Source organism: Anabrus simplex, chromosome 13 (assembly GCF_040414725.1).
Source record: "Anabrus simplex isolate iqAnaSimp1 chromosome 13, ASM4041472v1, whole genome shotgun sequence".
Classification (NCBI taxonomy): Eukaryota; Metazoa; Arthropoda; class Insecta; order Orthoptera; family Tettigoniidae; genus Anabrus; species Anabrus simplex.
The window spans coordinates 9965856-10087751 of NC_090277.1; the positions used below are offsets into that span (position 1 = coordinate 9965856).

General features: G+C 38.3%; 1 protein-coding gene across 1 annotated transcript; it reads right to left on the reverse strand.

Moving 5' to 3' along the window:
• Positions 1-47683: 47683 nt before the first annotated feature.
• Positions 47684-121456, reverse strand: LOC136884661 (gastrula zinc finger protein XlCGF7.1). The gene is made up of 5 exons (XM_068230137.1): positions 121231-121456; positions 118802-118896; positions 94177-94272; positions 70888-70961; positions 47684-50911 (listed from the first exon to the last, which is right to left on the reverse strand). The coding sequence occupies exons 2-5, from the start codon at positions 118874-118876 to the stop codon at positions 50371-50373; spliced, it is 786 nt and encodes a 261-aa protein (XP_068086238.1). The 5' UTR covers positions 118877-118896; positions 121231-121456; the 3' UTR covers positions 47684-50370.
• Positions 121457-121896: the final 440 nt, after the last annotated feature.

Sequence of the window (121896 nt, forward strand, 5' to 3'; positions counted from 1 at the left end):
TCAAAATACCTTGCATGCATGAGTGTTAGCAGACAGTTATGCACCGAGTCCCCAACAAGTGTGAGTAAATTGCGTTACACATGTTTGGTTCACCAAACTTGGTTCCTGAAGTTGATTTACAAACCAAGTTTGGATCTGTTTTGCTACACACACGTTCATTGAGCATGCGTCACAGTTGTCATGGAAATGAGCATTTTGAAACATTTTGCTGTTATTGTGCGTAATGGGTTGGTTTGTTTTAGGAACAAGAGGAAGATAAGGAGTATGTGGTGTAAGGACTGTTAACTGGAGAGAAACAAGTTGGTACATATGAATCTTTTACTCATGCTCAAAGACATAAGTGAAGAAGACTGCCAATGCCAAATATGGAATGTAGAAATTTGTTAAAAATCATTGTGCCATTGATTGCAAAGCAAATGAGAAAAGCAATAACTGCAGAATCATGGCTTGTAGCCTCACTTTGGTACTTGGCTACGGGAAGAAGTGTGGAAGATTTAAAATTTTCTGCGGCAGTTTTCTCTCAAGCTGTGGGAAAGATAATTGCAGACACTTGCAAAGCTATCTGCAAGGTCGTCAAGGAAGAGAACCTAAAACAGAATATTGGGCATATTGTACTCTTCTTGTTGATGTACTATGGGGCTATTTTTATTCCTGCTAACTTGTTAGATTAACCTGCTTAAGTTCAATAGAAAGAGTATGTCCCTAACTTTTCCAGAGTAAATAAATATAATATCTGTTTACAAACCTATATTATATTTATTTTCCTCCTATTTTCCCATGCATATTATTATGTGTACATTCTGACTTGAATGTCTATGTTGGATTTTGACCATCCTATTTCCTCTTGATCAGTGGAAAATGAAAGAAGACTAAGCAAGTTGGTCGTGTGTTTAGGGTTGTACAGCTGTGAGCTTACTTTCAAGAGATAGTGGGTTTTAGTTACACCATCGCCAACCTTGAAGATGTTTTTCTGAGGTTTCCCATTTTCACTTCAAGCAAACGCTGGGGCTGTACCTTAAATAATGTCACAGCTGCTACCTTCATAATCCTAGCCCTTTCGAATCCCTCTGTCACTGAGGACATTTGATATGATAGTGCCATGTTAAACAAGTAGAAAAACTAATCTTGTAGTACCACAATTTTGATACATGGACGCTTTCTTCTGACAAACTTCTTTAATTTTTTAACTTATTATGGTTCCTCGCTTACCTATGGAAGCTTTCTGTCAGTGAAGTCACTCACAGTTAAATACACTAAATCTGCCTGGGGTATCTACTCTTGCATCATTCGTCAGTAATGCTTATTCCTGGTTAAATTTGTCCCTGAATTCATTGTTCTTCAATTTCCAAAGAGAAGGAATGCATCTGGAAGCCTCTGTAAAATTCATCAAGAAGCTAGGGTGCGTGAAGTTTGCAGTATCTTCCATCCCATCTACTGTCTTCTCATGCGCTTGCTGCCAATGTCTGGTCTCGTATCAAATCAGCCTGACAGAATGGTTTGTACTGTCGTTAGGAAAACCAAGTTCGCCCTCCCCACTACACATATGTGAACCTGGTTCATTGCTGGCAGTTCCACGAACTATGTTTTCCAACTTGACAGGAATCCATGGTTCGTGAGACAATACACACAAGGAATCTCGGTTTGTTAACTTTTAAAAAGACGCAAGTTCACCGAGCTATGTTTGTATATGTATAGGGTGCTTAAAACTATTAGATCATGGTAGGGATATCAGGGGACAAAGAAACTTAGATTCAAGATGGGAGAATGTGTATTTTAGAAGACAACAAAGAACATGAGACAATAATATTAGTCAAAATGTATAGTTCCACATCACCAGAGCATGACTTGATGACAAGTTACTAGTAATAATGTAGACAGCATGATGCCAGGGGCAATGTATTGCTGTCCAACTCAAGGTACTTGGGGGAGAGAAAACATGGGCGTACATTATGAAGACAACTTGATACATTTCAGCCATTATAAGCTAGTTCAGCATATCATTTTAGCAGATAGGTCATTACACTTGTTCATAATATTCAGTCTATAAAAAAAGAAATTAATTTCATTAACAAATAATAATATTTCAAGTGTGATGTGAAATAAGCTCATGATGGCTTTTCAAGAAGGAATCCTATCATTCTGTTTGTAATTAAATTACAACTTCTTCAGATATAATATGTTGGTAACTATTTTTGTTATCAACTATTTTCTAATTTTATTTCTTTTGACAAACTGAAAAATGTCAGTTATGGGTTAACTAAGAAAAGCTGAAATGGAATGGCTCCCACTATGACAAGAAAGGATCACAAATTAAATGGTTTAGCTGTGTTAAATGATTGTGACAGCTTTATACTTGTTCAGGCACATCTTAATTCATGTACAGTACATATTACAATTTTCCTGTGATGTTGTTAGATGAGTCTATCCCTTGTGTCAGAAAACCACAGAATTCCCCTTCCATCTTAACCCAATTCTTAACTCTCTCATAACTTGCGTCAATGGGGAACAGCTGATGGACCTCCCAAATGATTCGTAATGTTCTTATTTAATATTCATCCCAGCTCACCTTGAAGAATTAAAGGGTGGTTTAGAAATTAATAATGTGCATTTTATTTGCTTATCAGAAAGTTGGTTACATAAATATTTACTGCTTTCTACATCCACTCTTTTGTAGTTAGTGTCACTAGGAGGTGGGATATTTTCCATGACAGCATTAGAGGTTTGTGTTCTTGTTGGAAATTTGAAATGGTTTGCCAAAATCTCATTTGAGGGCTTCTTGCTGACTTGTATAAGTAGCAGACTGTCAGTGTGTCTTAATGATTAGAAATATATGTGCTTGTTATGATTTTATACTAAAATTCATTCCTGTACTATTAATGCTACTTTTATAATTATATTAAGTTACAAAATCATGTACATTCTATTATAACTATCTCTGTGTTTGCTATTAGTATTATAATCTTTTAGCCTTTAGCCATAATGTCACTTTGAATGAAAACAATATATCTATATTTATTTTCCCAATTGAATTCTCTTAGTGATATCTGGACCCACTTATTTTCAGTTTTGACTGATTTCATTCATAACTGTTATGTTGTGCTGTCTACCAATACACGTTTTAATAATTTTTTATAAAATTCATGAAAATAAGACACATGGTAAAAAGAACTATGCTAGAAAATAAACAACTCAACTAAAATAGACAGACATGCTCATTCTTGAGAGATCATCTCGTTCTATCATATCATATATTCAAAATGATTAGAAGTGTATATGCAATTATGTTTATTTTGTTCAAATCCATAAAAATTGGCATCTTGGAACTTATCTTGTTCAAGTCTTCACTCAATGCTAGTGTGAAGAGAGACACTTTTAGGTATTTAAGCAGAAGAAAACGTGAATATTTTGAGAGTGAGTCGATAAAATCTGATGATATTCTTTCCAGAATTAAACATGTAATTCTATTTCAATTACGTTGTTTCTTTTATTATATATTTCCCTTCTCGTGTAGTTTATACATTACATTTATTCAAAATGACTTTTCAAAGACTGAAGAGCTTAACAGTTATTTAAAAAATTCTTAGTGAATCTGTACTGGATTGTTGTATTGTTGTTGAGAAATGACACAGGATTTTCTTGCAGGGTGGAGAATTCTGCAGAATTGGGGACTTTTCATTGTCCTGTCTGTTCAAAATGCTTTAAAAGTCCAAGAGCCTTGAGAGAACACAGTATTCGGCACAGTGACAATCGTCCATATTTGTGTTCAATTTGTGGGGGTACATTCAAAAGTGCTGCCTACCTGCGGTCACACAGTATTAAACACAGCAATGATAGGCCCTTCTCTTGCTCCGTTTGTGGACTTACTTTTAAAAGAACAAGAGACCTGAGATCACACGGTAATAAACACAGCAAAAGCAGGCCGTTCACATGTTCAGTTTGTGGAATGACTTTCAAGAGATCATCAGACGAAAGGTCACACAGTGCTACACATAGTGATGAAGTGTTATTATCATGTTCGATTTGTGGAAGTAAATTCAAGACTACTGCTGAATTGCGAACTCACTATATTGATCACAGCGACAGTAGTTTCTTCTCAAAAACAATTTCTCGAAAGAGTCGTAAAGATACTGTTGAAATTTGTAGTTATCGACCATTCTCCTGTTCAGTATGTGGAGATAACCTTAAAACGGCAAAAGGACTTGAAAGACATAGTCTTAGACATAGTGGTAACAAGCCCTTTATTTGTTCAATATGTGGAATGTGCTTCAAATCTACTTTCGAACTGAATTCTCACTCCTTTAGGCATAGTGAAATTCGACCCTATTCATGTTCCATATGTGGAGATACTTTTAAAAGGCAAAAAGGCCTTCTGAGACACAGCATCAAGCATAGCGAAAATAGACCCTTCAAGTGTTCAATGTGTTCTATGACTTTTAAGACCACCTCTGAACTCAAATCGCATGGTATTATACATAGTGAGGAGAGACCATTTTGTTGTGTAATTTGTGCAATGACATTTAAGAGAGCGACAGATCTCAGGCGACACAGCGTTAAACATAATGGTACACGAAAGCCTTCGAATGCTGTAAAATTCTAGTCATATTGTGAATCTCGATGAACAAGAGGAGTGCTAAACTTATATCTATACAATATAAAAATAATATTTTTTCCACTTAGAATCATAGAGAAATATGTATGAACCTGGGACCGGAGCCGATTGTCCCATGAAAGTGCTTGTGACAATGTACAAGATGTTTTAATTATTATTTTGCTATTTATCTTATAGGATTATGTATTCAGCTTGTTAACATGCCAGTTTATGAAGATGTCGCGGGTCAAATACCACCAGACTGAACCCGTATCAAACACGCCAAGTTGGATTCAGAAGGCCTGCGCCTCAATCATTTGAGCCAATCATCCCGGCAAGTTGCGTATTAGTGTATTTTTTGTTTACTTTCACCTAATGCAAATTTTTTTAAACTATTTCAATTAAAAATAGTTTCATCCTGTGAAAGCGTTTTACCTCAAATTTTATATTCTTTGTAGCTCAAGGATTGTTTGTTCACCATATACCGGGTTGTACACCAGCCCCTTGCGAACAATTTTAATGCATCACTTCACACTTACTACAATTCTGAAAGGCATCAGTCCTTCTCCCTCAACTGGGGTAATATAAAGAAGACAGCAGGAATCGTGTACACCACTATAAATTCATTGTGGGTACCTCAAATGAACCCATAAAATGAGTACAGATATGCAGAACACATACTTTAATACAGAAGCTCTGTACTCTATAGGCTGGGAAGTGGGCGCCATAGATTGCACCAGCCGGTACCGTGTTTTTACCCGGTACAAGTAAAAAACAAGGTTAAACAAATCTTAAAGGTGAACCAAAGTGCTGGACATATACCCCACATGAATAAAGACCAAGGCAATGAAATACTTACCTTGAGTGGACTAGGAATTGCTGTGGATACAGAGAAACTAAGCTTGTATGGTATTAATGAGTTTAGCACTAGTTGAAAGAATACAAACCAGATACTAGGTTTCAAAGAATGACTTTAATTTTGGAATTTACTAAAACTTGGTTTAACAACTGAGAAGGAAATGATGCCTTAATATTAGGCTCAATGAATGTTAACATAATCAGGGTTAAGTAAAATTAATTAAAAACTACTTGTAATAAATTGTGATCTAATTTAAACAGTTCGTGGACGGCCCACCAACATTAAATAGATGGGAGGTAATATTTAAAGTCGATTAAGTACAATTGCTTAGTGTCAATTTTGGATGCCGTGAGTTTCCACAAGTGTCAATATAAAAAATTCAATCATGAGCCAGAAGTAGGCTAAAGAAACAAACATCTGAAGGAGGATGAAAAATAAGGAGATAAAGGGAAACGGGTTTAAAACATCAGAAAAGAATCAAGTTACACATGATTTGTAGCACAGGACACTGAATTCATGCCAGAGAAAATTATATTTCCACACCTTCAGGCCATTCAGTATCAACAATTCCTCAAATCAATAATCAACACCATTGTTATCAGTACAGGCAAAATTACAAGAAGGCGCCATCCTACAATAATAAAATTCACGAATGAACAAAAGAGAATCAAGAATAATGAAGCTTCAGAAAATGTGATAAAATAAAGAGAAAGGATAACCCAGAATCAAATAGTATCAAGAAGGTTTTGAATACTATTAACAAACACTTGTGGGAACTCATTCAGGCATTACACAATCCAATTGATGATTTCTCCATAACAGCCTATGTATAGTCGCCATCTTGCGCAGTAGCCTCTGACCTCGCTTCCTCCATAAGAGCCTGTGTATAGCCGCCATCATTGCAATCTCCCTTAGGCCATCTCTTAAAACCTATACCTCCCCTGAGCCATCTTTATCCATAAGAGCCTATGTAAAGCCACCATCTTGCGCTGTAGCCTCTGGGCTAGCTTTCTCCATAAGAGCGTGTGTATAGCTGCCATCTTGCATAATCGCTCTTAGGTCACCTCTTTCAATCCTATGTCTTCCCTGAGCCAGCTTTCTCTGTAAGAGTCTGTGTAGCTGCCATCTTGTGCAGTAGCCTCTGGGCCAGCTTTCTCCATAAGAGCTTGTGTAGAGCCACCACCTTGTGCATTATGTTGGGGAGGGCAGCCTGCTAAGAGGGAGGAGAGAGGCTAGCCCCTCCAAGATAGTGACTGTCCAAGTCGGGAAGGGCATCTGCCTGTAAATCTGAGGTTAGGCTCCTCCAAGATGGCGACTTCCACGTCGGGAAGGGCATCTAGTCGTAAAACTGAGGTTGGCCCCGCAAATTAGCGATTGTCAGGTTAGGCTGGCTCTCGCATGCAAATTCCACGACGGGAAGGGCATCTCACCGTGAAACTGAGGTTAGGCTTGTTCTCTTAAACAAAATCGACGTCGGGAAGGGCAACTGGCCATTAAAGTGAAGTTAGGCTCTCCCAGGGTGGCGTCTGTGAGGTTAGGCTCGCTCTCTTATGGAAAAATCCAAGAATCAACATAGTCATACTACTCTACTAGGGGTCAATGATTTTGAATGAGAACGTGCATAGGTATACTACTAGAGGTCACTAACCTTGGGTGCTGACAGCAGAAAAATGCTGATGCTATGGTCCAGAACTGCTATTGCTCTCCTACTGATTTTTTATTTCAGTTTATGATTTCATTTGAAGTTGTGTTGGTATAGTTTGTTTTGCTGTGATATGGTGAGTTACATTAGTTTTCAAGGGAATCATAACATAAGAGGCTTTTGGTACTCAATCAAAGGGAGTGTTATGCATGCCAGGTCAGTTCATTGTAGAAGAGTCAGTCTGATGGAACGAGTACAGAAGTGATCTACAGAGATTCAAACTATGCCCTCCTTGAATTTAGCTAGGTTTCCATTTTTTAATTTTAATGTGACCTCATTTTGTTTTAGTCCAGGTAAATAACTTTAGGATTTCTCTTGTCATGAATTAATTGTAAGGAAAGGATGAAGGTATACGTAGAAGCGCTATTATGTATGCCACAGACCTAGATGTTAGGCCTTTCCTATACCAATAATAATATTATTCTGGTGATTTGCTATCTTGATTTTTGTTTCTTTGTGTCTACTAGCTGCCATGTGTGGAGGTGATTGAAGTCAGGAGTCCTGGTGAGAAATTTGAAAGCCTTGTCGTGGGTTGAGATATGCGAGAGCTGTATTGAATTGAGAAATAAGCAATGAAATTGAAATGAGTGTGTTGATTATGTGATGTGAATGAAAGTCCAGTCAACTAATTGGAGCGTTTGGAAAGTGAGAGTTACAGGGACGAGATGATCTCCCCTTGACAGTCAAAAGTTATATGTGTTCGCCACGCCTATCTGCGAGATGGGGGTATGGGTGGACGGCCCTCCCTGGAGGAGGCTCTATGTTATTTTTAAATATATATTCTTGCTCTCGTAACCAACACAATGAAAGAATTAATTTACACCAGAGACAAGTAACAGGCTTTTTTTAAAGAATTGTTCCAATGTGGAATGTTAGCTGATTCATTTTCCCTCAGCTGACCTAATTAAAGAAAGGAGATTGCGACCCTTTCTTTCACCTTTATTTGTGTCTAGTTTACTTGTATATATCTACGGGGGTTTTCAGTCCATATGCATGTGTCCAGGTGTCGTGAGTTCGGATCTCGTTAACACCTACATTTGGCGAGGTTTTTCCACTGGAATCGCTGTTTGTGTGTATATTTTTGTGTCTTTAGGTGTGTATTTTTTGTTTTCACATGTTATTTATACGCATTTAGGGTTGACGTCGGTATTGACCTGACAGTACAATCATTGTCGCATATATCATGACCATGGGTTCCATCTGCACCTATTGCATATACGACTGCGTTGATTTATTTAGAACAATGCAGTTTATTCCATTGGGCAGTAGGTTAGATCTAAGTTAGAATTCACTCAGACTTGTTTTTATTTGTGTGTTACGTCTTCCCAGATATTTGGGAATAGCATGAGTGAGATTATACTTTATTTTCCCATACATGCGAGGTCATGCTAAAGACAATTATGGTTATACTCGGTCTTGTCCTCAATGTATCCCAACAATTCTCTGTGAAATAATTAATTAACATTGTAATTATTCACTTGCACTCACAATTTGTATGCTCCATTTCCCGCCATCATCGGGAGTCGAATAAAACCTCTTTTATTTACAAATTGTTAATAATGTTCTCATTCGTTTTTAGTTTGGTGACACCCGTATTTCTCCTACCCTTTAAGTCTCTATTTTATACATATTTATTAAGCCCAGTAGATTTAAAACCCAGCTAACACTTTGTAGATATATTGCCGGAGACCCATACGGATAGGGGGCGGGTGCAATATATAACAATAGTTATGACCGGTGCTGATAACGGCTGGATCGATCCCTGGTTATTTCGCTCTATAATGGCTCTAACGGTTCCTTCAAAACGCCCGATACAGGGGAAGGAGACAATACACAAACTGAAAATTGAACAACTTAAAAATGACGGTAACAAATTCCTTATCAGGTACTGTTGACCGAATAGTTTCCACATAAATATCCCAATGTCATTGAGGAGCACTGGTCATTACTAAAATCAGCTACTGTATCAGAGAGCAAAGGATCGGTTAGTATTTTTCGGATGGAACATAAGGACTCGTTTTAAGACATTGACAAAGAAATCAGTGGTTTAATTTGTGAAAAGCCTATAGCACATTGCAAAATGATCCAAACTCACTTTTCAAGTGACATCTATGTCAACAAGGCAAAGCGGAAGTCCAGAGTATTTAGTAAATAGCCAATTCGTTGGAAATGGAGAATTAAATTGCATCCAACAACACCAGCACCTTCTTCAATGCAGCTTAAATAATTTATGGCCACTCTACCAAATATCTGAGCTGTATAAAATCTAAGGATTATACTCAAGTTCTCAGGGATCCTAACTCGGTAGCTTCACGCTGGAAAGGAAATTTTCAAGGCTTCCAAAGTAGGAATTCGCATGTTGAAGTAAATATGTTTGATTGTATCCCAAAATAATCAACGCAAGGTCATTTAGGAAGGCCATTCAAAATCTGAAAAGTAGTAAATCATCTGGACCAGATGGAATTCCAGCCGAGTTCTTCAAGGAAGGAAGCCCTACACACATATGTTGATTACCAGAATTTGCTATACAGGAACAATTGCTGCTGAATGACAGGATGCTTCTATCATAACCATATGTTTAAAAAGTGACAAAACTCAGTGTGACAATTATTGAGAAATATCTTTACTCTCTGTTACGGTAAAACTTCCTGCCTGAGTATTATCTAATAGGCTACTGCCTTTGGCTGAAGCACATTTACCAGTAACGCAGTACGTTTCTAGGTCCAACTAAGACCCAAATGGACATGCTCTTCAGCGCAAGACAAATGCAAGAAAATGTAGAGAATATAATTAACCCTTTTATACGACTTTTTGTAGATATTGCGAAGGCTTTTGACTCAGTTAACAGAGAAACTCTCTGGAAAGTCCAAGCTCTTATTGGATTTCCAGACAAATTCGTTAAAATTCTGGGGGAACTGCTCGAAAGCATGTTTGTTACTATTCTTTCCAATAATGTTCCTGGTGATCGTTTCCGCATCACAGCTGGAGTTAAGCAAGGATCTATAATGTCTCTAACATTATTGTCAGTATTTATGGGAACCATACTCCACCTTGTAAAAATCAACCGCCATCGGGTGTAGAACTTATGTACAAAAATGATGGAAATCTGTTTAATATTAGCAGACTGGGAGCTAAATTTTAAGTATCTTCATTGCCAGTTTTAGAGCATAAATATGCAGCTGGCAATGTTATTTTAGTTAATTAGGAGGAGGATCTACCAACTGTCTTAAATTTTTAAACCAAGCTTATGAAAATATTGGTCTAGAAATTAATGCAGGTTTTATTTTCAAAACTTCCCTCAGTTCACGGCTGCCACAATGGTCAAAGCATAACGAAACAAATTAAATTATAATTTTGGATTGCTATAGTCTAGTTGATTTTATTATTCTCATAATGCCTTTAAACAATAAGAGTTATAACATGCAGCAAAGATTTCTTACTAATGAAATAGAAACCTCGTAAAGCTAACAAGGATATCTTTGTAGTTCCGGAACCTCTAAATTAAACTACTTCCAAAAATTCACAGTGAATCGAGGAACAGTCTCTCGAGTTCCTATCATTAATCCTGTCACTTTAATGTCCTTTAATCCAAATGCATATTTATAATACCCTTCTTTTCCTTATCAACGTCTGCTAGCCGGTCTGTGAAGATTTCAAAACGAACTGTGGGGTATATTATATATCCAACACGCTCTGATCGCCTGTAGGCTATGATGTCAATTCTCCTACTTTTACCTAATCTGCAAGTCCGGATACTCAGAATCTTTACAAACCTGAGTCTAATTCTAATCAGAATACTCCATATATCACAACCAGTTGTCGTAGGACAGGTATCCTAATTATGATAAAACCTTCAATACTCGTATTTTGAGTTTTACGATGAGCCGAAATTATTATGTTATTATATTTATGTTTCGTGTCCATGGACGTATAACGTGCGGACGTACGGACACACAGACTTCCAATATGGCGTCAAGGAACAGCACCATTAGATCTCTGATGTAAAACATGTATAAATTCTATGTAGATTGTTTTAGAGAGCGATTGTTCGTTTTGTATTCTGAGAGAGGCACTGATTGTTTTTTCTTCTTCATCTGACAGGATAAGTTCGTAGCGATAATAAAGTTGCTTTTAGAATACGTAAAAGTGTTCTCGTGTGATATTTTTATTGCGTAAAATAGAAAATCGCATATAGAGAACGACACAGTAATCAAACTCTGCCGAGTATAAATCATTTCCCTTATCTGCGTAACCACCATTCAGCATGTGGAAACATTGATCCAGAAATCCTATGTTGTTCAAAATGCGCCAGTGCCGGTTTTGGCTGATCGTAGTATAATTATTAGAAGAGATATGTGTCAATTCCTTATCTACGGTTACCAGACTTGGACTTCTTATGGAAAATGAGTTCAGAGGTACCATCAACAATGTTTGCGGAGGATATGGAAAATTAAATGGCAAGGTCATCGGACGAACGACAGTATCCTAGAGGAACCTAACACTACAAGCATGGAGGGAAAGTTAATAAGGAATCAACTACGCTGGTCTCGACATTTCGTTCACATGCTAGAAACACGTCTCCCAAAGCAAATCATACATTCTCATCTTAAGGAATGGCTTGTGTACTCATGGATGGCAGCCAAAGTGATATAATAATATTTTATGTGTAATCTGAAAAATGTGAAATTGATACTGTTAACTGGAAAATTGTAATTGCGCTAATCATACCTGAATGGGTTTAAAAATCTGAAAAGCATAAAATAAGATTATAACTTGTATTTAGTTCTTTTTCCTGGTTGAACCGTGTTGTTTTCTGTGACTTCCGTACAGGTTGCCGACGTTCCGAATTCATTTCTGAGTTCTTTGTCAAGGCGACTGAAATACCCCTACTCGATACGAGGTAATCAGTCTCCCAGTACGAGAGTACTTCCTGAACTTGGTTTTATATACCCTACCTCCCTGGCTGTTTCGCGAGAATTCTGTAACGTTATGTGTCACTTGCCCGCGTTGTTATGTGATGAGAGGTTCGTCCTGCGTGTTTGTGTATCTCTTGATCTATTTATGATAGGCATTCAAGAATTCCTTCTCTTAAGTGCGTGCTATCACTGCAATAGAGCTTGTGAGTCTAGAGTTGGACTTATCAGCCACTTGAGAACACTCACTTCATCTTACAGAAGACATATTTATATTCGTTTGACGAATAAATGCCTATGATTTTGATGATGAATGTTTTATGCGATAGAAACCATTCTTCTTACGTACTGCATATTCATCATTCTTCGGAATTATGCCAAGTTTTAATAAATTGAATGTCATTTATGCTAATTAAAGCACTGTTTCTGCAAAGGAGAACCCTCCTTGTTGCAGCATAGCAGATCCCTGATTGCCTTAATTGAAGCACGCATTTATGTCGTACAAAGTTACGTGGAATAATTCCCCGTATAACTCTCTATTGTACACTCGTGTCGAAAAGTTAAGCATAATAACTGAATGAGGCCTTACCGCCTGATAAAAATTTCAGACGGATTACTGACCAAACGGAGCACAACTTGTTCGAAAAAGCAGTATCAGAAAGGTTCTGACAGCTAAGGTACAACTTTGACAACAACTAACAAAACTTGGCAATGTCTTCCACAACAAAATATGCTGTTAATAGGGTGTATGGTTACCCCTAACGGCCACACATGCTTCGCAGCGACGTGGCATGCTCTCTATCAGGTGGTCCTAGAGCTCTTGTGGCAGTCGATCCCATTCCTCCGAAAGGGCAATGCGAAGGTCTTGGAGGGTCCTTAGGGGAGGCTGACGGGATGCAATTCGCCTCCGCAATGCATCCCAGGCATGTTCTATATGATTCAGATCCGCAGACCTCGCTGGCCATTCCATGCGATGAATGTCTTCCCCAGGCAGAAATTCATTCACCAGAGCACCACGGTACGGTCGGGCATTATCGTCCACTAAGAGGAAGTCTGGACCAACCACACCTCTGAAGAGTCGAACATGTGGTCTCAGTACTTCATCCCTCTATCTGTGAGCGTTAACAGTGTTCCTCGGACCATCCCTGAAGATATGTAGGTCCGTACGGCCATTCAACATGATGCCGCTTCACACCATGATGCCACCACCATCATACTGGTCCCGTTCCACGATATTCCTGTGGTTGTTTTGGCTATCCGGTTCTCTCCAGATTAATGTACGACGGAAAACGTTCTGCAAACTGAAGCGGGTTTCATCTTTTCATTCATTAATGGTCCAGTTACGATGTTGACGGCTCCACAGTAAACGAGCCCGTCTCTGTGCTCTAGTGAGCGGGACGCACAACGTTGGACGTCGGGTAAAGAGCCCTGCTGTTCTGAGCCGGCGGTACACAGTTTGCCGGGAAACGGCAACCCCTGAGGCGGCTGCAAGCTCCGCCGACAATTGTCTTGCAGATGCACTCCGAATTCGTCGGGCGGTTAAGTCCAGATATTGGTCCCGCTGTGGGATGGTTACCCTTGGTCGACCTGGTACTGGCCTACGGCTAACAGCTCCTGTGTCTCGAAATCGTCTTCAAAGCCTGGAAATGACACTTTTTGGCAGATACAAGGATACGGCGACTTCGGTATGTGTCTGGCCTGCTTCCAGGCCATTATGTTGTTACGTTCACCACGAGGCCTCACTCCGCACACTATAAAAGGGCAAACACGACTGAGGGAATATAAGCGCAGGCACTGGCTGTCTTTACCTTGCGGTTACGCCGCTAGTCAAAGCACGGAACACACCTTTCCTATACAGAGTGAACACGTAAGTTTGGTAGGTGCATATTTCGTGCGATTTGCGGTCTATTTCCAGTTGCCCTCCTTACTCGTAATTTATGCTTAACTTTTGGACACTAGTGTAGAATGAAATGCGCGTGATAGAAATGTAGTGATAAGCAGAAAATTGGACTCTGCAGTTCGGAATTTGTTACGTGGTACAGACAAGGCTTACAAGGTCTGGCCAGCTCAGCGAGAAAACCAGTCATGCTCTAAGAAAAGCACGTGTTCAAGCTACAGTACCTACGAACGCCTGCGCGGAGACATACAAATAGTTCGTTCACCAGATCATGGCATAATGCGATCCTATGTGCATTATGTCCAAAATATACTTCCTCAAATAATTTCAGTCAAATTAATATGCAAGAACCGATTTCTTGTCATAAATATAAGCAAGTAAATCAATCTGAGGAATACCGGGTACCCATGCACTCATGCTTGACCCGCCATGTTGAGTCTCTTCACCGGGCGAGTAGGCCGTGTGGTTAGGAGCGCGCAGCTGTGAGTTGGCATCTGGGAGATAATGGGTTCGAATCCCACTGTCGGCAACCATGAATATGGTTTTCCATGGTTTCCCATTTTCACACCAGGCAAATGCTGGAGCTGTACGTTAATTAAGGCCACTGCCACTTCCTTCCTACTCGCTGATAGCGGTTTTAAGCTGATATTGAGGAATATCACACGGCTGTGACAATGTTTACACTAGCAGTTTTGTGTACAGGTGTTACCTTTACACTATCAAGTTGTATGTAGGTTGTTGTTGTTTGAGTCATCAGTCCATATAATGGTTTGGTGCAGCTCTCCATAACAGCCTACCCTGTGCTAACCTCTTCATTTCTACATAACTGCTATATCCCACATCTGCAGTAATCTGCTTGACATATACTTATATTGGTCTACCTCTACTGTTCCTACCACCTACACTTCCCTCAAAAACCAGCTGTACAAGTCCTGGGTGTCATAAGGTGTCTCCTGTCATTTTATCTCTTCTTCTGGTCAAATTTAACCAAATCGATCTCCTCTCACTAATACGGCCCACTGCTCCTTCTTTTGTGATTCTATCTACCCAGCTCAACTTCAGCATCCTTCTGTAACACCACATTTCAAAAGGTTCTATTCGCTTTCATCCTAAGCTAGCCGTCGTCCATTTTCACTTCCCTACAATGCCACGCTCCAGACGGAAGTCTTCATAAACATCTTTCTAATTCCTATATCGACGTTCGATGTGAACACGTTACTTAAGAGAGGCTTTCCTTGCTTTTGATAGTCTGCATTTTATGTCCTCCTCACTTCTACCACCATTAGTTGTATTTTACTACCCAAGTTAAAATACTTATTTATGGTACTTCATTTAAGACTTTATTTCCTAATCTAATATTTCCTACGTCACCTGACCTTGTTCGACTTATTTCGGACTTATTTATTTTCATGTAGTATTTCTTTCCCGAGACTCTGTCCATAGCATTCAACAATTTCTCTAGATCTTTTGCAGTCAGATAGCATAACAATATCATCGGCAAATCTCAGGGTTTTGATTTCCTCCCCTTGAACTTTGATTTCCTTTTCAAAAACCTCTTTCATTTCCTTTATCGCCTGTTCTGCGTAAACATTGAAAAGGAGAGGAGACAACTGCAACCACTCCTTTCTGGAATGTTGCCCCTTTTTTAAAGCCATTGATTCTTACCATTGCAGACTGACTTTTGTACAGATTATAGATCATTCTCCTTTCTCGGTATTCCAAGTTTTATATAGGAATTGTGCATCGTATATCGAAAGATCAATGTGCTGTATCAAATTGTTTCTTCAAATGTCTTAGTGCTCTTCAACCTATACCGTATATTTCAGAAACGTCCATGCATAATATTAACGTTATATTCTCTGTCTGGTGCAATCTGCTTGTCTCTTGAACATTTCTGTAGCATTTATTTTGCAAACATTTGAGTTAATAGCCAATGTACACACAGTTTCTCCAATGTCTCAATTTGTAAACATAACACATAACGTCATGCAATCGTAACTAGGTATTTCCGCACATCATAACCTGGCAAGTAACATTACGTCTAACTTTGATACCATAGTTTACATGAACCCTTAACTAATGTAGTCTGGGTCAGATCACCGCGGCGCAATAATGTTTCGCTCTATATTTTGCAATCTTCCTGCGACAAAACCCCCCGTTTATAGTAGCTGCCTACCTAATTTTATTTCTCTCATTGTCTATTTACACTGACTGACAGAGCAAATGCAACACCAAGAAGGAGTGGTTCGAAAGGGATGAAAGTTGGGGAAAAAACAGAGACGGCACGGACGAATAATTGATGTTTATTTCAAACCGATATGCAGGTTACACAATGCGCACGGCATCGACTCAGTAGGATGTAGGACCACCGCGAGCGGCGATGCACGCAGAAACACGTCGAGGTACAGAGTCAATAAGAGTGCGGATGGTGTCCTGAGGGATGGTTCTCCATTCTCTGTCAACCATTTGCCACAGTTGGTCGTCCGTACGAGGCTGGGGCAGAGTTTGCAAACGGCGTCCAATGAGATCCCACACGTGTTCGCTTGGTGAGAGATCCGGAGAGTACGCTGGCCACGGAAGCATCTGTACACCTCGTAGAGCCTGTTGGGAGATGCGAGCAGTGTGTGGGCGGGCATTATCCTGCTGAAACAGAGCATTGAGCAGCCCCTGAAGGTACGGGAGTGCCACCGGCCGCAGCACATGCTGCACGTAGCGGTGGGCATTTAACGTGCCTTGAATACGCACTAGAGGTGACGTGGAATCATACGCAATAGCGCCCCAAACCATGATGCCGCGTTGTCTAGCGGTAGGGCGCTCCACAGTTACTGCCGGATTTGACCTTTCTCCACGCCGACGCCACACTCGTCTACGGTGACTATCACTGACAGAACAGAAGCGTGACTCATCGGAGAACACGACGTTCCGCCATTCCCTCATCCAAGTCGCTCTAGCCCGGCACCATGCCAGGCGTGCACGTCTATGCTGTGGAGTCAATGGTAGTCTTCTGAGCGGACGCCGGGAGTGCAGACCTCCTTCAACCAATCGACGGGAAATTGTTCTGGTCGATATTGGAACAGCCAGGGTGTCTTGCACATGCTGAAGAATGGCGGTTGACGTGGCGTGCGGGGCTGCCACCGTTTGGCGGCGGATGCGCCGATCCTCGCGTGCTGACGTCACTCGGGCTGCGCCTGGACCCCTCGCACGTGCCACATGTCCCTGCGCCAACCATCTTCGCCACAGGCGCTGCACCGTGGACACATCCCTATGGGTATCGGCTGCGATTTGACGAAGCGACCAACCTGCCCTTCTCAGCCCGATCACCATACCCCTCGTAAAGTCGTCTGTCTGCTGGAAATGCCTCCATTGACGGCGGCCTGGCATTCTTAGCTATACACGTGTCCTGTGGCACACGACAACACGTTCTACAATGACTGTCGGCTGAGAAATCACGGTACGAAGTGGGCCATTCGCCAACGCCGTGTTCCATTTATCGTTCGCTACGTGCGCAGCACAGCGGCGCATTTCACATCATGAGCATACCTCAGTGACGTCAGTCTACCGTGCAATTGGCATAAAGTTCTGACTACTCCTTCTTGGTGTTGCATTTGCTCTGTCAGTCAGTGTATATAGCTCATCGCTGCACCATACGATTGCTTGTCTATAGCATGAGTTGTTCAATGACAAGCACGGATCTTATTCCATTCATATCTATGTTTTATTTTTGATTACTGCATCTTTTGCGAACTTTTTTCTTTCCATATTACTTTTTGCATTGTCATTTTGTTATTAACTGCCATGGACTTAAGGTTATCTCTAAGGTTGAAAAGTCAATGGGATGTATTTTCTATACGATGCTGTTATGATTCGTTTGCTGCGTCGGAGTTGCAAAACTGTCCTGTAATATTGATACTGAAAGCGTTTATATCCGATGTGGAAGGTAGAAGGAAGACTTTCCCGTCCAGAATAGAAAAGAAGACAAACGAATCGTGACATAAATTGAAAAAATCGGGAAAGCCCTTTGCCTTTGTAAAATCGATTATTTATAATTCATTTGATCATTTCAACCAATTTATGGTTTGAAGTAAAGAGTTTATTTTTAAATCTTGGTTACTCCAGAAATGTACACTAAAAGGAAATGGCATCTTTCTTATGACGGAGAAAGCACAACATTTATTTTCTTATTTTCCTTGGGTATATTAAGTGAGTGTCTATACAAAGTGTATTTTATAATTGATACCTGTGAATAAAAGAAGTGTTTAAGGGGAAATAGAATCGGATTTTGGGTGAAAAAATTTAAAAAATTGTCTTATTTTTTCTAAACTTTCCTCTTTAAAATGACACTTTGATCATGACTCCATAGTAGTTGTAACTATTTTATTTTTCCATTTATCTGAGACAGGAGTGTGGCGTCATGGTTGACTCCATAGCTGCCAAATTTCATTCATGACTTCAAAGCTCCTACATTCCAATGGGATGTTAATATGTTTTGAAAGAAATGTTGATTTCAATAGTTGGTGCCATGCATGTGATGTTCTTCCGTTTTTTATATCCCTTCGATTTTGTTATCCTTGGTGTGTTTGTAAACACTGTGATTGTTTCGAATTTGTGTTGTAGAGGTGTATGTTGTTTACTGATCGTTCTCTCTCTGTGGCAATGCCTAGGTTTAGAGGTATGGTTGTTAAAAGGGGTATGAATTGTCATAAGAAAAGAAAGGAATGCAATTTTCAAGGCAGTGGCAAGATACAACAAAGGCAATATTACCAAGTGTCAGGTTCTTGAAGAGTTGGGGTTGCATGTTGCTTCTCAGACAGTTGATGCTATGCTGGATTCGGATAAGCTTAGACTGAGAACTGCAAACAGTGCAATCAAGATTTTAGCAAGACTGGTAAGAGAAGAAGCTCTAAGAGAGGCCTGATGCCTTTGGAGATGATGAAGGGTGGAGATTATCCAGCAGGGATATTCTAACTTTGAGCTCAGTTTTGCATAAGTTTAAAATGTTCATATTCAAGGAACATTTGCTCGGATTCTACTGAATCTATTCTTTTGAAATTTTCAGAACATGTTCATTAAAGGTCGTTCATGGTGTGGGTTACTGTAGTCACGTCCTAGTTCGTGAACCATGGGCAACTGCTAAGTGGCCTAGTAAGTAGTCCTGAGAGTTTCTATGGAATGGAAGTGGGCATCTTGGACCTATTCTGAGTCATCGCCCTCCTTCAGCTCAGACGGCTAGGACTATACAATCCACCGGTGGTTCCTAACGCCTTAGAGGAAAGATCTTCACTTGGACTACGTGTGAGTAGGTTAGCATCCTGCTTCATGAATTTACCGAGTTTAGGACATTTTAAGCAAGCCTCGGACCTATGGGAGTAACGGAGTCCCACTCACATTTGACAGGAGAGGGGCTCGTGGGAAACCACTTGGCGAACGAAATGGAATTCGATGGGGAGCTATCAATATAAATGGGGCTTATGGAACAAAGAAAGTAGAACTGGCTGAGTCAGCAAAGAGGATGCATCTGGATGTGCTAGGAGTAAGTGATATTCGAGTAAGGGGAGATAACGAGGAAGAGATAAAAGGCTATAAAGTGTACTTGACGGGTGTTAGAAAGGGAAGGGCAGAGTATGAGGTACGGCTGTTTATCAGGAATACTATTCCACGCAACATAGTTTCTGTTAGGCACGAAAATGAGCGAATGATGTGGGTAGATTCGGCAGTTGGACGAATTGGGACGAAAATTGTCTCAGTGCATTCCCCATGTGAGGGTGCAGAATAGGATGAAGTTGAAAAGTTTTACGAAGCATTGAGTGACATGGTAGTCAGGGTCAACAGCAAGGATAGAATAGTGCTAATGGGCGATTTAAATGCGAGAGTTGGAAATAAAACTGAAAGATACGAAAGGTTAATTGGTAAATGTGGGAATTATATGGAAACTAATAGGAATGGGAAGCGTTTTCTTAACTTCTGTGCTAGTATGGGTTTAGCTGTTACGAATACAGTCTTCAATTATAAGGCTATTCACCGCTACACATGCGAGGTAAGGGTACAAGATCCATAAGAGACTATATCTTCACCGGCTTCGAGTGCAGGAAGTCTGTTAGGAATGTACGAGTTTTCCGGGAATTTTTCGATGATACGGACCAATACCTAATTTGTAGTAAACTAACTATCTCTAGGCCTAGGATAGAGAAACCTGTCTACAAACGAACAAGGGTAGAAAATCTCCAGGACGAGAAAATTAGACAGAAGTATATGGATATGATTAGTGAGAAGTTTCGAACAGTAGACAGTAAGCAGATTCAGGATATGGAAAGAGAATGGGTGGCATACGGGGATGCTGTAGTAAAAACAACAGGGGAATGCCTAGGAACAACGGTGTGTTAAGTCTGGAAAAGCTAATATCTTGGTGGAATGATGAAGTGAGACCAGCTTGTAAACGTAAACAGAAGTCTTACCAGAAATGGCTCCAAATAAGAGCCAATGCAGACAGGGAATTGTACGTATACGAAAGAAACAGAGCGAAACAAATAGTTGTTGAATACAAAAAGAAGTCGTGGGAAGTTTTCACTAATAACCTGGAAAGACTAGGTCAAGCAGCAGTAACAGTAACAAAGAATCTCAGGAAGGGAGAGAAGGACGACATGAACAGCGTTTTGAGTAATTCAGGTGAACTCATAATAGATCCCAGGGAATCACTGGAGTGGTGGAGGGAATATTTTGAACATCTTCTCAACGTAAAAGTTAATCTTCCTGGTGGTGTTGCGAACAACCAAGCTCATGGGGAGGAAGAAAATGATGTTGGTGAAATTAGGCTTGAGGAAGTGGAAAGAATGGTAAATAATCTCCATTGTCATAAAACAACAGGGATAGATGAAATTAGGCCCCAAGTGGTGAAGTATAGTGGGAGGGCAGGGATGAAATGGCCTCATAGAGTAGTAAGATTGACATGGGGTGTTGGTAAGGTACCTTCAGATTGGACAAAAGCAGTAATTGCACCTGTCTATAAGCAAGGGAACAGGAAGGATTGCAACAACTATCGAGGTATCTCATTGATTAGTATACCAGACAAGGTATTCACTGGCATCTTTGAAGGGAGAGTGGTTGAGAGGAAGTTGGATGAAAACCAGTGTGTTTTCAGACCACAGAGAGGCTGTCAGGATCAGATTTTCAATATGCGGCAGGTAATTGAAAAACGCTACGAGAAGAAGAGACAGTTGTGTTTATGTTTCATAGATCTAGAGAAAACATATGACAGGGCACTGAGGGAAAGATGTTCGCCAAACTGGGGAACAATGGAATTAAAGGTATATTATTAAGATCAATAAAAGGCATTTATGCTGACAGTTGGGCTTCAGTAAGAATTGATGGTAGAATGAATTCTTGGTTCAGGGTATATACAGGGGTTAGACAAGGCTGTAATCTTTCACCTTTGCTGTTCGTAGTTTACATGGATCATCTGCTGAAAGGTATAAAGTGGCAGGGAGATACTCAATTAGGTGGAAATGTACTAAGCAGTCTGGCCTATACTGACAACTGAGCCGCATCCCCTCCCTTAGCGACAACCTACCTGACCATAAAACACACACGTCGGAAGATTCGAGGCGTGGACCGCGACTAGGAAAGGCCAAACACAGCCCTGAACTGGAAACGGTCCTTTTTTCAAAAAGTAAAACAGGAACGAGACTAAGGCTACTAGCAATAAAATCCCAACTAAATTTAAATGAGGGTTTTTGATATAATAAAATCAAAAACAAACAAGAAATGAAGCCAGCAATTAAAAACAAAGGATACATACATGTGCAGAGCTCATCGAATTGAAGTCAACACTAATGCGTGAGCACACGTTTTTCAAACACCAAGCTTAAATTACTCATAAGACGGGCTCACTGTCTCAATTGCAATCTCGCTATCTAATGTGGTAATCTGAATACAATCCACACGGATCAACTCGGGCATTCTATCCGCGAGATTAATAGAATTCATTATATACGCGTCTATTTACCTTCCACATCGTCACAACAATTACCACACACAGATCAAAATCTCCCACACAGCATGGAGAAGAAAAAGGGTTCAGAGAAGATGAAAAAAGATGCGAGAGATCACAACATAGCACAGAGAGAAACAGTTCTGGACCAAAGAAATAAAATTTAAACCCAAGGAGGATCACAGGCATGCTCATGGCCTGAATAAGAAACGAACATGGCGACCTCGTGGGCAAGCAAAACGCCGTGATAGAAACCAAGGCAAAACAAATATGACCGAGCCGGCAACAAACATGAGGCCCAGAAACAAGATTAAAATATAAAATGAGCTGACCGATACGTCATCGTCTCTCCCCATTAACTCACCAGCATACACTCAAATATTCAGACATTGCCGGTATCGGCAATCTGAGCAGTTGCTCCAGTTAATAAGTTGAACACAATCTGATATAGTATGGCTCTCATGGTCACAAACAAAGGTCTCACATATGTCAGAGATAGCGTGCACGGTGCAGGCAATTAGCAGTAGGATAATAGAGACCCAGTGGTCACATATAAACCCATCAGTTCACGCAATCCGTACGACACGAATGGATCTCCGCGTCGACACGCAGGACATACATTCATTGATAGCGAAATACGTTACAATGTAGTGCACGTAAATAAAATCAATCAGAGACGCAACTAACATCGTAACTCAGTCACAATAAAGACAACTAGCACGCAGCTCATTCACGCAGTAGAGCAGAATGTTGCGTATCAATCAGCTTTGGACGATATCGAAGAATGTCATAACAGCACCGTAGAAATAATAATAATAATAATAATAATAATAATAATAATAATAATAATAATAATAATAATAATAATAATAATAATACAAAGATTACCATACCTGTAATATCAATAATCAAAGTAATTTGGATGGTAGTATGGGTCAAGTTTAAATCTATAGAAAACCCATTTATGGCATAAAAACGCCACTCTGATGTGCGTGGGGTCCATGTTTATCTTCCACACACATAACAATGCAAAGAATCGCTCCAAAGAGATAAAACTACTTTCTCGCCGAAAGAATGATCTTCCGTGCTCATGACCAAGGGAGCTGCCCTCTCAGGTACAATCATGGAAACACTTAAGTCAATTGAGGTGATGCCGATACAAGCTCTTTGAAATATGGGAAACATCATTTTTATGAACATGCCATATTAGCATGGCTCATCATCATACTGCCCCCTTTTATTTTATTTTTTTGTTGATCAGACAAGGAGACACATTTTAAAACGAGGTTCTAATCGTTATACCTAAAGTGCGCGCACTGCTAAATACTAAAAGTAGGTAAACACATTTTATACATATAATTACAACAATCAGTCATAACAATGCACTATAAAATTCAGTCCACCTGAACCTGAGGCGCTGTAGTTTCGTAAACAGTATCACGCTGAATCAGTCAGTCCATTTCAAGCAATTTATTTAATACTTCCATGAGTTGTGTCAGATACTCAAGGGAAAGTTGTAATGAAACTTGACATCCTCACGTCTCCAAGGGATTCGCAACTTATTTCGTCTCGTCTTCAACCAATGACATCTATATTATTCTCCCTGACTGAAAAAGGACTTTAGAACACTGGCAATTATACAACAAGCAAAATAAACACATGCAACTACTAAAATATAATGGAAAATAGATAAAGTTTTACTGGCTCCGTTGATTATATGGTTTCAATATAGACCTCTTTTCGTCAGGTCCTCCAATTCTACAGTTACAGGTCCTAGGAACCTTACTATTCTCTTGGGGTTAAACCATTTATGGCAGAGTTTGGCGGCGATTTGGTTGGCTGTCGAGCTTATAGGGAACATTTTTACCACAACCAGGTCTCCAACTTCCAGGGTGACCTTTTTCCTCCCCTGGTTGAATACTTTTGCCACACGGACTCGGGCTCTGAACAAGTGTGCAACGGCTTTCTTCCATTTTTCCTCAATATTCATATTTCTCGATGGCTCGGACAGATACCCAATGTCCCATTTCAACTGGAGCGGGTCAGCAAGGCTTCTCCCTAGAACTAAATCAGCTGGGGTGCGGCGGTGACATTCGTGTACAGCACTGTTTAAGGCTAAAACAAAGAATTCCAAATTATCATCCCAGCTGCGCTGATCAGCGCTATTGAAAGCACTCAGACAAGATTTCAGACCACGGTGAAATCTTTCAACGTGAGAAAGTTTGGGGTAGTGGGAGCTCAGAAAAACATGCTTCACTCCACACCCAAAACACAGGTGACGAAATTTACGGCAGCTGAATGTGGACGCATTGTCCGTGACTAACACTTTCGGGGGCCCATAAACTCCAGAAATATGCCGAGATAAAACGTGGACGGCGCTGCGGACTGGGAACAACCATACGAATTTAGAAAAGGCGTCGACGACGGACAGGATTCCAACGTTGCCATTCTTGGATTTCGTGAGAGGACCAAAAGAATCGACAAACAACTTTCCCCGGTGTACGATGCGACGTCAGCGGAGTTGAGTCCAATTTGAGAGGATTGCGCACGTTTACACCGTTGGCAAACATCGCAACTTTTCACATACTCCAACGCTTCCTTTTTGAGATTAGGCCAGAAGAAATCACGAGAGATACGATGCAAGGTTTTCTATTGACCTAGATGAGCACCCAGTTAAGGATCATGATAATAGTGCAACATCATGGATCTTAATTTGAGAGGAACGTAAATTTTGTCTTTACCATTTTTACGGCTACGACGAACCAACAACCCTCGTTTGATACTAAACGACTTGTCTCGAAAAGACCCATCAGGGATTCCTTTCAGCAGTTCTTGACACTCGGTGTCATCTTTTTGGTGCTCAGATATGTCCGTGAAGTTCCAAGGATAATTTTGCAAAATACTGGTACTTTCAACACTATCAGACTGACGACAGTTTTCCTCGGCTCGACCTCACACTCATTTACCCCGTCGAACATTCGCGACAGTCAGTCGGTCACAACATTCTCCTCCCCACGAACGTGCACAACTGTGAATTTGTAGGCTGACAACCGGAGAATCCACCTAGCTGTCCTGCCAAGTCGCTTGACGTTGGCGCTCATCCACGATAGGGTGTGATTGTCCGTATGGACGAAGAAATGACGGTGCTCCAAATAAGGACGGAATTTCTCAACACCTAAAACTACGGCCAGGCATTCATTTTCATAAACAGAATATCGTAATTCAGCTCCATGCAACAACTTGCTGAAATACGCAATAGGGAATAGCTTCCCGTCCTCATCGGATTGGTTAAGTACAGAAGAAACGGCAAGTTCGCTGGAGTCACACTGCGGGACAAAGTCACGGGAAAAATTGTGACTGTTAAGGACAGGGGCTTGGCAAAGGGCATTTTTCAGTTGATCGAAGGCATGTGTTTGAGTTTTCCTTTTCAGAAGGTTTAAGGGGCCGAAATTTTGGAAGTCATTGATGAAACGGCTGTAGAAACCGACCATACCCAGGAATCTTCTCACATCGCGGACATTCTTTGCCCGAGGAAGCTCTTTGATACATTTAACCCTGTCGGGGTTCACAGCGATTCCGGAATCGGATATGACATAACTAAGGAAATTTAAACGCTTAGAGCAAACACCTTTTTCAGATTTATAGTGAAACCGTGCTTGCGCAAACGACTGAGAATCTCTCGAAGATGAGCAAGGTGCTCCTCAAAGCATGAAGAAAAAATGAGAGGATCGTCCAGAAAATTGAAGACATAGGGAAATTTCAGATCTCCAAATATCGAATCCATCACGCGGCTGAGCGCTTGTCCACCAATAGAGATACCCATCGGTACTTTATTAAATTCAAATAGTCCAAAAGTAGAGGTGAATGCAGTGCAAGGGCGACTTTTGGGATCCAAAGGGATTTGGTAATAGGCTGAATTAAAGTCAAAAACGGTGAAGAATTTAGCGCCATGAAAATGTCGAAAGGCACTTTCAGTGGTGGGTAAGGGGAAGCTGCCGAAGACAATATTCTTATTCGCCTTAGGATAGTCTACAATAAACCTAAATCTACCATCATTTTTGGGGACAAGGAAGGCGGGACTACTGAAAGGAGACTTGGAGGGACTAATTACCTTCTTTTCCAAGAGGTCGTTAACACATTCTCTCATAGCAGACAACTTTGGGGGCGAGCAACTGAATGGAGGCGACCTAACAGGAGTATCATCTTTCAGTTCGATGGAATAGGAGAAATTTTTGCACAACCTAAATCAGCAGTTAAAACATCAGAAACTTCTTCCAATAGCCCGTTCAACATAGTTTTGGTTGTCAGTCAAGTCACATGAGGCGTTGGGAAGTTGAGATTTCGAAAGGGCGCATACGGTAGCACGTTGGAAAGGGGCTTCAAAAGGGTAACTTACGCCTGATTTGAATCGAAAGGCAATGGTACGAGTGATAAAATCAATAGAGACCGGTTGCCAGCATAAAATCGGTTCCTAAAATAACCGGGACAGATAGATCAGGAACAACATTAAATGTCCAATCCCACGAAAGTTTATGTATTGTAATATGACATTTAGACACAACCCACGGCACATACCTGACGGCCATCAGCAGATGTAAACTTTCCCAAGCTCTCACAGACTTGGAGACATTTTAAATCCGTAGAAGACACAAGGGATTGGTTCACAAAGGAAACACAGGAACCGGTGTCTAATAAGGCATACAGTACGCGCGATTCAACGTAAAACTTGGGCCATATTGTAGAAGAGGGAATGCCCCAGATCCTTTTATTAACACCAATATCAGGCGCCAACGACGGGGCATCACGCCGGCGCGCATTTAGTTTCCCGCCCGAGAGTTGCATCGAGGAAACGTGCTGAGTGTCACCAGCTAGACAACACTTCGAGCATTTCAGAGGAGACTTAGACCAACAGTTCTTTGAATCATACCCTAGTTTCCCACAATTCCAGCACTTCCTTGCTGCAGTACCACTCACTATAGACAAGTTAGAAGATTGGACGGCATTAATGCAGTGTCGAGGCGGAGATCGGGACTACCAATGGGGCGAGATGGAGAAGAGGTTGCACCAAAAAAGACCGATTTAACGGGCGCACGACAGGCAACGTCGGGAAACGAACAACTGGACGGAGTTGGAGGCGGACGGTACAATTTATTCTGACTGTGGACTCGAACTCACGACCTACATTAATAATATCGTCAACCTGAGATCTTTTGATGTATAGCTTATAATCAGGGGCTAGATTTCAGTAAAATTGATCAAAATTTTCAGATTCCGGCACCTTGGCACACAAACGGCTGAACAAGGTTAAAATACCGGTGGCGTAACCATCAATTCCTTCCCCTACTCCCGGAGTCCTGAAAATTCTCGTTTTAAACAGTAGTCCATGTCGGACAACCCAAAGCGCTGTTTGATACGAGTAGCAAAATCGTCCCATGTTAGCTTTGATCAGCCTGAACCATTTTAACGCCGGCCCTTCCAGCATCCGCGGGATGACATGAACGAATAGGTCAAGGGGTAGTGAGCTACATTCGGCGATATCTTCCACCCGTTCAAGAAATTCTATGACACTGGAGCTGTTCTCTTCCCCAGAAAAAAATAGCTTCCATTTCCTGAAGACATCAAAAACAGGGTTAACATTTAGCGTTACGATCACTAGCGGGTCTAGAATTGGGGGAAATGGGCTCCACACGGTTCTCGTCGAGGGCACAATTTGAACATGCAATAGCATTCCCACCGTCAGGGCATCTATCACTATCACTACCAGACACGAGTGATGCATTAACTTCAGCAATACCTTCCCTCTTTTCTCTCTCAAGGTTGGAGACTTCCTGGGTAGAAACTTCGCTTTCGCTACTCATGTCTAAAGCTTTCTGACTTTCCATATTCTAGGCAAAGGTTCAACAGCAACAAACACATGTAAATGGTGACAAGAATACATAAATTATAAATAACACTCTAGAATAATGTCAGAACATACTGGCTTCACAAGGGAAAATAAGGACTCACTTAATATATCAACATAAATCACCATTTCCAGTTCTACCTCGTCTGATCCTTTTTCAGAGGAGATATCCTAGTCGACCTCGCATCTGCTACCATTTGAGCCGCACCCCCCTCCGTTACCGACAACCTACCTCATCATAAAACACACACGTCGGAAGATTCGAGGCGTGCACCGCGACTAGAAAAGGCCAAACACAGCCCTGAACTGGAAACGGTGCTCTTTTTAACACGTTCAGTACCTGCTTCTGAGCGGGACACTTGAATGCCTGGACCAGCCATTTTCGTGCCCGGCCCTCTTAACGTGCATTACTTAATAAAATTTACCTTTACTCCTCAACTATAAATGTTAGAAACATCATACTTTGTGCTAACCTCTAGTAAATATCTAGTGATATCTGGTGTCACAGGTTCCGAAATACGTCTAATTTTATACAGCCTATCTGTACTTTTGGCATAATGATTACTGTCACTGTAGTGAAGAAAGGAAAGAATATGAAGGAAGCGTATTCGGAACATAGTTTTAGAAAATATTTGGGTATAAAAAACAGGGTCTTCGGTCCAGTACATTTTATATCAGGATTTTGGAATAATCGGTTTCCACGATTGCATGATCGAATTCTTCGTGAAAGGCCGCGGCGCCGCGCCTGTCACATTACTCGCGTATAGATTGGTCTGCTCACACACATACTGATAAAATTCGTCATTATAAAAATACTCACCTAACTCAAAATATCCTGCTCATTTTCTGTTTGAAAGTTTATACCTGAATTCTCTCTAAACGATGGAACACGTGGACAATAACTAGGATGATATGTATCAGGCACTTCACTTTCCTTTGTAGGCCTATTGGATTCGGGAATCGGAATTTCCTCGTCACTCTCACATCTGAGTCTATTTCAAGAATAAGTTCATCACCAGAATAATCATTGTGAACAATATCTAATAATTAATCTTCCGTAAAAAACTTTGTTTTATAAGCCATTATACTACAGTCGGTAAGAACGACAGCACTGCATTGGAATCTGAAGTACCGTCTTGACGAGCGAGGAAGTGCTGAGATATTCCCGCTAAAACAGCTAAGATAAACATGAGCCCACTCATCGCGGAGGTTATCTCAAAAATGTCAACCAACTTCCTCTTACAACCAGTAACGCTGACTAAGGTGTGAGAATGCATAGATGACCAATATAAACAGCATTGCTTCGTGCGGAACATTAAACGTCTTACGCCGTCCACGGCCCGCAATGAGTTAAAAATAGAACAGGAATGAGACTAAAGCTACTAGCAATAAAATCCCAACTAAATTTTAATGAGGGTTTATTGTTATAATAAAATCAAAAACAAACAAGAAATGAAGCTAGGAATTAAAAACAAAGGATACATACATGTGCAGAGCTCATCAAATTGAAGTCAGCACTAATGCGTGAGCACAGCTTTTTCAAACACCAAGCTTAAATTATTCATAAGACGGGCTTACCGTCTCAATTGCAATCTCGCTATCTAATGTGGTAATGTGAATACAATCCACACGGATCAACTCCGCGAGATTAACAGAATTCATTATATACGAGTCTATTTAACTTCCACATCGTCACAACACTTACTGCACACAGATCAAAAGCCTCCACACAGCATGGAGAAGAAAAAGTGTTCAGAGAAGATAAAACAGGATGCGAGAGCACAGAGAAATAAAATTTAAACGCAAAGAGGATCACAGGCATGCGCATAGCCTGAATAGCTGGAGTAGTGTACGCTTTCTGACCTCAAGGTTAAAGATTCGATTCATGTATGCTACTCCTAATTCTATGACTGGAAAGGGCTCTAGCTCGATCCTTAACTTCAGTTTAGAATTTCGATTCTTATAGGCTTCAGTTTTATTTCTCTTCCTGTTGGATTCCTACAACTACCGACGATTTAGTGGATGCTTAGTGGTGGTAGGGATCTTTATCAGAAGGATGGCATTTTCAAAACTGAATCAATGAGGTAGCTCTTGGTGACCTTGCAAGAGGCTCCTGCGTCTACATAGCTCTTATGAGCATCTTACAAGCTCCTATTGGCGCTTGTGATGCTCAGTGAGCGTTTATGGGGCTCTGTTAGGCTCTGTCGTATTTAGGGTTTTTGTTCATTTGTGTGGCTGTTAGAGATGATCGTGATGGTAACTTGCATAATTCACTTTCGGTTTCTCAACGGAATTTTTTTTATTTTCGGCAAATGAAATCAGTTGAAACTTTCCGCAGCCATGGTAAGTGTTTATAAGCGAAGGCAACTCGTTAGTTTTAGGTCCCTGATACAGTTTAATGAGATGACATGTACGGCACACTCTCACTGAAGGCCTCTTAGCCAAACACACTTGTTCACGATATAAACTACATGTTTGAGCTCTGACAAAACAGGATCTTGAGTTCACTCACGAGGCTCCTTATCCCGGATCTTCTTTACAGCTTTCGCAGCTACATTAACCAAAAATTCCTTTGGTAATGCATTCAATTCTTCTTCAGTATAAGTGTTTATTTCTTGCAAGTATAACGCTTTACGATTGCCTTTTCAACTGCGTTACACTTAGTATCAGATAAAAATGACATGATGTCTTTACTCCTCAAATGTTTTTTTCGCACTGACGTCATTTCGACACTGCAATTTACATGTGTTGTTCAGCTTCCGGCATGCACTGTAACACAGCCAATTACAGAGCATGCACATATGTGGTAAAGATAGGGTTTTTTGTTTCTGCACTATGCTCCTTGTGCAGAGTTTTAAATGATGAATGTCCTAATTCATGCATGTGGATAACTTCACACGTTGATGATAGATACTCACGCAACCATTCCTTCTTTTCACAACCCTTTAAAAACAAGATCTATCTTGACAAATGAACGTTTATGATCATAGACAGAAAGCGATAAGTTATTGCTTTTTCTTCCCACTGCAGACCTAAATTCTTCCTATCCATTGTATCTGATTTTTGTCTTCATCTGTTTGCAAATAGTAAGGGAAAAGTGGGCTAAATAATAAACTAATGAGCTTTGGCGCCCAAAACACAATGCAATCCAACACAGCCACCTCCTTGAACGCAATTTTTTTTCCGTTTGCTTTTAAGCCTTGGACATCAATTAGATACTTTATTATTATTTTTCTCTAGATCTACAGTAATAATACCCGTTTGATCCTTTAAATGAGAAAATAACATGTTCAGCCCATGCCAAAATTCACTCTTTCAAACTCTACACACTGTACAGAAAAAAGAAAAGAAAAATAAAACACGCAGAGAACAAAAATGAGCAAACAAAACAATATTAATAAGAAAGAAAAATCAAACGTACTCCATGGACATGCCATGAAATTCCTCAGATACTCCGGAAACGTAACCCCCAAAGTGAGGGTCACCACGGTAGTCATCCTTGGACATCAATTACTAATGTTCTTGTCATGAAGGAATAAAGCACTACTCTCTATCACTGTATCTCAGGGACTAAAGAAAAACTCACTCTCATACTACCTAAAAGGCTTGAGTTTACTAGAGAGTAACCTTGATAACGAACAAGTCTAAACATGCATAACCATGTCGACATAATCGCTGCATGTTAAACGGAATTTTTAAATAGCCCGCGCTTATTACGTCACAGATTTGTCACTACTCCAAGGGGGGCTAGGCCAGATGACGAGTAGGGAAGGACATCTGACCGTAAAATTGGGCCCAAAATAACGGCTGTGTAGTTAGGCCCGTCCTAAATGTCTTCTGTGAGGAAATAAGGGCATCTGACCGTAAAACTGAGCCCAAGATGGCGACTGTGTAGGTAGGCCCTCCAACATTGCGCCGGGAAGGGCTTCTGACCGTAAAACCAGGCCCTGTCTACTTAGGCTCCTCCATGAGTTTTGGCATGCTCTCTTATGCGAATCTCCCATTGCTCTACTACTCAAGATGGCGTCGCGAGAATCCCCACTGTCCTATTACACAAGATGGCGTCGGGAAGGGCATCTGGCCGTAACAGTGAGGTTAGGCCCCTCCAATACGGCGACTGTGAGGATAGGCATACTCCCTTATGGAAAATACGCCAATCGGCATTGCACTACTACTGTACTAGGGGTCAGTGACCTCGGATCAGAACGCGCATTGGTCGTGGGAAAATGGTGATTTAGCACCCATTGTTTCTGAACCGCTGTTGCTACACTACTATTACAGGTACATTATTGACAATCTGCATATCTATGTTTGTTTGCGATATGTTCCAATTTAGTGTACATGTGATCGAAAGTTTTATTGTTATTTTGAATCTAGGAATTTCATTATTTGAACTGTACATTTTTCTTAGTCAAAACATTTATGCAGTTTCGTGTCCGCACGACAATTCTCGGTGTATTACCTTTACCTAGCTATATAAAACTTCGTAGATTTATTTCACATCTTGCGGATATTTTGTATTTTATTTATGCAAGTAAAAGCTGCCAAATATGGCTGCTACCACACGATTTAACATTGCCAGTTCTAGGGTTAAAACTGCTGTTGAACGCCCAAAGTCCTTATGAGAAAAGGGAAGTGGAACTTTTACGAGGAAATAAAATCGAAGTTTGAAAGTAAACAAAAAGCTATGTTCGTTATGCGCTGTGTTTACTACTGAAAGCGGCAACGCTGTACTCCATTTCACAATACCGTCTGCTGTTAATCGCACGGTCCTGCACGCACACAACTTCCCATCAATATTACTCTTCATAAATTCAGTATCACACTGTACGGTTACAGCGGTTGTAATTTCTGATGACCACGTCTGAGTGCTTCAAAACAAGGCCAAGTTTCTTGTCCTACGTTTATCCTGGGGTGAGAAAAATTTGCCGTGGAAAAGTGTTAAGAACTTTCTTTTAGGTGGTTGATAAAAATTGTAACTTGAATATTACTCTACGAATACATGTGGCTATAAAAGTTTCATTACCATCAGATATGTAGTTTTCGAAGTACATATTTTTAAGTTACAATATTTAACACAAGCCCAAAAGGCAGAAACCTAGTCTAAGGCACTCCACTCAGTCCGCTCGCTGTACACGGAGGCTCGGTGGCAGGTGATGCTCTTTTATTTGTAGCTCACGGGACTGCGGATAGGGGCGTCTTTACAATCTGCTGTTACCAACTGTTAAAGAAATGTCCATAGGTTACAAACACTAAATTAAACTTTATTCTTACCGTGCGGGCAGTAGGATGCGCCGCGGCGATAGTTAAGTGCCTCTCTAAGGGAGTGTGGCCACTGTTCTCATGACAGAGCTTGGCCTAGATTTGCAAATTAGGTTATAGCCACTATATTACATTTTTTCTTGCTGTGTTTTTATTTTGAGCGTGTTGGTAACTGAAGCAGCGAGTTAGGAATATTGGGAATGACGTCATGTCGGCCAATGGTCCCTGGTTCGTAGTGAATACCCTCTCTTCGAAAAGGATTTGGGATTTTAAGGTTCAATTCATATATATTTCTTCGCAAAGTTGTATGTTATGAACTGGAGTGCCTACACTAGGTTTGTACAACACAAATAAAAAAATAATTAATGAACTTCAAATACAATTTGTCTTACACATTCAATGTAAAATTGAACAGGGAAAATATTGGTATAACTCATTTTGCAATAGGCCTGTCGGTTCGTTTGTAGTCCATAATAAAAATCCGACAGTAAGTACATCCCATCCATTTTGTTGCAGAACCTATCATCATCTGAGTAAAATGAAATCAAAATATAGAATTCTTGTATTTGCTTTAAATTTCGTAAATTGATCAATAATAGACAGCAACCTGAATATAATACTTAGGCTCAAGCAATATGGCAGCTACACTCAACTCTGGCAGCATATTAGTGATGTTCGTATTCTATCTTATTTGTTGCCTGTTGGCTAACTTTGATGGTTTTGATTATATGGCGGTCCAAAACTCGGCTTCGGCGAACTAATGAGTTGCAGTACGTATCGCTATTTCGATGTTGTTCTGTGCTCAATGCTATTCATTTCTTACTTATCTCACTCTGCAGGTAATAGCTTAAAAGCACAAAGTGGGACTTAGTTCAGACCTTTGTCAGAGAATGAATTTCATACCGCTATGTGTAACAAAATGAAAAAAATCAAAAAAGAACCAATGCCCGAATTACATCCTTACCTTAGAAATATGTATAACAAGGTGCCCACATTCCCCAGTCTAAGCGGTAATATTTCTATTTCGTGCTTTTTGATGAAGGTTAGGATAGCTGGATGCGACAAAATGGTGGATATCATTTACTTCATGGTCTTAGTTTCAACTATTCAAACATTCTGGATATTTCGGAATCGCTGTGGAGGGCGGCAGAACTCAGTGTTGTACGCAGATCAACTTCACACCAATGTGTGTGTCAGCATGGAGAATATGGCACAATCACTTCACTGAAAGAAACAATTTTCTTTAAAAGGTGACATGTTACTTGGAGTCAAGGTAAGTAACTGCAAATCACTAAAATCTAACACAGAAGAAAACGCAGAAAATTAACAAGACATGACTCCACCGGAAAACACAACATGACACAACAGTATTGTTAAAACTTCAATTAGATCTAGTAGAAAAATTAGGCCAAAATTAATCATGGGAGAGGCCCACTAAGTAACATTTTAAGAGGTGTGAACACACTACGACTAGACGTCGTTTGAAAAATTATGATGGTTGAGATATAAATGTTAGGATAGCCTTATATGAATAAAGTAAGATTTTTAATGCAAAGGTTTAAAATTATCCAGAAATAATTCCTTAAATGTTCCTTGTCTCTATTTAAAATGTTATCAAGATTATTAGGTGATGCAAATGATTAAATTCTAATTAAGATAAAATAAGGTAAAATAATCATCTTATAAAGTTGAAAACTAATTATAAATTATAGAAATACCAATGTAAATGTGAAATTCCAGAATGAAATCAATAATTAATTAAATGCCAATAAGTATTACACTTCCAACTAAGTTCAACCTTAATTCAAGAGAGAATTAATAATAATTCTACATTAAATTTAGAAATACAGCTGAAATTAAGAGCACAAATGAGCATCCATGTTTTGTCAAGGCAAAGCCCACAAAGTAATCCCCATTAAAATAAAAACAAAGCACACCCTGAGACAAAGGGTTAGTATGCAAACAAGATACTGACATAAAACCATAAGCAAGTTTATAGTTAAAGAAAATCATCAGCCAATGAAGTTAATTACTTAGGTTTCAACGTCCACCGTAGTACATAATATATGATACATTATGATACACATTTTTCCTCCAACATCAAAGTGTTCACCAAAGCAAACGTAGAGGTCCCTATCATCAGATCGCAAGTTTTATTTGATGGCATATGATAATCTACATAAAGAAGATGTTTAATATAGTAGACTTCACAATCTTGCCATCATATTTTTCAACATTTCCTCCAAAATTGACCTCAACAAGTGAATGTGCAGCATATCTGACTGAAGAGTTATGTTTGGATCCTTAAATTTTACCATGAAATGTAAGAGAAAAAGGCAAAAAGGATTGATATAAATTTGATGAAAAAAACCACGAACAGTCTTTCTTTAAGTGAGAAAGCCTGGCTCATAGTGTCACTAGTAATTTCAATTATTTTTGGTGAAAATAAAAGAATGCAATCTTTTTCCCAGTCATGGATGATCACCACTAGGGGGAGAGTATTAATTTATTCTAATCATAATGTAATACATGCAGTTAATTACTTTTTAATAATATAAAATATTTAAAAAATGACAACATTGTTACAAACATAGCCTTATGCTACTACACATGAATGGACGAAGACAATGAAGAGACCCCCTCCCCCACTGGGAACAGAACAACTGCCCACAGCAATCATCAAAATCACATGGAACTAGTTTTGTTGGTAATAAAAAAATACCAAACTTATTACACCTAGAAAACTGTTACAACACACGATTACAATATAACTCACTACTACAGATGTTATATAAATTCCTCAACTAACGTCATAGCCTAGGATACCTCCATAAACTTATCTGTTTTCATCATTTTAAATTTTTGTCCAACATTTATCTTATAATATTACATACTTTTGCAGTTCTCCCTGGCATCTTTCATTCTCTGTTTAATAACTGAACAGCATTGTAAAGTTCAGGTTCATTTTTGACTTAACCTTATCTTTCTCCCATCAATTATTTCTCTCTGATCTTTCTTGTTTCCTTACAGACTTTTAGTATGTGAGCCCCTTCCATATCTGCATAATTCCACTGACTTTCCTCTATTTCTTTGTCTTACAGCTTTATTCTTATATACTCCCATCAGCCACCAAATTATCCCTCTCATTTTCTTTTTTGTTAACATTTCAGTCCTTATGAAGTGGTACCAAAAAATAACCGGAATAACACTGCCATAGGCAAAGCCTGTGTAGTATGCATTTCTGCAGCTAGGCGATAGCGGAACTCATTGCCGGTTCAGTGCCTCCTGTGTTGTCAACCTGGCTCTTTCTGTTCATGTGCAGTGATTGTTTTTTCTAGTGCTGTTTTGTTCTTGTTTTGATTTTTATGATGGCAAGTTTAAGTGAACAACATTCAGCTCTTAAATTTTGTTTCCTACTCGGTAAAAATGCTGCTGATGATTTGTGGCAGACAGGAGACTGGCCCTTCCATCATGACACCATACCTGCACACACAGCCATCTCTGTTAGACAGTTTTTGGCTAATAATGGCATGTTTCCACTGTCGCACACTCCTTACTGGCCTGACCTGACTCCGTGCGACTTTTTCTTATTTCCACACATGAAAATAGGGATGAACGGACACCAATTTGGGAACACTGAAGAAGTCAAGAAGAAAATGAGGGAGGAGCTGTCAGTCATTTCTAAAGGTGACTATAAAAAATGTTTCGAACAGTGGAAGCACTGGTGAGACAAGTGCATTAGTTGTAATGGAGAGTATTTTGAAAGGGATAAGGTTGTTTTGTAAAAAAACACAAAATGTATAGCTTTTTAAAAATAATTCTGTTTTTTGCCCCCCGCCCCAATACTGTCATATTTTTACTTATCTTACTGGGCCGATAACCTAAATGTTAGACCCTTTTAAATGACAAGCATCAACAACTTATTTTACAAAATTTAACAAGTGGTCTCTTGCAACTACATTCTCTCCTTATTGTTTGGCTCTCAATATCTTTCTCTCCGTGGACCACCATTTTACACGATCCCACATCATCCCTTGATAAATTTCTTTCCTAACAGTACCCCATTCCTATGACAGCCAGTAGTTTTTTCATCCCATTTACACATTGACCCCTTATTTTTGATGTTTCATTTGGTGCTGGTGTGCTATCCTACCCCATTTCTAGCTCAATTGTTATGAAAATGATGACTGGGTACTCCTTCTATACCTGAGGAGTTTGATGAAATTATTATTACAATATTTCACCTTTACAGATGAATAAATCACTAAGACTGTGCTGCAAAGTACTCTTTAAACCCCTTCTCAATGATAACTATCAAGTAGGAATATGTTTTGTGAATTTTCTGATCTCTGTGTTGTGTAAAGATTTAAATTCTCTGAACTTTTCTTTCCCCTTTGCACACCTTTCAAGATGATAAAATATTTTATTATAATTTTGTCTATATTTACAGGGAAACATGTGTGCAGCTGGATAATTAGGTGACAAGAGCAGCATATATTATGTTCTTAATTTCCAGCTTCAGATATCCTGCCACCCCATTGTTTATTCCTACCAATATTGGAGCATATCAGCACCAAGAGCTAGGAAGTTTTTAATGGAATGCGGAATTGCTATAAAGCCGAGAACAATGTTAGCTTCGGTAGGATTCCCTTCTAAATTAGGCACAGAGGGTAGACAACTCTGAAATTCATTGAGTTCGGGCCTGAAAAACGTCCCACCAGTAATATACAATTTAATGTTGCTTTTATTGCTGCCATCAGTAACAATGGAAAATGCATTCGCCTGCAAATGTAATACAATTTTCTTCATTGCACATTTCTGTGATAGCCACAGTTTTCGTTCTAGCACACGCATATCGCTCAGCAATTTCTGAATCTGCAAATTTTTGGCAAAACAAAGCACAATTTAGAGGCAGATTCTGTTTATGGTAAATGATGTAAATGAAGTTTCAGCATTCGTCACAGGACTTACACCTTGGTTTTTACATGAGAAGTACAATTTCTGGTTCTGTACTAAACACTGAACCATCTCCTCATGTTTCTTTATCTGCAAATGTTTGAGTATGCTAAATGACCCTGAAATTTCTTTCCCACAGATAATACAAAACATGAAAGTTGGTCCCTTTCATGCCTCACACATAAACTCTACCTTATAAATGCTTTTGAACATTGCATCATGTTTCTTTGACATTTTGGTCAAAAAAGTAATTCACACATAAAACCAAGAAGCACCACTGAAGGAGGTACTGTCTCAACACGACCACTGATTCAGGTCCTGCCTCAGATAGATGTCAACAGCATGCCACTTTGATGTTAGAGTTCCTTGCTTGTATCTACTACTATATATTTCAGCTTCCTTATCAGCCACATGGTCTACTGTGTATGGACCGTGATCGCCTACCCTGGCCTGTACTGCCCTCTAGTAGTTATTATTAGGACTAGTATTGACCAGCTATACCCAGTAATCTCCCAACAGATTGAGGAATGGAAATTACTGAAAATGTCCTCAAAATTGTAGGATCGGTATCAGTGACCGTGAGGAAGGATGATAAATTGGGAGTCTCCTGCTTTGAACTCGAGGCTAATCATGCAGTTGTCAACATAAAATGCGTTCTTCAGAAGATTTGCTGTTTGTCTCATTCTTTCTGGAGTTTGATTCGTGTGGTGAATTATTGCAGCTCATTGCAGGAAGGGACTTGATGAAACTCTGAAACAGCATGATAATGTCTGAATGAAAATATCTCTTCTGCAACAATGTACCTCTCCCATAAGAATTTTAGGCATTCCCTGTCCCTTGACGATAAACTCATCTGTACGAAGGATTTCTTACTGTTGGAAATTATATCACCTGCATACTTTCTGAAATACATCAGTAACTTTGAAATTATTTCTATTAACCTATGGCCCTTTTCAAGACAGTTATTCATTGAATTTCCCTTGGAATACTTGGTCAAATATAAAAAACTGGATGAATTCCTGTGATGTGACTAGATTCTCTCTTCCTGGTACTATATCTATTATGCCCAACTATAGAAAATTTTTAAAGATCTTCTCATATTCTTCCAAATGTCCCTTGACCAAATGTCACTTTGTCAAGTTAATGTAGATAAAGACGGCTATTATGATCAAACAGTAGAAGTCTTGAGTAATTTCCATTACCGGTATAGATGCTTTCATGCCATGTGTTAAGTAAAATTTGGGTTGAAATATTTCAAATTCCAATTTTACACAACTTAATACTCTAATAACTTTGCATTGACCAAGAAGAAGCAATTTTTGAGGTTAAAAAGAAACTAAATAATAATATTATTAAACCTACATGAATCCACTCCCCAAACAGATCCCGTCAACACCTTCAACGCAATCTCTGACTTTAAAAAGAAAATGATGTTACTGTACCTAAGGCTGATAAGGGCAATGTAACCATTGTTAGGAATAAGGAAGAATACTCTTTCATTATCATTAAAAAAGACCCCACAGCTAAAATCCAAAAGAAACTGAAACATTTACTTAAAAGTCTTGCCTTTCCCGTAAGTGAACAAGAAAGCAGTAAACTGATTATCATGAACCGAGGACTCCGTAAAACAAGTCATTACCCATGATCCACAAGTTTGACGTCCCCTTGAGACCCATCATTAGTTACAGACCAACTCCTCTCTATAAAGCACCGCAGATTATACAAGGTACTTTTAATTACTGGTTCTTAACTAAAAAATCTATAAAAAACACTTCAGAATTATTTGACAATCTTAAGAAATTTTAACTTCCATCCCATCACACTATTCATTCATTTGATATCAAAAGTATGTACCCAAGTATCCCTATTAAAGAAACTATGAACATAATATACAATAACTTAAGGAAGTTTAGTAACTTAAGCATATATAAAATTCAAAAATCTATATCTATTCCAAAACTAGTCTTATGTTTTAATAATAACATTTATCAGCATAATAGATTGGCCATGTAGGCACCAACCTCAGGGATCTTGGCAGAAATCTATTTAGATCATTTAGAACATACTAGAATTCTGAATAATCCCATATTTAATAATATCTGTTTCTGAGCTCATTATGCGGATTATGTACTGGCCATATTAAACCTGAACTTAGTAGATGAAGCCTCTACTTCATCCAATTTGAATGACATAGACCCACATACTGATTTTACATTAGAATTTGAATTTCAACAAAGTATAAATTATCTGAATTTGAACATCACCAGACAACCCAATCAACTATCTTATTGCATTTTCAGAAAATGCACTCAAATTGATACGACTATTCAGAGAGATTCCATCCACCGCCAATCTCACAAAAAGGCAACGTATTACCATATAGTTAATAGAGCTCTTATTATCCCCATGTCTGGAAAAGAGCTTTGTGATGAATTAAACACCATATGATCAATAGCCAAGTTAAAAGGTACAGTCCTCAATTCATCAATAAAATAATCAATACAACCAAAAGATGCCAGCTTTCCACCTTAGCCAGAGAACTGAGTAGACAATAAAACTTATTCCTCATTTACATACATACATTATTATAGACTGTTATGCCTTTCAGCGTTCAGTCTGCAAGTCTCTGTGAATTTACTAAACATTGCCACAATCCTCGATATGCAACTAGTGTTGTGGCCTCATTTAGTTCTATACCTCTTATCTTTAAATCATTAGATACTGAGTCTAACCATCGTCATCTTGGTCTACCTCTATTTCTCTTACCCTCCAGAACAGAGTCCGTTATTCTCCTAGGTAACCTGTCCTCTTCCATTTGCCTCACATGACCCCACCACTGAAGCTGGTTTATGCGTACAGCTTCATCCATCAAGTTCATTCCTAAATTAGCATTTATCTCCTCATTCCAAGTACCTTCCTGCCATTGTTCCCACCTGTTTGTACCAGCAATCATTATTGCTACTTTCATGTCTGTTACTTCTAACTTATGAATAAGATATCCTGAGTCCACCCAGCTTTCGCTCCTGTAAAGCAAAGTTGGTCTGAAAACAGACCAATATAAGGATAGTTTCATCTGGGAGCTGACTTCCTTCTTACAAATACTGCTGATCACAACTGCGAGCTCACTGCATTAGCTTTACAACAACTTGATTCAATCTCGCAATATTATCATCCTGGGAGAACTCACATTCAATAATAAACAAAATATCAAATTACTAAAATATTTACTGTAGAAAGTAAAACCAGTGAATAGTCTTTATAATGAATAAAAATAATGTTTCCATTTTTAAAATACATGTACCATCAATCATAATTTCCCAGTCAGATGTCTATAAATTACAATGTCTTAACTGAATTATTTTTATGTAAGTCAAACAGGCCATAGTTTTCTAATAAGATACATGGAGCATGTTAATGCCATTAAGTACAATCAGATTTCTGCAATAGCACAACATATATCAGAAGCTAAACATAGGTTTACATCTATTAACCAAGATTTAAGCATTTAAAAAAATGAGAAGAAAGTTACAGTGCTCAACATCTTGCAAAACTTTTACATTCATATTGATCAACATTTTAATACTATTTTCAAAATTAATGAGAAATAAAATATTTTTTGATATAACCTTTGCTATTTATAAGAAACAAAAACATAAAGGAAATACGTCAACCCCTTCAACTTACATACAATCACCCCTCCCTCTCCTACCTGCCCCTGCTCACTGGCTCCTTCCCCATTCCTCTTCATTTTAAGTCAAGCCACTGCTCTCTTTGAATAGTGTTGGTCCTCACATTTTCACATACTAGCACAGACACAGGAGGGGGTGAGTCTCATGTAGTCATATATTTTTGTTGTTTCAATTTTAATTTTTCTTAATTCTCTCAAAATTTCAATTTTCTTTTTCCAAACTTTCACTGTATACGAAAATTGATGAATCACTCCGCCTTGATCGGATGGCCATTTACTCATTATTCAGATTGTGACTGTCCCCTTTGAAAATCCCAGTAAATTGCTAGTAGTATGCGTTGAACTACTGAACTTAATTTGTGGATCATGACATCTACCCCTTATATGTCAAACACCTATTATCAACACTAATGCAAGGCTCAAAAACATATCAAATGACGTAACAATATCTACGTAATACCAGAAGAAGCATTTAATGTGTTCTTCTAATTTTCCTTTTTAATTGTGATTTTGCTTTCATTCTAATGTACTCTTTACTACAAGACTTTATTCCTAACAAGGAGAAGTTACCCCATTTAATTCCAGATGTATATGTAAACAACTACAATTAACATGTGCTCATAAGTGTATTATATAAACAAGACTAAGACATGCCAATCACAGTGTATTATTGGTGGTTGTATTCCATGCAACATATTTTTACTATCTTGTAATTAAGGCTGAAGATGACCCAAATAACAGGGTCAAAACTAGTCCCAACACTTAATAAAAATAATTAGACTTTAAACTCATACTGAATACCTTCCTTCCCCCCCAAAATGAAACCAATTACTTATGGAGCAAATTGGCAACTAGTTCTCATGTTTTTTTCAGCGTATGATGACGATGAATTAATGGAGTATTTGGTACAGTGCAAATTTAACATGGATGATTCGTTATCGGACAACAATAGCAAATTTAGTTCTGAGAATAGTGATGTGTGTTAATTGACTGTTAGTGTAAATATACAACCATATTTATAAGTGCTTCAACAGTAGTCTAAAATTTTAACAATGCAAAACAACATAATATATCTAGTGACAACCGTTCATATTAACAAGCTGTGGTGAGTAAAATTATCTTATTATTTTTCTTCTCTTTACTAGTGACAGAAGCCTGACATTTTATGGTTTTTATTCTTCTGATTTACTGTTATTGCTTTATACAGTTCTGATGAGAAATAAACTGTCATTATATATATTCTGTGTCATTGCAAATGCCTTTTCTTCAAACAGATATAAAGCCAAAAATGAGAAAATGCATCTCCTAAAAATAAAAGCCATCACAATTATAAAGAATGAGAACCTTCCGCCTAATCAATACTTTATTATGTATATGGTTACTAAAACATGCATCTTACTAACCTCTTAACTGGGTTTGATGCCTAAATGCATCAACAGCTGTCGCACGAGTATTGGGTTTGACGCCTTTAGGTGTTCTTGTAATTCTAAATGTATTCCTACATTGGGTTAGCTGCCTATAGGCGTCTGGCTATTCTTAATCACTCTGCCATCTACTATCATAATTTAAAACTAATTCCAATCATATTAGATGTGATTATTGCTGTCCTATTCATTTTTATCCGGTCTCACGCAAGTCGGGTAGTTACATGTAATAAATATCATTTTTGGTCCGTATTCATGATATTTGATTGGAGTAATAACAGTAAATTGTTATTCCAGTCGGGTAATTCGCACCAAGGTGGCAGTCCGACAGCTGTCTCGTGTTGCTTCGTGCGGTCTGCTCCAAATTCTTCATAAAGAATTTATTTGTGCATATTTACACTGAAATTACTAAATTTCTGAGTTGTTGTCGTTGTTGTTACGATACAGTTGTTCTGCGAACTCCATTGTCCATGTTCTGATAACTTTTTGTAAATTGGTCTGTGTATGGTGGTAAACTGTTCTGTGTGGCGTGAACATGGCTTGGTTAGGAAAGACAATGAATTATATCGGTGACGTTTATATAGCGGAACATTTATTACAAGATACTGACACGTCCACTGATGGGCAAAGTGACACAGAAAATGACGATCCTAAAGACAAAGAAGAAGAGGAAGAAGTGGTGGAAAGAGACACTGTATGGACTGACATTCACACAGACCGGAAGTAGGAATCACTCAACAAAAACATTGTGTTGTGTGCTTGTCAAACCAGAGGTGACGGGAAACTGTCTACTGCTATGAGGAATGTGACATGGCACTTTGTGCTTGGCCGTCCTTCCGTATTTACCACACTGTGCGCAGTTTCTTAATGACCTATGAACCAGAAAGTATGTATAACTTATGGAAGCATATCTGAAAACTTGAAAAATGTCATTATAGTAATGAAAGGAACACTTTTATATTCACTTTTGTATGAACACACTTTTTTTTTTTTTTTTTGCTATGGGCTTTACGTCGCACCGACACAGACAGGTCTTATGGCGACGATGGGAGAGGGAAGGCCTAGGAGTTGGAAGGAAGCGGCCGTGGCCTTAATTAAGGTACAGCCCCAGCATTTGCCTGGTGTGAAAATGGGAAACCACGGAAAACCATCTTCAGGGCTGCCGATAGTGGGATTCGAACCTACTATCTCCCGGATATGAACACACTATATGTGTATGTACACATATTTACGGGTTTACAAGAAAAACAGTAATACTATAATGCTATTGAATTTCTACTAAATCACTAATTACTTAAATAAATCAAGTAAAATATATTCTTCTGTTGAGTACTTACATCCACCGCATGCTGTTTTACCCATTCCAAAAGTGCATGTTGCACTGAATAATTACCCACTGGCTGGTTGAAGATATGAAACTATTCCCCAGTTAAGGGGTTAATATACAGGACCAGGTTCAACCTCTAAATAGGTAGCTGATCGTAGAACATGACATTAATATAATGTATAAATAAAGCATTACTGAATCCAACAAAGAATGTCATATGCTATGGATAATAGTATTGATGAAATATGTTTGGCTTGGCCTAAAACAATCATCGGGGCCGATGACCTTCGATGTGAGGCCCCTTAAAACAACAAGCATCATCAACAAGCAAAGTTTATAAAATGTGCAAAGTGCATCTTAATACTCTACTTATTCTACTCACAAATAACACATAATACATTAGAACATTATGATATAAGGTTCTTGTAACTTGAAAGTATTCTATAACAGAATGTTTGGTATTTTGCTCTTGGTCTAAAACATCGTCAAAGTTCATATGACCTGCAAAGTGCGACTCCACTCATAAACTACACAGTGCGTTAAAACAATGTAATATAAAGTTCTTATGAATTGAAACATTCTTGTGACACACATTAAAACTTTAATCACCAAGCTCGATATCTGCAGTCGCTTAAGTGCGGCCAGTATCCAGTATTCGGCAGATAGTAGGTTCGAACCCCACTGTCGGCAGCCCTGAAAATGGTATTCCGTGGTTTCCCATTTTCACACCAGGCAAATGCTGGGGCTGTACCTTAATTAAGGCCACGGCTGCTTCCTTCCCACTCCCAGCCCTTCCCTGTCCCATCGTCGCCATAAGACCTATCTGTGTCGGCGCAACGTAAAGCAACTAGCATAAAAAATAACTTTAATCTGTGTTGGTAAGAATACTGCATAAATGTGCAGGTAAATTTGTGCAGTATGTTCTAGTATGTTCTTGAAAGTATAATTTTGGTATTTTGCTCTTAGTCTAAAACATCGTCAAAGTTTATATGACCTGCAAAATGTCACTCAAAAATTTACTTATTTCACTCTTAGACAATACATAATGCGTTAAAACTATGTGATATAATGTTCTTATGACTTGAAAATGTTCCATAACTTTCTTGTGACACACATTAAAACTTTGATCTGTATTGGATAATATACAGGCGAATTTGTGCAGTATGTTCTAATATGTTCTTAAATGTAGATTATTCATTTTGATGATTGTGATCATTCAGTTTATTACATCACTTAATATTATGTTAAAATATCATAATGTGTTATCTTATCCCATTTGTAGTATCAGCTTTACTGTTTGGCATTTTATAGGTGTGAATGCTCCCTCCTTACAGTTGTGTTTTCATGGGAAAAGTCAGTTATCTGTGGGAACAAAAAGAAAAACGAAGTATAAGAATGTTCGTCTTGCTAATCTAGAATGTCCATTGAACATGTGAGATGGATGTGTATATACTTCCTGCCGTTGTTTACTAATCGACGTATGCTGTCCGTGAGTATGTTGTACACTGCTGCGTGTTAGTCTGGGGCTGATGCTTGTGGCAATGGAGGGGAGGGATGGAGCAGCTATTGCGGGAGGCGGGGTAGAGAGGGGCATGTCTTCTGGAGGTTCCTTAATATGTATTGGGTTTTGTTTATTAACTCTTATTAAATAATTATTTTTTAATAAAGGGAAAACTGTATTGAAAAGGATGTTTACTCTATCTGTGATTTTGTTTAGGTTGAAATTTGGATTTGCGTACGGGTCTATATTAATATAAATTTTTTCGATGTATTCGATATATGGGCCCTTGGGGTTCATACTTAAAATCTGCATATCATTTTCAATGTTGGTGAATTTGTGTTTGTAATCTTTGATGTGTTGTCGTATGGATGAAAAGTGATTATGTTATATGGCATTAATATATTAATTATAACGGATAAGAAAGTTTTTTCTGGTAGGTCCAACATAACTGGCTTCACAATTATCGCATTTCATTCGGTACACTCCTGAATGACTATATGTATTATTATCATTGACAGATTTAGCATTGTGTAATATGTTGGCTTTATTATGTGTGGTTTTGTAGGCTATTTTTAAGTTGCGTCTTTTAAAAATGTTGGATATGTGATGGAAGCTCTATATATCATACTGTAATAGGCTGCTTTTTTGTGGGTGCTGGGGTGAATGAAATATATATTTATGGTGTTGGATGTTTGTGTCGGTTTCCTCAATATTTAATATGTTAACTGATTTTCATGTCTAGTAACAGATATATATAAATATGTTAGAGTGTGGTCTTTCTCCATTTTCATTGTGAATTTTATATGTGGGTTCTAATAAGTTGGTTTTATTTGTAAATCTAAAATGACGAAACAAAATAATGAAAATGTCATCTATATACATAATGTTTCTTGAGTAATGCATGAATGAAATGTGACAATATGTAATTTGGATTTTATCTGTAATTTATAATGGGTCACATGGGTACATTTTCTTTAAGGATTTTTGGGTAAGCATTTGTGGTTGGTAGTTTAGGGTTCATTATAGTCAGCTTTGTGATTTGCTGTTCATTTAAAAGAAAATTAGTGTTTTTAGTAATATTTAAAAAAAAATTGGATGTTGGTGGTGGGGTCATTCTGTTTGATTTGGAAGGTATTGTCTAGGAAACATTGTTTAGTTTTTGTTATGTAATAATTTTTGTCAATTATGACAGTGGTGTTGCCTTTATCTGCTTTTGTTATTAATAGATTATTACACTTGATTTTGGCTTTCAGTCATTTTAATTGTGTGTTTCCATTGTTTTTGTTGTTGTTAATTCTAACAATGTATTGTGGTAGTCCTTTTTAATTTCATATCTGACTTCATCACGTTAATCATGGGGAATTTCATTTAGGGCATTTTCTGCTTCTGTAATAATGGTAGTAATATTCTGGAAAGTTGAAGTATTTCCCCAATTATGTTTGGGTCCCTTACTCAGTATATGAGATTCTATTTCATCAGAGTTTATGTTTGTTAGTTTTTTATTGGTGGATGAAATATGTGCCTGTTATTTATGTTGGGTTTAACGAGGATGTTTCTATTGGGAGCTTTGTCTCGTGTATGTCTAAGTGCATTTAACTTTCTATCTAATGTATTTTGTTTCCAAATTGCTAAGTCTGTTATTTTTACTTGAGTTTTTACTTGTAATATATTTCTGTTGAAAATTATCCCAATAATTTGGTGGTAAATTATGAGATGCTCTTAGGTGTGTTTTGTAAAGTTTGGTGTTTAGGTATTGTTTTCTTCTGTAGAGCAATTTTGTTTCTTCTCTTAGCCATATTTTACTAGTTCTTTTCTGTATGTTATGTGACTGGGCAGTATTCCTTTTTGTTATTGTATTTTATAAGAAATTTAGGTGTTAAATCGTTTGATAGGCATTCCTTTAGGATAGTAATACTTTTTATTGCATACCTTATCCTGATCTTCAATTTTGTGGTATTTATAAGCAGTTGATTTTGCCTGGCTGGCTACTGTATTGTAATATATTAGTTTCATGTCCATATTGATGGTTGATACACACAATTATAAAGAATGCGAAACTTCCACCTAATCATACTTTATTGGTATATGGTTACTAAAATATATCTGTATCGTATTAATACACAGGACCGGTTTTGACATTTAAATAGGTCATCCTCAGCTGATCGCAGAACATGACATTAACATAATGTATAAATAAAGCATCACTGATTCCAACAATGAATGTCATGTGCTATGGATAATAGTATTGTTTAAATACGTATGGCTTGGTCTAAAACAATTGTCAAAGTTTATACGATGTGCAAAGTGTGTCTTAAAACTCTACTTATTCTACTCATAAATAACACATAATACATTAGAACATTATGATATAAGGTTCTTGTAACTTGAAAGTATTCTATAATAATATGGTATTTTCCTCTTGGTCTAACACATTATCAAAGTTCATATGACCTGCAAAGTGCGACTTAAAATTCTACTTATTTCACTCATAAACTATACATAGTGTGTTAAAACAATGTAATATAAAGTTCTTATGAATTAAAAGTGTTCTACAACATTCTTGTGACGCACACATTAAAACTTTGATCTGTGTTGCTAAAAACACTGGATAAATGTGCAGGCGAATTTGTACAGTATGTTCTTGAATGTATAAGCTTGGTATTTTGCTCTTAGTCCAAAACATCGTCAAAGTTTATTTGACCTGCAAAGTGCGAATCAAAACTTTATTATTTCACCCTTAAGCAAAACATAATGCATTAAAACTATGTGATATAATGTTCTTCTGACTTGAAAATGTTCCATACCTTTCTTGTGACAGTATTAAAACTTTGATCTGTATTGGTTCAAACATTGGATAAATTGGATAATAGTTCAAAGGAGTCCAAATTAGAGTATCAACTGAGGGCTACCAGCTTTCACACCATGAATAATGATAATATAAAAATTTAATACCATGTGCTAATGGCATTTAGCTTATGCACATAACTGATTATTCATCAGTCTTAGACTAACATTTGATGACATTTTAACAACATGGCATTTGATATAATAATTTGGAATGTTTTTCCATTTGTAACCACTTGCTAGTCAAATATTATTATGTATCAACTTCCTTAAATCACAAGTTCACAATCAACTGTTATATTATTCACCTATTTTAGTCACAAGCCTTGTAAAACTATCAATTTAATAATTATTTGGCCAGATGTTAAATTTATACATGACATTTTAAAATCATTTTTAATATAGTACTATTCCAACATTAGTTCACAAGTCAATGAGGTGCCTAATTTTATTTTAAAGTCAAATAATGGCTGATGATTTCTATATAATTAAGGTGAAACATGTACCATATTTTTAAATAATATGTCAACAAGCAATTTAATAAAGACAAGGATCTAGTTGTTTGTGTTTAATGTAATGATTATATAATATTATATAATGTCGAATAAAATCTTGTCTGCCCTTTCAACCAGTGACGTGTTTGAATAAGAAAGATAAAAACTAATTATTTTTCAATTTCAAAATACATATTGACACAGAAATATTTTTTTCCTGAAAATAAGAATTTACAACAACTGTATCAACAGTAAAATGTTTTAGTTCTTTATATCACAATCAATCAATTATTTGTTCTATGTAGATGACATGCACAAAATTTCTTGCCAGTATTTGCAATACATCAATAGATGTACACAAATTTTTAATACGCGTTTTTCCAAAAACGGCCGACCAGATCGGCTCCTGGCAACAAGAGGATTAACTTCCAATCTACGGAGTGGCAAGCGCAATAAACGAGTGCAACATCTACTTAAAGCAGATGAATGCCTTCGACCTAAGATGTCAAAGATAAGCAGAATATTCAGTCATGGAATATCAAAGTTACTTACTAAAATCTTGTGAGGGAAAAGGAATGCAATTTAAAAATAAATATATGTTCAGCTTCAATAATATTCTAAAATTAACATACTGAGCATTACAGAAGTCATATGGAGCCATTCACGATCCATTGTATAACAACAGGGAGCACAGTTGACTTCACAAGTTTTGAGGCACCCCTTACATTCCAACCTCAGATGCTCTGAAAACGTAGGTCTATCTGCACAGCAACTGAAGCATGTATTCACAAATTTCTGTATGCTTCACCTACAGTTCAAATCCGGGTCAAAACGGTGGGATCACAAGGTGCTCAACTACGTCAGCTCGTGTCAGCAGATTTTCTGGAACATGAAAGAACTTCCGAGCGACAAAATTTCGGCACTTCGGTGTCTCCGACAACCGTCGGAAAGTTAGTTAGTGGGATGTAAAAAGCAGCAACAACTCCACATACTGGATGGGAATAACACTTTTCTGCTACACGGATCCTTTTAAACGTGGGTTAAGATGTGAGATCGCAGTGTACTCCGCAGTTTGAACGTACTATCGCAGTACTTACAACGAAACGGCCTTTCGTTGGAGTGAATTACCATGTGGGCTTGAAGATGACTTCGACGTTTAAACGTACTATTGCATTCCTTACAACTATGAGGTCTCTCCCCGGAATGAGTTAGCTTATGGGTTAGAAGATGGCTTCGCCGCTTAAACATGCTATTACACTCTTCGCAACGAAACGACCTTTCGTCAGAGTGGTCGTGCATGTGTCTTCGCAGGTGACTTCGCTGTTTAAATGAAGTATCGCATTCTTGACACTGAAAAGGCCTTTTTGTTGAATGAGTTCTCTTGTGCCTTCGGAGTGCAGTCTGAAGGTCAAAACTACTATTGCATTCAGTACACTGATATCGTAAACGTTGAGAGTGATCTGCCATGTGTTTCTCGAGATTAAACTTGTCAGAGAACGTCATACTACATACTGTGCAATGATGTGCCCCTTCTCCACTGAGCATGGTGATTGCTGCGAAATTCTCCACACTGAAATTAAAACAAGACTACGTACAATTTCATAGGAATATATCACAATAACTATTCTAGAAGGAAGACACATTAATGTTCACCCACTTCCAAATTAGCTTGAAAATTGAAATTTTGCAAAAAAAAAAAAAAAGACAGTTTTTAGCCTGTAATCTACTGAAAAATACGAAAAAGCTCAAATGGCGGACACATCTTCCATATAAGCTAGAAAGTCAAAATTAGGAAGAATGATAGCTTTTAGCTTGTAACCAGAGGAAAAAATACAGGATAATCAAATGTTTAACTTGAGTGAAGGTACAGAATTCCACTTTGAGGTATTTGGTGGCAAAGCAGTAAGTATCACAAAATGTACAGCATAATCACAACCCAGTTTGGAAAGACCTACGATGTTGGTCTTATGACTTTCAGTCGTATCTCATACAAAAGCTCCATTTTTTGATTCTAGGTCCTTACTGTATCTTCTATATATTATTTTATTGTCTGACACACTTATAGCCCAGACTGACTAATCAAATGTGCATGTCCACTGGCCAAACATTAACCAAATTTTATGATTTTAGCTTCCATATATGTATGGGAAAACTGAAAAAATGTGAAAACTAGTCAAATTTCCACCCTAATATTAGATTCTAACTCAATCTAAGGTATACCTGATGGAGATATGATCAAACATCACAGCACCAGCCAGAACATCCTTGATAAGGCTGCAAATTTTCAAGAGTGTAGCTGTCAATTAGGTGAGGAAAATCATATAAGAACTTGTGAAAAGTAGTATGAAATTTACCCTAGATCAAAATATCTGGCTCTCTCTGAGGTATAATTACAATATATAGGACAAAATTCATGGAACAAAACATGTAGATCACTCAAGGTGATATCCAACAGAGCAACTTGTTTGTCGATATGACATGCTGTTTAGCCACAATAAACATCCAAATCAAGGTTTGTAATTAATTTAGGATACCTATCTATATCAGCCATGTGCAAATTGGAACAGAGGGTGGGCAATTCACAAAGGAATTACAGGGATCATAATAATAATTCAAATTTTTTTGCTATTTGCTTTACGTCGCACCGACACAGATGTGTCTTATGGCGACGATGGGATAGGAAAGGCCTAGGAATGCAAAGGAAGCGGCCGTGGCCTTAATTAAGGTACAGCCCCAGCATTTGCCTGCTGTGAAAATGGGAAACAATGGAAAACCATCTTCAGGGCTGCTGACAGTGGGGTTTGAACCTACTATCTCGCGATTACTGGATACTGGCTGCAGCTATCAAGCTCCGTACCAACTCAAAATAAATTAATAGCCACATTCAGGGAAAAAATTATTTGGTCATACAATAAAATCACAAATCAAAAGATCATTATAACGGTAACCAAAATATCATTGGGAAATTTGACTCTACATGTTCTGAATTACTCCCTCAGTGGTTGGTGGTACACTGGATGTTCCCATGTGAAGGCTGTTTTCAAAGTTGACTTCAATTATCCTTGCCCAGTATTCCGTTTAGGCCTGGTTTCATCAACACATGTTAAATATATAGTAACAAGTAGTTAGTTAATTCGGAGTTATAAATTTAACATCTTGTAAGGCTTCTTGCATTTCATCGAACTTTTCTTGTAAAATGATAACTAATCTACTGTAAACTCTCCCAATATTGCGAACTGGTGCTAATCAAGGAGGCAGTGGTACGAACATGCTGTTTTACAGCACGCTCCGATGCGCTTTTGTTTCCGTAGAGCTGTTAAATATGGCGCGTGAAGTGAAACAGAATCATATTCTAATTTTTCCTCCTTAGAAAGAGAGTTGTTAATTGAATTAGTTAGTAAATATACAGGGTGAAGCGTAATTCGCGCACTCGGGCGTCGCAGCGCGACTCCTCACATGCCAGCAATAAAAAAATGTCTCTTACAAAATTTTGTCTTGCGAGTATATCCGGTAGAAAACGGACGTTAAAGAGTAGCAATCTGGCAACACTGTAACCATATGTAGGGTAACTACCACTGTCAGCAAATCGTCGTCGTGCTGTACAGTTGGTGCAGTGGGTAGAGTTTTTGGTTGGCATACAGGAGGTCGATGGTTCGATCCTGGGTTGAGGCGCATTTTTTATTTGATAATTTCCATCTGACATTACCTACTGTAATACAGTAAGACATCGTTTCTGAGGTCACATGTATCCTACATTTACAACATAATAATAATAATAATAATAATAATAATAATAATACATTGAGATACGTACTAAACAGCATGCGGTTACCAGACGCAACACGCAATGTTGAAAGGCAGAATTATTGGGACCATGGTGATAACACATACAAATTGTAACCGAGTTTGGACATTATTCGCAGAGCACGTTGCTAGGCCTACTGGTAACGTAAGGCCCTAACGAAATGTAATGGACCTAATCGAGGCAAGAATAATAGTTGGTACTAATCTATGGGGTCTGCCTCTGTGGTGTAGTGGTTAGCATGATTAGCTGCCACCCTCGGAGGCCCGGGTTCGAATGAAAAGTGGTATGAGGGATGGAACGGGGTCCACTCAGCCTCGGGAGGTCAACTGAGTAGAGGTGGGTTCGATTCCCACCTCAGCCATCCTGGAAGTGGTTTTCCGTGGTTTCCCACTTCTCCTCCAGGCAAATGCCGGTATGGTACATAACATAAGGCCACGGCAGCTTCCTTCCCTCTTCCTTGCCTATCTCTTCCAATCTTCCCATCCCTCCACAAGGCCCCTGTTCAGCATAGCAGGTGAGGCCGCCTGGGCGAGGTACTGGTCATTCTCCCCCGTTGTATCCCCGACCAAGAGTCTGAAGCTCAAGGACACTGCCCTTGAGGCGGTAGAGGTGGGATCCCTCGCTGTGTCCGAGGGAAAAGCCGACTCTGGAGGGTAAACAGATGATGATGATGATGATGATGATGATGATAATGACTAATCTATGGGACCATTGGAGGAGGGTACAAAGAAAACAGGTTTCACATCTAGTAGATGAAGTGGTGCGAATAAATTCACGCCCACGACGTGGAAAGGGCGCTTTTCAAAGCTGACCAATGAAAACGATTGTTCGTCCATTTCTAGGATCGTAGTATGTAAGTGCAAATGGTTTCTAGAGGACCCGCTGCAATCGCTGTTGACGAGTAAGATGCCACCTGGACTACATTTACGAAATAAAAAACATACGCCTCAACCCAGGATCGACCACTCGACCTTTGCATGCTAACCCAAAACTCTATCCACTGCACCAACTGTACAATACGACTAACTACTGCTGACAGAGGTAGTTACCCTACATATGGTTACAGTGTTGCCAGATTGCTAATCTTCAACGTCGTTTTTCTGCCGGATATACTTGCAAAATGAAATTTTGTAAGAGTCATTTTTTTATTGCTGGCATGTGACGAGTCGCGCTGCGACGCCCGAGTGCGCGAATTACGCTTCACCCTGTATATAAGTTATTGAGTGCAAACGCACAAAAGGCTTGACAATAAAGGAAAACGACGAGGCGTGGGAGAAAGTCACGAGGGTTTCAATGGGGTTAACAGATACTTTCTTGGTGGGTATCCACTATCACCAAACAAAATCACTTCGTTAATTGTCCCCACTTCAAACTCTGCTCCGATATGGAAGTTATTAATTATTGTATTTTCGTGTACAGAACCAGACCACCTAGCAACTATATCCCTGAGTTGGAGGTTAGACTCAATAATCACCTGAACATTAACATTAACAGAGAAATATCCCTCCCGATTACGATATATTTTGGCCCAATTGCCTCCAGATGATTGGATTCTTATATGTGTGCGATCTATTACACCTAGAATAACAGGAAAATGGCTTATTTCATAGAAATCGCAGATAATCAGCTGACGCTCTTCTACTGAAGAGAATGTTATATACCTCCTTCTCATGGATGCTATTGCTGCAGACACTTGACAAACAACTCTACTAACAATGGTTTTAGAAATTCCAGCAATGTCTCTGACCATTATGTGAAAAGAACCAGTAGCAAAAAATCGTAATATTATCAGTACCTTCAACATTGGAGGAAGAGGTCAGTTTCTTTTTGTAGAATATTCCAACCTCACTCGAATTTTGTCAACAACCTTAGCAATGACTATTTTTGATAACCTGTATCTATGAAGAAATTTTGCATCTGTCAAATTTTCAAAGTCATTACGTCGCTGTGAACTCTTCTTCAATCAGGATTATTGGGTAAAAGATCTAAATAGAGCAATTCTGCATCTAAAGGGAGATTCACAGCAGCCATTTTGGAACAGATAGCTAAATGCTAATGTAAGCCATTTAACATGGGAAATGGCTAATGTTAACTTTAATACACAGTTTAACATATGTTAACATTGACAGTTGTTGATGAAACGCAAATTTTCTTAAGTTGTATGTTAAAATGATATAACACCATGTTAAGATGAAACCCGGCCTTAATCTGCTTTATGAGCGAAATGAGTTGCTCACACAGATATGTTCTGCTCCTTATTCTGAAAGTACATAAGATAAGGTACTTCTTGCTTGGAAAGTATTTGACATAAAAATCTTTTAGGCAGGTGTCCTTAAATACTCCTTTAGAGGCACATCCTCCTGAAGTTCAATTCACAAAATGTCAGCAGCTCCTATTCATGTCAATGCTAAATGATGATGAGAAAATACTGTTCTCTTCCTTCACACTGGAGTTGCTAATTGTGAATTAAATTCTTCAAGCAAATCTACCAACTTACCGAATGATTTTGCTGACAGCAGTGTTGGAAACATGCAGGAATATTTATTTCTCTTTTGATTTCCTCACATATTCAGTTTCCTCTGAAAGGATTTCACATGTCCGCAAAGTCCATGAGCACCTTTACATTGTGTTTGCAACTACTGATTCAAATAATTCAAGTGACAGGTAATATCCACAATGAATGCAAAGACACACAGCAATTTTGACCACCTAAATGTAATGCAGATTTTCTTTTTCATGTCTATGAAAAGTGCCACCTCATTTATGAGATTATAGAAATGCTGTTAGAGTCTTTCCCTTGTGCAATCACTATATTTCTCAATACTAGATGAGATCATCTTCCTCACTTGCCAGTTGGACTGCAAATGCCTTACACTGGCAGTGATTCGGACCTGATGATTTGATATGATTGACAGAAAACACTACTACTACAGGCAAAATTTCAGTGTTTTGGCAAAGAGATTCTCATGGTGTGAAGAAAACACACGATGTTGATATCACTTTCCCTGCTGAATAACTCCTTCCTTCTTTATGTATTTACTTTCATTACACATCCTACATTGGTCAAACCGATGTAAAAATTACAAGATGATCAAATGTTGAAATTTAGTGAAGGTGCTCACATCCTTTTGAAGGTATTTGGTTGCTAAACAGCACAATGCATCACAAAAGAGATAGCACAATTGCCACTTAATTTTGAGAGATTTCCAGCATTGGTTCTATGATGTTATGTTGTATTTCGATAGAGCTGCATGTGTCAATTTTGGGTATGTTTTGTACATTTTCCAAGTATATTTCTTAATCATTTGACCCACTTATAGAATAAAGAGAATCGTCAAATCTGGCATGCTCAGTGGCACATTCAGTGGCCATACATGAGCCAAATTTATGATTCAAGCTGCCACACACGTATGGGAAAAAATGTGTGAAAACTAGTTGAATATTCATCCTAATCTTAGATTGTAACTCAATCTAAGGCATGACCAATGGAAACACAGCAAAACATTACAGAATCAGAAATGTAGACCATTTTACCTTTGATAGTACGCCCTTCCTGCGTCCAGGTCGGTCAACGTACAGGATTCCCAGCCAGCTTCTCAGGGAATGTCAACATTTGGTTCAGTTTAACGTGGGATCCAAAAGACTATTCGATGCATCAATTAAACTATCATCAATCTCGACCTTGTTGATGGACATTTCCATCCAACTCGAAAAATGCAATACCTTATTTCTAATATGTCTTATCCTACTATTATTTCTATAAATACGGTAACACTTCAACTTATCCATTCCTTATAACTATTTATTAAACATAATAATGTAATAAAGAATAGGAAGAGAAAAATATCATTATACAAAAAACTGTTTTGCAGTAGATAAGTAATGGCTGAACAGCTGATTCCTCATATTATACAACTAACCTTCGAGTCTTACTTTCTACTTCCTTCATGTAATTAATTGAAATGGGTTCGCTTTTCTCCTTTATGCCTTCTTATAAATGGAGACTGATCAATTACAATCTACTTCTGATAATTCACATTATTCTAAACTGATTTTTTTACTCTTCTTCCTGGTCTACACCCTTAATTGAAAATTGAATTTTAACATGGTATCTGACCAAAATTACACCATTCAACATTACCAGTTCAATATCCTAACTAAGGTATAATATTCTTTGACTTATTAATCTGAATCTATTTGATCTGAATTATTTCTTTTCTGAAATCCCTAATTGAATTTTATTCTGAAATTTTATTATGACCTTAGTTGATTATTTGGGTTTTGGAATGCTCAATAAGTTTCTGCAGCCAACATTTGCTGTTAATAATCTATCATTCACAACAAAATATTTCTACACCTAACATTCACGTATTAAATTCATGTACCATATTAGCAAAGGTTCACTATGTCATAAATATCTTACATTCTCTATAAATGAGCATTAGAATTCAGACTGTATTGTACTTCCTTCTATGTTGATATTACAAGTTGACATTACATATACTCTCATGTGCTATTTATTGAATCATTTCATAACCTCAATCTTACTTGATCTGGAAAGGAGTAGCTCAGAGTGTGTTGATTAACCCTATTATAAACTATTATCCTGGTCTTTATTTCAAGCATGGAAGCTGTTTATGGGACATTACAATGAGATTTACTTAAGGTTGGAATACGCTGTAATCATAGTAGTATACTCTCACCTCGACCAAAGCGCTGCCATACAATAACTACCAAATATGATCCTATTTGAGTGTCATCTAACATCACAATTATTCCATCATTCCTTGAAATCGATGATGGATACACCTCCACATCTTTTCCGTTTCCACATCTACTCTATTCAACTCTATCATTCATCGAATATGCCTTTCACATCTAATATCTTCTTAATACCTCTCATTCTTCATAACCTTTAACTTCCCTCGACGTTATTGCTTCTACACTTGCCCATAATTCACATAGGATCTACTTCTTTTTTGTATTATACAGCCATCGTTCTATCTATTAATATTATTATACTCTAGAATCCATCTTAATTTCATACAGCATGTAACCTCTCCAATACTCTTTGAATGACAACCACATAGACCTTCCATATGACTTGGGATTCAATACATCTATTCGTAACACATTCTCCTATGGCATAAACAAAACTGTGGCTAAGATTGGAATTCGTTTATAACTACGTCACTTCCTACACCAATATAATCAATTAGCACACTAATAATTCATAAGTTCATGTGAAATAGGTTAGCTTTGAATATCATGTTTGGCACATTTATTATATGTCACTTGCAATTCAGCTACTGAAATTATTCTCTACCAAATGATACATAAAATTTTGAAAAACAATAAATTTATCTCGCTTCCTCCGCCTTTTTGGGATGGTCTCTTCTCCTCAGCTGCTACATGCAACCCTCGCAGCTCCTCCGAGTGTCATCTCTGGTCACGGTTGATCATCTTGAGCTAAGTTATGCAATCTTGGGCAGTCCATTCCCTCATTATAGAAAGACTCCATGGTGACAATCACGTTCATGAAATCATAAGATACAATCTGTATGAAATAATACATGCTGATATCATTCATCAGATTTCAAATACACTTATTTCTCCAATTATTTATATTGAATATGAGATTTCTGAGTATTGAATTTGATTTTCTTGGCTTAACTATTTGTCTTCTCTTGTTGAATTGTTAAAGTTGCGTATAGCACTTGTTTTCTTCCAGTGTTACAGATCAATTTTTCTGTAATTTTAGGATTTTCTCCACGTAATTTTTGGTGTTTATAGGCAATTGGATTAGAGATACTTGTTAGTCTTCTCCTAGATGAGTTTCCTTGTTCTACTGTACAGCGATGATTTAATACAATATTTTATCCTTCTAGCTACTTAAAGCGATTCAGAAGTAATATTTTTGTTGTTATTTCAACAATCCAAAATCTCATTTTGTGGTCTTTTACAAGGCCATCGCGATTCCATGCCTTCCACAATGATGTCAATCTGGACTTCAGTGACATTTCAAGTTCATTTACTCTGTTTAACTTTCTTGCCGGCAATTGTATTTTTCTTTGCTTTCATTTAATTTCCACTTTAGGGATAGCATAATGGTACAACAGGCCTACCAAGTTTCAAGACTGTACCTCTCCATTAGGTGGGGAACATAACTTAACAACTGATGAAAAAATACAAAATTTGCCCTAGATCGAAATACCTAGCTCTATCTAATATCATCGGACCAAACGTGTAGGTTACTCAAATTGATGTCTGATGGCCCAATCCACTTGTTGATATGATGTACTGTTTAGCCACAGTAAAGATCTAAACAATTGTCTGCACTTATAAACATGCACACACTTTCATATATCCAAGTAATACAGGGTGCATAAAAACTATTCTGAAAATGAAAGAAGTGTTAGAGGGTAAATATATAAGTATTGTGAAAATAGGGACCATAGACCTTCAATTATTAGATTTTGCACTACACATGACACACTGCTGTTGGTTTACAGTATAGCTGCAGACAATGAAAATCAATAAATGTGCATTATTTTAGAACAGATGAGAGACTATGGAATCTCAAGGAAATTGATTAGGTTGATGGAAATGATCTTGGAAAAACAACAGTATGTCAGGTGAAAGTAGATCAGGATCTGTCAGGAGGCATTTTAAGTGGAGAGAGGGCTGAGACAGGGGGATGTGTTCTCAACGTTGCTCTTCAATTTAGCACTGAAAAAAAAAAATTGCCAACTACACATCAACCCAAGGGGAACCATTCTGAACAGATTAGTACAAGTAATAGCATATGCTGATGATGTGGGTTATTGCAAAAAAACAAAAGAGCTCTTGAAGGGAACTATACTTTGTTAGAAGAGAAAGCAAGGGAGAAGTGAATATAAACAAAAGTGAATATGATAAAATATATGAAGACGGGAGATGCAGAGGGAGCAAGAAGGACTACAGTAAGATTACAGGGTTACAACTTTCAAACATCTAGAATCAATAATAACAATGGACAATAAAACCCCTATGGAAATACAGGGAAGGATAACAAGTGGGATCTGATGCTTTTGTGCCTTGCAAAATAAAAATATACACAACAGTACTATGACCTATAGTGATGTATGGCTCAGAATGCTGAGTGATGACCACCAGACAATAGTTGTTGCAATAGTGGGAGAGGAAGATATTGAGAAAGATATCTGGAGCAGTTAGAGATCAGGATGGATGGAGAATGAGGACAAATGCAGAGTTGCAAGGATTGTTTGGCCAGACAGAGATAATGTAGTTAAAATCAAGCAAGGAACAAATAGGTAGGCTAATCATGTCCAGAGCATGGAAGAAACCTGTACTATCAAAAAGGTCTATAGGAAAACTTGAAGGAAGGAGGGCCCAGGAAAAGAAGGATTGGCTACGCTGAAGACAGCCTTAGACAGGTGGGAGCTAAAAGCTGGAGAAGGAAAGCTAAGCGAATAGCTAATGTTCCTGGGCGAATAATATTTCTAATAGTTTCAATACAAACCATAAAAGGAATGCAGGTAAGTGATTAAGGAGGCCAAGGACCTACATGGACTGTAGCACCGACCAGTAAGTAACTTTGAGGCAATATTCTTATAGATGCAACAATGATTCACATATTCTTTGGAACATTCCCCATGCTTCTTGGACTCAGTGTGTAGGAGTGGTTGTCAAACAGATGGAAGGAGAGTCATGTGGATGGCACCTCAGCAAAGCAGCATGGCCCTTTTAAGATCGAGCATCTGAAGAGGTAGGTAGCCAAAACTAATCATGCAGACCTATGATTCCTATGTTCACAATAATTGCATTTGTACCCACTACCACTCCTTTAATTTACGAAATAAAGTTCTTCTGCATCCTGTATAAAGCCTCATGGCTAACTGTTCCACATGAGATAGAAACATGAAATTTGGCAAACTGGTAGTTTTAGCCTCTAACACACAGAAAACTACAAGATGCTTAAATGTTATGAAATATATATATATATATACGTGGACAATATTTTTAATCCCTTTCTTGGAGTATATTTGTGGCTAAAAGATAAGTTGTATCACAGAACAGTGTTCAGTCGGAACCCTACAAAATTGATCCGATCACCTTTACTTGTATATCCATTGGTTATAACTTACAAAGACCTAAATTTCTAAGTTTTTAAATAAATTTTCCACATATTTTTTCATTTCTTGATGCACTGATATGACAGATAGAACTTGCCAGGCAATTTGTGATGTTGAACTGCCCTATGCCTGCCTGTTTAGTTGACTGCAGCTACCACGCCAATATGGTGAGACCATCAACTTGTGGGTTTGAATGACGCACGGTCATATAGCTGAGTGCAAATGACCCAGAAGTCTGTGTAATTACAGTTATGCTGTATGGCATAGTTAAGCCTAACATTTGGGTAGAAGGATAAATGGAATTCATGGACTATATTGGCAAACCAGATTTGAAATTATAAAGTCCTGATTTAGAAATACAGACGTACATATGTCAAAGAAACAAGACTGCACAGGTTCATGAACTCACCATAGTAAAGAGTGCAATAAAAATGTCATGTTCAAGAGTGCAATTTGGGCTGAGGTCAAGAAAGAAAGGCCATGGTTGGAACTGCCAACATTTTACAAATGATTTGATACCACTTTACAAATAAAAAGTCTTATATTATCCCCCTTTTCAATACAAAACAACCATCTATATTTGATAGGATGATATCTATACATGTTTCAGTCTATCTAATGGTCATCCTCAGTAGAAGCTCAAATATCATATTTTTGCAAACAAATAAAAACACTGATAAAATGTGTGAAATTAAAATACATTGACATTATTGACATATTAAAAACATGTTGAGGTAGAAAAATCCTCTCATCTAAAAACTGGTTTGGTTGACATTTTCATGTATTGAAAAGGAGTATTGTATAAGACTTTAATTGTAAAGAGATAACCGTCAATACGGAATGAGATTTGTAACATGTAATGATTCGATAACATGTGGTGTCCTACGATGGAATTTTAGAACATTTTGCACTTTTTGTCAACTTTTTTGGCAATGTTTTAGCTAGAAGCCGAGTCTCATGTTGCAAGCCACGAATACATCTAAGACACACACACACTGGAAAAGAGTGGTACGAGTTGACATGTCCTGAGTGCTCCAGGATGAAATCATTTTATAAATGTTAAGCTCTGATCCTATTAGTAGAAACAATATCATTTGAGTGCTTTCACGGCCGTTTAGTTGCGAAGGTCTATCACTTCCTTATAAGCAATTCATGAGTTGGTAAACATTTACTAGTGAACCCAGTGAAGTTAGAGTCTACGGTGAGAAGTATTTGCCTTGTTGCTGGTGAAGTAGGTACTACATGATTGTTAATAGTCAAAAATTGCATTTATCAAGAATTCCTTATTAAGTGTATGCATGAAACACTACGAAACATATTGCGGGCGTGTGCACATTGTTAGGTGTCGAAACGCCTTCTGCGTAATTTCTCTTACAGATATTTCCTAAATATTATTCCAAACACGAGGAAAGGAAAGATGATGAGTAATCAAAAATTGTCTGCAAAATTATGATGAAGACCGATTAGACATGTACAAGTCAGCTGGATGGGCCATGGCCAAAGATTCCAAGATAAAGGTCTGTAACTCTATGTTTTATTTCATGTAGACATGTGCTTTTTTTTTTTTACTAATCTGTGTACAAGACAAGCAGAGCCCTTGTTATCATTTGAAATATAAAGTAGGAATGAGTTAGGCAGATAGTTGGTGATAAGTGTGTGGATAAAATTTATTTTGCATTGGTTATTATATTTTTGAAAGTAATGTCACTGTATTTACATTAGAGAGGGAGTGAAGGTAATCCTTTTGTGAATTTCACCATCTCAAAGATCTGAAGATAAATTTTTGATGGTAATAATAATCATGTTACAAGCTCAAATCGACGATACCAGACTAGCCGGACCAGTCCTGCAAGTAAACTGTGAGTAGTATCGAGGGGGAGAGCGACAGATAGTGTGATTTTTCTTGTCGTTACGATGGTGTGTGTTTGTGAGGAACTTACCGTATAATCCCAAATACCACCCGCCACCGAATAAAACCCACACTCTAAATCTGAGACGGCAAAATACGAAACAAAATAAAATATCAAATAAGTAACTTACATACCAATTTAATTTTCTTCAAATATACAACAAATATAAATTCAAACAGCTTACAATTAATAAAATTATCACAAAAATCGTTAATAAAATTGGTCCAATACTCAGATCAATCACAATTCACCGTCGTCATCTGAAGTTTAACCATAGGAACTTTCATCGCCGGTATCTTTCCACTAATAGTCGTCCTCATTACCGTCCACTGAATTTGAAATTCCACATTTCTTAAAGATTTTGGACACTAGATCACTGGGAATGCGCGCCTATGCGGTCTTGATCCAGCTGCATACTAGTCCCACTTCAAACTGTTTCATTGCAGTTATGAAAGGCCGGTTCACGCACACATCCAATAGGTAGAATAGAAGTGAGTCCAACGGGAATTATCGCAAGATCGGTTTTTCCTTTCCTCATCATATCTTTTATGGCGTCAGTTGTATGTCCAACAAAAGCATGTTTCATTTTTGTAACAACGCTCCTGGGCGACGTTGCCAAACGCACTTCACCCAGTCCTTTAACAATAACATCAGACGCCAAGTTCCTTTCGGAAGTGTTCTCCTCTTCAGAACCGCATACGGAGAGAGTTTGGTTCCATCTCCTAATACGCCCAACATTACCATGCATTGTTGCTTTTCGTTACCACCTGTTCTGATAGTTACACTTTTAGAACCCTTCGTATCCACTGTATTTTCCAACATCATTTCAAAATAGACAGGTGTCTGGTCAGCATATGCAATTCGCAACAGCAAGTAAGATTAACAATTAACAATGTGACAAAAAAAAACGTTAATTTTTCTTCATACGCCCCAAGGAGACATTGTGAAATAGACGTACGTCTCCGAATGCACAATCCCTTTCTCCGATAAAAGATTCAGATCCATCCGCGGCTTGCAGTAAAACCCTGTATTTTGAGTTCTTTTGAGATCTCTAGTGCTTTCAATTGACACATTTCACTAGAAACACATATCCTAACTCACGTATTCCTATCACAAATTTGTGGAATCGTTCTTCAGTTTCCAGAAACACTGCACTCTGGCCGTAGAACGCTCTGCAATCGCCGTTAATTTTCAGAAGTTTTTCCTTCTTCTTCTGCCAATCACGAATACACGATTCATCAATATAGTACTTTCTGCCAACTTGACGATTTCCGTATATTTCAGCTTCACTTACAACTTTAAGTTTCTCAGGCACAGTAAATGACCGCAGATGCCTTTTTAATCCATCGCTTACTATCGAGACAGCACTTTCACGGGACAGATACAAAACTTGAATGTGAGCGGATTAGACTTCCGTAACCAACAGTCTTGACTCTCGTAAAGTACGATATCACGCAAGATCTGCTATTTGTGCACCCAGCATGCCAGCAACACTTCTGAAACGAATGACGATCGAGCATCCGCAGCAGCGGCTTTCATATTTACCGCATATTTACCCATATTCTTTGATTTACCGTATTTCATTACCTTACATTTCGCGTTTACATGCTACTGTAACTGTATTAAGAAAAAATCAATCTTGTTTTCTAGAGCGCGACTAAAACACAATAAGACCTGAATGTCCATTTACATGTGGTATACTGAGTACGGTAACCATATTCAAATCTATTTCAATACTCCATATAAATGTAGTAAATATTTACGAGAATGAACGGCTTGAAGACGATCTCCGCCCTAGATTTAGAACCAATATTTTGGGGAAAAAAGTGCAGGTGGTATTCGGGATTATACAGTATATAAGTGACGTGACTTTTGAGAGTAATGATTATGATGATGATTTTGATGTGTTGTAATAGGAAAGGATATTGTATTCCAGGACAAGGTCCTCGGAATTTGTATTAGGCTTGTGATTTGTGGTTTCACATCTGGCGAACAGATTGAGGATAATCGATATTCCAAAATAGTGTTATTCCCCCTCGATGCATTTGAAGTCAAGTGTCTTGACAATGCTTATTCCATGTTGATCAGTAGAATGAGATTCTCATATGTTAGAACTGAATCTGTCAATTGTTGGTAAATATTTGTATCTGGCAAGTTATGAATCTCATTCTGTATTGACGGTTATCACTTTACAAAATAAAATACAAAATACAAAAGACGACATAGTTTGGTTGAATCTTGTTGTTGCTGGTTTCCATGGCAGTGATAACATGTTAGGGTAGTGATGTGACGGATAGAGTTTGTTTAGCTTGGCAGTTAGTGAGGTCATATCACGGGTGCAGGTTCTAATATCTCACGCCATTGTGTTACCAGAGTTGAAGCAATTGAGAGTCCTTCCCCAAAGTGAGCCAGGTTCACTTCCAAGCTGTACACTGGTAATTGCACGGAATTTTATGAAACGACGCATTGGAACATTGGATCGATTTCTGACATGGGCATTATAGTTCGTCATTCATGTGTTTAATATTATTCATTCGGAGGGTTGTACATTGATGCCTCAGGTCTTAGTTCGGCGTGGTCCACACTTAGTTATGGTGAATTATTTTATGGGTTAACTTTATGTTACTGAAGGTAAACAGTTAGAATGGTACAACATTAGGGAAGCACGTGTATTCTTTTCCAGGAAATTGCAGACAAATGACAGTCATGCAATCTGACAAGTAAACGAAGTAATACTACAAGATAAAGTTATTTTTCTTTTTTAATCAAATTCTTAAGGAAACCATCTTTTTACTTTCATATTTTTGCTTGTTAACGACATTCACGCAAAGTTAAACATATCGTATATAATTAAATCTTGTTAAGCATAGTGGTGATAGTTACACAGACCTAAATATCCAGTGGTGTTAAATCTGAAAGTCTTTTCATTTGTATATATTATTGTGGAAGCCTCACTTTTAAATGATTAGCTTTTAAATATGTACTTGGAGTTTTATTGTTGACAAATGCACTCAGGCCTTTATTAAATAATTAACGAGTCATGTTTAGTTTGTAAATTTTAGCATGCTGATCAAATTAACTTACTTGGGATCTTCAATCCAACAATTCATTCCTTTAGACTTACCCTTTCACCATCAGCCCTAGTAACTTGATTACAGTATTAATGACAGTCGATCCACAAGGACATCGGAGGTCAATCCAATTTGATTAAGGGCTCATCCAAATTATCCTGTACAATTCTGAAGTTAGTGAGCTGCCTCACAAGAAAGTCAGGAGCTTGAGTCTCAGGTGCTATATTTTCCAGAATCATATGGAACAACCCTCGGCTGTTAATGGAATCTGACAACCAACTTTCAGTTTATTATTGTGGTTTTCAGTCTGAAAACTGGTTTGATCCTCCACAGCTTCGCCAACAAAAGTTAAATTCACTCACGATGGTTTCCTTTTTCTTAGCACTTCAAGCAACACTGTGAGCAAACATTGCTATGTGACTCAGAAACACTGTCACAGATTTTGATAAATATCTTCCTCATTCCCAATAATTAGGGAAGTTCACTCCTTGATGTTTCTTGATTGAATAAGTATTGCCTTATGATGATGATGATGATGATGACAATCGTTGTTTACAGGGGCCTAACCACTAGATCACCCAAAATATTGCCTTAACTTCTATAAATGTTTAGTTTCACGTAGAGTCAAAACTGTTTCCGCAGTCCTGTCAGCAAGTGATGAAGAACCAGAAGAACCCCTGAGAAGGTAAGAGTACTAAAAAATGCCACTGACTTAATCTGGCAAAGGATGATACTTCTGACAGGCTGCAATTAAGTGCTCAGAAAAAGACATAAAAATATGTGAAAAATGTACTATAAATGCACAAAATCTATGATTCCATCTCAATCTAAGGTATACCTGATGGAGATAGGACAAAGCATCATAGGACTAGAATTGCACACCATTTGAAGACTAGCTGTACATTAGGTGTGCAAAATAATTTACTAAGTGCTGAAACATCTACAAAATCAATGCTGGAATGACATTAGTTTACACCCCTTTACAAGAAAGAGACTGAGGATGTGGGTGCAGAGCTCCCAAAAATTAAAATTAAACCTGTATATAAAAGCCAAATACCACACGCTCATCACAAAATTTTCAGATCCAAAAGACCTATAAAGCTGAAATTACGACCATAAGTTCAACTTTTGCTCTAGAAGAGCATTAAGGAAGGATTTTTCAAAATTAATTTTCTTCCCTAGATTAAGGCCCTTTGTCACAATAGAATGGAAGCAAAAATCAAATTGTCTGTACAAGGATGAGAGAAAGTTCATTTTAAGTCTTACGACGTGAGGAACGAAATCTGTTAAGTCCCATGGGACACTGAAAACGTTTTATGTCACTAAAACCAACCTCTTCCGATTTGACACCATGCTGCCACTGCTCCAGTTCTAAGTGCTGGACAGCTGATTTAACAGACTCACGAATGTGACAATCAAAAGCAATACAACATCTGCTTGGACAGATTGCATAAGACATGCATAAAGACTGCAGAAAGAAGAAATTCTGTAAGAGAATTTTAATGGAGCTAAATTTTGTCATTTGCAGCTCTTCTTTTATTCTTGATACTTTTCATATTTACAGAACACCACTTTTCTTTTACAATCTACTCGACTGCGACTGGCAAGGGGGATTGCCATTAAAATCTAAATGCACAAAATCGAATGTGAATGACACAGAAAAAAAAAAGACCAATGGCACAACAGCCCTGAAGGACCTTGGCCAACCAAGCAACCGCTACTCAGCCTGAAGGCCTACAGATTATGTGGTGTTGACTCGTCGGAACAACAAATCCCCTCAGCCGTTATTCTTGAATTTCTAAACCAGGGCCGCCATCTCACTATCAGATAGCTCCTCAATTGTAAACACGTAGGCTGAGTGGACCTAAAACGAGCCCTCAGATCCAGGTAAAAATCCCTGACCTGGCCGGGAATCAAACCTGGAGCCTCTGGGTAAGAGGTAGGCATGCTACTCCTGAACCGCGGGGCCGGCGAATGACACTAGAAAACGAGGAAATGGGACATGCCACCCAACACGGACTTTACATGAGAAATTACATATGGCAACCTTCCGCTTGGTGTTTCTCGGGTAATGCTAAGAAGCAATTCAATATAATAAAGTCATACAACATATATAGTATTTCACCTAAAATTCTGTAGTGAAGTTAGGGTACAATAGCTAGGACATTTATCATATATTTCAATGCAACCATATTTAATGCTCAACTGCTCAAGTCAAGTACTGCTGTTTTGGGAACTGTATTAAAGAACTATATCTATATAAAGATCAAACAGGTTCTTAAAGTTCCTGAACATTTCATTTAATTCTAACTACTAGCTTTTATGATTATAAGAGTTTAGAGGTGACCTTGTAAAGAAAGAACTGAAATGACAAAAGTGACCTGTCCACAGAGATGAAAAACACCCATGACTCAGAATGATAGTCAAGAGGTTAAAAAGAACAGGGTTATTCTAAATTAGTTACTTGAAAGTGTTGTTTTTTGTCCAACCCTTGACCTGTTTCTCTACAGGGTTGGGTATGAGGTGAGATGAATCTGTCATGCCCGGATTTTATGACCGAATGCCGTTCCTGACGTCAACCTAATCAGAGGAGTTAATGAGATGAAATGAATGACGATATATGACAGTAGGGAGAGGGTGAAACCTGGCACCAGCACATAGCCTACTCCTGTCGAATAGCACCAAGGATTCTGTTCAACACTTAACATCCCCATCCGACAGACAAATCACTATCAACATCAACAGTGTCATATGCCCTCACTCCATATTATGAGCACTGTGGAGAGGTTTGGAATTTAATCCATGCTTTTGGCACACAATCTAGTGATAAATTGTATACCACCACCTCCCCTACCTGCCAGCCAACATTCTGATGATGAACATTTTATCGACCAACAGGACTCAAACCGGCTAACCAAGGTGTCAGGCCGTTTAGACTTCAGCTCCTTAACGATCACGGCCACCAGGCGGGCTGCAAATGAGTTACTTGAAAGTATCAATCAATGAATAATTTTGAAACTAATGATAAAAATGTATTCACACAAATGCTAAACCTCATGCCATATCATCGATCTTTACCTAGCCAAGAAACATCGCTCCAAACCCTCCCCTTCCTCGTCCAGAGGAAAATGTGATGCAGTTGCCATGGAGATATACAGTGGTGTCGAGCATATGCAGTGTCGTCTGTGATTTCATGAAAGGAACTTGCAAATCACAGTAAAAAGATGTTTCAGAGCAAAGTATCACAAAGCTCCACCACAGATGAAAACTATGAAAGGAAGGTATGATCAATTCATGGAAACAGATTGTGAGGTACATGGAGAGAGAGAGAGAGGACAGGGATGTCTTTGTGTATCAGACCACATTGTGGAAGCCATGAGAGGAACATATACATGAAGTCCAAAGAAGTCTAAACCTAGAGCAAGTTTGGAGCTGGCCATTACACAACCTATGCCATGGAGAATTTTACGATGATGACTGCAGTGTAAGGGATACAAGTTCCAACTGTGTCAGACATCGAGTGCTTGTGACAAGCAGAAACAGTATAAGTTCTGTATGGACATGAACAGGATGGAGGAAGATGATAGTTTTCTTAAAAGGCTTGTGTTCATTGATGAGTCAACCTTCCACCTTAGTGAGAGAGTAAACTTTCCCAATGTGAGGATACAGGGCACAAAGAAAGCAACAGACTGCCTGGAACATACCTGGGACTCACCAAAACTGATGTGTTTTGTGCATTAAGTTCTTTGAAAGTATCAGACCACGTTGTGGGAGCAGTGAGAGCAATACACGCATAAAGTCCAAAGAAGTCTACACCTAGAGCAAGTTTGACACTGGCCATTCCACAATCTATGGTGTGGAGAATTACACGATGACTTTACTGTAAGGGGTAGAGGTTGCAACGGGGTCAGGTATTGAGTGCTTGTGACAAGCAGAAATGGTTAGACTGTGACTGGCATCACATGTGTGGCAAAACTATCTGATTTCATGAGGGGGCATTACCACCATGAGGGCACTGCAAAGAGGATCCTAAATGTCCAGACAGGTAATGGTCCTCATTCCTCTATGTTGATGACTTGCCCACCATAACTCCCAGACAGTTCTCCCAATCACTATTTCCAGCAACAATATTTCCATTATGTTTCTTTCCAATGACTTGGATAGGACGTGGTGAGAGCATAACTTGGTGAATTCACTGTCCATAATGGTTAATTCCTCATCACTGCTGTCAATTTCATATAAGAAATGAGCTATAACAGATGAAGTAGCACTATCCTGTCTCCGCGCCACCATTTACAAAGCTGACTAATGTAAACAACAACTTGTTCTTTATTTACATGTTAAACTTGTACAACGAAGTTTTAACCTATCTAGAAGGCTGTGACATTCCTAAAGGTTCTATACAATAACTATAGATACCAGCGGCATGCATAATTGCTTCACATGCATATATATTTACTGTGGAATCAGATGGCGGATATATCCCAACATACCTCCAGAGCAGGAAACTAGAATGTCAGGAAATGCCCGACAGTCGTCCGCTGAGGGTTAATGTTATTTTTAGGTAACTAATTTAGAATAACCCTGTACTGCATATTATGTAGGTTGTTTACTAGTGTACTTACTTGTTTTCTTCTTCGATGTCTGGAAAAGGTTCATTTTGTTCTATGAACATTTCCTCCTTAGTATATGCCGAAGGCTGTAAGTAAGAAATAAGAAAACAAGAGTAAGGTGGTGCAATACCAAAATATACATACAAGAAGCAGGTAAAAAAAAAATTCATCCTGGCATAATAAAATGTTCATTAATCTGACTTCCAATGTAAGAATATAAGAAATGGAAAGAAAGTGTTAAATCAAGTCATATTTATACAGAGAGGTAGGAAAATAATAAATATAAAATGATACAACAGCACTAGAAAAGGTAGCAACAGAAAAGGGCAAACATGAAAATACCAGGGCAATTCTCTTTCAATTGCTCCCTCTTCTTACACTAACCAGCTATTTAGTTTATCCTATTATGTGCTATGTCCTTTGTTACAATCTTTCTATTTATGACTTGACTTACCACCTTCTTGTTTCTTTCCACTGCAAAGAGGATCCTAAATGTCCAGACAGGTAATGGTCCTCGTTCCTCTATGTTGATGACTTGCCCACCATAACTCCCAGACAGTTCTCCCAATCACTATTTCCAGCAACAATATTTCCATTATGTTTCTTTCCAATGACAAATTTTTCCTCAGATTTTATTTCCCAAAACACATTATTCTACCAGTTAATCCCATAGTATTCTTATTCCATCAAAACTCTTTCCCAACAAGTGGACAGTGCTTAAATCATAAGCATACAAATGTCACAGAGTGCACTTGGCAAGCACCATCTCTCTCTGCAGACAACATTAAAAGTATCCCAAACAGAATAAAATGATACTCAGACATCCCCTATGCAGATATCCATTGTACAACCAATAAAATCTCTCCCTCAAAAGAACTGGATCTGATTTCCGGGAAGAATAATGTCAGTTGTGCTGGAATAAAACAAACATTGGTTTCAGACCAACAGTCAATCTGGATCATAAGACGTGCATTGATTTAAGGATGGAAATTTGACGAAAAATTATATTTATGCTTTTATCATCAAAAACTATATCAGAGAATGTTAAACATTAAGCAACAACATAATATATATAAAACAGAGGGCCGATTGCAAAAACGATGACTAGTTTTAACCCTTAGATAACGTCTACCTAAACAACGTCTAAATCGAGCACGATCTTCCATCGCATAAACAATGTTCAGTCGATGTTTAACTAGACATCGCTTAATGTTTCAATATTGGTTTGGAAATGGAGATAGAGGTATCATTCATGCAACTCTTTGCTTGTTGCAACAATGAAAATCATTGGTGCGTGCGCTGAACGCCAGTCAGTTGTTTGTCTTCCTACACATTACTCGAATATTGCTAAAGGATAAGCATGGCTTCCCTCAGATAAGAGTATCACTTTCAGTTGAAATTAAATCTCATAATATCATAGACACTAAAGCTACATGCCACCATACGGGGAAGTGTAGCTTTGATTATAGCATTGTTACAGTGATTGTAATCTACTTATAAATACGGTAGCTTCGACAAACGGAAGATGAAGCAATAGCAATGTGTAACCGAGTGTGTTGTACAGGCCACATAGATGTAGCTTGCGTTCAGGAGATCGTATATTCAACATGCATCATTGGCAGCCCTGAAGATTGTTTTTCCTACTTTCCCTATTTTTACACCAGGCAAATATTAGGGCTATTATTATGGCCATGACTCTTCTTCCCCAGTCCTCTTTAAACAATAGTGACCACCATCACCACTACTTGTCTTTTCCTATCTGATAGCTGCCAAAAAATTATATGATTTATTCTTTGTCCTTGTGGCAGCCTCCGCATGGGGGAAGTTGTAATAATAATAATAATATATATATATATATATATATATATGTATAAAGACCCATACAACCTATTTTTGTAGTTTTCACTATTATGTGTGTTTAGTTAGCAGTAAATATAAGTGAATTCCTCCCGGTTGATGTATGTGACAGCCCTCTGACGATCGGGACAGGTAACTCTGATATGCATGTAGTCTAAGTGACCTATAATTCTATAGAAATTACCCCATGTATATAACAAAATATATCGGGTTCCAAGAATTGTATTCAAGCTGACAATTGCTGGACTGTTCCTTTGTCAGTCTCAAGAAACAAGTCTCTTGAAAAGCGAAACCTTATTTTAAGATCTCCACGTACATGTCAAACGAATTGCTGCGATTTAGCAGCCAGCGACCCACAGAGAGGCCATCGGACTAACCTTTCTTCCCGGAATCGTCTAAACATGATAATACAAGTTACATGTTTCATGGTGATTGCGATTTACTCCTCTCATCTGAGGTTAAACAGTGCTCTCGGCAGTGTTTAAACATGACCGGTTGAACATCAGTTTTAGACAGTGTCTAAGTGATCAATAACGTCTCTGCAATACGGCACCCATTCATAGGCATTGTTTAACCGTAGACATCATCTAAATACCGTTTCTGCAATCAGCCCATAATGTCTGTCTGTCCATCTGATCCTTATACAAATCCATACCGTTCTTCTAATCTGAACCGAATTTCGTATACTTACCATGTAGGACTGTGTTGTTACTCATGTGTTATTTAGGACCCTGCCGGTAACCCCATACACAAGAAATTTTAACATTCCTCTCAGTTCTCTAGATTTATGCTCCTTGCCACATTAACATAGGCTAATATAGGGAAAATGTCGAATTTTTCATACAAGGATGAGAAAAAGATCATTTTAAGCCTCAAGACACAAAGAACAAAACTCAGTAAGGCACCATGGGTCCCAAAAACCATGTGTTAAGGGCCTAAAACTAACCATTATGGAGATATTGGTATCACACTATCCTGCTCTAGGAATCGAATTAAGAAATGACCAGTCATAACCATGGCAGTGACATCTCGAGGATTCTACAGTAGAATACAGACCTGGTATTCAAAGTAGGCACATGTGGTGTAAATGTTGCTATTTGTTTCATGTCGCACCGACACAGATAGATCTTATCGCGATGAAGGGGTAAGAAAGGCCTAGGAGTGGGAAGGAAGTGGCCATGGCCTTAATTAAAGTACAATCTGAGCATTTGCCTGGTGTGAAAATGGAAAACCACGGAAAACCATTTTCAGAGCTGCCGACAGTGGGGTCCGAACACACTATCTCCCGGATGCATGCTCACAGCTGCACACTTAACCACACCACCAACTCGCCTGGTGATGTAAATGTAGGCTAGGCCAAGGAGAGATTCAGCTACACATATCACTGTCAGAAAAACAGCACTGTAGGAGTAAGCCATCCCTAAGGGTGGAGTTGGTGGGGGTGGCATATAAAAGTAATCCAGTGACACTCCACATGTCATTTAAGACCAAGTTTAGCACTATCGGCATGGGGGTGAGAAGGGGTGAGGAAAAAAATATCATAAAATAACCCACATTATGGCTGAATGTGTGTATGTTCCAGCATAGCTCTCAACCAAACACAGTACTCTGGGGGCAGGTCTCCCCTAACACTGTGACACTCTGGATGCCAGATCCAGTTGGAATGGAGGTTGAGAAGGGGCAAAAAAGAACATCCAAAATCGCTGAGATTATGGAGGTATGCGTTATATACCAGCATAGCTGTTACTTGAACTTGGTAAGCAGATGACAATATAATATCTGGAAAAAATTTATGTGTGGTGAGACACCCCTAGCACCACTGGCAGAGAGGATGACATTAAAAATAATCAAAGACAATGAATATTACTGTTGTATCCATAGTTTTTAGGATTGCTTAGATGAAGACTGACACTTTGGATACCTTCAACTTGAAGGTCATAATTTTTGGGGTCATTGAGATGAATACTGACACTTCACATCTTGTTTGAGTTGAAATTTAGCACCCATCAACAAGATGATTCAGAAAGGGTGAAAAATAAAATGTTAGAATTGACCAAGATTAGTGTTGATTACACAGTTTTTGGGGTCCCTCTACTGACTGGTGACAGCTCCTGTGAATGTTGGAATTGTGTAGATTTATTATATCTATAATTCAATGCAAAAAATACATTATATTATAACTTATTTTTATTATTTGTTTGAAAGGATCAACTACTTCCCAGTCAATCTGGGCTGCTACAAGGAAATACTTCAATGAAAAACTAGATATTCTCAAACTAAAATATAAAATTATACACATATCAACATTTCTAAATCTACGAAAGAGTTCATAAACTATCAATTAACCCTCTTAGTGCCATCCCTATTTATGCCACCCACTTTATGACCAAATTGCAAACATGAACAAGATGAACCATAATTCTCCAATTCTAAATCCAGATAATTGATTATTTTCCCACATTGCTCAGAAAATTTGACTGAATTGATATTGATAGCAAATAATACCAACAAAGGTCACACCTGAAATACATAGGTACTCAACTAAGATTGATGTGTCAGGATGTCTTATGATGTATAATTGCCCATAGTCAGATGTAAAAAAATAAAACACGATATTCTGCCTAGTATTTATTGAATTTTTAACACAACAACAACATTTACACATACCACTTTTATCGCTTGTGGAAATGCAAGCATAATGGATGGAGCTCCCATATGCACTTTATGTAATATAAATGGGATCTCTTTACTCGTCCACCATCTTTCTTGTTACACATGGCCCATCGTTTTAGGTTAGGGCCCAGAAGTTTTTCCAGTAGTGCTCCAGAAAAACTTGGATCTGTTGGATGTTGTGCTGGAGATAAGAGATTCTTTTCAGCCATCCACTCCTTTTCAAGTTCAAGAGTAATGGAAGATCTAAATTTTAACCTCATTATTTTCTTGATAGAGGAGTTTTCCTTATAGATAATAATGCATTCAGCACCATTCTTGTGAAAATTGAAAAGACAACCTTCTTCCAAAACTTCAGTGTCCGGCCCATCTATGTAAATGTATTGTATCACATCCGAACCATCAACGACCCCCATAAATTTGTTGAACTAGTGTATAATTGTCGGTTTCATTACATCCTCAGAAGGTCTGTTCTTTCTTGGTTTAGTGGTAATTTTGCTTTTGGCAATGGAATGCACAGACAAGAGTAAAATTGGATATTTTTTTAGATTTTTCTTCTGGTAACCAGATAGCAGGTGCTCATCCTTTCTAAAGAACCTAGCCCTCAACAACAACAAATTTACCTTTCAGTTCTGAAGGAATATCCTTCCTGTTTTGCCAGAGTACCTGTGAAGAATGTGCCCTTAGAAAAAAATGCTGGGCCAGACTAATTGTAGTAAAGGAATTGTCTGTAACCACATGATAGACCTTCATTAGGTAGTTGCCTATCGCCAGTAATTTAGTCACAAGAAATGCTAGTCAATGTTTCTGTATATTTTTCCTATGGACAATTGCTCTTAGCTCTGCAATAATACGATACTGAGTCACAAAGCATCCAGAGTTTTATCTGCCATTTGTGATGTTTTATGTTTAGAAGATACTGCAACAAAGAGTAATGACCAGAGATGGGCAAAAATAACACAACAGTTATTTTGGAACTGTTCCGAACTCGGAACTGGTCTGTAAATGAACAGTACGCCGGAACATCCTGTTCCGCAAGAACAGTGTTCCGTGTCGCCTGCACTCCAGCGAGATTGGTCTAGCAGCATCATGTTCCGAAAGTACAGTTCTCCGTATCGCCTGCACTCGGAGGGACTGGTCTACCAACACCCTGTTCGGATGGAACAGTGTTCTGTATCGCCCTGTTTCATAAAATTAACTGATAATATTAGAACATATAAAAATATTTATTGGTTAACCAAATTCTGTTTCATAAAGATATATACGCGACTAATAAAATGTCTTCACTCATAATATTAGTTAATTAGTCAGCTGATCCAATTGGAGGTTAGAATCGGTTCGTTGCATATGTTCTTGGTTTGTGTTTGTTCCCAGCTGTAGGCTATTGCTTGACTGGCTATTAATCCATATGTTCAATAGGGTCACTTCATATTTTCGTTGTTCTGACTTTCGGTAAATAGGAGAATGGGTACCGGTAAAAAGATTTAAAGTAATGTGAGAGCAGAAATGAGTTTTTGGGTTGGAGCCTATTGCACACTCTATAACCCTCCCTGCTTTTTCTTTCGTACGTGCTCTTAAAAATCTCTGTTGAGATGGACTAGCAACATCTTGGTTTACCGGTGGTATAAGCGGAACATAAAAGGATAGACTGAGTCTCCGAGCAGAACTGCACCAGGAGAAGGTCTCCAACGATCAGTCATCTTATTGTTCAAGTCACTTAGCCTAATATTAATATTAATATTAATAAACTAATATTATTACCAAATAACTCTATGAAACGTAATAAAATTATTAGTTAATATTGGTTTCTTGCTAATAATATTAGTGAAAAATATTTTATGAAAGGGGGCTCTTCTGTACACTCGGTGGGATTGGTCTAGCAACACCCTGTTCCGAAAGAACAGTGTTCCGTATCGCCTGCACTCAGCGAGACTGGTCTAGCAACACCCTGTTCCGAAAGAACAGTGTTCCGTCTCGCCTGCACTCGGCGAGACTGGTCTAACAACACCCTGTTCCGAAAGAACATTGTTCCGTATCGCCTGCACTCAACTGGATTGGTCTAGCAACACCCTGTTCCGAAAGAACAGTGTTCCGTATCGCCTGCACTCAGCGAGACTGGTCTAGTAACACCCTGTTCCGAAAGAACAGTGTTCCGTATCGCCTGCACTCGGCGAGACTGGTCTAGCAACACCCTGTTCCGAAAGAACAGTGTTCTGTATCGCCTGCACTCGGCGAGACTGGTCTAGCAACACCCTGTTCCGAAAGAACAGTGTTCCGTATCGCCTGCACTCGGAGAGACTGGTCTAGCAACACCCTGTTCCGAAAGAACAGTGTTCCGTATCGCCTGCACTCGGCGAGACTGGTCTAGCAACACCCTGTTCCGAAAGAACAGTGTTCCGTATCGCCCGCAATCGGCGGGTTTGGTCCAAGAATGAATTCAACGGTCCTGATTGGTCTAGGTGTTTGAGAACCGCGCATGTTCCGCTTCCCTGGTTGGCTGATTGTTCCGACTCTGGGCGAATGTGAGTGCTATTTCTCTGCACTGGCTTCGAAGTTCTTTGAAACTTGATTGCAATGGAGCATCAATGGAAGGGGAAAGAACCCACAGAATATGAAACTGTACGTAGAGGCGCTTAACTTAGTCAGCATTTTGACAGACTGCGAAAGTGTGCATGGCACTGATTTTTAATCCTTATTCGTATGAATTCTTGCTGCGTGAAATCACGTGGATCGTCAAAGTATTCTTTGAGCGCGATTTACGGCTGTTTGTGTTGTGCTATCCACTGCAATTTGTTCATATATACCAAATGTTATTGAACAAGGCCTAACTATTTCATATTTTATTGGAACCTGTCTTCTTAGTTAATCTATAACTGTTATTCTGTCTGTCGAAACTAATTTATTTATTAGGCTATAAGATACCTGAAAAATGAAACATTTAACAACAGATCACACCTGAAAATTAAATTTAATTTAATTAAGGTGTTTCTTTCTCAGCTTTCATTAATACACAGTTTTTGTGATAAAAACCATATTTCAGCATTCTCTACAGACATTAAGAGTAAAGCATGAAACTAACAGTGAGGAAACAATTTTAGAATGAGCATTTATGAGGTTCGTTAATATTTTCCAGTTCTCCACTGCCTAAATATTTTACTGTTATTTTGGAACTGTTATTCGGAACATAGTATTTTTTCAGAACCGGAACAACCTGAACTGTTCTGGAAAAAGAACAACTTCGCCCAACTCTAGTAACGACAGCTTGTTCCAACAAGTGATTCGTCTCAGCTAAGGTTTTGGCAGGGATTGCAATGGTGTCTGAACAAAGTGTTGATGCCTGTCTGGCCATTTTTGGTAATGAGACAATGTCTCTATAGTGCACTGGCACTGTGCTGGTGGCCCCAAATAGCCCCACGGTATGCAATGCGTCTTGGTGGGCGTGTTATTTACCAACTGATGAGCCTAACTTAGCACACTGGGGCAAAACGCTGGTAACCAGGAATGAGTTAGCTGGAAAATATATATAATGTCCAATAATGGACCATTTATATTGGTATTATAAATTTACTCATTCGAGACAAATATTTCAGATTCCCTATGGGAATCAATATCTATATCATCAGGAAAATAAATGCTGAAATAAGGTAATTATTTATTTATTTTACGTGTCTGGGATATCAATTTTACATAATTAAATACAGAAATCTGTGTAACATACCTGCCAACTTTCAAAAAGAGAAGCGGAAAAATTAACAACACGCGCATGCGTCGCAAAGTCTTGAGACATAGTGGAAAAGGACGGCAAGGGGGGAGATTACTAACAAGACTAATACAAGTAAAATACATGTTATGATTAGGGACCGGATTCATATGCACTAAAGACTCCAAAAATATGCATGCACATATGCATTTAAAGTGTTGAAAATATGCAGGAAAATATGCACTAACATAAAACAAAATACACTTACCAAACGTATTATTTCATTTTAACTCAGCGTTAAATTGATAAACATGTTTCATTCCTTGCAAAATGATGCACAGCAGTATGTTATGAACAGTTTTTCAATGTTTTCAGGGGTCAATGACTTCCTGTTGTCAGACAGAATTAATTTATACGGTGAAGGCTTTTTGTGCTGCCAAAGGATGTACAACATACCGAGTTCATTAGATGTTTCATTTCATTCAGAAATCTTAGATAATCGATCACATGTAAGAGAAAAATATATCTGTATATGCACTAACGTCCAAACTATGCACTAATATTCACAATATGCATCTGCATATGCATTTTCAAAAATGTTCTATGACGATGGAAGTAACTGGGCAATACTTGTACAATTACACTGACTACTCGGAGCATTCTTCTGGCAAAGACTGCCAGATTCCTGTTACGTAGTTGCTTATAGATTGAACCTTCTTTAGTCCTGGATTTGAGTCCAACACCGCACTGAGTTTCCTTTTAACTATTCCTCCACTTTCAGGAGGGACACTATTTCATGAACTAATGATGGTCTGAATTAACTGAATGGATTTGCACAGTTGTGCACAATGAGTCTCTAGGCCTTTAATCACCTTCGAAAGTGAAGAATAATGCACATGGATGAAACTGATATCTTTATATACAGTTTCAGATTCAAATGCGCACTTTGGTTCACAAACTCATGCAGTATGACTATCATACTATCATCAATACTTTTAACTACATTGTTCACTCAATTGAAGTTCTCCTGGTAGATAATTAAGTTCCCCGTCTTGTGGGAACAGGTCTCCGGAGGAATAGAAATTTGGGGCAGATGAGTTTTGGACAACTGTACACAAGCCGCTGCTTTTAGGTACAATTTTTCCCACTTGAAATTACTTTGTTGAAAGATGAAAAGAGGATACGTATCTCTTCTGACATATAGTGCAATCTAAAGGCCAAACATATGACATAGATGAGATTTGGAAAGAATACTCGAAGAGACTGACCAGCTTGCACCATGTACGAAGCTACATCTGAGACTAAAAGGCTCACTTTGTAACAATCATTCTCCGATTCAGTATGCCACAGAAGTTGTACGGAATCGTTAACAAATCTTGCAAGTGTAGCGTCATAATCTGCCTACTTGCTTGTATTGCAACACTAAAAGGGCTTTCCTTGATTAGGGAAGGCTTTTTGTGCTGCCAAAGGATGTACAACATACCGAGTTCATTATATGTTTCATTTCATTCAGAAATCGTATATAATCGATCACATGTAAGAGAAAACTATATCTGTATATGCACTAATGTCCAAACTATGCACTAATGTTCACAATATGCATCTGCATATGCCTTTTCAAAAAATCCGGGCCCTAGTTATGATCTCCCCTGAAATTAAATACTTACTTGCTCTTTTCACTTAACACTGAGAACAGTTCACACGTTCAGAATGTGAAGAAAAGCACTATGAAGTGTAGAATTGAGATTCTCAAATAAAGGAATGACAGTATACAGGAATGCACAGTATGCCTTATTTAAGCCTGATGACAGAACCATAAGGAAATTTCTTCACGATTTTGAATAATCTTCTTATTCTTTAGCATAGGAGTGTCAGATCATGAGATACATGCAAATCTTTTTGGAGTGACCAATTCACGACTCAGTAGCTTTCTTCTTTTCATGGTCTTTGGAACTACCAGGCCTGTCTTTTGGGATCAAAAATGATGTGAAGCTAGTAGTTGATGCACACTAAGCATTAACATACACCTCATCTTTAAAGAAACCAAGTAGTGGATCCCATTAATCTAACAGCCTCTGCAGACACCTTCCTAATGATAGCCATCTTGTGCAAACATATTTCAGTACCTTCTTAGTCTCCTTCTTGTGAAACTCTTGAAATTTCTCAAGATGTTCCTTCCTCTTACAACTCCTTTCTAAATAACAGAAGATGTTGACTAACAGTTCATCAACTTAAACAGGCAAACTGCTTGCACCTTTCTCACCAGCCAAGTTAATCAACTGGCATAAGCAACCCAGTGCAAAGACAGATGACTGTGCTTCCCTTAAAACAGCAGATACTCTATTCTTCTTTCCATTCAAGACTGGAGCATTGTCGGAACAGAATGCTACACAATTCTGAGTTGGTATTTTGTAACACTTTAACTGTGAAATTACCAAATTACCAATATTACGTCCCACTGAATCACCCACAAAGGCTGGAACAGACAACACTGACCTAACTAACTTTTCCAGCTTTGCCACAAAACAGGTGGCAACGGGATAAAGCTTAGCGAAGACCAACTACAAGCGCATCAGACCGTAACCCAGAAAAAACATGGTGGACTTTGGTGGGGGACATGAGATTTTGAAGGCAAGATTATGCATGTTTATTCCGATTTACCTAAAAAAATTAAATTTCGTGTGGCTATTTCTAGCCGGGTGCATCCCTTGTAAGGCAGACCCACCGATGAAGGTGGGCGGCATCTGCCATGTGTAGATAACTGCGTGTTATTGTGCTGGAGGATAGTGTTACGTGTGGTGCGTGAGTTGCAGGGATGTTGGGGAAAGCACAAACACCCAGCACCCGAGCCACTGGAATTAATCAATGAAGGTTAAAATCCCAGATCCGGCTGGGAATCGAATGCGGGACCCACTGAACCGAAGGCCAGTATGCTGACCATTCAGCCAGCGAGTAGAACCGATTTACCTAAAGGAAACATCACAAGTCAAACGTCATGAAATGCACTCACTAACTCAAAATATGAAATAATTATAGAGGAAAAGTGGTGTTATCGCGTAATTATGTCTTAGTCTAATTGTAATTCGAGTGGGAAAATAACGAAGGGAGAAATATTTTATCAACATCAGGTTGAAACAGATACACACCATAAAAATATTTCACGTAAGAAACTGCGGTCAGCAAATAAGATAAATAGATGTCAAGAAATAACAGTATTACCCTTACATGCAACACCACCATTAACCACAGCCCATTGTGTAAAACGCAAACAAATAAATTTCTCGAACAAAATTTCAATTCTCTAAAATCTACCTGAATTGTTGAGTAGGTTCAGTGATATTTGTATGATAGTCTTGAACATATTACAAAGCACCAGACACCTTAAAACTTACTGGAATTGATGACCCATCATCTTCTTGTCATTTAGAAAAAGAACGCAATCCTCATTTTCACTCAGGAGAAGTGGGTTTAGGTTATATTTATGCACTTCCGATGTAAAACACTGAAAATGATTAATGACATAATTCTTACACCACCATTTAAAATGATTTTTGTCTCCCAATCATAACTCTTGGTCACGATTTTCCGGTCGTTCTGGAACTGATTTACCTTCCTTTGTAGTAAGGTATGTTGGCTGTTAGGGAAAAATGCTATGAAAGGCATCATTAGTTTTAACTTCGGATGTTTGCGTGGCACTTGAATTGGATGACCACCACCTATGGGTATATCATATTCCCTAACAATAAGTTACCAGGCGAGTTGGGTGTGCAGTTGTGAGCTTGCATCCTGGAGATAGTGGGTTCAAATCCCACTGTCGGCAGCCCTGATGATGGTTTTCCTTGGTTTCCCATATTCACACCAGGCAAATGCTGGGGCTGTACCTTAATTAAGGCCACGGCCGCTTCCTTCCCATTCCTAGATCTTGCCTGTCCCATCATCGCCATAAGACATATCTGTGTCACTGTGACATAAAGCAAATTGTAAAAACAAAAAAGCAATAAATCAATCAAAATGATAAATGCACACAATACTATATATCCTAGCATTTGGTTCGAAGTTATCCCTATAAATGTACCTACCCAATTTTTGCCTTAATACTGGGTGTTCTGGAAATCTGAATATAGAAGCTTGTGCACTATCCCTATAATTGGACTGACATTCAGGCACACAGCACATTTAACTAAAAACATGCTGCACAGGTAACTGAAAATATAAAGAAAACACTTTCAGAGAAGAACACGAGAACCACAACCAACACTGTTCCCTAAATACGCAGTTCAAGGACAAAAATCTTCTAACGGCACTGAAGGAGGCTCTATAGCCTTCTTAATGTAATTTATGATTAATAACATTAAAATTCCTGTAAATATTTGATAATAACATGGCTTACACAAATCAAAACAAACACCGTTTCGATAGGTCGGTTAAAATCTGAGGTATTGTAGTTGAACTTGGCTTAGCATCCATAGCTAAAGAAAATGGTTCACGTTGCACGTAACCAATGAGTTCACTTCTTGAATCTGTAGCCATCTGTTTCAAAATGTATGTGGTTTTCGTACAACTACAGCCATAGTTTTTTCAATTTCTGAACCTGAAAACATTTTCCTAAACAGAGCACCTTCATGATCAGCAGCAGCTAACGGGGTATTATGTTCAATTAAAAATGAAGTGAACAAGCATTCTGCTCTTACTATATCAAGGTCGGCTCCAGAAGAGATAAAAAAATGAATTAATAGTTCCTGCCTGCCATCCTCAAATTTTGTGTTGGAGATGTGTTTACAGATTTAAGGTGATTTAGTAATTCTGGTAAGCCTCCGTGGCTCAGACGGCAGCGCGTCGGCCTCTCACCGCTGGATACCGTGGTTCAAATCCCGGTGACTCCATGTGAGATTTGTGCTGGACAAAGCGGGGGCAAGACAGGTTTTTCTCCGGGTATTCCGGTTTTTCCTGTCATCTTTCATTCCAGCAACACTCTCCATTATCATTTCATAGCATTTATCATTCATTAAAAAATCACCTGGGCAGTGGCGACCCCATTGTAATAACAGCCTATATATGTTTCATTCATTACATCCCTGACCCAGTCAAAGACTGGAAACAGGTTGAAGGTTTTCATTTTCAGTAATTCTGGTCTTCTTCTGTGAGAAACGTTTATATCACACGAGCACATGGAATAGGAATTCATCATAATTCAACGAGATTCAGAACTACCGCCAATGTTACTCAGAACCACACACAAACAAAGCCTTTCAGCTGCTATGAAGCACGACGCAGTTACTAAAGTTGTTATATATAAATTCACAGCCTCCTACTTTTCACCGATTTCTTTTCTTCAAAATTACAGCCTGATACTTGTTTGGGAACATCTCAGTGAATGAAGTAGCAGTTGAGGTCAAACAGGTGGCAAAAGCACGGTGATAATAAAAAATGTGATTATCGATACATTTTCCAGTCAAATTTTAAATACTGCATCTCGTATTACGAGCTATCAAAAGTCAAACAAATCCGATTTGACCGAAGAAAGCAAACACAAGCGCAGAAATTCAAGACCCGTACAATAACGTTGTTCATCCGTACAACCGTAAAACACACTCAGAATCCGTACAATTTATGGAAAAACCAGAATACTTGCAGGTATGGTGTAAGTATACAAACTACATTACTAAATGGAATGTGAGGACCAAAATTCAGCAGCCATGATGGCCTTATCATTAGCAGAAATTTGATTGTTCATGCTGCAACTTTCCGGCAGGTTTCTACATTATTACATGTGATTATTTTCATATTGACCGTATTGAAGTTCAATTATTAAATGTTAAACATTAATTTTTTGAAACCACCTATTCAATACTGGTTGAGTCTTTATGACTATAACAATGTCATTACATTAAGAAGTTTGAGTATGGTACATGTTTTGCCTGGCATTGCAGGCTTCATCAGCCATGAATTCTATCTCCAAGTCAGAGCTCTGAGTGGATGCTATTTTAGGATTAATCATAGTCAATATTATTTATATAACAGTGCAAAGGAGTGATCAAGCCATCCATGTTTTAAAGTTCTAATGTGACATTCTACTCTTGTTCACATTTAATGGAAATATATTGACTGTTAACTTTCATAATGTCAGTAATGAGAACGGCTTGATGCAATTGGAATTAATTATCTGTACATTTTTACAACTTATTGGAGATTAACATGTGCTAGAACTATTCTTAAAAACTATTCTTAAAAACTATTTTTACACAATTTACATAATATATTCAAACTTATGGTACATTTTGGAACTGAACTGGTCGAACTTGTCTTGATGTTTCAATGGGATGTCTTACTCATATTCTGTCAAATGGAGAAAATGCTAATACTGGGATGGCATTGTAGTCTATTGAAGTCATAGCATTTAAATATTCTTTTTATATTTGTAGGACATTGAAACATGTTCAGCTTATATGGTTTTTTGGGGAGGTCTAAAATTCTATACATCAGCATCACTTCTTAGAAGAATGAGTATCAATATTTAGGTGCCTTATAATGGAATGGCAAGAATGCTGTTAGAGAGTTTGATCAAGATTTATTAGATGACGGATTAATACATGACCGTATAAACTTGTTGTATGTTGTTTTGTTGTGGAGCTTTTTGAGGTTTTTCAGTGTAAGGTTGAAGAGCAGTTCACTGGATTCTGAATGTAGTGTGTGGCTGGTGGGTGTGTTGAAGTCCTTTCTTTTTTTTTTTTTGCTAGGGGCTTTACGTCGCACCGACACAGATAGGTCTTATGGTGACGATGGGATAGGAAAGGCCTAGGAGTTGGAAGGAAACGGTCATGGCCTTAATTAAGGTACAGCCCCAGCATTTGCCTGGTGTGAAAATGGGAAACCACGGAAAACCATCTTCAGGGCTGCCGATAGTGGGATTCGAACCTACTATCTCCCGGATGCAAGCTCACAGCCGCGTGCCTCTACGCGCACGGCCAACTCGCGCGGTTGTTGAAGTCCTTTACACATTAGGAGGAGGTCCTCACACAAGCAATACAAGCAACACAACAGGGCCACCAGCCACACACTACATCCAGAATCCAGTGAACTGCTCTTGAACCTTACACTGAATAACCTCAAAAAAGCTTCACAACAAAACAACATACAACAAGTTTATACGGTCATGTATTAATCCGTCATCTAATAAATCTTGATCAAACTCTCTAACAGCATTCTTGCCATTCCACTATAAGGCACCTAAATATTGTTACTCATTCTTCTAAGAAGTGATGCTGATCTATAGAATATTTAGACTTCCCTGAAAAACCATATAAGCTGAACATGTTTCAATGTCCTACATATATAAAAAGAATATTTAAATGCTATGACTTCAATAGACTACAATGCCATCCCAGTATTAGCATTTTCTCCATTTGACAGGATATGAGTGACATCCCATTGAAACTTCAAGACAAGTTCGACCAGTTCAGTTCCAAAATGTACCATAAGTTTGAATATATTATGTAAATTGTGTAAAAATAGTTTTTAAGAATAGTTCTAGCACATGTTAATCTCCAATAAGTTGTAAAAATGTACAGATAATTAATCCCAATTGCATCAAGCCGTTCTCATTACCGACATTATGAAAGTTAACAGTCAATATATTTCCATTAAATGTGAACAAGAGTAGAACGTCACATTAGAACTTTAAAACATGGACAGCTTGATCACTCCTTTGCACTGTTATATAAATAATATTGACTATGATTAATCCTAAAATAGCATCCACTCAGAGCTCTGACATAGAGATAGAATTCATAGCTGATGATGCCTGCAATGCCAGGCGAAACGTACCACACTCAAACTCAATGTAATGACATTGTTATAGTCATAAAGACTCAACCAGTATTGAATAGGTGGTTTCAATAAATTAATGTTTAACATTTAATAGGTATCTATATATCAACAGATGTAGTGAGTCCTGTAAATCAACACACTCGCAATGCTTGTCTTCAGTGATATATCCCCATCTCTTCAGATTCACCTTGCATCGGGACACTCCAGTTCTCAGCCTATTTAACGTCTTCCATGTAGCATACGGCAAATGATAGCCTGCCACATGTATCTCCTTAACATTCTCCCAATGCTCTCCAGGTAACAAATCTTACCACAGATGGAGTCGACGTTTACTAGGTGATGATGTCATTGCTGCTGTTGACTGCAAAGAAGCTCTTTCTTGATCTCAGCTGTGGAAGCTGTTGTTTGCTTCTGTACAGCGGAGTCTCAGATCAGATTCCTGCTTCTTCTTCTCCATTTCCGCATATTTTACAGATAGGAGTTGGCCAGATATTCAATACATTAATGCTTATTATGGATAAGTTTGTCAATGGCAAACCATAAGTGTAAGTTCTAAAACAATGTTAACATTTAACCTTGTAAGAATATTTATAGTTGAAGATGTTCAAAATATGAATGAAACATCTCCTATGTTTTTAATATTTAAGCAATAAAATAAGGATGAGATCCTAATTTTATAATTGCTTTTAATGTATTGAATAGGTGGATACAAAAGTTTTATTGTTTCTTTTCTAATAGACTTTCAATATGGAAAAATGAGGATAGTCTTTTGCAATAGCAGTTAACCTCTGATATCCTGTCACGATGCGTCCAGTCTCATTCAGAGCTACATCAATCTGTCGTAACATGTGCAGAGTTCCACCAAACCGATTCGGAGTATTCTGCCGCTGAGAAGAACAATGCCAAGGCAGATGGCTCTGAACCCCAGGTTGTACCAGTTAGTTTATGAATGATGTTATTTCTAGCAGATACATTCAGCTTCATCTCTTTGCATTGAGTTTTGAATGTGAGGGAGCAATCCAGCTTTACTCTTAGATATTTTGGAGCATCACAGTGAGAGAGTTGTTGTCTCTGCCATGTTACATTTAACTTTCTCCTGTCTTCCCTATTTCGCAAATGAAATGTAATGAGGAATATTTATAGGGAATATTTTCAATGGGCAAAAATTCAACCAAGAAAATCTGTTTTAGAGAAATTAATTGGAAAAAAGAATAGGGAAAACTCTCACTGAACAACTACCATATCTATGTTCAGAGAATCTGAACAGACAATGAACTGGCTTTGTATATAATGTTTAGATTGATGATAACTCCTCAATTAATGTAAGAATACACAGTGTAACTATCTCCAAAGTCAATCACAACTGTTCTAATAATGGTGGAGAATGTATTGAACTGTTGCAGGACTGCAATTTTATATGCGGTTATTCCCATACAGTGTAAAAACGGTACAAGAGGTAGTAAGTGAGGCCTATCTCAAAAACACTGTACCATTTTATGTAGAGCAGAGTCCAAATACTCCAGTCATTTTTGCAAGATGTTACTGTACTGTACAAACCATAGCCACTCCTTTAGCTATTGGTAGAGAATTACGCACCTGATTGGTGCAAGAGGCCATTTTCTTTTGACAGAAAAGGGTGGTCAAAGTATCATAGAATTGACATATAGACATGTCAATTCACTGCCAATTTGTATAGTCTCATCACATCAAAATTGATAAACATGTTTTTTGCAGTATTTTATAATCTATGGCATAAAAATGCTGTACAGCAGATGTGATAGCTTACTACCATCACAGCACATCACAGCATTCAATAAAGTTATAAAACTGGACCATAAGGCTGTAAGACATCTGTAGCTTCACAAAGCGAGAACATTCGCTCTTCTTGTGAATACAGAGTTATAATATTGGATGTTCTCAAAGGAAGTAGCTGCATGGAATTAGGCATGTTAGATGTCTCTGGGTAAGTTACATGGAGCAGTGAGGGTTCTACACTTTACTGAGTCCTGCTTTTATTAATTTTCATTTCTTACACTTCTAGGCATCCTTTACAAAGATTTGACTTTCCTGAAGTCTCAGATATTCTTCTAATAAAGTTATAGTAAACAGAAATAATAATTATCACCACGTAAGCACCGACTACAGACAAATTTATTGTGAATACCACCTGAAACATAATGCTGGACTCATTTTACCAAGTAATAGGTATATATTCTACTCACAGGTAATGTTTGCAATTATCTGGGCTTAAGAGAGACATGATTCTTTAGCATACTGTGGTGTTTGCTGCAAGGTAAACATGTCAGCACATTTGAGTTCAGAACTTGTAACATAAAAGATCAGTTTCAAAGCAATAGCGTAGATTATTCCATTAGTACAGAGGTATGAGACCTATTCTTCATTGCCTGGAATGGCTACATGGTACTAATCGCAGCCAGCATGTGATTTTTCTGAAGGATTCAGAATTCAAATCTAGATAACAGCTTTTCATTTCTTATCTTTATACTCTTACGGCAATCACAGTTAAGGTTTAACTTATTAAGGTTTAATTTCCTTAAGTCTCAAAAGTCACTTCTCACCATTAAAAGGAAAGTATACATCAGAAAGGAATAATAACATGTGACTTTTATATGGCAAATGGCTACAACAAATGAAGCACACTGCACTTTTTGTCAGCATTATGACCCACCCACTCAACCAAGCAACTGTGCACATTCGACTGGAAGAACAACTGGACTTCTTACGCAGGTCATATGAAACAGCACATAGTAATCTTTACAGCAAAGTGCTGGCAGGTTCCACCATGTGCGTTGCAGCATGCAAGAATGACTCACCTCTACCATACTCAGATATGCATTAATGAAGGAGGTGGTCATTTTGAACATTTCCTTAATTAACCCCTCAGCGTCGCAGCCGTTTAAAGAGCTTCCTACCCCGCGGCCGGATGAGATTTCAACTACGCGCGACTGAAATACATTGATTCACTTAAAGCATTACTAGTAGTATAAGAGTAGCCCGATATTCACAAAATTTGGAACTCCTTATGGTAGAACTATGTACATGAAGATAATTACATAATTGTTTCACATTTCCTTAGTCATTTACTTCCGTGTGATAGAGTTCGAAGCACTCTTCGAGACAGAGACCCAAGGCACACTCCTGGCAGCAGTACACCGATGTCTACTTTTCACCGTGTTTTGAACACGTGATACAACGTCTCTGAGGTTTGGATTTCTCGCTCTTGGGTGCTAATTTCCTGATAAAACGTATTTCCTGCAACCTTGGAACTGTATTATCTGATGTGCGCTGGCCTTGAATATTTCGTTTCCCGCCCATGAAGCGTATTTTGTGCTACGTAAACAAACCTTCCATCAGCTGAACCCGATAAGATAAATGCTCAATGTTTGTCCCTGTGACTTGTCTAAATATTATTAGAGAATCTAGGAATCATAATTCACTGTTGAAAACTTCCCTTTGACCTGTATGCGTATCTATAGTCTCCTACACGAAATTTCCAAGTACTGGTTCCTCCTCATCGTCACTCTTATCATTTACCACTGCATCGGCCACAGCCACATCATCTATTTCATTATCACTACTGCTAATACTGCCACTACTACTTCCGACTAAACTTCCATTTGAATTATACAATATTTCAAGCATGTTACTCTCAGCAGGAGCTAGCCATTGAGCGCGGTGCGTCACACAAGCTGATGAAGCTGCAGCGGGACCGAAAGCGGCAGAACGAAACTGAATGAGGGGAATAACATTTATGACGAATCAAACCAACTCGATACATATTTCAGATTAAAAGGTCGATACATCGTCTTTCAAACGAGATATATACCATCAAATCAAGACCAACTACAATATTATAGGTTGTAGTTGGTCTTGATGAAATACAGTAGAGACAATACATGACACTGAGCGAGATATCGAGGGACAGCTATTGGAGCTCACTCTAGCGGATAGACCTGAACGGTACTGATTCTGTCATAAGAGCACATGTATTTTTGTGTGAAGTTTTTGGTGTTATTTATGCATTTTCAGTGAGCTGACATAATTAAATAGTAGCGTGTGTCATTCCTTGGTATCTCCTCTCAACATGAGGGGAAAGGTATGTGCTGTGTTTGGCTGCAGTAATTACGAAGTAGAGCAAAATGCGCGCTCGTTCTTCAGGTTCCCTCGTGACAAGAACATGTAAGTAATATTGTGTTTCCATATATATTCTTCCAGTGACAGAGATTTTTATAGTACTTCATAATCTTCTGACCTGCTCGACTCATGTTTTAACGGGCTTAAAATATAATACGCATATTTTATTCTATAGTGCAGAAGTTAACCTTCAATACCGATGTGTTGTTGTAGGTGTGATCTGTGGGTTTTGAAATGTCATAGAAGCGATTTGGATAAAGTGTACAAGAAAGAAGGGACGTTACGCTTGTATAAGAATTATAAGATCTGTTCAGATCATTTCCAGGCCAGAGACTTTAAAAAAATCGTCGACTATACAGCCAAGGGTATGTTACATTTTTACTCTAATTGTACGTAAATATTCCTCAAAGCATCACTATCGACAACATTTTCGAACTTTTCTTTCTTTTATCCCTCTTCTCAGATTAAAGCCGGGATTTTATAGATTTTATTTCTGTTAGTAGGCTTCATGTTAAGAGGAAAATTGTCCAGCTATTAAATGTTAATTCATTGCATCATATGTGTAAGGAATGTGCCAATAGTTTTATTGACAAATGTCTTAATGTGATGATACATTGTTTTTAAATGAGGAAAAAAGACAAATCCAACCATAAGATTTCAGGCAGGTATGCTAAAGCAAAAAAGTAATGCATAAATGAAAGATCAAGCCATTTCACAGCAGTCCATTTCACACCTTGTTTATATGTCTAATTTCAGTCTTTGAATAATAACCCGGCTGTGAGCTTGCATCCGGGAGATAGTAGGTTCGAATCCCACTATCGGCAGCCCTGAATATGGTTTTCTGTGGTTTCCCATTTTCACACCAGGCAAATGCTGGGGCTGTACCTTAATTAAGGCCACGGCCGCTTCCTTCCAACTTCTAGGCCTTTCCCATCCCATCGTCGCCATAAGACCTAACTGTGTTGGTGCAACGTAAAGCCCCTAGCAAAAAAAAATGAATAATAACCTTTTAAATAATTCTTCATTCATTTATCCAGAATTGCTTTAGCAACTTCGAAGTTAATATCTCAATACCACTTTCTTTCTAGACGTAATTTATTTATCGATTTCCGTATATACATTTCCATTGATATTTGAATTTAGCACGATTTGTTCAGGTCAAGTCACTAGGAGCGCCACCGTCAAATTGTCTCCCATTTTAGCAAGGCGAAATCCGTAAGTGTCGTGTATTGTCTCTACTGTATTTGATACCATGCACAACTGCTTCTCGTGTCGTATGGCAGAAAGCAGCACTAACTGATGCCTACACAGAGCACTCGTGGAGAGTTACGAAAAGACTACAAGCTGAGAAATAAAGACAAATATAATAAATAAACCGCACTCTTAATACAAAATTAGAGCAAAGAACATCACACAAAAAGACAAACTTCTCATATCATCATTTCTTTATTTTATTCTGTGGGAAAGAATGAAACAAACGGACTTTTAAAAAGCAGGGATTGGTGCTCAGACATAATTGACAAATACTTACTCTTGCAAAAGCAACCACACTTTAACGATTTTCAATTCTTATTTATAACACTGATAAACCCGAAAATGTCTTCTTGGAAACAAAACAATTTGCATATCCATAACACCAAAACTCTTCGCGCTATAGCCGTAAATGCGAAACCATATATGGGTCTATACCACGTATAGAGGTCGGCGGCTACGGAAGAAAAGGGGGTCTATACCACGTATAGAGGTCGGCGCTGAGGGGTTAATCAAATGGCCAAGCACAAGGCCATTGCACTTCTGTTGGTAGGAGCTTATTTTACTGCAAATAACTCTTTTAAGACTTACTTAGAAATGAACATAACAGAGTGCCTGCAACATGAGAACTGATCATGATTTAGATTTGTCTTCAATAACAATGCGACTCCCACGAACATTTAACAACAAAATTAAACAATCGTCCTATACCGCACTCGAACCTCCCACTAATAGGCACCCTTTCTTCCTTTATCTTCTAGTAAGCTCGACTATCACGAGCTGTTATTTGTGATGTTATATCAAGACTACCTCTAGTCATTCAGCCATCATATTCTCTGTACATGAAGTTTCTGTGATACAGAATTTTCACGATTTTTTACAATCATCCAGTATTTTATCATAATGCTAATTTCATTGACACAAACAAATGAATGAAAGAAAGAGTAGTAAGACCAGACATCGCTGTGAGTAGTCAATGTCAATGTTTTTAGGTTAGGCTATAATCTGCGGGTTGCATAAAACTGAGTGAATAGGGGTAGCTGTACCACTCAATATAGTGAATGGGTGTGGGAAAGTTATCACTTTACAGGGGTGTCAGGAGAACTGAGATACAAATACGTAGGTGAATCTGTATCAGAATTGTCTGGTTTTGTTTAGTTCATGGACCCGCTGTAATGAAACCCCAAAAAGTGTTAAGTGCCTTTACTTATACCCGAATGCTTCAAGATTTACCACACAAACGTTCCGTTCTGATGTTATTACTGGTTGAATACAATTATTTTGAATGCATCATTGACAACTGTGCATGAAAATTCTGGCTGCTGTTCAATTTATGGCATTTATTTCATAGCAGTTCACTGCACTTCTGACCGGATGACTTACTGAAGTTGAGGGTGATTTAAATCTGATTTTTAAGTGAGTGTGCGGAACCATCAAACCGGAGGTGATTGGGTTAATGCTCAAAAGGAAGGACTCTCTGAATGAAATAGGGCAGTTTACTCAACTTGTTTTACAAAGTGTCAATAATGGTAACAATGGAATAATAACTTGTAGAAACTGTGTTTTCAAAAATATTTACACAGTGAACAGTATAAGTAGCTTCCATACCAGCTTCCACATGAAATGTAGTGAAGGTTTTTGGAAATATACCATCTGCAACCTAGTGCAAGATCTTGGAAGAACTTAAAGCAAGTATGAAAATTAGGTTACAAAAGTTCATATTTTCCCCACGACATTCAAATATCAGGTATTGAAATGAAGGGTCATACTAAGAAATCTGTTTGGCCATCTTCTCACTATTTCCATTATCAGACAATGGCTTATCAAATTATGTACATTACCTCAAATGCGTTTTCCTCTGTTGACCCTGGCTCTGTTAACTTTGATGTGGTTTCTTGTTTCACAGGTATCATTTCTGATGCAAGTTGAAAATGTTCCTGTGGGAAAGGATATAAATTAGGCATGCTCTTTGCACCCATGTACCTGTTTAGTCACCAACAAATGAGCATGATAATTCATTACCCCTAAAAGTATTTGAGTTATTTTCAAAATAATACAAATGGTTAGGAAAAAATTCTACATGTAGAGGATCCTTGAAAGCAAAGGGCGCAGTTCAGGAGATGAAAAGCATTCTATTTGAATGCTCCGGGATACCTTTTTATTGTGGAGCAATCATATCACACATAAAACCCCTTAAAACATCACTGTGATATCAGGAAAAATGTACAAAAATACTGATGATAATTCTATTCAAGCTAAACGAGACAATTTTTAAAAATTCAGACCACTAACCTTTATACCAGCAAGTACAGCTTACCATCTCGCATGTTGTATGTTATAAGACCAGATACAATCAACTGCCACAGAGAGCCCTGGTATTACAGAGAAGGTATACTAAAGAAATCTTCTTCTCTTTGTAACATCTCTTCATTGGATGTCAGTTGGTTCTTGTTCACAGCGACTCGGAAAAGAGTGTGGTACTGAGCCCATATCATTCTTGTAGATTCCACAGCCAAGATATTCTCCTCCTTCTCCTACTTTTCCTTCTTTCAATTTTACCTTGTCTGAAGGAGTCTATATTATTTTGAATGATTTGGCCAAAGTACTCAAGTTTCGTCTTTTTGATATTGTGCATGACCTCCAGCTCTTTTTTCAGGTGTTGGAATACTTCAGTGTTATGCATTCTGTCAACCCATGATATTTGGAGCAGGCGTCAGTAGCACCACATCACCCGAATGGTAGTGTTCTCTGTTAGGGTCCAAGTCTTGGCACATCAAAATAAGACAGAAGATACATAACACCAAAGTAAACAGAGATTGATCTTAATGTCCCTGTTACAGAGAAGTTTGCTCAATTTCTTGACTGCAGTCCTTGCCTGCTCAACCCGGGACCTAATTTCAACACCATTGTTCCGTCTGTGATCAAGTTTGCTGCCGAGATACTTAAAGCACTGGACTTGCTCCAGTGATGTACCTGTTATTTTCATACTAACAGGTTGAATGATGTGCTTACTTATGATCACTACTTTGGCCTTTATAGTGTTTAAACGCAGACCTGCTACAGAACTGTGTTCAATCACACAGTTTAGGAATGTCTGCAGATCTTCAGCACTTGTTCCACGCAGAACAGTATCATCTGCATATCGCAGTTTATTTATTGTGATCCCATTAAGAAAGATGCCCTCCTGATTTCCTGCTAATGCTTCAGAAAATACACTTTCAGAGTACATATTGAAGAGGAGTAGAAACAGAACAGTGCCTTGCCTCGCTGCTTGCTGTATTTCAATAGCACAGGTGTTTGTGCTGTCGACCTTAACTGAAATGGAAATGGCATATATGGCTTTTGGTTTTATGTTGCACCTACGCAGATAGATCTTATGGTGACGATGGGATAGGAAAGGCCTGGGAGTGGGAAGGAAGCAGCCATGGCCTTAATTAAGGTACAGCCCCAGCATTTGCCTGGTGTGAAAAGGAGGAAACCACAGAAAACCATCTTTAGGGCTGCTGACAGTGGGGTTCGAACCCACCATCTCCCGGATGCAAACTCACAGCTGCGCGCCCCTAACTGCACGGCCAACTCACCCAGTCATATGGCTTTTAGTGCCGGGAGTGTCGGAGTACATGTTCGGCTCACCAGGTGCAGCGCTCATAGGCGACTGCATGTCGTGATGAGGATGAAATTATGAAGACGACACATGCACCCAGCCCCCGTGCCAGCTAAATTAACCAATGATGGTTAAAATTCCCGACCATGGTGGGAATCAAAACCGGGACCCCTGCAACCAAAGGCCAGCACGCCAACAATTTAGCCATGGAGCCGGACTCAACCTTAACTGATGTGGTCTGATTCCAATGGAGGTTGGCAATAATTTGGATATCTCTACCATCCATGCCCATATCATGCAGGATATGCAGCAAGGTTTCCATGTTCCACAAGGTCAAAAACGTTTTCTTAATCAATAAAACAAGCACATACATCCACAGCGATGTCTATGCAACTTTGAACCAAAACCTCCATCCCCAGCAATGTCTCTCTGGTGCCAAGTTCTTTACAGAAACCAAACTGGGTGCTACCAATGTTGGATTCACATTTGCTGTTTATTACTAAATAAATGAGGAGGGGGTTAGTTTTCCCTTACTCCCCTTTCATAGCCAGAAAGTGATATTACATATTAGTCTGCCAAGACTACTGATTTTTTTATATCACACCAACACAGACATACCTTATGGCAATGATGAGGGGCAGGGACTGGCAAGAAGCGAGTGTAGCTTTAATTAATGTATGGAAATGGGAAACCACAGAATACCAACTTCAGGGCTGCCAACACAGGTGTTCAAACCCACTATCCCAAATGCAACCTGAAAGTTCAGTGACATAAACTGCTTAACTAACTGCATGATACCTATGAAGCCTTATTAGGCATAAACAATGATGAAGCATAATTATAATTGTGCATTGATATTTATTTCAGACTATAAAATAATTTTGATAATTAATGTGACTTGAACTACTGGTGAACACATTTTTCATTCTTCACAGTAAAGACTTGAACTCTTGTCAATCAGTTCTGCTAAAAGTAAAGTGTCCTTGTGGAATCATTATTCAAGGAACCATGACTTTGATCCATAACATGCATTGCAGTGCCATCTGCCTTCCCGTGTTCATACTATATTGTGAGGGCACTGCTTACTTCTGGAAGCTTTCGTGCTTGTGTAGCTGCCTGAATGCGGCTTTGTCTGCTGCTGGACTCCATTGTGATCGGACGCATGTCAGGCTAATCTCTAGCCATGGCGCGTCGTCCCAGTGTAAAAATGAAGAAACAATCTGGACAGATTCCTTCACACTCCCTACATGAAGGAATAATAATAAGTGTTTTTAAACTGTCCTAATTCTCATCTGCTTTTATTTTGAACATCATGTAGATGAGATAAAAATAACTTAGCGTGAACTCAAAATAGTGTGTTAAAGTATGTAGTTGGGAGTCATGGAAGTAATAAAACCTTTTTGGCATGAAATTCTTAAGGAATCTACACTCTTTTCCCCAAACTGATGAAGTGACATTTTTGACCTAACTGTATTATATATGGTGCATTAAAAGTTTGATATTGGTCATGAAAATTTTGGCGTTGTTACGCAGTGTCGCTTTAAACATGTGAATGGATTATTGCATGATATGCACTACATATTATTGACAGCTACTTATAACATCCATATTTACACTGACTGACAGAGCAAATGCAACACCAAGAAGGAGTGGTTTGAAAGGGATGAAAGTTGGGGAAAAAACAGAGACGGCACGGACGAATAATTGATGTTTATTTCAAACCGATATGCAGGTTACACAATGCGCACGGCATCAACTCAGTAGGATGTAGGACCACCGCGAGCGGCGATGCACGCAGAAACACGTCGAGGTACAGAGTCAATAAGAGTGCGGATGGTGTCCTGAGGGATGGTTCTCCATTCTCTGTCAACCATTTGCCACAGTAGGTCGTCCGTACGAGGCTGGGGCAGAGTTTGCAAACGGCGTCCAATGAGATCCCACACGTGTTCGATTGGTGAGAGATCCAGAGTGTACGCTGGCCACGGAAGCATCTGTACACCTCGTAGAGCCTGTTGGGAGATGCGAGCAGTGTGTGGGTGGGCATTATCCTGCTGAAACAGAGCTTTGGGCAGCCCCTGAAGGTACGGGAGTGCCACCGGCCGCAGCACATGCTGCACGTAGCGGTGGGCATTTAACGTGCCTTGAATACGCACTAGAGGTGACGTGGAATCATACACAATAGCACCCCAAACCATGATGCCGTGTTGTCTAGCGGTAGGGCATTCCACAGTTACTGCCGAATTTGACCTTTCTCCACGCCGACGCCACACTTGTCTGCGGTGACTATCACTGACAGAACAGAAGCGTGACTCATCGGAGAACACGACGTTCCGCCATTCCCTCATCCAAGTCGCTCTAGCCCAGCACCATGCCAGGCGTGCACGTCTATGCTGTGGAGTCAATTGTAGTCTTCTGAGCGGACGCCGGGAGTGCAGGCCTCCTTCAAGCAATCGACGGGAAATTGTTCTGGTCGATATTGGAACAGCCAGGGTGTCTTGCACATGCTGAAGAATGGCGGTTGACGTGGCGTTGGCGGCGGATGCGCCGAACCTCGCGTGCTGACGTCACTCGGGCTGCGCCTGGACCCCTCGCACGTGCCACATGTCCCTGCGCCAACCATCTTCGCCACAGGCGCTGCACTGTGGACACATCCCTATGGGTATTGGCTGCGATTTGACGAAACGACCAACCTGCCCTTCTCAGCCCGATCACCATACCCCTCGTAAAGTCGTCTGTCTGCTGGAAATGCCTCCATTGACGGCGGCCTGGCATTCTTAGCTATACACCTGTCCTGTGGCACACGACAACACGTTCTACAATGACTGTTGGCTGAGAAATCACGGTACGAAGTGGGCCATTCGCCAACGCCGTGTCCCATTTATCGTTCGCTACGTGCGCAGCACAGCGGCGCATTTCACATCATGAGCATACCTCAGTGACGTCAGTCTACCCTGCAATTGTCATAAAGTTCTGACCACTCCTTCTTGGTGTTGCATTTGCTCTGTCAGTCAGTGTATTACAATCAGCAAGGGTGACCTAAATTTTATCCTCGCCTTTTTTTTTTCTTTTTGCTATTTGCTTTACGTCGCACCAACACAGATAGGTTTTATGGCAATGATGCGACAGGAAAGGTCTAGGAAAGGGAAGGAAGCAGCCATGGCCTTAATTAAGGTACAGCCCCATTTGCCTGGTGTAAAAATGGGAAACCAAGGAAAACCATCTTCAGGGCTGCTGACAGTGGGGTTCGAACCTACTATCTCCCGGATGAAAGCTAACTGTACCTCCATATGACCCGATACATTTTTACCCTTGAATATGTTTAAGTAACTATCTGGTAAATTAGTTGTGTTCATGGTAAATTATAGTTTAATCAGGCTTCTATGATGTATGGAATGTTTTTAGTATACTGATAATCGTCTAAACTTTAGGACATAGTAGGAAATGGTGTCTAGTATTGGATGGTATTGTTATTAAATACTTACTGTTGTTTTTGAAATTGTATGGAGGTTCTGTTCTATAAATATGTATGTTATGGTATATAAAATTTAATTTTTATTATTTTATTATTATTTTTTAAAAATAATTTAGAAAATCCTTGTCAACTCCTTATTTTAAATGTTCTTAATGCATTCCATTAACAAATTAAATTTGAAATTAACCTGAATCCCCATGGATATTTGTTTTCTTTCTAAACTGTATTTTGATAGGTTATGCCACATGTAATATATCAAACTGTAAATTTGTTGTCCCTTCTTAATTATGTGGCATTGTGATATTTTACATGGTTATCTTTATATTTCATTGCAGTGAGCACTCAACTTACTGGTTAGGTAACCATCTAAATTCATATTTTCTACCATATAAATTACTTTGGTACATTGTTGTTCATTATTTTCCTATACCCTACCTTAACTGATGTTTTAGTAAAGCATATGAAGAGTATATTAGAACTTTTTTAATTTTATTGATGACAAGATGCCTCTATTAATTGAATCAAACCTCCTTGGAGGTAATGAAATATGTCACTAATGTTACCATTCCATTAAGATTTTCTGGTGAATTAGGAATTACCATGGATTCTTCTGGTGTACATTGGTATGTTTCTTCCCTTCTCTTCTGGGTGTTATTGGGCTGTTACCCCCATTTGTTTATTTCACAGGGGTGTTTCCTATTGAGCCTCAGTATCCTACAAAATCCTCTTTCTTTGTACCATGTATATTGTGGGTGTGGCATAATTTTTTGTTGGCTTCTGTGATTGTTATCTTAATTTTGGGAATCAAACAGTCAGATCTTTGGTCTTGTGGATTTTTAACAGAGGAATTGAAGTGGAAACTTGGAAGTGATTGCCATTGGATCTGATTTAATATTATCCTCAATTGAAGACTTGAAATAAAAAAGACTCCAAGTGCCAAAGTAATAGTTTTAAGGAAAATGAGTTTGAAGTATGGAAGGCACTGGCATGGAGCACAGAGCATGCCATCTGTTAACAGATATTATTACTACACCATCATTTGTGGCAGTTTGAGCCCTTTATATATTGTTAGGCTTGGCGTGTAGATTCTATTTCACACAGTATCACAAAATGTGTAACTTTGGCGCATAGAGCCTTATTTATTTCAGGTCTTCAATTTAGTGATCTACGTTGTCATTTTTTAATATTTTCCTTCATTCAAATAGTGCCAAAGAATGAAGTTAGGGTTATTTTGTAAAATTTATCAAGATAGAGAGGATACCCATCTGACTAAACTGTTATAATTACCTTATTAATGAGACTTCCTTTGACCTAGCATTACTCGGATGAGTATTTTATTTTCTTCATGTTAATTATTTTTTAATCTCATGAGTTCATACTAAACTCTATTTCATTCCCCATTTAACTTTTCTTTGAGTACATAGTCACCACCTGAATTTTGGGTCAACCTTTCTTTTTTTATTTGGGCTGCTGCTACCATCTGTCACCAACCTAATGAAGTCTATCCACTCCCATCACAGTCCAATATTGTAGTGCATTCTATTCCCTCTCCATCTTCTGATTTACCCCCCACACACTGAACATGAGCATGAGCTCTACAAGATCCGCACATTTTGCTGTAAGATGGAATGCCAACCGCTGATCTCTCAAACTGATCCACCTGTCCTTGGACTACAAGCCAGAGGAGGAGGAGAACAGCTAAAGAGACTGGTAATTTTTGGAGGACAAAGGTGTTGGCACTAAGCAAGGGCCCTCTCCTGCAACCATGGTCAATATCCTGAGCAACAGGGATCCTTCAGGAGAGCCTGTGAGGTTATGTTAGGGCTGACAGGTTAGGTTATGACATTAAGACCGTGGTAAAGTCAGAGGTAAGTGACCTTGCTGACACTACACCAATCAAAAATGCTGATTCAGAAAAATTCAAATCGCCCACAGTGGATCACAACCGCCCTAGCACATACTCCTGATACCACGGCAACATCAGGGCATAAAATCCCTACTCCCTTACCAATTAATACTATATTCATGCACGGCTACTTGAGACCTCATTAAACAGCAATCACACTTTTCTGGAAGCCTTCTTTGCAGTCTAAAATCTTTGCATTCTTTCTCTGGCAGCCTGTCTTCTTTCTTCAGATTCCATTCACAATGCACAGCTGCCAACATTTAGAAATCAAAAATAGGAAGATTTATTATTTCTTGGATTTCATCACATACATTGTGCCATGGTCTAAGTGAAAAAAGGACAGGATAAAAGTCATGCACACCTATAGTTAAAACGAGATTTGATCATTAAATTAAAAATCTTAAACTGAGAAAACCTAAAAATGCTCACTCTCATTTATGACCCATACATAAGAATGATAATATTTATATCACAACGACACACCAACAAAATGCATAATAATTTCCTTTATTAGACTGTAAAATGAATTTTAATTTTATAGGTGTCTCTGAACACTTGGAGATAAGGTGTGTTATGTTTTTTGGCTATATCATGATTAGAAAATACCAGAAACTGTCACCGACATAGTTTCCTGAAGTACATTCAACTCATTAAAATTATGAAGTAAGCATGAATGCAAATGCACTGAAATACACAAAACCAGCATATACAAAATAAACCAATGTGTCTCATTCATTATTAACATATGACGTTGACAGGGGGGAAAGCACAGTTTCTCAAGACAAAATACATGGCCTACAACTCCAATGAAATTATGCACAGAAACGATGTTAACAGTGCGTGAACCACACAATAAAAGCCTCATATTTTAGTCCCGATTAACTGAGTCGCTAGCACACGCTAACCTCTCTTGCTTGTAGGACAATTGCCATCCTAAACACCCAGCTGTAAAGCACACATGCTGCTGTAGCAAGCAGGAAACACGATACAATAAGGCGACGAACGAAACACTCGAGAAATAAAGCATCAAACAAATGCGCTTGAAAATGAGGTTGCATAAATTACAGAAGCACATAAGAATTTATCCTTTATTCTGCGGGAAGACTCTTGACCATACTGGAGGTTATATTAATCAAAAATGGAAAGAATTAAAAATAAATTGGACGACAAGGTTAAAAACGGAATGTTTCTGAGTATGATATACATGTTGATTCCCATGGGGAATCTGAAATATTTGTCCTGAATGAGTCTCTTAGTGCATTGGCACTGCCGGTGGCTCCAGTTAGCCTACGCAGTGGCCTCCACGGTATGCACTAGCCAGCGTATTGGTAGGTGTGCTAGGTACCAACTGATGAGCCCACCCTAGCACACGAGGGCGAAACGCTGGCAACCAAGAATGAGTTAGCTGGAAAATTTATAATGTCCAATAACGGACCATTTACATTGGTATATGTTTCTGAGTAAACGGAAGGTTTGGCAGGTATGATCATGGAAGATTCTGAAGCTGTCCATCAATAATCTATACTTTGTTTGGGTTAGGGTTTCTTTCTTATTTAATTGAGATTGCTCAAAATCCTTTTTTTATCTCCCAGAACCATTTGTCAGAAACTTTTGAACTACTGCCAAAAGTTTTTAAAATCTGATTTCTCAGCCTCTTCTTATCCATTCTAAGCAGATGTCCATAAAATTGTAGTCTTCTTTTTCCCACTGACTCAATCAAATTTTCACTTTCCTGGTACAATTCTCCACTTTCTCATAACCTATACGGGTCATCTAAGATTATTGGACTTTTGGATATTTCTCTCAAATTTCTCAGCTTCTTTTAGTCCCAATATTCTTGTCATTAGGACGCATTCACTATCATTAGACACTGTTTTTAATCACCGTGCTGTAGCATCTTAGTTAAGCTTGCCTTGACATGGTTTTCTCTGTATAGAACAAGTATCCTGCGAAAAGCAGCGGCCATCTTCTCTCGCCAGATGTAGTTGGCTTATCTCTTGCTAGTATTCAGCTGTATGATTTCACCGAGATACTTGAATAATAATTATTAAATTAATGTTGTAATGGTCCACCTTTCAATTCTTAATTTACAATATATTAATTTAATATCTATTATTGTGATTACAATTCAATACAGATCAGAACCATGAAGTTGATATCCTATGAGGTACTTGAAGCTGTCAAATCTTTGTATCATACCATGCTCTGTCTCAAGTGGTGAGAGGCTGTTTTAATGTTGGTCATATATATGTCTTTTTCAAAGGAAATTTGGAGTCCTACTTTACCTGCTTCTTGCTTTAGTAAATATATCTACTCTCTATCTGTGTGAGTGTTTTCCAGACATGATTGTGAGATCAACTGTGAATGCAAAGCAGTTGATCTTAATGTTGTTTCTTGATCCTCCAATGTATACTTGGTTGAGAAGTCCTTTCTTGTCCTGATTTCCCATTCACAGATAATGCTTCCAAAATAAAGCTGACGAGAACCAGAGATAGCCTATCACCAAGTTTGCCACCTGTTTAGATTTCAAACTCCTTAGAAAGCTCTACCATGAATTTTACTTTCGAATGGGTTCCGTTTATATCTGATCCAGGTTTTCAGTTATTTTGGTGTCTACTTCGAACTCTACCAGTATAATTATTGTAGATAAATGAAGTAATGCACCTAATCAGTACAATATGAAATTAGTACTTCAGTTTATTTTAATTACAACACTAGTTCTGGCCTACTGATATTAGGCCATCATAAGCCATATACACTGGTATACACTGATGATATGATGATGCTTGTTGTTTAAATGGGCCTACCAGTTCCTGAAACTATTCTATCTTAATTTTTCACCAATTGCTTTTAATTTCATACAAGTGTTTAACAAATTACTCACCGATCCTGAAGACAGTGATTTATATTTATCAAATTATACCAACAGATCATAAGAATTTTCAAATGTTGTGTTACATCTTCAAGACTGACTCTTTTTAGATCAGAAATATTTTCAAGTACTATGCCGTCCATTTTTGTTATGTGTATGGCCAATTAGTTTTTTAAGTATTTAACGACCTTATGGCAGATGATGGGCTAATATAAATAGACTGAAACTAGTAGCATGATTAAAATAAATTGAAGAATTAATTTTATATTGTATTGAGTAAGTGGAGTATCTTACTTGTCTACAATAATTATATTGCCATCCATACGGAACATGAAAATGATAAACTCTTCCCTGCTGACCTAATCATATGCTTTCTTCAAGTCTTTTTCTTACAACTTGTTTTATGGCGGTATAATTTAAAGGGGACTGGTATAACTACTGCCATCTATAAATGTTAGTACTTACGGAATTTAAAATGGATCATTTAACAATGCCCCATGAACTGCTAGACAGCAATTGGCTTCAATCTGTTACTTGTAGTACATTTAATATCTTGACTGGACCTCGTGGACTAATGTCTATGGCTTTTATTCCTTGACTCCACGGGGCGTGAGTCAATTGTCGACATGCGTTGACCTGTGTTACTACTCTGTGAACAGGGAGTTGGCTTTGAATCGTTTCCCACATGGCTGTGTTTGCAGTGACACTGCATCTAGCCATTATGGCTAGGGGAAATTATTGCCGTCCACCCTAGTTAAGGGACTGAAATTGCTATGGAGCCTCTCTTACTTACATTGTGCCTGCTGTGTGACGGGTTAATTTGTTTTGGTTGCAGTGTTATTTAATTTTGTTTTAAATACTAACCGTGTGTTATATGCCACTGTTTAATAAAAGGGAATCTGTAAGGATTATTAATGGATCTCTTTGTCGGTAAGTTTCGAAAACATATTTTGTGTGAAAGTTAGCTTGTCTACCATGATTTTGTTAATACCAGGAGTCTCCAGAATGTAAACATACTAAGATAGAGTTGATAAGAGAGAGCTGAATGGTGGAACATCCCTCAAACTCTATCTTATTAGTTATACATCAACATGGAAATTAAGATCATAACCTACGATAGAATGTAAACATGTCAGAGTGAAATATATTGCAGTGCAGCGCAAGGGTGTTGCATGGATATTTCCTGTGATATTGTGTGAAAATGCCTCAAATGTGGTCTTCATTGCCTGAAATAATATTTCAAGAAGTTTAAAAGTGTTCGCCTATAAATTTCAAGGTGATATCTGGTACGTAACTTGACGCCCTTAAAACCAAACAACTGTGGTCTCTGTAATTAAGTGTTCTTTCAGTATTATATTTAAAACTATTCTAGGCTCTGCCAAGGCCTAGTAGCATGTTATTAGTGTCCCCTTCAAACTTGACCTAAAATAAGTATTAGATTATATGTGGATAATAGCTGGTATCATTCTTTCATTGAGTGTGTAATGTTAAAAGTTTATACAGGCACAGCCGTGTCTTCATTCAGGAAACTGGTTTGACAAGTTTGGGGTCAAGTGAGTATTGATTTTTCTGGCCAGATGATCGACCAGCACACCGCAGTCACGTGACCGTCCAGGAATTTCCCAAGGTTGCTCCATATCGCTAGCGAGAGGCGAATATACTTGAAGCTGTACTTTCTAGAATAATGATAGCCTATCAGGAAAAAGTGTGATGTCCAATTACAAAGCAATGTAATGCCACACCTCCAGTTGAAAACGTGTGCATAAGGAATAAACCTTCTCTCTGATTTCGATGTTCTCCGAGTGCTACAGATTTTTCTGAACCAAGTTGCGTATCTTCATAATTTCTCCACGTGGTCGTGTATGATAAAATTCTAAACTGTTTGTGCCAGTTTCAGCTATCATCGTGACATGTCACAATTGTATTCGCCAGGATGTCTCATCCATCTTCTAGAAGAGCCACTAATTTGCACCTGGAAATGGACTTTGCTGTCGATATGCTGTGCTAAAATGTAGGCCATCTAGCACAAGGGAGTTAGCGACTGGACGCAGATCAACATCTGAGCAGATTCCTTCATTGGAGGCGAAATCCAGTTCCAGCAGAAATTGAGTATATTTTTGTAACATTTCACTGTTCATCTATGTAGAAGTAGTACGATCCTTTTCATTGATGTTAGTATTCCTATTAGAATAGTTGTATTATGGTACATCTTCATCCTTCTTTCTCAATGGTGTAATGGTAGTGTTGTTACATTGTGTGTGAGTGATTTGTTGGATTCTATTAGCGTAGTTGGTCAGTGAATGTCTTCAGATATTAGTCTAATGTCCCTCTGAAGGTTTAAAGTAATATTTAAAAATCAGAGACCTCTCTGATAAAATATAATTTTATTTGAAACTATATCAAACTGTATGAACTCATGTGGGACAGAACTACGTCATACCTCATATGTTGAATTTCAATGGCCATTTCACCTTATGTATTTCTGTGGAGTTATGCATGTTAGTGTCATCAAATTCAGCAGTAGATTCAGATTTATTTTTGGGCAGAATTAATAATCAGCAATGATAATAATAATAATCATAATAACTGAAGGTCCAGTTAAACTAAAATTAATCGTCATGAATGATAAATGATATTTGCTGATTTTTTCTGTTATGTTGATGTGTGCTCTATTGGTGGATTATGTGCCTGGAATATGGTGATCCTGTGGGATTAATTTGTGATTATATTTGGAGAAGCATGTATCTTGAGTACCATGTTTACTGCAAATTTGGAGCACGTGTTATATAATGTGGATGAAATTGAGGAGTAATAATAATTTATTGCGACTCATGAACCACATGTCCGATGACATTGATGTTTAGCCATTAATTATGTGCGTGGTAATTGTCGACCAATTCTTCTGAATACTGAATTACTGATTTTTAGATGATCAATATTGTGTTAATTGTACTATTTTCTTTTCTAAGTGACTGCCCAGATTCAATCATAATTCAATTAATGTTGAGTGATTTACCAGATACCATCGTCTGAATATTCCATGGACATGATTAAAATAAAAATCAAAACTTAAAACTAAATTCCAGAATTCAATTTTATCACAAATCTACAAAAAGTTGACATTGACGTACTATTTAAAATTGAACAGGTGTTTATTATTTCATTTGCGTATGAGCAAAGTACAGAACTGTTAAATATTGTAAATAAATACTTTTCAAGGTGTCATGTAATATGAGTTAATTGATGTCATTCATTATTTAAAGCACATTAGAAGAATTTTCATGGAAATAATCATTCTTGAGAACATTATAAATTTTTGTAAAGTCTAAAACAGACATGATTAAGTGAATTGAAGTTATGTTAATTGAGATATTTTCGAGGGTGTAATCCAGATGAATTGGGTCAGAAAGTTGATTCAACATCAATGGAACTTATCCATGAATAAGATAAATAATAATGTAATATTTTCTAATAATATATGTAGACTATGACGACACCATTATCAGTTAATTTTTCTTTATGAAATTGAAGTTATAATTTTTTCTGAGCTAAGAGAAATGCTACTGGGATAGCATATTGTTGTTAAAATTTCTTTGCAATTTGTTAATAATTTGATAGACGTCAGGAAGAGGTTTGCCCTCAATATTTTTTCTAAAAGCCAGATGTGGGCTAATTTTTACTTTATTTATATTTCACTTAAATTTAGGCTTCGTTATGGAAGGAGAAAGAAGTTATTATTGTATCAGAAAACCTTAGGAGAAGAATTCAAACAATTATCAGCAAGATTATATTGTTAAAAATTGTGTTTATTTCATGTTCAGTGAAGTGCTATTTATAATAAATGTCAAACCTATTGTTTTCATTGTTTTTCCATTGTTGTCAGTCCTTGAACTTTACCTGCTCTTAAATATAAGCAAAGCCAGTGAGCGAACGGTCCACGTCCGGGACTCTCGTTCACCGGGTGAGCCTGCCGGGAAAATAGAGGACATTAACATTGTTAATATTTAAATTTGTCGTTCTCAGATGTGTTCTACTTAATTTTCTTGATGATGATGCTTGTTGTTTTAAGGGGCCTAACATCAAAGGTCATCGGCCCCTAAACTTAATTTTCTTGGGCTATTATTATTATTATTATTATTATTATTAGTATTAGGTTTTCTTGGAACTTATTTATTTTCTATATAATACTGAAGGTGCCATTATCCTTTTGGAGCTTAACTTGCTTTAACGTTAATGTGTTGCTCCATCTTACAACAGTTATGTCACTGTTACATCAAGATAGTGGGTATTGATTAGATATGACATATGATAAGGATAACATGACCATTATGAGTGGACTGCCATTCAAGTAGCATTGTGGAGCAGACGCTCGTGTGGGATAGTGGTCAAGTAAGACCTGATTGATGATGAATGGGGTTTATTATACCTCATTAAATAACATTGGCAACGTGATTTAAGAAATGTGATCGCCACAATGTTTCTACTGTTAAATGTGTAATGGGATTTGGTGAAATTAACTATTTTTGGTGCGAGTATGTCGTGTTTTGACAGGTCCCCGATTTGTGAATTTTTTTAGTTCTTACTTGGCCTCCTACACTTGTAGTATTTTGAAAATGTTGATTGGGATGTGTTTCTTCCCTTCTCGTTTAACTTATTAATTTTATTTCTTGTGTGAATTTTAAATGGTGTTGACATTTTCAAAGCTTTTCAATACTGTGGAGATAAGTCTACTAAAAGGGTTCATTGAGAGCTCTCTACCAAATAGTCAAATGACTACTGATATAAAGGTTTTCTTTTAAAAAAAGGAGCTGAAGTTTGTGTGCAAGATATATATATTTTTAAAGGTATTACACCATTCATGATTTAATATAGTTCCAGTGAATGAATTTATTTTTTCCTATTCTTATTTAATTTCTTGTTTCTTTTAAAATTTTATGGATTATTTATTCATACTTATTAAATTTTCATGTGGTTAAAATGCTTTAGTGTTTTAGGGTATTTCGCATGAATTGTTCTATCCTATTCCTCTGGATCCACTCTCTGTTGAAGTTCCTTTCGGCCTTTGGTTCTGCTCAGATTCCATCGCTTCCCAGTCCTGTGTCTTGTGTTTTTATTGAGGCCTACCCTAAGTAGTTGGCGAGATTTCGCGCTGGGATGGCCTCTTGTCTCTTTCGTGGTAGTGCTGACAATCGAAGATCTCGGCTGCGATGTTGTGTCACCAGTTGTTTGACTGCCCTCTTTTTCAGTTGTTGGTACACCACAATTTTAAGGTGACGATGTAACAGGAAAGGCCTAGGAGCGGGATGGAAGCGCTGTAGCCTTAATTAAGGTACAGTCCCAGCATTTGCCTTGTGTGAAAATTGGAAACCACAGAAAAACATCTTCAGGGCTGCTGACAGTGTGGTTCAAACCCACTATCTCCTGGATGCAACCTCACAGCTGTGCGCCCCCAAATGCACAGACAACTTGCCCGGTTCTTGAAGTCTACAAGGACAACTATCAAATCTTTTAAGATATAGATTTCCAGTACCTTTTCAGGCTCCAAATCTGTACCATGCATGCTCTACCTTTTCTGAAGCCTACATGACATTCTCCAAGCTGATGATCTATTTGCTCACTAGCCTCCTCTGCTGTGCTTTGCAAAGTGCCTTACATGTTATGGGGACAATGTAAATGCCACAAGAGTTATTAGGATCCATTTTATCACCTTTCTCATGTAAAGGATGAATCAGAGCAGTTTTCCACTCATTAGTGATTACTTCTGATTCCCAGATACTTACTGATTATGCCTTAAAGTTTTAATTGTCATTTATCCAACACTTTTCAGCATTTCTAATGTGACTGAGTCTTCACCTGCAGCTTTGTTATTCTTTAGTTCCACAACTATTTTATGAAGTTCTTTTTTTTTGTCCAGTGAATCCTCATCCTAGAATTTTTCAAGGAAATTTATCTTTGGGCTCTTCATAATTTAACAGTTTCTCGAAGTATCTGGCCAAGATCTCACAATTTTCATCCTTGTACACTGCCAGTTTTCCACAGTCCCTTCGAAACTCAATTTTGATGACTGATACCCATCCCTTCCTTTCCAACCACTCCTAGCTAACGAACGGAGACTATTGTCGGGATTGGATAATGATATAGGATAGGGACATGAGGCTCGGGACCACCCGAGAAAGAACTCTTAATTTGAACTCATCAATCCTTTGCGGGGAAGGCAGAAATAACTACTCTACCATGAAAAAAAAGGAAATAAGAAAGAGAACAAAATTTATTAGATAAAACAACCTTGGTGGGATAATACGAAACAAACAAATAGGGCTCATAAGTTCTTTACATAAATGGCAAGAGCTGCTTTAGAACTGAGTGAGTTCACCATGCTGTTAGGGGTGCACAGCTGTGAGCTTGCATTCAGGAGATAGTGTTCTAAGAGCCCACTGTCGGCAGCACTGAAAATGATTGAATGAATTGTATCCATGAAATTTGTGTATAATTCCTGTTCTAAATGGGGGGTAATAATTGCTTTCATGCAAATCAACAGTAAAATCAGCAGTAAATTAATAAATACCACTATTACTACAGAAATATACATACATACCAAGAGCAAATATTTCGCTGTAGACACAACTCCCTTCTGTAGCATTCCACTTCATCTTTCTATCTTCAGTTTCCTTCTTGAGGACCAGGGTTAGCATCAACAAATGGGAGTGCTATGTCTTGTATTCTCAGTATCTTTGTCCATCATGATTAGCGCGAACAGTTCAAATGGGAAAATGGAGGTGAAAAGTATATCGTAAGACAGAAGATGATTTTTGTTGAAACAAAAAAAACAACATGATCCCTGGATCAATAATTATAATAATTAATGAGTTATGGGCCAAAGTAAACAACCCGCCCTAATGACATGTCATAACACGTTCTCTTCCTGAGAATTCACACACAAGTGTTACATGAACAAAAGACATACTGAAATGCTGTGACGTAGTAAAATTCACAGTCATAAAGTAGCAAAGTGTGTATAACACTGGTGGAAAAAAATATCCGAATACCAAGAAGGAGTTGTGCTAGATTAATGGACATTGACAGGCATGCTTATACATCTGAAAGATAATGGTGATTCAAATTTCCTGCAAATCGCATTAGTGTGGTGCTAGTAGCGACCCCATGACTTTGCTTTAAACATAGGTTATACTGTGCAAGACCTGGAGACTGGACAGAGTGACTCTGAGTAGGTCAAGAATGCATTTACAACAATGAAGAGGCCACTTTCAACAGCGCACTGCGGTTGAATGAGGCCGTATAATAGGACTGCGTGAAGGTGGGTTTCCCTTCTGCGCTATTGCAGAACAACTTGGCAGGAATATCTCCACTGTCCATATGTGCTGGCAGCAGTGGTCACAAGAAGGTGCACTCGCAAGAAGACCGGGCTCCAGACATCCCCATGGCACCATCGAGAGGGAGGACCGCCGTATTCAGCATATGGCTGTGACGCAGCAGACAGTGTCTGCAATAGCAAATTGAGCGGCAGATGGTGCTACAGCGACACAACAAACTGTTCAAAATCGGTTACTTGAAGGACAGCCCTGAGCCAGATGCCCTGTGGCATGAATTCCATTCACCCCAAACTACCGCTACCTGCGACTTCAGTGGTGTCGAGCAAGAGCATAATTGGAGGATGGAGTGGAGGTCTGTTGTGTTTTCCACTGAAAGCTGGTTCTGCCTTGGTGCCAGCGATGGCCGTGTGTTGGTTGGATGATGATGATGATGATGATGATGCTTGTTTAAAGGGGCCCAACATCTACCTTATTGGCCCATGTTGGTTAGGACACGTGACCTCCTGCATTCCACCTGTTTGTGGTGTAGACACACTGAAACTACACCGGGAGTTCTAGGCTGAGGAGCAATGTCCTATGACAGCAGGAGCACTCTCGTGGTTATCCCATGCACTATGACTGTCCAGCCCTGTGGTGTAGGGGACAACACGTCCGCCTGTCACCCGGTGACCTCAGGTTCGATTTGTGGCAGGGTCAGGGATATTTAATTGTAAATTATTAATATCCCTGGCCTGGGGACTGGGTGTTTGTCATCCTTAATGTTCCTCTCCTCACAATCAACGCTTTACATTTCTGCAATTTCCAAACACATGCAGGTTCATAACATATGGTGCAAGTAGGAGCAAAAGATCTTTCTAGGTTGATGCCCCGAACAAATAGCATTTTTCTTCTTATTATTATTATTATACATACATACATTATCATTACAGACTGTTACGCCTTTCAGCGTTCAGTCTGCAAGCCTCTGAGAATTTACTAAACGTCGCCACAATCCTCGATTTGCAACTAGAGTTGTGGCCTCGTTTAGTTCTATACCTCTTATCTTTAAATCGTTAGAAACCGAGTCTAACCATCATCGTCTTGGTCTCTCTCTACTTCTCTTACCCTCCATAACAGAGTCCATTATTCTCCTAGGTAACCTATCCTCCATTTGTCTCACATGACCCCACCACCGAAGCCGGTTTATGCGTACAGCTTCATCCATCGAGTTCATTCCTAAATTAGCCTTTATCTCCTCATTTTGAGTACCCTCCTGCCATTGTTCCCACCTGTTTGTACCATCAATCACTCTTGCTACTTTCATGTCTGTTACTTCTAACTTATGAATAAGATATCCTGAGTCCACCCAGCTTTCGCTCCCATAAAGCAAAGTTGGTCTGAAAACAGACCGATGTAAAGATAGTTTCGTCTGGGAGCTGACTTCCTTCTTACAGAATACTGCTGATCGCAACTGCGAGCTCACTGCATTAGCTTTACTGCACCGTGATTCAATCTCACTTACTATATTACTATCCTGGGAGAACACACAACGTAAATACTTGAAATTATCGACCTGTTCTAGCTTTGTATCACCAATCTGACATTCAATTCTGTTGAATTTCTTACCTACTGACATCAATTTAGTCTTCGAGAGGCTAATTTTCATACCATACTCATTGCACCTATTTTCAAGTTCCAAGATATTAGACTGCAGGCTTTCAGCACAGTCTGCCATTAAGACCAAGTCGTCAGCATAGGCCAAACTGCTTACTACATTTCCACCACCTAACTGAATCCCTCCCTGCCATTTTATACCTTTCAGCAGATGATCCATGTAAACTATGAACAGGAAAGGTGAAAGATTACAGCCTTGTCTAACTCCTGTAAGTACCCTGAACCAAGAACTCATTCTACCATCAATTCTCACTGAAGCCCAATTGTCAACATAAATGCCTTTGATTTTAATGATCTACCTTTAATTCCATAGTCCCCCAATATGGCGAACATCTTTTCCCTCGGTACCCTGTCATATGCTTTCTCTAGATCTACGAAACATAAACATAACTGCCTATTCCTCTCGTAGCATTTTTCAATTACCTGGCGCATACTGAAAATCTGATCCTGACAGCCTCTCTGTGGTCTGAAACCACACTGGTTTTCATCCAACTTCCTCTCAACGGCTGATCGCACCCTCCCTTCCAAGATTATTATTATTATTATTATTATTATTATTATTATTATTATTATTATTATTATTAATGCACTGTGACCACAGAGGTGTACGTCTGCCTGCTGATTCGACCTGTTGTGCTGTTGCCATTCATGAACAACATTCCCGGGGTTGTTTTCCAATAGGATAATGCACACCCTCATGCAGCTGCTGTAACCCAATGTGCTCTACAGAAGGTCAACAGGTTGCCTTGGCCTAATCGATCCCCTGATCTGTCTCCAGTCAAGCACATATAGGATATCAATGGACAATTCCAGCGTCATCAACAACCAGCATTAACCGTCCTTGTATTGACTGACCAAGTGCAACAGGCATGGAACTCCAACCCACAAGCTAACATCCAGCACCTGTACAACATAATGCATGCACATTTGCATGCCTGCATTCAACTATCAGGTGATTACACTGGTTATTAATGGACCAGCATGGCACATTTGCAACGGCTTTCCTCGTACAGATATTAACCTGTAGTCTTGTACCTTCAATCAATTAAATATGTTACCTCAACAAATATATTGCCAAAATTTCTGTATTCTACATTCCTTGTTTCATGGTATTTGGATATTTTTTTCACCCAGTGTATTTCTGCAGTAAATGAAATGGAGTATGACTTTTAGTGCCGAGAGTGTGCAAAGACATGTTCGGCTCGCCAGGTGCAGGTCTTTTGTTTGACACCCGTAGGCGACCTGCGCATCATGATGAGGATGAAATGATGATGAAGATGACACATACACCCAGTCACCTTGCCAGCAAAATTAACCAAGGACGGTTAAAATTCCCCACCCTGCCAGGAATAGAACCCGGGACCCATGTGACCAAAGGCCAGCACGCTAACCATTTAGCCACGCACTGGACATTTTGCCTGTAATGATGGTATTTATTAATTTACTGCTTATTTTACTGTTGATTTGCATAAAAGCAATTATTATCCTCTATTTTAAAAAAATAGTTACAATGAAATTCCATTGATACGATTCACTCATATAACCTGGGTAGGGACGGAATAAGCTGATGGCGCTGGGCAAGCAATGAAGCAGAAAACAAATAATTAAAAATAGGAAAGAAAATCACAGGTGTGATTACAAGCAAACAGCCTTTATATTATTCACAGGTGGATACAGATTTCTTATCATAAATGGGTCCAGGATGTTCATACCATAAAACCTTCTTTTCTTACAACCCAGAAATACAGCATGAAGCCCTGCTGAGGATCATTCTTTGGATTATTTTGCCATTACAAGAATAGTATAACTGCAGTAGAGGAAACTATGCCACAATTGAGCATCCCAAAATAAATTACATGGTGGTCACCACAAACCAAATCTCTTCTTTCACAAAAAGTAACAAAGAAAGAAAGTTAAAATAGGACACAAAAGGGGAATAGAGTAAAAGCATAAAGTCAATAAAACAAATATGGTTGCTCCCTTTTGGGAAGTGCTTGACACCATCTAACAAGGGGTGGCCACGACGTTCAGATCACAGATTATCTTCAAACTTTGTACACTTTTAGTAGTCCATTAGGACAACACAATATGCAAATAGTAAGGCATTCTTGAGAAAATAACAAGAGAAGTTTTCACATCGAATATAGACCAGTGCATTGCGATAATGAGCACAATATGGCAGCGGTCGAGTGGTTAGCATTCAAGCTCCGTAATTGCTGGATTGAGTCTCTCTCTTTTTTTTTTTTGCACTTGGCATATTCTTTAATATATATTAAAATTCAAAGGTAATGTAATAGAAAAATATGTAGGTTGAGTCAATAAGTCATGGCAACTATTTTCTTCCTCGCAAAAAGGAGACAACACAGAAAATATAAGATATGCATTTGGAAATGTACTGTATGTACTTGCGTATGATGCCACTAGATGATGTATGTAAACAACAGTGTGGGTCTAAGCATGCTCCCAAGTTCAGTGTGAGAGTGAGAGCGCAACAAAATGCAAGTCAACGACCAGGAGCAATGATCGTATATTAAAATAGCAGTTCTCCACGGCAGAGATGCACGCCAAACCCATGCAGAGCTGCGGGAAGCATTAGGTGTGCATGCCATGCCCTATAGAACAGTGACGAGGTGGGTGGAGACGTTCAAACGGGGTAGAGTATCAACTGCCGATTTGCTTCACCCAGGCCATCCAGTGTCCATAGACAAAGATATATAGATAATGGTGATTGATTAGTCTGTAACCAGTGGAGACCTGTCCTTTGTAAGTAGTCTTGTGTATTTGCTGTCTATACCATAATAAAACAATGTTTACCAATGGGCTGTGTTCTGTCACTTTCCTACGAGAATCTCCTGAAGTCAGAATATGTCTTCAGGCACTATGCGTAAGTACATTTGAGTATTAGATGATGTTTTTGCCAAACAAGGTGACAACATGCTGAGTTAGATCGTAATGGGAGACAAAACATGGGTTTCATATATCACGCCCGATTCGAAGCAACAGAGCATGGAATGGAGACACACACATTCACCTGTAAAGGTGAAAGCCAAACAGACTCTGTCCCAGTGCAAGATCATGGTTATCAGAACAGACAGCAAGGTTCTATGAAGAGGATATTCAAAACTTAGTTGAAAGGTATGATAAATGTTTAAACAAACTTGGATGCTATGCTGAAAAATAAAGTATGTAGAATCTGCAAATAAATGTAGTGTTTGAAAATCGTGTTTCTGTGTAGTTGTTTTCAAATGGCCCTTAATTTAAGTTAATAAACTTCACTGTTTGTCCGTACTGAACGAAGATTACAAATTTTTTTTTTTTTTTTTTTTTTTTTTTTGTAATCTTAGTTCAATACGGAAAAACAATGACGTTTATTAATTTAAAATACGGTGGATCCAAAAACTTTTTTTAAAAAGGTTGTAAATGGCCCTTACTTAAAAATCATACCTTGTAAAAGGCAGGATACAAAACACGCAAGTTGTATTGGGAAAGGAGTCTGATTTTACAAAAATATGTAAGTTTAACTTAAAAGATTCCCTTTACTCCTGAAGACCGCATATATGATGTGGGAACATTAATATTCACGCCCACATGAATGCATTGGAACACATACTTTTCTCAAACGAAAATGTTTCAAACCCAAAGCAAAATCTGCTAACAATGCCAGTATATGTTTAAGGTTGAAACTCATTCATATATTGAAGTAATCAATACTCGTAAGAATGATACTACAGCCATCTAGTATGACAGAGTAGAACTACGGTCCAGAGATTAACACGTTGAAGACGAGCATCGTGTGCCACATGTCGATGGTAATGTTCTGTGGAGAACAAGCGATGTACACTGTACAGCGTTGAGTTCTAGTGCTTATATACCACTTCAATGTATTACAAACTTTAGCAGAGTGCTGAAACTCATTCCGAAGTGCTTCTAGTTCATTAAAAAAAACTAGGTAGCAGCACATCATTGAAACCAAATTCTATTGTCACACTAAGTTGGTACCACCGAAGCAGCTTCATAGCCTTATGGTTTCGCGTGGTCGATGACTAGAGCCAATTTCCACAATTAATGTATTTTTTCATTTCTCATTAGTATGTATATTGTGTATCATAAATGTATCATAGTATGTGAGAATACGTAACTTTTCATGTTTATAATATGCAAAGTGAAAATTTAAAAAATTGAAAGTAGAAGAAAAAGGTTTTTTAAATTTATTTACAATTTTGAAAAACAAGGTATGCATGCATAGCTCAAACATTGCTGATTCAAAAATAGGTTTGTGACTAAGTAAGGTTATCATTTATTTTTGTATAAAAATGTGAAAGCGCACTAAAATTCTCAATACCAACAACACTGACTACTTGAAGGCGAATCTGAATGATGTTATCTTCAACTCATTTGTTAACAAAAAGGCCACACTTTCCAGTGTCGACTCCGTTAAATGTAACTTAAAAGCTCTTCAGCCTGTCAAACACACAAGTTAAATACTTAAATATTATACTACAACATTCATCTCAAGGACCTTATGAAATCTATCTCCTTAAGATATCAGGAATTCCATTTGCAGAGCAACGATAATCCGAATGGCAAGCTAACAATAATTATGGTGAGTGGCCTACACAGAACTTTAGTGCAGGTCTTTTGAGCTGATGATGTACAGTTAACCTGCATGTCTGTGAGGATTATCTATCATATTTCTAATGATGAAGACAGCAGACACATCCAGCTCCCAAGTCACTGAAATTAACCAATGAAGGTTAAAATCCCTGATCCTGCCATGAATGGAACCCAGGACCCCCTTGACCAAAGGCCAGCATGCTAACCATTTAGCCATGGAGCTGAATAATGGTGAGGTGAGAAAGAGGATAAGCTTGACTTGGATGTGGTGGAGGATGCAGGTTTATATGCACATTAACATGGAAAGCAGGAGGAATTCTGGCTACTAGTAACACAGCCTGTATGTGATTTAGACTGGATATATTTTACTGTTTGAGTAACATAGTCGGTCTGAAAACAGAGTGATGTAAAGAAAACCTCTTTTTGTGGAATACTGATAGTCGCTGCACCATCTTTGTTTCATCTAGATTCATTTTGACATAGCATTTTAGCATCCTGGAAGAATACACTTAAAAAGATCATCTTCTTCAGTTTCATATTTCCTAACAAGCATTCAATTTCCTCACTTTCTTTCTTCTAACAGACATCACTTCAGTCTAATTTCCTCCATTCTCACTACACCTCCTTTCCAGGTCCAGACCTTCAGCACCATTTGCCATTATGATCACATCCACCACATAGGCAAGAATCCTTACTGTATTTCCACTCAACTCAATCCATCCCTACCATCTGAGCCACATATAGCATGAACAATCAGTAATCTCTCTAAGCCTGTAACAATTTACCCCTAACAACCAATAACTTTTCCTTGCTACTCAATCATATGCCTATTCTAGGTCTACAAATGATACGCGTAATTGTCTATTCCTCTCATAGTATTTTACAATAAATGATTCATACTACAAATCTGGTCCGACAGCCCCTCTCTGGTCTAAAAAATTGCACTGGCTTTCATGCAATTGACTCCCTGCACCATTATCAATTATTACATATTATTTATAATAGTTAACTTACAAAGTTTGAGGGTTGTTCTTCTTCTGTATCCGAAGACCATACTGCCTCACATTTGACAAACACAGGATCCTCCATACTTTTTTTAACAAAATACCCTGCAAAATAGAAGCAATACAGCTCCTTAAATAATCCAATACCACACATATAAAATTTGAAAAACATCTTTGAAAACTGACTTAGATTTTGGGAATTCCAATAATACTCCCAGATGTATGTCCTTAGTCTGTGTCTCTGAGGGTGATTTAGTTTTATGGGAAGTAAACCTCTGGTAGATGAGCTTTTTCTGTTATGTCTAGTCAGAAGAAGAAGAAAAAAAAAAAGAAAAGGAGTTCAGTAAAACTGGACTAACTAGTTCACAAATGAGAAATTAAGAATATAGCATGGCACAGCTCACATGTAGTCACAGCATGCTGCACAATGTTTCCAAGTTAGGAACTATTCTCTCACTGGCTACCGGCAAGAGCATGACACAATACAAGATATGTCCAGCTAGCAAGAAGACCATTGGCCCCCAGGTTAGAGTCGCAAAGTGGCCCACAGACTTCTACCATCCAATATGACAGTACTGGATAGGGACATGGCCAATTGATACTTACGTAGAGGAAATACTATTACATCTGGCACATGCCATGACATGTCACTTTCAAACTCTAAAGTTTCATAATTCTTGGTCTGGGGTCTAAAAGCAGATGTTTTCCTTGATGCCATCTGCTTTTCCAGGTGGAAATCCAACATGGGATGTACAAGAATTTGGGCTACAGCTAGCCTGGTACAAGCCCAGGAGCTAATAATGCTATCTCTCCTACTGAAAATTGCACTGTATTCTTAAAAAAGGAATTAATAGCTAGTGTCACATACTGGCAGGAAACTTAAATTATCATAAGTTAATTCCCATCAACATCTATCACTGCTGGACACGCAAGTAGCCTACTCCATTAACAAAAGTGAGGCAGCCACAGACAGCATTCCTCACATAAAAGTCATACAATTATATTTCACCATACTAGCACAAAACAACTAAAAGTGCAATTTTTTTATTTTGCTGTGGTTTTTCTCTCCAGTTGTATTTTAGTGTGATCTAAATATAAATGTGTGAAAATGGCTAAAGTTATAACATTAGGCCCTTGAAGTAAAATTAATCTGCTTTACACTGGAGGGTTTTTTTTTTTAATACAAAACAGCTTCACCTGCAGATGCATGGATTTAAACTGGAAATTGAAGGAGAATTCATGCAGTTGTCGCGATTTTGTGCAGGCATTGTTCGGAATCTTTAGAAAGCTTATTTTTGCACTGGCACAGCAATTTGTTAGAAACAGACAGTCGCGATAAATCACAGCCTGTTACTTTGTCAGATACTTTGTGATGAAAATATCTGTAACAATATATCGTTCTGCACATGGATCATGTTCATAGGGCTACGTCATCTGCTGCAGCTCAAGGTCTATATCCGTTTTTCATTTACCAGTTACCTACGGCGACATTAAAGGCGTTAAATCATACCTTTTATCACAGTGTATTCATGAGCACAGTAGAGAGAATACCTATCTAGCAACTCTATATGTCAAGAGCTAGCTCACTGACCTCGATAGTTGCAGTCGCTTAAGTGCAGCCAGTTTCCAGTAATCGGGAGATGGTGGGTTCGAGCCCCACTGTTGGCAGCCCTGATGATGGTTTTCCATGGTTTCCCATTTTCACAACAGGCTGTACTTAATTAAGGCCACAGCCAATTCCTTCCAACTCCTAGCCATTCCCTCTCCCACTGTCGCCATAAGACACATCTGTGTCGGGGCGACGTAAAGCAACTTGAAAAAAATGGCTATTCCATGTTTCATACGTAGCATGAATCAAACAGATCAGTCCTAAGCTGGCAAATGAGGCATGTTCGAATACATAATATTTTTCAAGAAGTACTTGTCCCATTTCAAAAATAATCACAGTGCTGAATTTGTAATGTTTGCAGATTTAAGGCTTTGTGTACAAATTAGCGTGGTACTGTTTATAAAAAGCGAAGTTAACACCACGATCTCAGAAAATATTAACATCATGATGCATATTAGCCCTGTGGTACCATTACTGAGAGTGAAAACAAAATGTCACGAGTTATTTGAGGTGGACAACTTCACTCAATAACTCTGTATATGGGAGGAATCTTTGCATTAAATTCATAAATTCATTATTTTTAAATCTACGTTAAGTAATGTAAATAATTGGTATTCCGAAAACACGACACTGGTAATCACATTCCGCTTGTTAACTTATTGCGTATGCATTATTAAACTTCAAATGATAAATGTGATATTTTTTTTTTTTTTTTTTTTTTTTTTTTTTTTTTTTTTTTTTTTTTTTTTTTTTACTTCCAAGTCCCGAATCTTCCGATAAATACTGCCGGACATTGTCATCATATCGATTAGACGTATTTCCATACTGACCGGCCGCGAACACAGAGTGACCATGTCGATAATCATACGCTGAATGCTGACTCAATCACAGATACACCGGTCACAGATATTCTGAAATATCATTTAAGCTCATCTCTAGTTAGTAACTAAAAGTTAAGACCGTCACTTCGTTGCTGAACCAGTCAGCCGCGAATTCTGAACAGCATGACGGCCAGTTCAACACGGAAACATTTCCTTCGTACAGAACAGTGGACTATTAAACTTTCATTTAAAATTGTCGTAAAAAGGTTCTGAAGAAGTAAAAAGCTGTGACAGTAATATTTCCAGACCAAATCAAGTGCTTATCTCCCAGCATAAGTCTTAAATCAGTGACAAGCACTGTTAATGTTTAGAAAGAAATTGTACAATCAATACCGGCTGTAACCGTAAATTTTAAAAAATAAAATAAGAGCTTTTTATCATAGCTACAACGTATTTGAACTTACCTCCTGTCAGAATAAAACAAAATTCCAGTTCGATGTACTAGGAGAAGTTCTTTCTATATTTCGAAATTATAGAAAACTGAAAGATGTCACTGAAAACTGTTTTCAGTATAAGACTAATGTTTGGTCGTGTTATAATGCCGATATTTAACGCGGAGAGGTGAAGAATATAACACATTTACCCTTACAGACAGCGGCCGTCCTGTGGCTTCGA

Excerpts from the sequence above, each read along its gene's own strand:
- LOC136884661 (XM_068230137.1), bottom strand. The coding sequence starts at position 118,876 with ATGGAGGATCCTGTGTTTGTCAAATGTGAGGCAGTATGGTCTTCGGAT. Across the intron at positions 70,962-94,176 it reads CAGAGGAAAACGCATTTGAG|CCTTCGGCATATACTAAGGA; the intron begins GTAATGTACATA and ends TCTTACTTACAG. Across the intron at positions 50,912-70,887 it reads GACATCGAAGAAGAAAACAA|TGTGGAGAATTTCGCAGCAA; the intron begins GTAAGTACACTA and ends TTTTAATTTCAG.